The 131,777-nt window shown below is 39.6% G+C and overlaps 9 protein-coding genes across 13 annotated transcripts; 6 read left to right on the plus strand and 3 right to left on the minus strand.

Annotated features, from left to right (window-relative positions):
* Positions 1-15,349: 15,349 nt before the first annotated feature.
* Positions 15,350-21,038, plus strand: LOC128624527 (P2Y purinoceptor 12-like). Its single transcript, XM_053652245.1, has 3 exons — positions 15,350-15,548; positions 17,608-17,644; positions 19,683-21,038. The coding sequence occupies exons 1-3, from the start codon at positions 15,495-15,497 to the stop codon at positions 20,765-20,767; spliced, it is 1,176 nt and encodes a 391-aa protein (XP_053508220.1). The 5' UTR covers positions 15,350-15,494; the 3' UTR covers positions 20,768-21,038.
* Positions 21,039-22,388: 1,350 nt separating this feature from the next.
* Positions 22,389-26,981, plus strand: LOC128624158 (P2Y purinoceptor 13-like). The gene is made up of 2 exons (XM_053651559.1): positions 22,389-22,454; positions 25,236-26,981. Exon 2 carries the CDS (start codon positions 25,244-25,246, stop codon positions 26,249-26,251), a length of 1,008 nt encoding a protein of 335 aa, XP_053507534.1. The 5' UTR covers positions 22,389-22,454; positions 25,236-25,243; the 3' UTR covers positions 26,252-26,981.
* Positions 26,982-32,440: 5,459 nt separating this feature from the next.
* On the plus strand, positions 32,441-38,750 carry LOC128624424 (P2Y purinoceptor 13-like). The gene is made up of 3 exons (XM_053652067.1): positions 32,441-33,074; positions 35,791-36,511; positions 37,803-38,750. The coding sequence occupies exons 2-3, from the start codon at positions 35,810-35,812 to the stop codon at positions 38,142-38,144; spliced, it is 1,044 nt and encodes a 347-aa protein (XP_053508042.1). The 5' UTR covers positions 32,441-33,074; positions 35,791-35,809; the 3' UTR covers positions 38,145-38,750.
* Positions 38,751-43,016: 4,266 nt separating this feature from the next.
* On the plus strand, positions 43,017-50,066 carry LOC128624124 (G-protein coupled receptor 87-like). 4 transcript variants are annotated; one of them, XM_053651480.1, is made up of 3 exons: positions 43,017-43,116; positions 47,856-47,921; positions 48,913-50,066. In XM_053651480.1, the coding sequence occupies exon 3, from the start codon at positions 48,915-48,917 to the stop codon at positions 49,926-49,928; it is 1,014 nt and encodes a 337-aa protein (XP_053507455.1). In that variant the 5' UTR covers positions 43,017-43,116; positions 47,856-47,921; positions 48,913-48,914; the 3' UTR covers positions 49,929-50,066. The 4 variants fall into 4 exon arrangements, with proteins under 4 accessions (XP_053507455.1, XP_053507454.1, XP_053507453.1 ...); XM_053651479.1 differs by lacking the exon at positions 43,017-43,116 and adding an exon at positions 43,400-47,485 and having other exon boundaries at positions 47,755-47,921; XM_053651478.1 differs by lacking the exon at positions 43,017-43,116 and adding an exon at positions 43,400-47,485.
* Positions 50,067-50,472: 406 nt separating this feature from the next.
* Positions 50,473-58,514, minus strand: neu4 (sialidase 4). Its single transcript, XM_053651475.1, has 4 exons — positions 57,950-58,514; positions 56,665-56,895; positions 56,299-56,554; positions 50,473-55,514 (listed from the first exon to the last, which is right to left on the minus strand). Exons 2-4 carry the CDS (start codon positions 56,887-56,889, stop codon positions 54,640-54,642), a joined length of 1,356 nt encoding a protein of 451 aa, XP_053507450.1. The 5' UTR covers positions 56,890-56,895; positions 57,950-58,514; the 3' UTR covers positions 50,473-54,639.
* A 2,323-nt stretch (positions 58,515-60,837) lies between these two features.
* wdr53 (WD repeat domain 53) lies at positions 60,838-66,379 on the plus strand. Its single transcript, XM_053651476.1, has 3 exons — positions 60,838-60,959; positions 61,667-62,168; positions 64,425-66,379. The coding sequence occupies exons 2-3, from the start codon at positions 61,680-61,682 to the stop codon at positions 65,052-65,054; spliced, it is 1,119 nt and encodes a 372-aa protein (XP_053507451.1). The 5' UTR covers positions 60,838-60,959; positions 61,667-61,679; the 3' UTR covers positions 65,055-66,379.
* A 1,002-nt stretch (positions 66,380-67,381) lies between these two features.
* srprb (SRP receptor subunit beta) lies at positions 67,382-71,359 on the minus strand. The gene is made up of 7 exons (XM_053651481.1): positions 71,157-71,359; positions 70,676-70,770; positions 70,484-70,561; positions 70,303-70,385; positions 69,386-69,522; positions 68,620-68,674; positions 67,382-68,035 (listed from the first exon to the last, which is right to left on the minus strand). Exons 1-7 carry the CDS (start codon positions 71,299-71,301, stop codon positions 67,834-67,836), a joined length of 795 nt encoding a protein of 264 aa, XP_053507456.1. The 5' UTR covers positions 71,302-71,359; the 3' UTR covers positions 67,382-67,833.
* Positions 71,360-72,983: 1,624 nt separating this feature from the next.
* LOC128624079 (collagen alpha-1(XXVI) chain) lies at positions 72,984-110,796 on the plus strand. 2 transcript variants are annotated; one of them, XM_053651369.1, is made up of 14 exons: positions 72,984-74,726; positions 76,331-76,453; positions 76,740-76,843; positions 88,635-88,696; positions 89,609-89,735; positions 93,959-94,066; positions 95,074-95,199; positions 103,336-103,374; positions 104,127-104,179; positions 104,999-105,061; positions 107,171-107,206; positions 107,305-107,358; positions 107,584-107,668; positions 108,099-110,796. In XM_053651369.1, the coding sequence occupies exons 1-14, from the start codon at positions 74,557-74,559 to the stop codon at positions 108,239-108,241; spliced, it is 1,293 nt and encodes a 430-aa protein (XP_053507344.1). In that variant the 5' UTR covers positions 72,984-74,556; the 3' UTR covers positions 108,242-110,796. The 2 variants fall into 2 exon arrangements, with proteins under 2 accessions (XP_053507344.1, XP_053507345.1); XM_053651370.1 differs by having other exon boundaries at positions 73,004-74,726; positions 103,339-103,374.
* Positions 110,797-111,693: 897 nt separating this feature from the next.
* Positions 111,694-120,392, minus strand: LOC128624080 (myosin regulatory light chain 2B, cardiac muscle isoform). Its single transcript, XM_053651372.1, has 7 exons — positions 120,305-120,392; positions 118,154-118,240; positions 117,824-117,899; positions 116,305-116,409; positions 116,142-116,220; positions 114,600-114,648; positions 111,694-111,965 (listed from the first exon to the last, which is right to left on the minus strand). Exons 1-7 carry the CDS (start codon positions 120,305-120,307, stop codon positions 111,861-111,863), a joined length of 504 nt encoding a protein of 167 aa, XP_053507347.1. The 5' UTR covers positions 120,308-120,392; the 3' UTR covers positions 111,694-111,860.
* Positions 120,393-131,777: the final 11,385 nt, after the last annotated feature.

Below are 131,777 nucleotides of genomic sequence, written 5' to 3' on the forward strand. Positions count from 1 at the left end.
AAGGGGATGCTGGCAAGTATCGGTGTGCCGCAAAGAACAAGATTGGATACATTGAGAAACTGATTATTCTTGAGGTTGGACAAAAGCCTTACATTCTGACACGGCCGAGAGGGATTATCCGCAGCATGTCTGGAGAACCCTTGTTCCTCCACTGTTTGGTTGATGGAAGCCCTCGTCCCAACGTCTTATGGACTCTGCCCGGAGGTCATGTCATAAGCCATTCTCAGATAACTGGTCGCTACCAGGTAATGGACAATGGCACGCTAGTCATCCATCAGACCAATTTACACGACCGTGGGAATTATGTGTGCCATGCAAAGAATAATCTAGGGGATGCAGTTCTAACTGTGCCTGTCACCATAATTGCCTACATTCCCCGCATCACTACTGGACCCCCACCAAATGTAAAGACAAAAACGGGCACTCCAGTGCAGCTACACTGCATTGCTGTTGGAATACCAAAACCAGAAATCACCTGGGAACTGCCTGACCGATCTGTTCTCTCCACGGCCGGGAAGGGACGTTCTGCAGGCAGCGAGCTACTCCATCCACAGGGCACCCTTATAATTCAGAAGCCAACAAGAGCTGACTCTGGCCCTTATAAGTGCTTAGCAACTAATTATCTTGGGACAGACACCAGAGTCACATATATGACAGTTATTTAAAACAGGCAACCAACATCCACCAGTGCTCTTAAAACCTTCAAGACAAATGTCAGACACTAATACTTCCAAAGACTCCCCTGTATATTAAGTGCTGTTATGGCATATTTCATCATTTAGAGGGCTAGCGGTAGTAAATGTTTTACATTTATTTAACCATGTATCACTCTAAGATTCACATGGGCGGTATACCAAAAAAGATGGAGAATGATGGATGTATGGAATAGACTGCACCGATCTGTTTGGCATGAAAATAAATTTGGGACAAGGCCATGAAGTCTACAGTCTAAAAAATTGCTTTAAGACTGAATAGTTTTATGTTGAAAAGATACGTGGTACTAACCTCAGGTGCTAATGCATACAGAGCTGTTATGGGCATGTATGAGATTTCACTGCTTTAATTGCTCTCTAAACTTTTATTGCCTATATAATAAGTCATGTAGTGAGCACCTAACATCGATCACTTAATTTTTTATTTTTTTTTGCAATGTCGTTTTTTAGTACAGTTTATGTTGATGTAAAATATTTGCAAGTTATACCATTTTAAGACTGAATTAATATATTTTGAAGGGGAAAAATATCACAGGTTTTTTTTTTTATATGATTGATAGAATACAGAAGATCAGTATACACGGATAGTGGACTCATTCTTATATATTACTGTATAGTAAAATATACAATAGTGTTTGTCACTGTATAAATGGCTTTGGAATAATTTTCACAAATACCAAAATCTGTGTGTCATATATATGTGTCTTTTTTATATACTTCATAATTACTGCATTTTCAAGATTACGTGTGTAAGGGCCAGGTTTCTAGATCTGATTCCTAACATGTTATACTTCACCTTTTTAATAGAAAGTAACAATAATACAAATATTTCTTTGGGTACCTCAACCTTGTTGTAGTACATAATGATTCTTAAGAAACATAAACATTTAAGATATTTAAAATATTTTTTGCGGATGGTTGGATGGATGGATGGATGGAGATTGATTGGTAAAGATTAGAGCCAACAAATGTAATGTGGACAATACCTATTTCTACATATTGAGAGACAAAGGGATGGAAATACACTTTAAATACTTATATCTTAAGTACTTTTATCAAATTCCTAATGCTGTAGGAAGGGCCATTCTTAGAATTATACGAATGAATCAGTAAGCCCATTCATCCTTTTTACATTATTACTTTAAATTAGCACAAAGTCTCTGAATTATCACACAAATGTGTACCAATCATTATTTTATACAGCACATTATCCCATCTGCAGCGTGCATTTTATTGGACTCTTCAACAGTTCATTGAAAGTTACTGCTGAACTATGAATGGGGATTACAAATGTCAGGTTTTTCTTGTTTTGAGACAAAACGTGGTCCAGAAAATACATAAGTCAAGCTGGAAAAGGTCTTTTCCATAAACACTGGAATGTGGAATTGGTTTGTTAGCCAGAGAAACTGCTAGCATATGTTCACAAGAACAATCAAGTGGCATTAGCTGGTTTGGAACGATATCTTGTGTAACAAACAGTAATTTGGGGTAAGTTATGTAATCATACCTACAAAAGCAAATCACTCATAAATTCTCAGGAAAACTTCATTTTTAGTACTGGTATTTATGTTCGATGAGGTCTTGCTGTTGGGTCTTCAGTCTCCAGAGCTTTCTGGTAGATTGCTAGCTTGTGTGAAATTACATTACAGCGCTGAAAGACTACATTTGATTGATTCTGCTTGGTAACCAATGGCTACTTTTGATACCTTTAATATATATTAGCCACATTTACACATTTGGCAGATGCTTTTATCTAGAGGGATTTACAATTATAAGCTTATAATGGTGCTTGGGATTTGAACTCACAACCTTCTGATCAGTAGCCCAAAGACAAATCAACTGGCCGTAGGTTTTCCAAGATTTTAACATCTTTATAATATATGAATGGAGCGATAGTACACACTTATCCCTTTGTTGTACTAGATTTATTAACTCCTTATTACAAATGCAAGGTTGTTCGTAGTCGTTACTGGTTCCCTTGACTGGAGGGCGGAACCACGTCGTTAGCTTAGCTCATTAAAATGAGCTCATCTGTGCTGAATTAGTCAGACTTTATGATCTTGCATTTGGAAAGCCTTGCTTGCCTAGGAGCAAAACAAAATTTAAATACAAAAAATATATGAAAATTAACATCGTTAAATCAAAAGAAATATATAGTTATTACATATAATGAGTTTTAAATACCAGGAAGTCATATAGAAGTCAGATCAGTGTTGGCAACAGTGTTGTGAATACTTGGCAACACTTGCTGTTTTTCTTACTTTTCTTAGCTGATTTAGTTTTGATCAAATGAATAAAGAAATCAGAAAAGATGTTTTAGTTTACGTTATGTGTCAGATCCATCCATGCTGTCCCTTGCGTAACATCTGGCCAGTGGATTCCCCCAGTTAGAGTGAGAGTTTTTGGGATTCCAGCTGGCTGCAACACAGCACATGAAGAGTAATGGAAAAATAACGTTTGCCCATTTCCCTCAGAGGCTCTCTCTAAGGCCTGCCATATCTGATACTAGTTCTCCAACAGAGTTTCTGGACCACATGGACAAACTCTGACCGACTCCTTAAAGTCGGTCCATAACTCTCACTTCTGTAATCTCTTCATCTAATGGCAGGATCCTGCTTAATATGGACAGTTTATACAGTATAATGTTTTAATCATTTGTCATCTCTAGTGTGATACGATGTATCGAGCGGTTGTATCTTTTAATGTGCACACCCAACACTTGAAGGAGGAAGGTAGTAGATAATCAATTACATACACTGTCTGACTTAAATTTTAAAGTCGGCTTCATCATATTCTTTTGCTAACACAGGGTAAATTATTTTATGAAAGCAACATGTAGCATGGTGGTGCAACAGGTAATGTTGCCGCTTCATAGTTCACTGGTTCGTTTCTATACTCGGGCTACACTCTGTACTCAATTGTTCTCCACGTGCCCTGGTAGGTGGATTGACAATGCTAAATTGCCCCTATGAGTGAGTGAAGTTTGTCTTTAATAAACGTTATCCATCCCTCAGGTGATTTTGATCTATTCTTGCTTTTTAAGGAGTAATTCATCCATCAATTTTAACAATGAATCAAAACTAGTGACAGCTTCTTTTTGCATCTATGGATTCTGTCAATATTATCTCTCCATTCATTAGCATGTTGAAGTATTTCTGTATGAGTAGCCTCACAGCATTCCACCGCTATAACCTGTGTCTGGATATCTTTCACCCAGCCTGCTACGGTGATACTGGAATTTCACAACGGTGTTTGAAAATCCGCACTTCGGTCCCACAGACACAAAGGATAGATTCATGTTTCTGTTTCCATCACAGGGTTTCCCATCCCTGATTGCGAAGTAACACAAAACTGGAAATTAGGAGCAGAAATTCGAATGAAGTTGCTTTCCTTGATAAGTTCCACACTGTATAACGGGCTCCAGATGATTGATTATAAGCTTGGCTTAACCAGATGGACTGGTCAGCACCTTTCCCAGACACCCCAAGGCCCACAGCTGATTAGCCAAGACTTCAAAAACAATTTTATTATTACATCCGCCAAGGTTCCGTCTGAAACCTTTAAATATAGACCACTTTGTTTATCTTACTCTAAATATGCAACAGCATACCTTTCTTTTGGCGCCAGGAAAAGCTTCCTCTCTCTGAGCTGATGTTTCCAATTCTCCAACCAGGCAACTCAATACAGTGGTTATGGTTCAATAGGGACAGAGGAGGTAAGGGTCTGAACATGTGTCTGCACTGGGTTGTTGTAGCAGTGGGTGGGCAGGGAATGATGCCGTCCTCTACTGTGCACTTACTGAATGAATGGATCGTAGGTCATGCTTTAAGTTACTTCACTTTAGCATAGTCCATCTGTTTCATATTAGTCCTTAAAAGCCATTTTCCTTGAAGGCATGCTTGTCAAATATTGCTTTCTGTTGGCTTAATTGATAGTTCATGGCATTCAATGGGATCAAAGGTGTTTGTGTGGCGGACCAGGAAAACTCATTGGAATTTCGCAGTTGCAGCCAAAATTTTATGAAGCAGCCCCCCCCCCCCCCCCAAAAAAAAACCCTTGTTTTGGTCAAACTTGCCTAAAAACGTACTTTGAGACCTCAACTTTAAAAATCATTCATTCATACATCACCAAAATGATGTAGGAATGTTTTATTTTGATGGTTTATTTAATCTTGCCTAGTCTATCTTGCTGCAAAGATCATGTTGCGTAAGGAGACAGGTTAACAAATATGATGGTAAAAACAGTCAGCTTGCCTAAAGATTTCTAAAGCCTTGCTAGATAAGTGTGATTCCTCACACGCTGAACGTCACGCTTTGATCAAGTTGTTAGCAATCCAGAGATAGCTAGAGATACAACGCACCACCCTGCTACCTAAACTTTAAAAATGACTTATTTAACTCACCTTTATTTTTGAAACTCAGAAAGGGTTAAGTACTTTGAGTGCAGCGTGAGCTTATGATACATGAAGGTTATGTTGTAGCTCTGTCTATGGGGTTTATGTTAAGGTCACGCCTCATCACTGTTTGGTTCTAATATTTCCCACCACTGGATCTTATTAATATTAACTGCTGCATCTGTCATGTGGCTTTTTACGCTTTCTACAAATAGGTAGCTTTAAAAAAAAATAAATAAATAAACAAAGGAATCTGAGGATGCTGTGTGTGATGTTTAATTTACTTTATGAGAACCAAATGTCTTGCTGCTAGTATGCAAGATGTACATCGAACATCTAATATACAAATAGCCTCTTTAGTGGAAAATTGATAGAAAAACTTTTTTAAAAAAAATTTAGGTGTAGGAATAAAAATTGAGCTACACTAATATCTCTCAGTGAATGGAAAAACAATAGTTTGTGTGGTGCGCATGTGGTTTAAATAAAGATTTAAAACAACAACTTCACAGGTTATGACTACCACAGGTCAGCAGAGAGGACTGTCAGGTAAGTGCTACTCATTCATCCAGTCAGTGTCTTCATACACTCAGACCGTTGTCCTTCTTCTCGGTCTTGCTCAGACATACAAGGAATATTTGAGCAATAAAAACATAGTGCAGGTCATGGAATCGACAAAATCTCCACACATCAAAGTTTATTTCCACATCATATGCTTTGCAGCTCGTTCGCTGACATTCACTTGGAGCAGCCAAAACATCAGCGGGACGTTATAATGTGCCACAGAAAAAAATAAACTGCTGATTTAAACTGGTGTTAATGGATAATTACTCACTCAGCACATGTTTACCCTCCAAGGAAAAGTGGCATCACTTTTTGGGCATGTGCAAAGGCTATAAAATCAGCATGAACACAATCGGTTGTGTTGATTACATTTCTATTACAGCAGCTCTGACGGTAGTGCTGGCATGTTTGAATACATCAGTGTTTCTATAGTAACAGCTCATTCACAAGGGCTCGTAAGGCAGATGCTCTACATAATCTAAGCCTAATAATAAACAGATGTTTTTTTTAAACCGTGACAAAGAGAAACGTATAATCATGGGAGGAGATGTTTATTTAACATTTATAGAAGGAGTCTCCGGTGTCAGTGCTTGGTATTAGTCAAGAAAAAGAAAAATGAGAGGCTGGTGAGGGAACAAACGTTTATAGCTGCTGTAAAGCAAGTGATGACAGGAACTAACTTACATCAGGGATATTCCGCAACATTAAATGCAACTCCAAATGGATAAAACGTACACAGTGTTGTTCTTTAATTTAAAAAAATATAATATTACATTATATAAAATATATAAAAGGTCCAACCCATCAATGATTATTTTCCTATAACAGGACACCCTGTAATGTTTAATACCTCACATATAGTTGAGATAGTAGAATGAAACTTTTTAACAAAAGAGAAAAATGATTTCAGACTATGTTGCAACTGATCAATGTACTGTACATGTTCCACAACCCAGAGTACAAAATCCACGATTCAAAAGAAATGTATTCACTGATCTGTTTCTGATACATTATACAGCACTGAGAACAGATGCTTGCAAATGCATTAATGCAGGAATTAATTAACCTCAGAGGATGAACACATTTGCTTGTAAAATTAAATGCCAGCCGGCAGCTGTGTGCAAAACTGGGTCAGAAACACAGTCCAGAACATTCCTCACCACAAACATCACTCATTTCAAAACAGGACTAAGCGCAATCTCAAGGTGACAATCACAGCATTACACCATATTACACAAATCAACACAACACACCAACATCAGCAATGCACACTTGCTGACTTTATTGAATAAACTACATAACTAAAACCGCTTGCTCTCTAGATGTAACTACAGTATGATTCTCAAGTCACTTTAATATAATAATTCATTAGAAACTGCATAATTAATGGAAGTGACACTAGAAATTGAATCAATCTATATTTCAATAAAACTACATTTCCTAACTTTTTCCTCTGAGAATGTGTGTGTGTGTGTGTGTGTGTGTGTGTGTGTGTGTGTGTGTGTGTGTGTGTGTGACATAAATCACCGGCTCACTTGGAACCATGCTATTGGAGCGATGATTTGTCGGCCGAGAAGGAAAAGCCTATAAAATCATACTGGGAGCACAGTGGGTTCATCTGATGTGAGCAGACAGTGAAGTCATTTTTTTAAACCTTAAAGCAGCAGTACATAGTGCTTGGAGATTTAGGAATTTGGAGACCTCTGTGGTGGATATATGTAACTGCAGGCAGCTCACAAAAATGTTCTTAAGTCAGCACCCTTTTCCTAGAGATAGGGATAGCTGTAGGTCGGAGAAAATGGGCGTATTTAAATGTAGGGGTGGGTCTAAATGTATGGGCGTGTTTAAAGGTTTCTCATTGGTGAAAGGAGCTTCTTGCTTGGAACAGCGTTGGCCAATCAGCGTTAACCATATAGATACGTGATTTGCTATTACAAGTTAAACAGTAGAAATTGCCACTTCTATGACAGATATGTTTTTGCTATGAAATCAAGTTTTAATTTGTTTTTTTATTATTATTATTATTATTTATGATCCTCATCAACCATGCCCCGAATTAACTGCTGGTACACCAAGACCAAAACAAACGCACGCTGGTGATGACGTCAGTTACTGTCTCTGTGATCTATGTGGAGTGTCACCATGGGTTCTCTCCATGTTCTCACCATGGCTTTCCGTCACATTCTCAGGTTTCATCCTACCACACAAAACCATGAATGGGCTACACTAAATTGTGAATGAGCAGGAGTGTGTTTATTGGGGTCATGTGATCACCTGGTGCCCCAAACAGGGAATATACATGTACCAATCTCATGTTTAGTGTTCCCATGATACGATATGGATACATCACAACCTTGTCCAGTATAACCTTGTCCAGTATATTGCCTCTTGGTGGATGGGCTGGATGATTTACTCCTAACTGTGACTCTGGATCCAGCATGACTCTGACCAGGATAATGAGAGAATGAGTATCAATACACAATATACTACAGATGTGGGGGGCCTAACTGGGGGAAAAAATGGTCAATAGTGTGTTCCATCAGCCTGACAAAAAAAGCTAAATGTTCTCTACACTAGAACTGAAGGGTTTTGCCTTACCTAGACAGGTTATACCTTTGAATAGTTGAGACAGATTTCTGTGTCCCCTATTTCCTTTCTTCTTAACCTTATACAGACGGGGAGCTAGATTCCAGACCCTGAAGTTGTTGAAAAGCAGCCACCATATAAAAACCGCTGATCGGGCAACTGCCAGCATTGGTAATAACAGTAACCCTAGACTGAACAAACAGCTGCCTTTGAAAGCAGATGTTCCTGAACACCAGTCCAGAGAGTCCAGGACTGAAGAAACCACAGCCATGAGACGCCACTTTTCACTTTCAAGCTCATGTGTCCCTTCACATGGGTGCCAAGTTTGTTTAGTTTAAACCTTGACTGGTCTCCAAATTCCTGCTGCTTGTGATTAGCTTTTTCATTTTTTAAAAGGAGGGAAACTATACTAGCTGCACTTCTTAAAGGAAAAATCCACAACGGCATCCACGATTTATTTTGTAATGAAATTCTGGGTTGATTTTTTTTTTTTTTTTTTACATGTGTCTGAAATGCTATATCTATCCATTGAAAATATTTCCACTTAACTGTTTCCTACATTACCCACAGTGCCATTCCACTGCTTTAGTGGTTCCAGTGCTATTTATCCATTGCTTCATCTCTACCTAAAGAGAGCAATGCAGCATCACTTTAGTCCTTTCTGTCCAGCCCTCTCACCCCCTCATCTTCCAAAAGCATCCAAAGCTTCAGCTTTTATGGTAATACTGCCGTCAATGTCATCATACTTGTCATTTCATAGATCACTGACTAACCGATCTGAGCTAGCAATAACAACGTCTCCCCGTGAAGTCTGCACAGCACAAGAGCTATCTTTTCATGGGAATAATCAAAACACTCCACCAATCAACAAATTAGCGCCAGAATTACTGAAAACATCACAAATAATCCTATATTAACGTATACAATGTGTTTCAGGGTGGAGTTCTCCTTTTAAATCCCACTCCACAGAGAGATTTGGTCTAATTTCTACCTTCAAGAAGATGGAGAGCAATAAAAGCGGGTCTGCTGCTTTTATCTGCCTGTGTAGCTATGAGACAGAGGTACAACAGCAGTACTGCCAAAAGCTGTATAAAAAGACAGGCTTATTCTAGCCAGGACTATGTAGAGAAGAAAATGTTTCCTCTCCTTTCCCTTCATCACCACCCATGAGGGAGGTGTTTATTTTGGTGGGGATAGGTCTACAGTAGCCTTGGTCTAGTGTAGAGGGGGTGCAGATGTTAGGGGGCCCAGGAGATGGGAAATGGGTGGGAGTTTTTTAAATGGAAAACCAGGAGCAGTGACGAATTCCTGCTTTTCCTTTTCTCGCTCCCATCTTTTGTAAGAACAGGGCTTTAGTGTTCGTTGTATCAGGAAAACAGCACCAAGGTGATGTTCTGGTCAAAGCTGCTCAGGTAGTTTAGCTGTATTTTTTTTTTCGATGTCTATCACCTCTGTCTGAACTCCCAAGATAAATCAAGGACCTTCATGGGAACTTAAAAGACCATATGTATAACATTCAGGTTATTCTCAGGTTGTAAATGAAGCGGGATGTAAAACATACGAGTAAAGTATAAGAGGGTAAATCTGGAGTTAATGTATAGAAAGATTGGACTCCAATAGCCAATGTAACGCTCTCGTTCTTATTGAATGCAGATGTTAAACCTTCACTCATCGAAGCAGAGACAGAAGTGCTGAGTTGTTCGGTACGATGCGGAATGTATGTCAGTATTGGTGCTGGAACAGACTCAAGAGCAATAGCTGGGAGTGCATACGGTGAGGATTACCCTGCTGTTTTCACATGTGCAAACACTAAAGTGCCCCTGGGGCACAACACAAATCTGCAGTGGTTACAAAAATAATGCTATCAACATCACGTGCAGGAAAAATCAGATATTGCTGATGATTTGTTGTCCTCACAAGAAGTTTGTGGAAATATTATGCAAGGAATCAGATGATGTAAAAGTGATGTGCAGACTAATACCTCAAGCCTCAAACTCAGTGGTACAGTAAGTAAAATCGCATTTAATAATGCTGACACCATGTTAGCAAAATGGTTCATCCAGAATGAGTTTTAATCAGCAGTACTATACGGATTTCAACATATTCGTGTTTGTACTGTGACGATCCTGAAACAAGAAATAAAAGTGGAATAGTGTCTGGATTCGAACAAGTACAAGTAAAGCGCTTCATAAATCAAGCATATAAATCTGTGACCTGTGTTCATTAGGAAGTTACAAAGGCAGCAGGTTGTCTGCTTTTTCCGTATTACTCATCATGAGATCATCATCATCACAAACACTCTTTATACAGATTCGAAAACCTCCTAAACTCAGAACTCCTAAACCTTGACTGGGGTTTGAGACATAAAACATGGTTTCCTGTTCATAGATCCATGGTATACAAATATGTATTTGCTTCTCTGTGTAACAACGGAGACTCAGAAAGAGAAATATCGACTCCATGTGATTGAGGTCTAGCAAATTTTTCAATGATACCATTGTTTACCACTGTCTGGCAGGCAATGTACGATAAATGACAGCAAACAGTGAAATGGCCAATGCAAAGATGATATTAAAGAATACGAGTCACAGAAACAACGAAGCAGTAAGGGCTAATAATGCTGAGAGCCTAATAATAACAAATTGGACGGCAAGACTTCACAATAACAAAGAGTTTATATACACTCATTGAGCATTTTATGAGGAATACCTGTACACCTACACATTCATGCAATTGTCTAATCAGCCAATCGTGTGGCAGTAGTGCAATGCATAAGGTGTAATTACTGATATTACTACACATTTTATGACGAGGTTGTGACTACGAGGTGGTGACTGTGAGGTTTTGAAGATTATAGCTCTCTCCTATGTATTGGAATTAGACTCAAACGGATTCGGATGGGCCTCCTGATAAATTCTTCCTTCTCAACAGGATTCACACCCTGCATTCTACTAGGAGTGGCTTCTTTGTTGTCCTCTTCATCCATCCTTCTCCAGCTTTGGGCGGGAATCAATACGTGGCCTACAACAAAAGGCTGACCAACCACGCAGTCAGTTATGTTGACATTGATGTAAAGACAGGACGCAGGAGTAACAGAAGGGGGTGGGCTCGTCACAGTGGATGGACTTCTTAAAGGAGATAGCCTCCTCACAGTGGATGTCTTCTTAAAGGAGATAGTCTCCACACAGTGGATGGTCTTCTTAAAGGAGATAGCCTCCTCACAGTGGATGTCTTCTTAAAGGAGATAGTCTCCACACAGTGGATGGTCTTCTTAAAGGAGATAGTCTCCTCACAGAGGATGGACTTCTTAATGGAGATTGCCTCCTCACAGTGGATGGTCTTCTTAAAGGAGATAGCCTCCTCACAGTGGATGGACTTCTTAAAGGAGATAGCCTCCTCACAGTGGATGGACTTCTTAATGGAGATTGCCTCCTCACAGTGGATGGTCTTCTTAATGGAGATAGCCTCTTCACAGTGGATGGTCTTCTTAAAGGAGATAGTCTCCTCACAGTGGTTGGTCTTCTTAAAGGAGATAGTCTCCTCACAGTGGATGGTCTTCTTAAAGGAGATAGTCTCCTCACAGTGGATGGTCTTCTTAAAGGAGATAGCCTCCTCACAGTGGATGGTCTTCTTAAAGGAGATAGCCTCCTCACAGAGGATGGACTTCTTAAAGGAGATAGCCTCCTCACAGTGGATGGACTTCTTAATGGAGATTGCCTCCTCACAGTGGATGGTCTTCTTAATGGAGATAGCCTCTTCACAGTGGATGGTCTTCTTAAAGGAGATAGTCTCCTCACAGTGGTTGGTCTTCTTAAAGGAGATAGTCTCCTCACAGTGGTTGGTCTTCTTAAAGGAGACAGCCTCTTCACAGAGGATGGACTTCTTAATGGAGATTGCCTCCTCACAGTGGATGGTCTTCTTAATGGAGATAGCCTCCTCACAGTGGATGGTCTTCTTAAAGGAGATAGCCTCCTCACAGAGGATGGACTTCTTAAAGGAGATAGCCTCCTCACAGTGGATGGACTTCTTAATGGAGATTGCCTCCTCACAGTGGATGGTCTTCTTAAAGGAGATAGTCTCCTCACAGTGGTTGGTCTTCTTAAAGGAGATAGCCTCCTCACAGTGGATGGTCTTCTTAAAGGAGACAGCCTCCTCACAGTGGATGGACTTCTTAAAGGAGATAGCCTCCTCAGAGTGGATGGTCTTCTTAATGGAGATAGCCTCCTCACAGTGGATGGTCTTCTTAAAGGAGATAGCCTCCTCACGGGGGTTGGTCTTCTTATAGGGGATGTTGTTCTTAAAAGGGATGAGAATCTCAAAGAAGATGGGCTTCTTACAGGAGAGTGCCTTAGGAAAGGAGGCGTGATTCTCAGAACAGATGGGCCTGGTAAAGGGGTTGAGCTTCTAAAAGGCACCTCATGCTCATCACCACTATCTTGCTCCTCCGCATGCTGGTCAGGCATGTGAACATCATCCTTGTAGTCACCCCCCACGGTGTTGTAATACAGCTTGTCGGCAGGAAACTGTGGGTCAAAGAGTGTTTCCTCCATCAGTCTTCCTGTGTCGAAAGAAACGAACAGACAGTGAGACACATCAGTGGCTATGAAGAACAAACTCTCCCTGACCGGAAGTAAACCAAACAACTTAACATTTTTGCAGCACTGCACACTGGTCAGATTTATTATTATTTACTTAGTTTTTGCTCAGTCAGCTGTATTTCCTCACAGCAGCTCTCTCTCTCTCTCTCTCTTTCTCTCAATCTCTCGCTCTCAGCTTATAACAACTTTACAGATACTTTTCGTTCTCAAAAATATGTTAGAAGCAAGATCAATTAGGAAATTTTATGTTTGTTAAATATACATAAAGATGTACAAAGACAATTCTGTACAAAGAACAATTATTTCCTTCAGTTTTCCCCACCGGCTTGTGTTTTTAAAACCAATTAAATACCATGATCCAGACCATAAAACCAGTTTTAAACTTAGTTATTACACTCTGAATATTTCTAGAAATGTTTTATTAAATGTTTGAACTCTTCCGTCTATTGTAATACTGTTTATAATTTCATTTAATTTAACACATTTTTCTTTCTTATTAGTTGCACAGCCGTTGCTGGAACACACAGATGAACAACTGAATAATAAGCTAGGACACATTTCATGTTATCGTGAGTATTTTTACCTGTTTTAACACAGTTATTACTTTTTCCAGAGTCTCTATTCACTGGTTACAGACTGATAAAAATCACAAAAAACCTGAACACTGAAAAATAATTATTTAGCGACATTAGCCATGCTAACTAGCCGGTTAGCTAATCTTAGCTTTGCTAATGTTCCTCCTCAGCGTAACTATTAGTTTACTTTAGTAAACTTTTAGTCAACTTTAACAACCTGCCTTGTGTCAACAGTTCAGTCTGGTGGAGGTGGTGTAATAGTGTTTGGAATGGTTTTTGGGTACACTTTGGGCCCGTTAATACCAATCAATCATCGTTTGAATACTACAGCTTAAATGAGTATTGTTGCTGACCATGTGCCATTCCTTCATGGCCATAATTTACCCACTTTCTAATGGCTACTTCCAGCATGATAATGCACCATGCCACAGCTAAAGAAAGTCATCTTAAACTGGTTTCATGAACATGAATGGAATGTAAAATGGATTTTCCTACAATGTCCTGGCGTTCAGTGTAAGAAAAAATAAAATAGTGTGACTTCTGCTATGATGCTCAGAATAAAGCCACCAAGAGTAGGAGAGGTATACAATAGGAGCTACAAGACAGGTAAGCCAGGCAATTGCATAGGGCCCTGAGTTTTGATGTGGTGGCTCTGAAGGCTGACACTAAGTCCATGAAAATTTTCAAGTGCAGAATTCCCCAAAATGTCCAATGGGTAACACACACAACATACAACACTATTCCAGCAAACCCTCATCTCACAGTCAAAATGAAGAAGACTCTCCAGAAGCCAGAGAAGAACAAAGCAGAATTAACAGTAGTAAGTGGTATAGATAATCTAATAACAAAAACACAAGACAGCTTTCCTGTATCATATCATAGCTAGCTCATGGAAACCACACCTGCTGATCATGCCACATCACAGGGCAGCATAACACACTTAGAGGAAAGCAGTATCTATCCCCTTCTGCATAAACTCTCTGACAGGATAGTGTCACTGTGATTGACAGGGGAGAGAGATCATGCCATCCCTCTGACCCAAAGAGCATGGCTGTGGCATCATCAGGATGATTTGAACTTGCAATCTCACTACAATATGGTGAAAGCTTTTCTCGCTCAAATTGCCTATGTAATGTAACAATGGTTTGTCTTATACATAATGCTTGAACTAACACTACATCTAGCACACAGAATCTAATAGTGACACTTTCATATAAGATTGCGAAGGTCTTGGGAGATCTCTTTGCTTTTATCCATCATGAGATGTTTCTTGTGTGACACCTTGGTAAAATGAAAAGCCATCAAATTTACTAACCCAGCTGATATTAATTTGCACAGATAGGGGGTATAATTACTTACGGATTTCAGCTGGTTCCTTGCCTTACCTTGCCTTGGAGAACTGCTTTTTCTTAGCGTGTTCAGTACTTTTTTTCCTGTGTCATTCCTCTTTATTACACGTAACTTCATTTATGGACTTTAATGTTTGGATTTCTTTATATTTGTAGATTTCTCGAGTTAATACCAAAGTCTGGTGAAAATTTCATGTGAATTGCCTCATTGGAAATATGTTTACTGAAAAAAGAATGTCGACGTGTTCAATACTTATTTCCCCCACTGTAAATACACCGGCAGTCATCTGAAATGGCTGCCATTTAGGTCCGATTATATTTTCCTAATGACATCACAGGCAGTAAAACCATGTCAGAACACTGAGGGGATGTAAAACTTGTTGTAATTAGTGGTAAAACACATTCTCATTGGTGTAAATGTCTCTTAGATCAAATGTCTACCTTACACACCCAATGTGAAGATTAATGACATGGCACATAATGACTATTTTGACCCAGAAACATTTTTTGGGTGTGGTTAACACTTTGTGTATTCCTAGCATGTAATATAAGGAGGAGGTAGGTAGGTTGTTCTATTAATATAAAGGGCCTTTGTGGTGTGGTGTAACAAGGGAAATGAGATTAAATTCTGTTTAACTGAGCTGTGTGTGAAGTGTGATGAGCTCACGTAGAAAGGTACAGTAGTTGTCAAAGATGGACATCAATGGACACCAACTCTCATGCTTTTTGCTGCCGGCTCCATATTGGGTCTGTTAGAATTTCCACCTGGTACTGTAAGTATTTCATTGTGCAATTTAATCCCAGTTCATTTGGATGTTCTTCAAGTCTGTATTCGATATAGAATATAATACCATACATTTTTATGTATCTACTGGATTTGAACAATGTTATTTCCAAGCCATCATTTAGTTGGGTTAAATGTTTGACACCTCGTAACCTTTCACTATTCTTAAAATAGAAACTAACTTCTGCTGACGGGACAATGAGTCAAGTCGACTTTCCTTTAAAAGGAGAAGCTGCTCACATGGGGGGAAAACATTTCCAGTTCTATCTCCTTTATCTCCTTTTATCTCTTTATCTCTATCTCCAGTTCTAGTCTCCACTGACTTGATTCATTCATTCATCTTGCATCATGCATTATAAAAACACTGGGTGCCAGCAGGAATACATAATGAATGGAACGCCAGTCCATTGCCGGGCTCCATGTACACTCTCGAGGTGTAATAATCAGACTATTTTGGTCTATGCATTGGTTTAGCAGCCAAGATATAAGTGAAATGAGGCAACAATCACAAATCATGTACCATCTATTCAAATTGATAGTACAGCGATACAGACAGACAACTGGTGTGTAAAAAAGAATTCTTATTTTCATCTTGCAAGATGTTTGGCCCATAACTCTGATATTTAAAATAGTCTTTTTCTACATCATCATTATTATCATCATCATTCACAGATTAACATTAGGGCAAAGGACTACATTTGCTATGATAGCTTTAGGACTGCGAATGCCACGAACAGTTTTGCACTCAAGTCTCCATCAGTGAACAAAATAGACTTCATGTGAAAACTATAATGAATTTCCTGGTTACACAATTGCACTTTTTGACTATGTAGTACACAGTTATAGAAGGGAATTATTAATAATTGCACTATTTTTTAACACCCAGATGAGTCTGGTTCCTCTCAAGGTTCTTCCTCATATCGCCTGAGGGAGTTTTTCCTTGCCACCGTCACCTCTGGCTTGCTCATTAGATCTAAATTTATAGTAAATAGAGAAAACAGGCCACTTTTTTCCATTGCTCCATGGTCCAGTTCTGATGCTCACATGCACATTGTAAGCACTTTTGGTGGTGGACAGGGGTGAGCATGGGACTCTGACCGAGCCTTGAGCGCCCATGACCCTGTCAAAGGTCCACCAGTTCGTCGAGATGCTCTGACCCAGTCGTCTAGCCATCCAAATTTGGCACTTGACAAAGTCACTCAGATCCTTAAACTTGCCCATTTTTCCTGCTTCCAACACATCGACTTCAAGAACTGACTGTTCACTTGCTGCCTAATAAATATATCCCACCTCTTGACAGGTGGCACTGTAACAAGTTATATTTAGACGGCCTCTGCCAGAAAGCTTCAAATGGGCCGTGGTTGGATCTTCCAGCAGGAGAATGATCCAAAACATACATCAAAATCAACACAAAAATGGTTTACTGACCACAAAATCAAGGTCCTGCCATGACCATCCCAGTCCCCTGACTTGAAACCCCATAGACCTGTGGGGTGAACTGAAGAGGAGAGTCCACCAGCGTGGACCTCCAAATTTGAAGGCTCTGGAGAGATTCTGTATGGAGGAACGGTCTCCGATTCCTTGCCATGTATTCTCCAACCTCATCAGGCATTATAGGAGAAGACTCAGAGCTGTTATCTTGGCAAAGAGAGGTAGCACAAAGTATTGACTAAAAGAGTGCCAATAATTGTGTGTTAAATATTTAACACATTTTTTTATATATATATATATATAAACCTGTATTGTGTTTGCAGTGTTTGATATCCATGAGTATTTTTGTGAATTTTCTGAACAAAAGAATCAAAAGCTTAAACAATAAAGACAGTTTTTCACAGCCTTATTTGCTCATATTTACCAAGGGTTCCATGATTACTGGAGGGAACTATATTAAAATGTGCATACAATGCAGAAAATAGCTCGATTGCGCAGTTCAAGCACATGGCATCGTGTCCCTATTTTTAAGCTCCAAACCTCTGTACTCACAGCTTGTCAGGAAACAAAAAAACAGAAGAGAAAGTTTTCTTAGTCTGTGTCTGTGTTTCCATTAGATTGAGAACTACATAAAGGCCAAGGTGTGTGTAAAAGGTAAGTGCACTGTGATGTAAATTATTATCAATATTTGTCAAGGATTAAAAGCAAGACAGAATGTTGAATAATAGGAAGCCATGTTGTAGCACAAAAGGTTGACGGTCCTATAAATACCGAATGCTTGTAGCGGGGAAAAATGCAAACGCAAATGCAAATGTAGGTGTGTGTGAAATGTAAATTAGGTTTATGCAAACCTTGTTATTTATGTGCTTTTTAGTTCTGTAGCTTGAACATCCTGCATATAATGTGATGACACATTACACAATGTATATTATAATATCTGGATTTGAGGTCATGTGGAGCTATTTTGAGATTCACCAAGATTGTATGTAAAAACAAATTTCGGAAAAACACGTAGCACAAAATTTAAATTATTTCGTGCCTGTGGAAAGGACATGTATATAATTTAAATAAATAAATGTCTTAATTGAATCATAAATACACCTTTCGTAATTTATTTAGGTGAGTTAACTATGTAATCAGATTTTTTTATATATGATTGTAATATAATTTATACAACAGATACGTGTCAGTTACTGAATCCAGCTCAATAATTCAGCCTTTACCCATATTATAAAAGCACTTGCTCGGGCACTTTCTCACTGACTTCACATGGACGTAAGGAATAACGTAACGAATACCTGAATACTGATTTTAGTATTTGAATACTAACCAGGGTAGAAACTACAGGACTAAATTGCTGTCTACTGAACTGTGTGTGTGTGTTTTGTGGGGTGAGGGGTGATGGGGGAGGGACTCCGGAGTACCTCTGGGTACTCTGGTTTCCTCCCCTAATCCAAAGACATGCATTGCAGGCTGATTGGCATTTCCAAATTGTCCGTAGTGTGTGAGCGTGTGTGATTGTGCCCTGCAAAAACCCCGCCTAGTGCCCCGAGTCCCTTGGGATAGGCTCCAGGCTCCCCACGACCCTGATTAGGATAAATGGTATAGAAAATAGACGGATGGATGGATGGATGGTGGTTAAGGTACTGGGCTACTGATGAAAAGGTTGTGAGTTCAAATCCCAGCATTGCTAAGTTGCCACTATTGGGCCCTTGAGTAAGACCAACTCAACCCAACTGCTCAGTTGCATCGTGTCTCAATTGTAAATCATTTTGGATTAGGGATGCATCAATACAGATGCTAGTATTGAGTACCGGTCTGACCCAGTGCTCATTTACTCATTTAAAAAGTGCTCCATTACCAACATCTGATACCACATGATACCATGTGACATAAACCTAGTATGCATTATCACACTAATGAACAGATGACACAAAATGACAGCAATCTGCACATATTTGATCACATGCAAAAATTTCTTTGCATTCTTATATCCCTTCTCCACCCTTGCTCACGGTCACTGCTTTGCCTGCTCAGGTTAGCCACTCTCACACTCCCTATATAAAAATACTGTTTAAACACTATAACATTAAACATAAAACTCATAGCTAGCAGTACACAGCAGCTAACAGAGCTAACTATCCCTGAACAAAGGGTTACGAGACCATAATTATCACTCGGAAAGACATCTGTCTAGACAGTCCTATCACCTCATCAGTGATCACATCAACGAGTGAGAAGTGATCACATCAAATGCTATCCTTCATTTACATTTAGAGTGAAAGTTCGTTTACATTACGTATAGAAAACCAGGTTTGAAACGCAGTATAAAATGTCTGTGCTGATGTTTTCCGGGGTTCACTTTGACTCCGATGAACTCGGAGTGCTTCGTGGACTTTGTCACTGCCATGCTGCGATACAGTTATTCTTCTGCGAGATCTTCGACAGCCTCGTTATTTCTTTTTACACACGACTATTGTAAGTAGGCTATCGATCTATCGATGAGTACCAAAATGGACATCTCAAACAGGTTGTATGTTTTAACTATCAGGTGTCATGATCAAGGCAGGGCCAGAAAAAAATAGGAAAAATTACCACATGACAGTAAACGTGACCTCAAACAGAACTTCAATCAAATTTCAGTCTTGCTATCAGATAACCCGTGCTTTTAATGTTTTGTATTTATCTACAGAAACCCTGCAACTAATGGAGCTCACAGAAGAAATGTCAATGAGCCTAGTGAATTTCAGGAACCTGAGTAATTCATCATGGCAAGGCTGTTCCCGTAATAACGTCCTGAAGACAACGGTGTTCCCGATCCTGTATTCTCTTCTCTTCTTGCTAGGAATCGTCCTCAACGGCCTAGCGGTATGGGTGTTTTTCAGCCTCCCCAGTCGCTCACACTTCATCATTTACCTAAAGAACATTGTGGTGGCTGATGTCCTCATGACTCTGACGTTTCCATTTAAAATCCTGTCTGACTCAAACATGGCCTCGGTTAGTCTCCGCATCTTCGTCTGCCGGATTTCTTCTGTGGTTTTCTACCTTACCATGTACATCAGCATCCTTTTCTTTGGCTTTATCAGCATTGACCGCTGTAGAAAGACTCTCTACCCTTTTGTTGGCACCAGTCCTAAAGGACTGACCCACAGGAAGCTCCTTTCAGTTGGTATCTGGGTGTCCCTGCTGGCACTTTCGCTGCCCAACATGATTCTCACCAGCAAGCTACCTAAATCAGACCACTTTAGCTGCAGTAGCCTGAAAACTGAGCTGGGCTTAAAGTGGCATGAAGTTGTCAACCATATCTGCCAGGTAATCTTCTGGGGTAATCTGGTAGCAGTAGTGGTGTGTTATACACTCATCACCAAAGAGCTGTTCAAATCCTTTGCACGGACTCGCGTTCTGAATACGGAAGCTCAGAGCCAGCAGAGGAAGAAGAAGGTGAGAGCTAACGTGTTCCTCGTTCTCGCAGTGTTCTTCATATGCTTTGTGCCGTTTCACTTCGCCCGAGTGCCTTATACCCTGAGCCAGACCAGGGAATATCACTTTGACTGCCGCCAGAAACTTATCTTCTTCCAGGTGAAAGAGAGCACGCTGTGGCTGTCGTCTCTGAACTCTCTTCTAGACCCGCTCATCTATTTCTTCCTCTGCACGTCCTTCAGGGACTCGTTGTTCAAGCTCCTACGACTCTCGCCTGGGAGGTGTGGGGCATTGCAGTACAGTACGGATACTCCTGCAGAGAGCAACCCTATGGGAAACCGCTCAGCACAGATATAGTCCAGGGCGTTTTCTGTGACTCTTTTCCTAATGATCTTAAATGTGAAAAATTGGAGATCCCAAAGGACCTACACCTACAGCAATGAAAATGTTGATGTCTACCTGTATCTCAGGAGGAATAGTCAGTTAGACAATTTAATCTTTTTAATTGTCCATTTGAAATATGTTTATTTTATCAAATGCATATATTTCCTTCTGTTACATTAAAAAGCCACCAAGTTGCATGTATATATGTAAAAGATTCCTTCATTTTCAAGAAAAAAAGAAATAAACCAAAATGTTCACAAACGTAAAAGTTTCTCTTTTTTTCTTTTTTTTTTTAGTGTTCACTTTCAGATGACCGGAGTAAATATAATTTAAATATAAACATCCATCCATCCATCTTCTACCGCTTACTCCTTTTCAGGGTCACGGGGAACCTGGAGCCTATCCCAGGGAGCATCGGGCACAAGGCGGGGTACACCCTGGACAGGGTGCCAGTCCATCACAGGGCACAATCACATACACACTCACACACCCATTCATACACTACGGACACTTTAGACACGCCAATCAGCCTACCATGCATGTCTTTGGACTGGGGGAGGAAACCGGAGTACCCGGAGGAAGCCCCCGCAGCACGGGGAGAACATGCAGGCTCCGCACACACATGGCCCCGGTAGGACTCGAACCCCGGACCCTGGAGTTGTGAGGCGAACGTGCTAACCACTAAGCCTAAATAAGATAAATAAGATATATAATTACTCATATTTCATGTCTCCTCCAAACAATATGCTTTCTTGAATATCAAGAACAGGCACATGAAAGGACGATAAACATTCATCCATTCATGAATTATAACAAACACCTTTCATTCAAAAGAATCTCTGCTTGGGGACAGTGAATACACATGGCACATGGCAATGTGGACAAAAAAAAATCCACATGGAGTGAACTCAGATCAAAACATGAGAGCAGTTCTCAGGACCATGAGCTTTTTCTGCAGAAACGAAATGACAGTGCTCTGGACATTTCCTGTCATCATTTCCTCCTACCATGAATCATAATAACATCATTTTTATATCGTGGAAGTAGTAGAGCGCAGCATAAATGGACGTGTCTGGGAAACACCCTCACCAAAGCAATATAAGAAATTACTCTTACAAATGAAGAAATGAATCATGAAGCAGTCTTAGTAAACGTAATGTTATGTCTGTTACTGACTACTGGTGACAGCAAAGAGAAAGTTATGTTTTGCTTTTATCAGCAATTATTATAAGAGTTTTATTATATAATAATTATTATTATATATAATTATTATTATATATAATTTATATAATTAATTATATATAGCAATTATTATAAGTGTAAAGCTGGGCTTTGAAGGAAAATATGGAAGAAAAAAAATACCCAACAGAGATGAAATAATATGATGCTATTTTGAAATGCATGCCTGGAAAAACATCAGATAATATATTTGGTGTTTATCTTTCCATTTCTAATGGATGTGGTTATGTGGTTACAGCAGAGACACGGTGGGTTCAGAGGATGTCTCTACCCAGTATTAACGTTACCAAAACAGAAGTTGTCAGTGGGTGTGTTTTCTCACTAAGCCAGGCTGTTAACTAATCTTACTGCATAGTAGAGGCTATAGATGAACAAGTGACACACACGAGGAACGCAGCTTTACAAGCTTACATTCCAAGAGGTATGTGAAATGTTTTCTTCCATCCTTTTCAAACTGGATCAGGATAAGAAATTGCAGTTAAACTTCAGGATGTAAAAAAAAAAAAAAAAAAAAAAAAATATTATTATTATTATTATTGTTGTTGTTGTTGTTGTTATTTTATTTTATCATCAAGTATCAAATAGCACATTTTAAGCAATGGGGAACCTTTTCCTAAGAAAAGGCTTTTAGCTAAACACACAGAAATGAATCCTATTTGTCATCCATATAAAGGTAACGTTTTATTCAGAAACTATTTAAGTTGAATGAAATAAATCTCTAATGCAATTCAGTAATTATTTCTGGTTTATCCTATCTGGTATAACTAGTTATAATTTACTGGAAACATACTGAAAACATCTAAGCTACATCTTTTGTAAATCCTCCAGCAATGGGCAATTATTTCCACATTTAATGTTGCAACCTATGCAACTTCCTTCTAAGTTTTATCACAGCATAGTGGTATAGTGGGTAGTGTCGTCAGCTCACAGCTCCAGGGTCCCAGGTTTGATCTTGAGCTTGTGTGATTGGCCGTCAATGAGTGTGCGTGTACTCCCCAGAACCTGACAGTAGGTGGATTGGCTAAGATCAATTGCCCTAGGTGTGTATGAATGTTGTGTGCATGGTGTGCTGTGATAGAATGGCATCCCGTGAAGGTTGTGGTCCTGCCTCACACTCAGTGTCCCTGGGATAGGCACCAGAACCAGTATGGATAATGGTTCTGCACTTACGATAATGAACTTACGCATTAAGTGACTTAACTTAGTGATAATGCACTTACGCATTCATTATATGCTTTATATGCACCTCCAGGGTTGGGGGCTCAAATGACGCCTCCGCCCCCCACGCTGGGGATTTCCTCCCACAGTCCAAAGACATGGCAAAGAAAGGCTGTTTGGCATTTCCAAATTGTCCGTAGTGTGTGAGTGTGTGTGCGATTGTGCCCTGTGATGGGTTGGCATCCTGTCCAGGATGTCCCCACTTTGTGCCCTGAGTCTCCTGGGATAGGCTCCAGACTTCCCAAGACCCCGTATAGGATAAGCGGTATAGAAAATAGATAAATGGATAGATGGATGGATTGATGGATGGATGGATGGAACAGTGTAAAACAGATGGCTCGGTCAGCTTTCTGAGAATGGTGTAATAGTCACATGAGCTAAACAAAACCTGCTAATACAACCCAAATGATATTACTGAGCCCTCAAGCTGTATATGGTGAATATAAAACACAGCTTTTTGTGTTTTATGTTCATCCAGAGTTATAGGGATGTCACCACAACTAAAAAAAAAACCACCTAAAACTGTTAAGTGCAAAATTGTTAAGTTGGAGAGGTGTGAAATTTTTTGTGTAACGATTTTAACAGCTAAGTGGCACAAATAACAAGGGTCAGTTGTATAGAAAAACCTTGCAAAGTGAGGAAAAATCTAATTAAATCACACAGTACATGCATTACTCTGCGTGATATACCTTTAAGGGTGGCTAATTAATTACAATAGATTATTGGATATCCATTGCATAGTACAATCATCCATTTAAACATGTATTACATATAAATGATGTTGCAGAGATCATATATATATATATATATATATATATATATATATATATATATATATATATACTGTGTATATTAGAATAATCGTGATTACTGATTGAACCATAATTCTGTAATATTAAAGCTCTGAATCAATTGAAGTCTATCTCTGAAGTCTGAAATGAATATGTGTGTCTTTTCTGTCTCGGTCACCAGCTTGCACCACTCTTAACAGTCTCACACATTTCCAAACTTCTCTAGTTTATACTACTGTGTTACAACAGTACCGCAGGTTGCACCCACACTTTACCGCAATCATGCACAAAGTCTGCAAACTAAGCTAGAGGTATTCAGATTTCAGGTTTAGAAAATATAAGGACAAATTATACTAGACTTCTACTTCTAGTGCATCTTGAGAATTTAAGAGAGTTACAATTGTGCCAGCTCTCTTGGTTTTCACAGGACTCTTTAGCAGTGCAGAATAATTTTATAAAGCAATGCTGGAGGAATTGTGCAAGGCTAATACCCCAACTTGCGCATCGTTTCATGTAGCCTGACTTTACATTAAAGACAGATAAGATCTTAAATCTTTAAGGCAGATAGATCTGCAAATTCTGATCGTTATCTTGCAGGAAACTTTACTGACAGCACGATAATGAAGCTTTGAGGCATTTTCTGTGAATAACCACCTTTATATGCCAAGGTCAAGTCTATTGTTTTTGCTATACACCGAAGACATTCGGGTTTGAGCTCAAAAGATGTGAGATCAGGTGGTCAGCTTTCGTTTCCTGATATTTAAATCTACGACATGTTAAGCGACTGAGAACATGAGACCTTTCATTTGAATCCACCCTTTTCTCAAGTGATCAAAAATATTGGAACATTTGACTGATAGGTGTTTCTTGCTGCCTGGGTGTGTCCTGTTAAATAGATTGACTAAACAGTGAATAGCTCTGAACATCTACTCTTGGTTTGAGCCCTGGGTTTTGAGTGTGAATACTGTAATTGTTGCAGCAAGACAACGACTCAAACCACAGTGCCAACAAAATCTCCAAATGTTTCATTCCTTACTTTGTGTACACTCATTACTAATTTGATGGAAGATATTTTGTATTATATTTAACGAATAAAAAAGTCCTAAAAAAGTTGAAAATGTAGCGGAAATTTTTTTTGTTTGTTTTGCTGGTACTTTATTTAAATGTATACTCATCACATATTTGTTTTTCAGGCTTAATTATGGCTTCCAATGTAACCCAAAATCCAAATGCATCATCTCTGGATTGTGGAATTAATAAAGAAGCATGGGGCATAGCCCTTCCCATTCTCTATTTCACCATTTTCCCCCCTGCTCTTCTGCTGAACCTTGTAGTAGCCTGGATATGTTTACGCCTCCAGGCCAACTCTACTTTCATGGTGTATCTGAAGCACTTGGTGGCCGCCGACCTCCTCATGACTTTGACCTTCCCCATCCGAGGTGCCAGCGAGCTCCCAGGAGCCTCCCAGGGGCTGCACATGTTCGCCTGCCGATTTTCGAGCGTCTTCTTCTACCTAGCCATGAACATGAGTGTGATTTTGATGGGACTCATCAGCCTTGATCGCTACTTAAAGATCGTGAGATCTGGAGGAGGTCTTCTGTGTCAGAACCTGCTTTTTAGTAATGTCCTATCATTCGTTATCTGGATTGCGTTGATCTGCTCTAATACGTTACCGGTTATTATCACAACAAACCAAGACCCTACAAACAAGCCTGGAGAGGTCTGCATAGCCATGAAAACTCAACTAGGACTTATTTGGCACAAGGCAGTCGTCCTGTTCGGCAAAGTGCTTTTTTGGACAGTGTGCATTATAGTTGTGTTTTGTTACAGCTGCATTGCTAAGACGGTTTTGGAGTCATATCAAAGGTCTCGCGGCAACAAAGACAAGCGGAAACGTAAAGCAAAGTTTCGGGTTTTTCTTATTCTTTTCATATTTTTTATCTGTTATGTACCTTACCACTGTATCCGAATACCTTATACTATATTACAGGTTCAAAGCAATAGCACGTGTTCCAAGCTTATACTTAAAATAGGTAAGGATTTTACCCTCTGGCTCTCAGCTCTAAATGTGTGCCTGGACCCCTTGATCTACTTTTTTCTCTGCAAGGCTTTCAGGGAGAAGTTTTCTGAGATATTTGACCTTAAACGTTTTTTCCCATCCTTTGGAAAAAACAATGATGTATGTCAGTCCTCAGATACTTCACTCTAAGCTTAATGTAAAAACCATGGCCTTTTTTAAATTATTATTTTAAAGAATTGCAGTTTAAGGCATTTTAATTTCAAGTTATACAGCCGCAAACTGTGACTGTGTGCTACGTTGTGTAAATAACTGCCATGGTATGAGAGCTTGTGACGCATCATTACAGAGCGCTAAATGTAAAATGGTGTTGAAACCACATCAGGAAGCTAATGTTATGCACAGTTTCACATTAGAGACCAATATATATCTTTCTATGCATCTGTGTTTGATAAACAAGTCAGCAATTGTGCAGCTTTTTTTGTAATGAATGTAAATGAATGTTTTTTTTAATTTTTTTTTTTTTTTTTTATTGGACGAAGGGTCTAAAGGTCTGAAACCTGTTCAGTAGTATGTGTGGAAAACCAGTTTATAAACAAATATTGTAACATTCGTTTTGTAAATATATCAGCACATATACATTAATAAGCATGTCATTATATTTAATTTAGACAAATGCATGTACTGCAGTAAGAGCTACTTGTATTTTTAATGCATGAAATGTATCCAATAAAGTTTTCTTATAGTTAAATTTTATCATATTAATTATTATATTAATATATTTATTATTATTATTATTATTATTATTATTATTATTATTATTATTATTATTATTATTATTATTATAAGTAGTAGTAGTAGTAATATAGTTGAATTTAGAGTTGAGTGTCTGTTGGTGCCACCTGGAGGCCAAAAATAGAACTACATCCCTTCATGTCCGTAATAACAATGTATCAACAACAATCAAAGGTCTATAATTGGAAATATATATATATATATATATATATATATATATATATATATATATATATATATATATATATATATATATATACTAAAAAGGATCATGTTTATTTGTGCACCACAGCATAGAGCTTGTAATGGTACTTTTCTGAGTATAATTAATCATATCATCATATTTTTATTTTTTTTTTTTTAAATAAAATATTCGATGTAGCACATTTTTGTTCACTGTCATAGAGTAAAAGATAACACATTTAATCCTGGAAGAGCATAAGCTATTTAAACACAGATTGTGCAAATGATAAATAATTCAGTTTCGAGGCACAATCATAAAATAAAATAAATAAATAATAATAAATAAACAGTTAATAAGTCTACACTTTATGTGCCAAATGATATTGTCAGTTTAAAATGCTTTTAAGGACAGAGTGCGATGATTATCTGACATTTCTGTCAGCCAAAACCCTGTGGAGATAACGACAGCTCAAAATCCAAACTACAGAATCATATACGTGTAAGCTATTAGCTAGCTGAGTGAGCTAGACTAGTTAGCCAGATCTGTTGATGTTTTACAGTATGAAAGCTTTGTTTTACACTTAACATGTCTCTTCAGTTGTGTTAAATATGTATATCTAAGTGCTGGTACAGTCTATAGGTAATGCTCAGGATAATGTATAAGTGGCATCTTTGCTTGATACCTAGAAATATATATGAATCAACATGCGCTAGCTAGACAGACAAGGAACCTAGCAAGCTACAGCATTGACAAATTTAGCTAGGCAGCTAGCATGACCTTTCTTTGTATACTATTGATAATGCAGGTGGTGTCACTTCAGCGTTACTTAATTGGCTGGTTAACATAAGAACAAAATAAATAAATAAAAAATAGAACATTTTGTGATTAGCTGTGTCAACTGTAGACGCATGAAAAAGTAATTTATGAAATAATTACTTCTTAGTTTTTCTTCAAACGACTTTACTCTTTTTTTTATTGCTAATCAAATGCATTATTATTATTATTATTACTACACTAGCAGTGCAGTAATCAAGGCAGTATGTTTAGTGCTCTCTCCACCACTGCTTATTGTTTTTTCTTCACTCACAGTAGCACAAAGGTCTACTATAGAGAGACCTAAATCTACCTAGTGCTTGTTTTTCTGTTGTTTGCTTCCAAGATTCATGTAGAGAACCAGTCTTAAACATAGTCAGTGTGGTCTACTGCCACATATCTCATTTACTGTGTTGGTTCCAAAATGAGAATAGTTTTTAGGCTGTACATTCTTTAAGCTACTGAGAATAAATAGACTTTCTTTATGTTTTTGAACATACCAGCTTTACGATGCCTCGTTACCACATGACTTGCGAGCCCGATTGTGTTTGGAGAAAAGGAGACGTTTCATGGGGCTTCTTGAAGTTCTTAAAGAACTCACTACAAAACAGTACAATATAAACAGTACCATCAATACATAAGTCTTTAATTGCCATTACTTACAGAATAAGACATGTTTTGGAAGTCTGGTGCCTTGTAATCATGTAAACAGAACATTTACTTAACAAATTAACACAACACAGATAGTGCTGAGATATCTATGTATCTATATGTGTACTATGCAAGCTTTCTAAAGATAATATAATTTGAATGGTGGCCTTTGCCTTCTTTCCAACCGCTAGTGCAGTTTCTATGGTAGTGCCTCAAGCTAGTGGTGTGCAGTATCACGTTTTCATCTAGAGAACTTTGCAAATGAGTAAATAAGGGTTGGCACAATAGAGAACAGACTCAACACTGAGAGGGGCCTATTCACCCTGGCACTGGCATGACAGATTTACGGCGAAGAGAACTTGTTGAAAAGCCACAAGTTGTAAAAGAAGTGTTTGTGTACACACATCTGTGACACTGAGGAAAATTGTAGGTCTCTGGAAATCCCAGGGTCTGCGGTGACGTTGAGAAAAAGCTAAACAAACTTATTAATGTATAGTGCTATATAGCAAAGAGGTATCAAGTGCTACACTATATGGACAAAGTATGTGGACACCCCTGCTAATGATTGAGTTCAGGTGTTTCAGCCAGACCAATTGCTAACACGTGCATAAAATCAGGCACTCCATAGACTCCATGCAATTTCTATGAGCAAACATTGGCAGTAGACTGAAGAGCTCGATGACTTTAAACATGGATGCCACCATTGGCACAAATCAGCTGGTGAAATGTGTGCCCTGCTAGACTCCTCTGCTCCAGTCAACTGCTATTATTGTGAAATGGAAATTGGTTGGAGTTGGATATCCAGAAAGCTCATATATGTGAAATGGTCAATTGTCCATATACTTTTGTATACCTATGTATATACTGTATTGTACAGGCTGGCAGCTAAACTCAGAGATGGCAAATTATAATGTACGTAAGGGCAATTAACCTCAATATAATCAACGTTTATTTGGCTAATGTCCAAATAAATGAATTTGGCTTGTCATATAGGCTATAATAAGATAGTTTTAATGCTCTGATTATTACAAGTAAAAGCCAACAAGACTTACATTAAGTGCATGTAATGTATGTAGATTAGCAAAAATGTTATAGAGTTGCAGTTTGAAAAAAACAAAATAGGGAAATAAGAATAGACGCAGCTGCAAGAGGAAGCTTCAGTTTGCTGTCTGCTGACCACTACTGGCGGAAGTATGGAGAACCAACAGGCAAGTATTATACACTTCATTTCAAATCCATTGTGGTGGTGTGCAGAATTATTCAGAAAAATGATGAAAATTGGGTCATGTCCAAATACTTATGGACCTGACTTCATATACACCTGTTTTGGACTTTTTGCTCTGTTCCATAGACATATAAATACATAGACGCCGCATTGGCTGTTGGATCATATGTCCAATATTGCCGCCATATTGGACCGGGCCGCTTGCCATAACTCTCATAATTGGACTGGAGAAAAGATGCCTTGACTTGTGTTGTTTGGGGCTGTACAGACCATCACACGATCCAAACCAGATCTTGGTGAGTTACCTTTCATATGTAAGGTGTAACAGTTGCTTCTGGTTGTATTTGGTCATTATAACTTTATGTTGACAGCTAACTAATTGGCCACCAGAGTCAGACTATTCCACGTCTTAAACAAGAAAAATAAGCCAAATCTATGCTTGAGTTTTCACAATTCCTTATGCCAGTGAATAATTTTCCAAGTCTAACTATGGCGATTATAAGTAACTGGAGACAGAACTTTTTTGTACACAATGTAGATCATAAACCCTTGAAATCGGGTTGAGAAATATAAACATTATTCTGCTTTTTATCCCAAAAAAAAAAAACGCAGTTCCCCCATTTACTTATATTTGTTTATAGGGCAGTCTTGCCTGGTCCAATATGGCGGACACGTTGACGTATTGCAGCAGCGGCCAAAATGTCTATACTCTGATCTTCTTCTGCTTGGTGGCAGACAACTTCCTCATGACACTGACGTTCCCCAGGTTAGCAAGCTTACCAAAAAGCCTCACCAGGACTGCATGTCATCGCCTGCCGATTCTCAACCATCTTCTTCTACCTGGCCATAAAAGTTTGTGAACTTGCAGGTTGAGAGGAATTACACTTATTCCAATGCCTCTACAAGCCATTTGGTCAAAGGTTTTCTGGAGTCCTGTGCGTTTAAAGGTCTTTTTGCAGCCTTAGGTGAAAATGTAGATGCATATCAGTCCTCAGACACCCCTATCACTAAAAAAAAAAAAACCTGCATAGCTGAGAATAAATTGCAGCAGACTGGTAATGACATCAACATCAGGAAATAAAAGTCATCTTCAGGAAATGACACATATATAATGCTATAATATATAATGCTGAATATATATAATGATATTATAATAATAATAACATGTAGTATGTATGTATGCATGTATGTATATAATAGTAATAGTTTGTATATAATAATAATGATATAATAATAATGTTTTGTTTGTGCCTATTTCATGACTTTAAAAATAGAGCCAATTTTCTCTAAGATAAGGTTCAAGGGTAAATACTGTTTTTTGGGAATATTAGGGATGCTTTACAGTGTTATTCAATAACTCATAGGTAAGTATGCAGAGATTAAGCAGGAACAAATAAGTAATACTATAGAACTACTAGCTTACTAGTCTAAGTGTTACCAAAATATCTAGTTTCATTCCAGTCTGGTATGTTTTACACCTTTACATCGTCAACCCAGTGCGCCTCTGCGTTCTTGTGACTGGAGGAACCTCACAATGATGTGCACGCTATTACTATGACTATAAATCTATTCTCTGAACTGAAAGGTGCAGTTCCTCCAGCCAGAAGGAAACAGACCTGGACTATAGGGAGACATAATTCTAAGTCAGCATTTTGTTTATTCTGTTTTCTCCCTAGACTTATGTAGTGAACAGTCTTAATTGTAGCTCAGCTCTCAGACATCTTCTTGTTTCTACAACCTTAATAAATTGTGATCTGTTTGCTTTACATGTCGATTGTAAAATTGATCTTCCTGTCTTCTACGTTGGTTCCTTTGTAGAAGTAGAAGCTATAAAGTGAAGACGCTAAGCAAGATTTAAAACACCTGAGCAGACAAAAGACATGCTGCGACAGTGCTATTAATGTTGATTCTGCAGCCTGGAACAAAGCACGGGCACTGCTACCTCCCTGAATTTGATTATTATGCTTGATTTTGCTGTGGCGTTTTTCTAAATTTGCAAGTTTTTGTGCTTTTTGTTGTTGTTATTATTGTTGTTGTTGTTGTGGAAAACGACTTGAATTGGCGAAATCGCGATTACGCAAAATCGTTTTGCACACAAGTCTTTTGCGGCGATGTTTGTTGGTTAATGAGACCTTTTTAGCCGTACTCGCGTCACACGATCCGTCTTTTCCCAAATCTGCAGAAAAATTGCAAGCTCCTCTGATAACTGCAGAGTTTGCTCGATTTTGCGTTCATTTCTAGGATCGCAAAATTGCAAAATCCTGGAGGGACTGATAAATACTGAGCTTCTTCAATTCAACAATTACTGTACATGCTTTTGTTTGTTAAATAACACGAAATGTGTCATTTGTTTATTATCAGGCTGTGATTGAGTAGTGCATCCAACATGCAGTATACTGTAAGTCCCTGTTGATATGGAAACAACTGTCAGAGCTGCCATTATAGAAAACGCCTGACGACCAATCAGATTCAATCATTCAACAGCGCTGGGGTATTATAATTATACATTATTTCACAGTAACAGAGTTTCAAATACCCGTAACGATAAAAGTGAAACTCATTGAGTTGGTGGAAACGCTTTCAGACTTCTGCATAATCATGAAAATAGAAAATGTACATGCCACATCTTTTTTTATGGGCACATTCACATGAAATATCTTCCTCACACACACACGCACACGCACACAAACCGACTTGATCGGGGAGGGGAGTGCGTTGGTTGTATGCGAAGGCGCTGTAGTTGACCACAAACATCTGTGTGACTTACAGATATCTCTTGCACTTGCATAACCACTCACAATGCATGCACCCATAACACACTTCTTCTCACACGTCTGTCTTTCCAGACGGCTAGAAATCCATCTAGAGATACGCACTCTTTTATACGCCCTTGTTTCCAAGAGATAGTGCCAGTTCCCCAAAAGACGTCACAGGCTATTGTTGTGCAACATCACTTATCACTTCTAAGTCTATAGAAATTTATGCAAATGAGTAAATAAAGTTGGGCACGAAGCAGAACTGAGGCCACACTGAGACAAAGGACAGGAAATGAAACAGGATGGGGATATTCACCCTGGCACTGGAATGGCAGACCTATTGTGACGAGAAAGGAAGGCTTTGAGAGGCCACCAGTAGAGAAAACAAGTGTGTGTGTGTGTGTGTGTGTGTGCGTGTGTCATGTTTGTGCGTGTATGTTTGTGCGTGCATGTGCAGGCCACAAGCACAGTGCAATAGGCAAAGCGTGAATGGGAGGTCTCAGGCATTTACTGATTTTCATGTAGCAGTTTCAGCTGGAAACATTCAAACAAAAAAAGAAGAAGAGTTTTTCACTTCTCCTAAAGCAGCGGGTAAGTCCTGGATCCAAATGAATCAGATCATGTTATGTTCAAAGCTTTTTTAAAAAAGATTTTATGTTATTTTATATAATTTTACGTTCATTATTCAGTATTCATTCTCTATATGCAGTTCTATGCACAAAAATCTATGTAGGAAAAAAATGTGCAATTATAATATCATTTTAAAATACATTTATCTGTACATAACATGTATATTCTGTATACACGTACGGTGTCTTATTCACAATAAATTGTTATTTGAATGTACTTTAAAATAGATGTTTGATTGCTTTTCGATCTTAAAGGATTATTATGAAAAGTGCATTGTCAGTATTCTATATGTCTTCCTAAATGCGTGTCCAAAATGTCCTGTTTTTCATTTATTTATTTATTTATTTATTTATTTATTTATTTATTTATGCTTTCTCACATTTAGTTATCGTTACGTTTATTTTATGTAACGTTTCTACTAATCTGAGGTGAGGTAAGTTGAAAGTAGAAAGAAAGGACAACGCTACTTCTGAATATACGTGCACTCGTCTTGACTCGTCTTGGCCATCCAGTTTAGAAGGTCACTTCACGGTTGTACTGCTGTTGTGATGATTTACCTTTAAAAATGTCCATACAGTGTAACCCGCTCGTTTTGGGTGGATGCCAAACAGTAGCAGAAGTAGTGATTAAATGTATTCAGCATTTGTCACTTAATTATGCAAGGCGTGAAATTTTGTCAAGCATTCATGTCGTATTACTGGCGTTAATAGGCGTAGGAATTAAAATAACGTGCAACTGAAATAGAAGCTCTATTTTATCTCATACAGCCTTATAAAACCAGATCCACCCTTAGTTTTCCCTGTCCTGCACTTTATCATCTCGAACCTCTACAATCCCTGTTGCGAGTAACTTTTCAAACAGAACACGAAGCTTGGAATTACGTGATTTTTGACCTCGTTCGAGCGACTTATTTAACATGTAAACATGTCTGTTTGTTGAGTGTTATGCTGTTATGTTTATGTATAAAAGTAAGAAGTGCTACCGCTGATGCTGTGCGCAGGCATTTTGATCTGAAGTCACTTGCTTGAACTCGAAATCGAGAAGAACGTCTTAAAGTTCCTGAGTAGGAGTTACGGATTAGGGCGTGCTTTCTCTCATTTTTCATAGTCCGAGGTCGAAGTACGATAATTAGTCAATACTAGAAATATCCTGTACGGAAAACCTGGTAAGAGTTTGAAGGATAAGCTAACCTAGCACTCATCTCCTAAGGTTATAGCTCACTTTAAGCATATTAATCACTTTTTTATTTTAAAAAAAAAAAAAAAAAAAAAAAAAACAATTTACTGCTTGAGATAAGTAATGTCTTTGATTAAGATTCCTCCTCAGATTAAAAAATATTTTAAAAAAATAAAAACATTTTTTAGCGGACTGTAAAGGGACAATATTATTGATTAAATTACAGTGTCATATTCATGTCATTTAATGTCAACTGGACTTAGTGCTGCCCCTCACACAAGGAAAACTGTAATGTTCTCATAACAGCTGAGGGTTTATGATGCATCTTTACTCTACAGTTATGTGACTCATCTGCATTGGTAAGCAGATGTGTATTATTAGTGTAATAGCCCTGATTTTCAGCTGGAGTGTCAGTTGAACATCCTAAATTACTGTATATTAACCCTAAAATGTTGCGTATAAGTGTTGTGTGGAAACCCTTGCAATAAGCAGAATGTTTCATTGCAAAGATAACGAACCTTTGAGTGACTTCATTTGTCCTTGTTTGCTTGATGAGGTTTTGTCGTGTGGTTATGAAAGGCAGATGGTGACCCATTTTTATTTCCAGTCTAGTATTTCTATATGTGCATGTAAGTGTTTTCATACTGTATGCATGCACCTTAACAGTTCTGTTGCAATTAGGTCAAAAGTATTGTATATGTTATCTAACATTCTATATTTCCCATGCATGTGGTTTATTATTTACTGAAAGTAGTGATAATAAGTTATAAGACATATATACATATGTACATATCAAGGGCGGCTGTGGCTCAGGTGGTAGAGCGGGTTGTGTACTAATCGTAGGATTGGCGGTTCGATTTCCAGCCCACATGACTCCACATGCCGAAGTGTCCTTGGGCAAGACACTGAACCCCAAGTTGCTCTCGATGGCAAGTTAGCGCCTTGCTTGGCAGCTCTGCTACCATTGGTGTGTGTGAATGGGTGAATGAGAACCAGTGTAAAGTGCTTTGTAGCACTGCTAAGGTTAAAAAAAAAAAAGCACTATATAAGTGCAGACCATATTGTATACATACAGGACAGCAGGAATTACATCTGTATTTTAGAGACCCGTTAACAAGAAACATATTAAATTTAAAAAAAAAAAATTTAAAAAAACAATATCCTGTCTTTTATGGGGTGTGTTGTAATTAAAGAGTGTGTTGTAATTATTAGCGTTAGTGTTAAGGCCACTGCCTTTGTGGCATATCCAAATTGTTTGTATTGTGTGAATGGGTGTGTGTAATTGTTCCCTGAATAATAATCATAATCATAATAATGTCAAATGAATGGTTACATAAATGGTTCAGGATATTTAGACTGCCAATAGTAATTTAATAATAAAATAATTAATTATTACATACATGTCGAGTAATGACTATCAATACGGCACAAATGCAATTTATGCCATAATTTAAAAAAAAAAAAAGAACGTTTTTTTGAAGCATATACTTGTATTTTACAGTCAAAGCTGGGACGTGAGGATGAATGCGAGTCAGCAGAACGCCTCCATGCAATGTAAGCTGGACAACAAGATCAGTTCGGTTGTCTTCCCCTGCTTGTATTCTGCCCTCTTCCTGGCTGCCATCGTCCTCAACTGCTTGGCTGCCTGGATCTTCTTCCAGATCCGCAGCAGCTCCACATTTGTGGTGTACCTGAAGAACGTAGTGGTGGCCGACCTGCTCATGACCCTGAGTGTTCCTTTGAAGGTCCTAACAGACGCTGGCATAGGCTCAACAACACTGAGGGCCTTCTACTGCCGCTACACCGGCGTCCTCTTCTACACCACCATGTACATCAGCATCCTGCTGCTGGGTCTCATCAGCCTGGACCGTTACCTGAAAATCGTGCGGCCCTTCGGAAAATGCGCCCTGCAGCGGGTCGGTGTGGGTAAGGCGGTGTGCGCAGGGGTCTGGGTTGTCATGGTGGCTTTCGCGCTACCTAATGTGATCCTGAGCAACCGTGAGTTTACTGTGGGTCGCAGCAAGAAGCTGAAATGCAGCAGCATGAAGAGTGATCTGGGCCTGCGCTGGCACGAGGGATTTAACTACTTTTGTCAGGTGGTGTTCTGGGGGACTCTGGTTGTAATGGCTATCTGCTACACCTTCATCAGCAGGAAGGTATACGAGTCATACCGCGCCTCACGGAGCAGCTCTGGCACCGCCAGCAAACGCACCAAGTCCAAGGTACGGCACAGTACACATCACTCTGACGGAACTCAAATCAGGGTCCTAAACTGCTACTAAGATCCCAAATAAAAAAATTGCAAAATAGGTGAATGAAGTCATGTGCACGGTTGGGGGAGGAAACGATACCAAAATAAGATTTCTTTTTTGCGCGTGTGGACTTTTCTTCAAAGCCGATCTTAAACTTGCTGAAACTGAAACTTACCACATATATATTTCTATACATTTCTATATATCTATATTTCTGCAAACGGCATAACACTGAAAAATCTCCAAATCAAATATCATGCAGACATGAGTGTGATCCGTTATTAAAATTTATACTGCAGCGCTGTTGATTTCTTGAATCTGATTGGTCAGAAGGTGTCGATTTATTATCTAACACAGCAGCTAACAGTGGTGCCAGCTGCAAAGCAAAGCACATGAAATAATTTCTATAGTAACAGCTAATTGAGTGTGGCTGCGCCACATAATTTAATAGCCCATAAAATGTAAATAAGAGCTTTTTATTTACCAGGAGAAAAAAAAGAACAAACATTGATATTGTGACATCTTTAAGGAGATATTTACTTAGCATCTATGGAAGGAGTCTACACTGTCAGGGCTTTAACAGTCAGAGGCGTAGCTGTAACTTTAAAGAACCCCTTCAGCATGGACGAGTTTCCTCGGTGACATGACGAACTACATTTTTTTTTATCTTATTAAGATCAAAAGAAAGAAGAACAGACGCTTGATGTCACCCCATTATTGACATCTTTAAAACAGAACACTTCATCATGTTTTATTATTTGCATGAGTAAAGAAACCCTCTGAATGTTGTTCACGTCCCATAGAAATATCTGACACCAATTTTCACAGCGTAATAATAAGTCTTATTTCAAGTAAATACTTTTTTAAAAAATTAAAAGCGTAATAAATAATAAATGGCAATAAAAAAAGAATGTTTTTATGTAATTATGAGCTTACTCGAATTTAATACCTGTCCCTTAGTTGTAAATTTGTTCATACAATCCCTGATCCTGAAGTGATTTCCAAGCCAAGAACTTCCTACTTTCACAGAAAGCAGCCATTTGACCAATTACATTTACTTGCCAAAGAGAACTCTCTAAAACCAACTTTTTTGACCCAGTAACTATGTCGTGCATAAAAACAGCCAAGCAGAGAGAATTCTGTTGGCCAGCTAAGAGTACAAAAGTTATCACACACCATAAGACATGAGGCTGAGACTTCTTTCCCCTTTGTGAGAGCCATGTTTATCAACATAACACTGTCTCGTATCTTTTCTTCTCAGGTGTTTGTCGTGGTGGGCGTGTTCTTTGTTTGTTTCGCTCCCTTCCACTTGGCCCGAGTGCCCTACACCCTCACTCAAACACGAGGCCCATCCGCTCATTGCTGGGATCAGAAGATGTACTTGGCAAAGGAGATCACACTCTGGCTGTCAGCCACCAACATTTGCCTGGACCCTCTCATCTACGTCTTCCTGTGCCGAGTCTTCCGCAGGAGATTAACAGCTACCCTCTGCCGCAAGCCTTTAGCCAATGGAGGGTTCGAGTCCCCTACAGAGACATCGACCAAGCAGGAAATGTCTCATATGAGTCATTATAACAATGCTAATGAGTTCCGCTCACATTAACATCATCATATACATGGAAGTCTGGTCACAATACACTGGTTTGGAGTTGACTGGACCGAATAACATTATGCCAGAACTTCGAGTCATTTTATAAAATTAGATTTATACTGCACATAACTGTAGTTGGTTGAAATGTCTGTGAATAGATCTTATAGCTGGGTTTGTTTTCCCACCATGAGCTGTTTTTATTTAATCATTTTTCAGAACACAATACACCAATTTTACTCAGTTGATGCGTATTAGTCGAGAATACAAAATTTACACTGATTTAGACTCTATTTAACATTCTTTCATGATAAAACCGTGGACTAAAGATTTGTATTCATAATTTCTGTAGGGGGAGACACGGTGGCTTAGTGGTTAACACGTTTGCCTCGCACCTGCGGGGTTGGGGGGTTTGAATCCTGCCCCTGCCCTGTGTATGTAGAGTTTGCATGCTCTCACCATACTTTGGCAGTTTCTTCTGGGTACTCCAGTTTCTTCCCACAGTCCAAAGACATGCGTTGTAGGCTGATTGTGTGTGAATGAGTGTGTGTGTGCGATTGTGCCCTGCGATGCGTTGTCACCCCATCCAGGGTGTACCCCGCCTTGTGCCCTAAGGTGCCCTTGTGCCCTAAGGTCCTACACATTTTCGCAGGTTTCCCTGCGAAAATGTGTAGGATAAGCGGTCTAGAAAATGAATGGATGGATCTATGGATGTTATACGTATGCATTACGGGGCAGTGGTTAAGGCTCTGGGTTACTGCTCGGAAGGTCGGGGGTTCAAGCCCCAGCACTACTAAGCTGCCACTGTTGGGCCCTTGAGCAAGGCCCTTAACCCTCTCTGCTCCAGGGGTGCTGTATCATGGCTGACCCTGCGCTCTGATCCCAGCTTCCTGACATGCTGAGGTATGCAAATAAAATAATTTCGCTGTGCTCTACTGTATATGTGACCAATAAAGACTCATTATTAATCTGTCAGGACACACTGACCTACCAGTCTACAAATACATAGGCGCTATTAGCTATTAGCAATTGATCTCACATATTGCCAATTGACAACATTTGATTGATTTCTTTGCCTAACGATTTGGAATTAATAGACTGACGTCATAGTTAATAAGCTCACATTGGCACCATGTAAGAGAAAATTAATGTTAAGACCTAATCAGTTTATGGAGTTGAAATATCCACCAAAATGTGATATCTATTCATGAACATGATATCAAAGTGTTCTATCTTTAAGCAAACATGCTTTAATTGCTACATGATGGTTTCCTTCAGGGACAAAAATATACATATACAGGCTCAGCATATACATATACAGGAATTTCTGTTTGATCTTATAAGCTATAAATATTTTTTCCTCATTATTTTTAATGGCCTAAACTGAACTATAGGACAATATTATTTAAAGCGCCCTATTAGCTCAGTCCTTTAGGAACTCAAAGTACTTTATATATTTTTACTTAAACATTTGAGCTCTCAGATTACTAGAGCAGGTAAGACATGCAAACTGTATTAAACATTTCTGGTAGTCGATGTGTTTGGAAAGTGATGCTAAATCTGCTGTGACAAGTGTAAAAATTAGCCTAAGTAGCAATTTCTTGAAATAATTTTTGAACGTCATCTGTTTTTGAGCAGCTTAACCCATGTTGGGATTTTTCTTTTCTTTTTTTTCAATCTAAACTCAGCGGTTTTGGTTTCGTTGTTAGTTTGATTCCTCATGGCATTAATTTTTCTTGGTGCTTTAAAGACTCCGATATTATAATAGATATTCAATTTGAAATTTGAGTAAAAATGCTAACAGTCATGTTTTATTATAATAGATATTCAATTTGAAATTTGAGTAAAAATGCTAACAGTCATGTTTTATTATCCCAAATTCTCCGAGTACAGTTGCCATTTCTGGACCAAGCTTATTTGTAATAATAAAAATAGAGATTTATATAATATTTCATTATTATTATTAAATATGTCTTGGGTACGTCTGTAAATACCATGCTTTGTTACTTTCACTTAAAATTTTGTGATTTCTTTGGAGCTCTTGAATTTCAGCATTGAAATTAGGATAGCACTTTATTTAATAGTAACTTCAGTATTTAATGAGTCCATATGTAATAATTAGTGATGTCTTGTACATACTTTACATGTTGAATAAAGGTGAAAAAATAACTGTGTTTATGGCTGTACTTGCAGGGGTGGAAAATACTGTACTTTATTACTATATTTAAGAATTATGCTGAGTTATTTCTACTTTTCTTGAGTATTATTGAAATTGAATATTTGTTATCTTAATCACATTTCCAAGTTTAAAAACTTCTCACTCCTTACATTTTTTATTTTTATTTTTTGGAGCTTTTCAAAGTACTCTTACACACATAATTCAACTCCAGACCTTTTATCTTCTTAATTTGTCATGAAATAACGAGGATACAGGCCACACCTGGCCATGAAACTTACCAATCAATTGTCCGATTACTTTTGAGCCTGTGAAAATGGAGGGACTATGTTTTTTTCCTCCCCTAAACATCAGTATATAAATAAGCTGGCTGTGTGGGTTTTTAAATTTTAATTTTTTTTATGACCATTTCTTTAGTTGAGCCACTTATTTGCATAATGACAAACTGGCATAGATTTTATTCTGGGTTGCTTTTTTCTGAGTATTTCTAATGGCCATGTTAGACATTGGGTGTGGTATCTGAGGTCTGAAAAGTGATGAATGCAAGAAAAAAATTAATATTGTGCACAGTCACGCTATTTTCATTTCCTTTCTTCTAATCTCACTTAAGCCACATTACTTCCTTTGGCTGCTGTTTTAGGCCTGACTTTTTATTTGTGTGTGTGTGTGTGTGTGTGTGTGTGTGTATGTGTGTGCGTGTGTGTGTATGTGTGTGCGTGTGTGTGTGTGTATGTGCGTGCATGTGCGTGCGTGTGTGTGTGTGTGTGTGTGCATCTTTTAAAGCTGGTACGTTTATGTGATATGACTTTGCAATAAGTAAAGTATTATGTTATATTTCATTAAGCTGTGTTAGTAATAATAGCTAACACGTTCTTTTCCATATTATCAAAGCAAAGTGTATCAATATATGGAAATGTGACAAGAAGTGATAAGACTAAACACTGCATTATAAAAACAGATATTACTAAAACTGCTTAATACTTTAGAAAATAAAGTGTTTATTATTAATAGTAGTAGTAGTAGTAGTAGTAGTAGTAGTAGTATTGGTTAATGATTAATATACTTATTACAAAATAATTTTGTAATGTTTAATGCTGTATGATGTAATATCTAGTAATGTAATCTTATTGTAAAGTGTTAGGTATATACAATACATCAGTAAATCATTCAGGTGTACTGAAGTGGGAAAAAACCAGAATATGTTACAATACCTTCAAAGCCCTTTTCTAGCAAGGCCGAGAAAGGCTTCAAAGAGCATACCTCATCATGAATACATAACTAATAAGGGAAGAAACTACCAATTTTATGTATAACTTTATGTATAAGGACCATATATACAGTAAATATGTGGATAACGGTCATTGAAACCTGATGGACATGTTGCTGTCTCATAACGAATGTAAACAATGCTGCCTGTAAGACGAGAGCCGCACTGTTTCAAAACAGAAACGCGTCATTGCGCTAAATGCAAGACGCCCATAGTGAGGTCAGACTGATTAGCTGTAATTAGAATGCAGGTGACTACACCCCCGGTGGTGGGGTGTAAACCCAGGTAGTTTGTGTTGTTTTTTCGGGTTATATTTTAGTAAAAACTTTGTTATCCATTTTTTTAATTTGAGGTTTTCCAGCACAAAATGTTACAGAGGAATGTTTGTATGTCAGTATAGAAAGCAGCGTATCATGTACGAGGCATTTTCAGACAAAAACTGAATAAATGAATGCTGCTGAAGAACCGTGTCTGGTTCTGCAAGATGCTCAATAAAACCCACAGCTCACTTCCTTATAAAACCGCACACATCGTACCCGAGACTATCCTTCAAGCAAAGTGCCATCACACCAAATATTGCCTTTGTTTCATTTATTACGGTTTGATGTTCCTTACAGTGTTTCTTTTTAATGTAGAGACCTTTTATTGAATTATTTTTGAAGGAATCTTTGCACTGCAGCAAGACTTTTGCCCAGTACTGTGTATCACATGAGTAAATCCCATTCATTCTGATAATAAATAAATAAATAAATAAATGAATGAATGAATGAATAAAAACAAGGTCATGATCATTTTCAGTGTCGTTTCCAGACAAACATGCATAGACAGGCTGCTTGTGATTTAATGTTGGCTAATGGACAGCGTTAAATATTGTAAATAATGCAAAAACAGAAAGCCCTGTAGAAACAGCATGACAAAATCGTACATTCGAAACAATAGCCCTGTTACAGTCCTGCTGCTCTGAGAAATAAAATGTGCCCTGACCTTGTTTTAAAGCAATTTTGCATGTGGAGGCTAGCAGACACAACATCATGCACCAGAGACTGATAACAAATGCCAGTCAGTTGTCCTCCATGTTTGCTTTGACCTAAAGCCAACTTTGTTCTAGAGAATTTATGCAAAGTTTGTTGTTGTTGTAATTTTATGTTGTTTTTTTTTTTAAAAAACCCAAAAAACTAAAAGAGCCAAAAAGTTTCCTTTGGGTTACTGAAGGATAGATTTAGGTGTAGCATTAATAACTGTGTCATTTCAAGGTCCTCACAAGAATGATAAGACAAACGTGTGTGTGTGTGTGTGTGTGTGTGTGTGCGGTACTTTGTATCCAGCAGATGGAGTCATAACTGTGCCTCCACTTTTTAATGCCTCAAGCAAATTCTCCAGACATAACCACATTCCACAAAACCAGTCATTAATAATAGAATAAAACACATTTGTAGAAGGATCTTCCCTTAGACTGCTTGATTCCACAAGTCAGAAGTCATATATTCGAAACGTTATTGTTTCCGTAGTAACAGTGGACTTGTACGGGAGACTTTTGACATAAAGTAAGTCTACACAGATTTTAAAATGTGTTGTTAGTTAACAAAGAGAGGTTTATGTAACATTTATGGAAGTGAGGGTCAGAGTCAGTAAGTTTCAGACATGGTATAGGGTATAGGACAGAGGAATTGTTCTGGTTTCAAGCTTTTTTTAATGGCTTTCCCTACACATTATATATATATAGTATTATAGTACAGCCCTAAATGTTTATTCCTCACATAAAGCCTTCTATCTATGTCTCAGTTGAATGAAAATGTTAGCTAATATGGTAATCATGGGTCAGTGAAAGATAACAAATAGCCAAAGTGTAAATATCTTTTTTCCAAAGACGTTTAAAGCGCGTCCCAGTCCCATGCTTATGTTTTCTATCTCATGCATCCACAATTTTGCATTTCTGCTAGATGAACTTGTGTCCTTTTCTGTTGACTGCTCTTGTTTTGTACACTATATGGGCAAAAGTATGTGGTCACCTGATCATCAAACCCATATGTGCTTGTTGAACATCCCATTCCAGATTTAGTCCCCATTTTCTGTTATAATAAGCTCCATTCTTCTGGGAAGGCTTCCCACTAGATTGTGGAGCGTGGCTGTGGGGAATTGTGTTCGTTCAGCTACAAGAGCGTTAGTGAGGTCCGGCCTGGGGTTCAGTTGGTGTTCCAGTTCATCCCAAAGGTGTTCAGTTGGGTTGAGGTCAGCACTCTGTGCAGGACACTTCCACGCCAACTTCGGCAAACCGTGTGTTCATGGAGCTGACTTTGTGCACAAGGGGCATTGTCATGCTGGAACACGTTTGGGCCTCTTGGTTCCAGTGAAGGGAAATTGTAATGCTACAGCATACATTCTATACAATTGTGAGCTGAGTAGTGTACACTGAAAAGAAAACCTGTTTTAATTCCAGCTGACATTCTAACACATGACAGATAACATCTGAGGCATAATAAAATACAGTGGAAGCTCAGACCTTGACAGTAGCTCAGTAGTTCATGTTTATTTTGCCTTGGGCATTGGATAGGGTTTGGCTAATCATACAAGTTCCATCTAACGCCTAACCCGTTTGACGAGGAATGTGTGATGGCAAAAAACCCCCACAAATGTTTCGGGGTTTGGAACGATAAGAGAAATACTTGTTTTTTATTGAGGCGAGAATTTGACAGATGGATTTCAAGTGAAAATGATATACTGGACTGTTGAAGATAAGGGTGCTGGAGAGTCAAGGTTTCATGTGCATTTCTCAACTCCCTGGGATGCGCTGGGACACGAGTGCGCTGGAAAACCTTTGAATGCATGAAACACTGACAGTGGTAGAGAGTTTATAGGGGAAAAAAGGGCATTCTCAAAAGAAAAGAAGAACAATTAGGGGATTTGAGTGACTTTTGGACTCAGTAACAAGCTACATTTAATGATGTGAAACTGAAGATTTTCTTTTTTTTTTTTTTTCATACTAGGTTATCATACTATGAACATTTCAAACTGTACCAGTGCTAGGTGAAGGTTAACAGCGTTGTATAATGGCCCATGGGACCATGTTAAAAAACAAAACAAGATAATATCAGGTCTAAACAGGACTGCCTGAATTACAAACAGTGTGGCAAGCTGGAAGGAGAACACTCACAGCACATTAGAATAAATAAAGGCAGGCCTCCCTAGTGGCGCACCAGAAAAACATTTGACCTATCCACCTTTTTCTGGAGAAACCAGCGAGTGACCCCATAATGGATTCTAATTTCTATTGTACTGTTTTCCTGTTCCAGTCTCTAAAGAATCCCTTTGTAAAAACTGGCTAAAGAGATCGAATGAATAAATTCAACAGAAACTTTCTGAGTGTTAGTAAGAATAACAATGAGCTCAGGGTAAAGCTGTGCTGTCATTGGCTGCCACAACAACAGCAATAAACTTTCTGGGAAATACTTGTTTTGAGCACCAGCAAACCCTAAACGAGTCATTTCCGAACTTCAGCCTGTGAACATCCACCTGTTACTAAGCGTCGAAAGCTAGTTACCCGTACGGCATGTTTAGCCTGGCTAACTTTCTGACTGGGCTCTACATCTGCTTTCAAAAAAATAAAGTCGCTATGTTTCCTGTACAAATCCTGTGCATGTAATAATATGTTCCTGTGCTTTTATTCACCATCAACGTCTCCAGAGAAAACAAAGTAGTTAATAATATCAGTGTAGCTAACCTCGGGCCATAGCTTCATGTCATCTACCGAGTCATTAAACTTAAACGGGTGAGGCACAGTCAAAAGAGGGTCATTGTTACAATGTAACGTGTCGGTACTATGAAGCTATGTGCTTTTTTTTTTTTGCTTTTTTTTTTAGCCATCAGCTAAGAATATACATAAATTTGAATATAAACACCGGAGAAAGAAGATGTAAACAGGTTTCTGGTATGAGCCAGGTGAGATTTCCGCATTCAGGAAAAAGGTGTATAGTCAAGTGTTGATTGTCAGGAATCTAGAGCGTAATTGAGCCCGAGTCAATGTCTATTACATTGAAACTAGCCATATGCGGCCATCTGTGAGCTCATGTATGCAGAAGAGGGTAGATAGCATTGTCCTCCAAGTCTGTTCTGCTACATTGTGATGCAGCAGTTCGAAAAGATGTTTTTGTTTTTTTTTTTGGCTTCATATGTTTCTGAGGAAGCACATGATCACCTTTATCTTCCCTGGATGTCTGCTGTTATGTGATAGGTGAGAGATGGGAGTAGGTGACCAAATTGGGGAAGAAAATGAGGGGAAAAAAAGCACGATCGATAACTACAAACTCAACACAAGCTACTTCAATTCCATAAACGACTGACTATACAAACTATACGTGATATCGACCATGATTTTATTAACATATCTTTTATATCCCATGTACGTGACTGTATGTTAACACTCAACTCACGGTACATTAAAAGCATCCTGTTAGCTGCAGGAGCTCTTGTATGCTCTCATAGATTACAGACTGATAAGAAACCTGATAAGCATGCCAACACTCCCTGAACACCTTCACTGCAGAACAATCTTGTTCGCAGCTTGCTTGACACACTTTTACCAGCATCAAGGTTTTTCAATGCTATTACGGGAAAATAATCAGCAACAGCGTGTTATCATGCAAAGCAGAGTTACCGCAATCCCTCCGAAGTTGATTTTCCTATAACAACACGTCACGAACGTGTTTTATTCAGCAATTTACCAACGATCACAATGTTTATGTATTATATAGCAACACACTGTATGTTTACTCGGATTACAGTTGTATTAAATGTTATCACTTACATTATAGCAGCTATAAGCAGTCAGTTTCTAACAAAACAACAAATGCAGCTTGTTTTGAAGATCAAGGTTACTCACTGTTACATAAATGTTAACTAATAGTTTTAAAGAACACATAACTACATCAGCGATTATACATTTTCTTTAAAAAAGAAAAAATCTGTTTATTATTCATCTTAGATTACGTGGAGCATCTGAACAGTAGTAATGTTTGTAATGGGTTCTCTGAAGGTTAGACTAGAACATTACAAAAATACCCTTCTGCAATGTCTTGAAAACGTGACAGAATAACAGCATGTCGAGGAATTCCAATCACCTGTACATTACAAGGCACCTTCCCGGAATAACATAAATCTTATTTGGATTTATGTTGCCTTGCTTTCTTTCTTTATTTATTTTTTTCATATTTAATATTTCTTCAGTTAACGCAATTAATATAAAACAACCGGGTTTCACAAAAGTTTCATTAAATGTGTGTGTAACTAAAGACAAAAATAAAGCTATTTAAACTCGATGGTATAATCCGTATCCAAAGTGTGGTAATAAAGTGTGTGTAAATGCTCCTACGAACCGTTTACGAATATAACGAGGCCATTTTAATAAACTCGGAATGTGCTAACATGCATACGACTAAACCTTTCGCATCAATTCCTTTGATGAAAAAGCGAAAGTGCTTTTCACTGTAACAGAAAACTTTCCCTAGAATCAAAGAAACACCAGTGAAGAGAGGCTGGGTTCAGGCCTTTTGTTATTATATTATTTTAACTTGTTTTTTTTGTTTTGTTTTGTTTTTTCACAAAAACAGATTACATTATATGCCATATTGTCCCATTGATAATATAATTAGGGATTCATAACAGAATTAGAAACTAGATTCCTTCCAGCGTAATTAAAAAATAAAATCTGTTCACTTGATAATCCGATAGGGTCGATACTGATTTCCAAGGAAAGAGCTGAACTTCCACGGCAAGCCCAGACACATAGCAGTGGAGATGCATTTCGTCACTCCATTCAGTAATAAAACACAGGGCAGAGTTCCTTCGTTGCTTCCTGCTTACATTTTAACACTAAGTACGTAACAGGACAGAGGGACAGAGTCAGCCACAGTGATCCAGGTGAGATTACTTTCTAATAATATTTATAATATTTGTGGCTTTGGAAGTTTTCTTCCCCCCCAGGCAAGATGTTTTACATACAGTTCATTATCATGAGTATTGGGTTTTTCATGTTGTTTAGTTAGTTGTTTTTTTTGTTTTTGTTTTTATCATAGAAACTTGTGATAATATTGTTGTGATAATAAAGTTGTGGTAACGTTGTGAGCTATATAAAGGGAAGTGCGTTTAACATTAATGACTTATGCATTGATGATCTTATCTTCTTATAGGAGCGTTATACCATGAATTGTGATAAACACTTTCCTAGGAAGTTTCCTATGAAGTACTGATAGCTGATGTATTGTTCAAAGCCAGTGTTATTATACCACAGATATTCTGAAGAGCTCTTCGTCTTAAAGAAAACACTGTGTGCAGAACATTTTGGACTGCAAGAAAGGTAAGTAAACACTTTAAAGAAAAGAAAATGTCAATAGCTTTTCAAACACTTCTAAACAATTATATAGAAATATTGCCGGCTGATTTATATCCAGCGTCTATATTGAACCCTTTACATATCTAATATATTTTATTCTCAGAACTGCATATGTGATATCTCATTGTTGATGTTTTATACCAGTGCATTTGAATGCTTGATTCGGTATGGCCAAAAGTGTATAGAATTAATATTCTATAACAGCAGCTCTGACCGTAGTGTTGGTTGTAATTCAAATCACAGGTTTACATTAATGCAATTGTGATGATGCATTATCGTTTCTATAGTAACTGCTAATTTACAGGGACTTGTAAGTCTAAGAAAATGTTTAAATGTGTTGTTATTGAACAACATTTAAATCATTATTTATTCATCACTGAAAAGAGTCTCGATTGTAAGCGATTTTTTTAAAAGTCATATTTTATTCCTTACTTGATGCAATTGGTTATCTAATTCACTGTTTATGTTGCATTCGTGTTTGTATAAAAAAATAATTAAAAGCAACTTAGCAAATGTTCCCTGTGGTCGATAATTAATATTATGATTAATCATATGATAAGAGGACACACTAATAACATGCGCACTGAACAAAAACTACAGTATATTGAATAAGAGCTAATAAACTGTACCTAAGTCTTTTTTTTAATTCTACATGACACTGGAATTAGATGTTGTGAAGATTAAAACGTAATGTAGTGTAACCTTGACCGAGAGACATTCTAAGTGAAAATAAATCTGTTAGCAGAATATCTGGCTTTTTTAAACACACCCTTAAAAGGGCTTGAAAGTGAATCGCGATTCATGTAAACAGTTCATGTTTCCAGCGATGAAAGTAAACTTGCAGAGACAAGCCACTCGGAAATATGGCAGGTTCAAAAGATGAGATTCCAAAAGTTGTTTTCTTTTCTCCTACTTTTTAACATTGTAATCATTTTGTGATCTTTTTCATTCCCAGCCATGGATCTCAGCAACCAACAAGGTGACCCATTAGGCGTCTGGTCCATCGTCTTCGTCTCCCTGTACCTATTGGTCTTCGTGGCTGGCCTGCTCCTGAACTCCATGGCCGTGTGGGTGTTCTTTCAAATCCGCACGCAGAAACGAACCTTCATGCTATACCTGCGCAACATGGCGGTGGCTGACCTCTTCATGACCCTCACGCTACCAATCAACATCCTCACTGAGGCCAAAGTGGCATCTTCGGGTCTCGAAGGTGTGTCTTGCCGCTACACGGCCGTGCTCTTCTACTGCTGCATGTACGCCAGCATCCTCTTCCTCGGATTGGTGGCTCTGGATCGCTACCTGAAGATCGTGAGGCCGTTCGGTGGAACGTGTGGCGCTTGTCTTTACAGTTACTCCTTCACCGTAGCCATGGCTGTTATGGTGTGGTTAGTTATGATCGCTCTTTCTCTTCCCAATGTAATACTGACTGATAAGCCAGTAACAAAGAACATGACTAACTGTGCAGAGTTAAAGAGTGAGGTGGGTAAAAAGTGGCATGGTGTGGTGATCTACATGAACATACTGATCTTCTTCCTAGTTCTGATCACTCTGCTCACCTGCTACATATCCATCTACAGACACATCCATCGATCCTCGTCCCAGTTCATCATAGTCGGAGAGACAACCCAGCGTAAAGCCAAGAAAGGACAGAACATTCTTGTCTTACTGGTTGTGTTTTTTATCTGCTTCGTGCCTTATCATCTATGTAGGATCCCGTTCACTAAAAGCCAGACTGATGGAGTACAAATGAATTTTACATTGCTGAATGGGAAAAAGGCAACACTCTTGTTGTCTATGTTCAATGTGTGTCTGGACCCGATAATTTACTTCCTCATGTGCAAGTCTTTTAGGAGCAAGCTATCTCAAACACTGGGATTCTGGACAGTCAGTGACAATATGTCCATGTACACTCCGACATCGACAAGGAAAACAGCGGTAGTGATGCGCTTCAAGGAAAGCACACCTGCATAAGAAAAATCAATGTAGTGTGGACTTAAAGTCTATATATAAATTATGGCAGCTGATAAATACTGTATCACAAATGTACAGTGCCCTCTACTAATTTTGGCACCCTTGGTAAATATGAGCAAAGAAGGCTGTGAAAAATTATCTATATTGTTTAACCTTTTGATCTTTTGTTAATAAAAAAAATTCACAAAAATACTCTGCTCTCATGGACATCAAACAATTGCAAACACAACACAGGTTTATTAAAAAAAAATCTATCTTTGTTAAATATAGGTGTGCAACAATTAAAAAAATATATTAAATCTGAAAAAAGCTGTGATGTGCGGCAAAAGGTTGTTGAGCTTCACAAAATGGGACGTGGCTATAAGAAAATAGCAGAAACATTGAAAATGCCCATTTCCACCATCAGGGTAATAATGAAGAAGTTCCAGTCAACTGGAAATGTTATGAATCAGCCTGAAAGAGGACATGTGTCTATATTGTCTCAATGCACTGTGAAGAGGACGGTTCGAGTGGCCAAAAAATCTCCAAGGATCCCAGCTGGAGAATTGCAATAGTTAGTCATGTCTTGGGGTCAGAAAGTCTCCAAAACTACAATCTGAAGTCACCTAAATCACCACAAGTTGTTTGGAAGGGTTTCAAGAAAAAAGCCTCTACTCTCATCCAAAAACAAACTCAAGCATCTTCAGTTTGTCAGACACTACTGGATCTTCAAATGGGATCGGGTTCTATGGTCAGATGAAACCAAAATAGAGTTTTTTGGTAATAAACACCAGAGGTGGTTTTAGAACACAAAGAGAGGTAGCCATATCGAAAAGTACCTCATGCCCACGGTTAAATATGGTGGTGGCGTTTTGAGTTTTTGTGGCTGTTTTTCTGCCAGAGGACCTGGACATTTTGTTAGCATACATGACATCATGGATTCTATCAAATATCAACAGATATTAAATGAAAACCTGACTGCCTCTGCCAGAAAGCTTCAAATGGGCCGTGGTTGGATCTTCCAGCAGGGCAATGATCCAAAACATACATCACAAATCAACACAAAAATGGTTTACTGACCACAAAATCAAGGTCCTGCCATGGCCATCCCAGTCCCCTGACTCGAACCCCATAGAAAACCTGTGGGGTGAACTGAAGAGGAGAGTCCACCAGCGTGGACCTCGAAATTTGAAGGATCTGGAGAGATTCTGTATGGAGGAATGGTCTCAGATTTCTTGCCATGTATTCTCCACCCTCATCAGGTGTTATAGGAGAAGACTCAGAGCTGTTATCTTGGCAAAGGGAGGTAGCACAAAGTATTGACTAAAAGGGTGTCAGTAATTGTTGCACACCTATATTTAACAAAGAGATTTTTTTTGTAAACCTGTGTTTGGTTTACAATTGCTTGATATGATGAGAGCAGAGAAAATGAAAAGAGAAAAAAAAAAAAAAAGATCAGAAGATTAAACAATAAAGATAATTTTTCACAACCTTCCTTTGCTCATATTTACCAAGGGTGCCAAAATTAGTGGAGTGCACTGTATACACACTTACCAGCTATTTTAAGGTTATCAAAACCGGACAGTTGAAGACAAAGAAAAATAGAAAGGAAAAGAAAGAAAAAGACCAGCCAGTGGTTTTCCAGTCTTCACTTGTCCACGTTCGTTGAGCTTGTAGCCTCAGATTCCTGTTCTTGGTTAACAGGAGTGGAACACGATGTGGTCTTCTGCTGTTGAATTTCAACATGTACATTCTGAGATGCTTTTCTGCTCAACGTGGTTGTAAAGCGTGGTAATTTGGCGTCCTGTAGCCTTCCTTCCAGCTCAAACTGGTCTGGACCTTTTCGTCTGACCTCTCTCATCAACAAGCAATTTTCACCCACAGAGGTGCTTAATGTTTGTTCCATACTGTGTAAACTCTAGAGACTGTTATGTGTGAAAATCCCAGGAGATCAACCGCTTTTAAATACTACGTTAAAGGTGTATCTATATGATTTACTGCCTTACGCTGCTGCCACTTGATTGGCTGATTAGCTAATTCTGTGAATAGTATACAGATGTTCCTACTGATGTGGACAGTAAGTGTACATACTGTAAACTGTATATATACACCTGTATATATGTTATTTTTATTATCAGAAATGTATATGTACTGTTTGATTATTGGCTTATTCCTGTTTATATTATATATTTTTTTAAGTTAAAAATAACTTAAAGTATCTAACCACTGTTTGTTGCAGTTGATAATATAAAACTGAATAATCTATATTCGGGTACATAAAGCTCATCTCTTTTTATATGAAATTGAAGGATGAAAAATGGATAATAATGAGCACTATTTAAGGATATACGACTGTTGTGAAATCATGTGGAATGACTATAATGAATCCCCTTTGATTAAAACTACTTTTAACATTGGTTACAGTGTGATGATGTACATCCTGTGTAAGGAATAAAACACTACAGGGTGTGCTGTTATAGAAAAAGACCACCCTGAAGTTGATTATGTTCCATTAAAAAGCAATTTAATTTGTCTTATCACACAAAAATTTGCCATCAATTAATTTTTTAATAATTATAGAACCGCAATGTTCTACTTTTTATTCATCTCTAGTTACATCTATCTTCGAAAACGTTCGTTCCCATTATCATGAATCCTGAAGACTTTCCCGTAACAGAAAACGTACTTACAACGACCTAACACTGGAGACTCATTCCATATACGCTAAATAAAAGTCACTTTTAAGACCTTAAAAGTAGAACAGTGGGGATGCCTCTATTACCAACAAGTCTAGTCCTTCTTGTTACTAATTGGTATGCTTCAAATACCCTTAAAATATACTTCAAAACAGTAAGGAAGCTATAAAAGAACAACTATTTTAGACAGTTGACCTTGCTGTGAACTTGATTTTTTATTTGGATCAATTCCAATGTAAATGTTCCATGTAAACAATCAACCACAGGTTTATGAGATATTGTGTTAATGAGGCAAATAGACAACTGAAAGACAAACAGAGAGATGAACAGACAAACAGATGGAAGGATGGACGGCAAAAAAAAATCTTAGATAGCCAGGGCCTTGAGTTTCTGAATGGGAATGTGTAAGTAGCATCCCTGTAGGACAAACAGGAAGAAAGCTCTTGAAGAAAAAAAAATCTCAGTGTATCTAGTCCATAGATGTAGACCACCAGTTCCAAAATCTCAGTTCATCTGCTGCTTACAATACTAATTCAATATGAATCCTGCAGACATTCTTATGACTAGTCATTCTTGATCTATCGAAAATCTTGGACACTAGTGGTAAAGGCATAAAATATTCACCATAGTAACAATTACGTACTGGGCATTTATTACAGAACTGATTTACATGAATGAATAACTAGACAACGTGAGCCATATTTTGAGCAGCTGTCAAGATGTAAGTCAACTTTACATTAAAGGAATATTCCTGCATTTTTCAGTGCATCAAGGGTATATTCATATACCACGGAAAACGGTGTAATTTCCCTGTAACGACAATACATGCTCATTGAAACTCATTTGGAAATCTAAGGCCAGTTGTTCAATTCCATTTAATAAACGCATATTTATGGGTTTGTCAGGCAAAGTATTTGTAAATACAGCGCTAATGTATGTAATTCACACTTTTGAAAGATTTTCAGAAAGAAGAATTTGTGGTTGTGTGTTACCAACATAGCTGTGTCAGAAAAGCTTTCAGAAATAACCGGATTTATTTTACACTTATAGGTTCAGTAGGTTTTCGGTTCTTTTCTTAGTACAAGAAACTAGTTTGTGCTAATCACTCATATAGTACAGATACAAGGACAAAGGTTATGCTGAAAAATGCTGGTGTATTCCTTTGAAACAGGGATTCCAAACTCAATTTCTGCCTGTACCAGCATTTTGTTTGAAGGGCCATAATGTAAAACTATTCATTGTTTTACACATATCTATTCTATCAATCACTAATAATGTTACTAGGAAAAAGAAGGGATAAGAGATCACATTCACGTGTACTCGGCCTAGGAGATAACTCATTAAATGTTTGTTTGTTTTCTTCTGTTTAACTGATGTTTACTGTAAATGTTTGGCTCCAAATATCAAAAATACAAATGTTAATAAAGTCATTTCAGAAGAACCTTCACCAGATTATCTCTGCTAAGAACATTCCCCATCTCTCTAGTCTTCACGTTCAATCGACTTTTTTTCAACATAGAATGTGTGTAGGTTTCTACACTGGAGATACATTTTTGATTTCGATTCGGTCAACGGATCTCGCCAAAGGAAACTCCTGACATATTTCCGAATCTTCTGGGTCTGATAGGCATCCTATGTAGGAGATACGTAGGAGTTGGTGTTATCTGGTGTTTCAACACTGTGAGATGTGAGCTCGTACCTGTTGTAACAAGTGAATTCTGCAGTGAATTCTAGATTGTGTGAAAATGTTGAGCAACTTCGATATGTCGCATTGGTTTTTAAGCATGTTTGTGCATGCTGAATCAAAAAAAGGCAGCGAGAGCTGTTTGGCTCTCAGGCCCTGAGTTTGACAGGCGTGCTTTAAAATATATAGAAGTAAAAAATAGTCACGAAAAAACACTTTTTTTTTTTGATACAACTTTCTCAAGCTCTGAATAATATTGTCTCGGACTAAACTCTAACATATCTAAATGATCAGATTTATTGTGTACTAGGGTACCAATGGTATATCTGACCAGATGACATATATTCTGCGGCTAACACACTCTACAAAACTGACACATTCTCTTCTTCCTCTTTTTTTCTGCTGATTTTGCACTACTCAGATTCGGTGGGACCTGGGGGAGGTTGTTAATCAGCTCAAACAATGTAAATATGCTAAATGAAATCTCATCATATTCTGTCCTCGTGCCATTTTCAAATAAACAGGCAAAAATTTGAACTGGTGGTTCCCCTGTAGATGCCAGCTCCACATAGGCCAGGTCTGAGTATGCGCTCGGACCCTCGTAGATGACCCACGGCCCTGTCCAGCTATCCGGGTCACGGGGCCGCACGTTGAGGTACAAGCCAAGATCCTGCCGAGCGTTGGGCCAGGTTGGGTGTCCATACACTACCCATGTTGGTGTTAAAAAATTCTGGAACATGCTTGCTGTAGTGGAAGGTGAGCGATTAGTGGACTCCATCCACTGGACGTCACCCAAGTTGGACTTCTGGAGGTTCTGGAGGTTGAAAGGTGCTGGAAATCCAATCACACTTCCATGACAGCCATTTCTAGGCTCCACAAGCTTGTGCACCAGTTGTCCTCTTTGGAAAACGTCACCATCATCAAAACTGAGGGCCTGAACGCGGGAGCCGAGGGTACTGCGGGCATTACAGTAGAGCACGTTGGTCCCATCCTCTTCGTCCAGTGAGACAAGCTGACACTCCACGCATGCAGGCTCTGGCACTGTTTCGCCGAAATGCCACGTCCTGCCATGTGTATCGCTGTAGAAGCAGAAGGAGTGGGGAGTGGTTTTACAGATCTTTCCGAAGCACTGCCTGCAGTCAATGTGGTAGGTGTAGGCTGGGATCAGCAGACGGCCAGATTTTAACTGGATCCCATGGCCTGGCCCGAGAGCAAAGGTAGCCCACGCTATACATGTAAACCGAATAAGACAATACACCAAATTACATTACCAATACATTTAACTTTGAGGTTTTGTTTGGACCAATATGACACATTTTAAATATTTACTACATGTTTTGGGTCCATACAGTATGCAAGACCTTTGAACCACTAAGGCTCAGTTTCATCCTGTCTCCAGTGTAAGTCGCTTTGCATAAATGTGTTATTAATTATGATAAACGTTATTAATTAAATAAACCCAGTCCTGCACTCTCAGAAATCTCAGAAAGCTACTAAACTGTACTTTTTCTGGTAACTATGGTGGTAGAATTAAGCGTACATCTTTTGTACCTTTAGCATAAATCTTTTACCTAGGATAGTGCATGTGCTGTTCCATTAATGATCGTTTAGTGTAGTAGTCCTTAAGGTCCAATTATGTTACCTATGTTGTTTACAAAGGTTCCAGCTAAAATATACCCTTTATGGTACCACTCCAGCAACAACAGAAGGTATAGTTTGGTATTTCTGAGTGTTGGGGTCCAAAGCACTGAACATATTACTGCTCTCACACACCTTTAAGTTTGGGTTAGAGCAGACAAAATGTGTTGTGGTTCCCAGGAAAGTACTACAGCTTCTTGTTCCAAAGATAATTTACTACAATGGAACAAACAATAGGAATAGGAATTCAACTTTATAGTATGCTTTTTCACCATAATTGGGTTCTCAACTGTAATGTTCCTATGAATGAGGCAGGTTTCAATTTGATCATGCTCTGCATTAACCGATATAGCATTCAGGAACTAAGGCTCACCTTTAATCGTGTCACCTATGACCTTCTTAGTGAGGTCAGTGGCAGGACTCCAGGTCTTCCCATAGTCCTCACTGTACACGTAGCAGAGCCTAGTGACATTGTTGCCTGTCACCAACTGATACGACTCCGTGGTGTGACCGAGCACTGCGATGAAGAAGAGGAAGAGCGTCCCGGTGAAGGTGTCGTACACGGGACACGGGTTCATTGAGCGGTGGCCTTTAAGACAGGCGGTGCTCAGGACTCGCATGTCGTCCCACTAGACCAAGGAAAAGAGCGAAGGAGACGTGAGATCATAGCTGAAATGTATGCATTCAAGACTAAAGATGTAAAGGTGGTTTGAGATTCTGTTGCTTCTTTCTTGCAGACCTCTACATAGTTCCTGTAGAAGGCACCCTTGCGCATGACGAGCAGGTGAGCATGGGAATCAGCAGGACTGAGTCTCTCCTCACAGAAGGCCAGGAAGCAGGAGGAGCGCTGCAAGAAGATCAGAGCTGGTATGCGATACGTCACTCCACTCACTTCCCTCCGAAACAGCACGGAACGGGCAGGGAAATAGGACTTGGTTCCTGTGGTGCCATGATGGGAATCCATAGTGTACTGAAAAACAAAACAAATTCAGGTCGCAATCGTGATCATACTCAGATTGTTCTGAGCAGGATCCTCTGCAATCACAATCACACCAACTTCGAAGGACTTCCATCATTTCAGCATATTTATACTACAGCGCTCTTGAATTCTCAGATCTCATCAGTCAGAAGATTTGTTTAAAAAAACGATACAATTTTCACGAATATAACTTTTGACTTAAAATCAGAAAGCTCATCAGATGACGTACAGATCAACGTGGGCCCAATGAGCAGCATTGATGGGTGTCAGTGAGGCTTCTTCGGGATCTATTTTCATCAGCGGAGCAAAGATAAACAAACCATTTGGCTATATTGTGTCTGAAATGTCCTTTACTCTATATTAATTGCATGTTTATAGAACTGGCTTGTTTTTATATGTTATTGTATCAGGTGCTCAGAGCTCTGATATCCTTCCTGTTATATAATGCTACTGGGCATTAATAATGAACAAGAAACTATTTTATTGATTCAGTTATGAACCACAAATGCAGTCTTCTCAATGTAGACAATTATTCATCGAAAATGTGTGTAAAGAAAAAATGTAATTATCTACAGAAAGCAGCAGTTCCAACACTGGGGACAGACAATTTAATGAAATGCATGACATCACAGCATATTTACATAATCCAAAAGAATTATTCAGGATAATGCTGATGTTTGTTTTTCATATTTATTCATAGGGGAGGCTGTGGATCAGGTGGTAGAGTGGGTTGTCCACTAATCGTAGGGTTGGCGGTTCGATTCCCGGCCCACGTGACTCCACATGCCGAAGTGTCCTTGGGCAAGACACTGAACCCCAAGTTGCTCCCGATGGCAAGTTGGGGTCTTGCATGGCAGCTCTGCTACCATTGGTGTGTGAATGGGTGAATGAGACACAGTGTAAAGCGCTATATAAGTGCGCCATTTATATTTCACGGTATTTCTTACACAGCTAAAAATATCTGATACAAATCATTTATCTGTCACAATGAGAAACTAAAAATAGCTCTCTATAGAGAAACCAGCATTTAACCTTTTAAACATACCAGCAATATATGACTCTCTTTACAAAACCCAATAAATGGAGATTCTCTGCTGGATAACGTAGCTGGTTTTTATTGTTCTTCTGCTGTTTGGTTCGTACAGAGAACGTTGGTACTTCCTTCTCGCTTTGTCTTTTCCTGTGTTTTCAGTGCGAGTGAAAGAGTGTTACAGTGTCATTTGTCAAGAACAGTCTGTGCCAAAAAAAAAAAAACAAAGAGTTGTCACGAACAACTCAGAAATATGTCTGTAGGGTATGAAAATGTCTTGTGCATAAGAAATAAAACCATGCAAGAATTTTAATGTGGTGCAAAGGGCATCTAAAATCTCAATTTAAGCCACTAGTAATAAATTCCATATTGATCGAGTCAGTCAATATTGCACAGTTTGTTTCATGGTGCAAATGTTAACAGTAGTCCCTTGTTAACATTTTTAGACATATACGATTATTATATATCACTCAATGTTGGAAATATTTCAAACCTGGGCACGCCGGCATATCTTATACATATAGTATATTACTATATACCATTATACCAGCTGTGACACATCACAAATCACATTTACATTGAAAATTACTTCTTTTTTATTATTATTTATTTAATGTAATGTTCAAAAGTGAATCTTTGAAACATTATTATTGTCTAAAGTGAAATATCAGGCAGAAGATTTAACAGGATTTTGATTAATCAATGCCAAAAGGTCCTAATTGCTTTCCTGTAATAACAATAACTTACCAAAATTATTAGTTGGTTATTAGTTTAATAATGCATCATACTTTCAAATTGCATTTAGAAGTTAGTGATAGATGAAAAACAGACTTACTGACAGATAGATCTTCAGTGGTCTGTGACAGCTTGACTACTGTTTGAGGGTGAGAGGTTGAAAGCATGTGACAGTGTGCATGCATGTGTGAGGGAGGGGGGTGTTTGTAAAAGAGAGAGAGAGAGAGAGAGAGAGAGAGAGAGAGACAATACCTTTTTTGCACGACCCTGTCTATTAGGTAGAGGCCTATTCAGTGTCCTGCGCTTAGCTTGTGCACTGACCCAGAAATGAGCTCAACTCATCAAAACAACTGTATCCAGAAAATCAGCAATCTACAGCCATTATGTGTACAAGTTCCGTGTGCGTGTGGTGAGAGAGATGAAAATTTGAAACAGCTAAAGGCAAAGCAGTTAGTTAACAAGAGCCACCATTTTATCAGAGATGCAGGTTTTTTCCTCATAAAATCAGAGATATCGGACTAACCAGTGTTCCTAGCTTGTGAACATGACCATTAGCTGCAGGGGAAAATCTTAGTTTGTCCTGAAGCCTGGTGCAATGCTCACACATTGTTGTGTATAGATCTGTTTTCATTTATTTTCATCTTCTTGTTCAAATTTGACTTTGTAATGAAATTCGTTGCCAACCTTTTTACAATTCTTTGATCAGTGTTATTTTTCTTAAGGTTGTGTTTGATAATTGGCCTGGTATCTACTATGCGTATGAGCACACTTTATGCATTATCACTTAATTCTTCTTCTGTCTCCAAGTTCTCTTCTGAAAAAAAGAAAATTAAAGGCTGATCGAACTCATTTCATTCAGGAATCAGTGTTTTGTGTCCTGAGCTGTTTCTCATCAGGGAAAGCCTTTACACCATACAGCGTTTACACCATTACATCGCTGACAACTGGTTTAGCATACAAGGCCATGCTGAGAGCTCATTCCACAGAGTACATGGTGACATCTTGGATCTTGTTTAGGGATGATTCTATTCGTGACATTTGTGCTGTGACCAGCTGAGCAACGCCACACACTTTTTTTTATCAGCTCCTTGTATTGATGTAATTCCACTGCTATCATCAGAAACTGACACAGATGAACAGTACAGTGCAATACACACAGCATATACCTAGAACGTATGCCAACAAGGAAGGTGTGCCTGATAAAGTAAGTGTACGCAGTGTTTAAAAACGCTAGCAACGCTGCTGTGCATGGCACACTCCCAACAACACCACACAAACAACCATGTCAAGTGCTGCTGTGCTGAGAATGGAGCACCACCCAAATAACAGCTGGTCATTTGAGGTCCTATAGTGGCTCCATTCCATTAGGAGGGTCCAGGGGAACCTATAGCGGCTTACATGGTAGTTTTACTTGATAAGTTGATTGAGTGCACTGAAGCCGTATGAAATAAAGAACCCAAGTTGTTGTGTGTTATCTAAATGTAGGGTCCATGAAACATAGCCAAGGGTTTATTATTATTACATTATTAATATATATTATTAGTAGTGGAAGTCACAACCACAAGTTCCATCCATCCATACATCTTCTATACCGATTATCCTACAGGGTCACGCGGAACCTGGAGCTTATCCCAAGGAGCACGGGGCACAAGGTGGGGTACACCTTGGACAGGGTGCCAATCCATCGCAGGGCACAATCACACACACATTCACACACCCATTCATACACTACAGACACTTTTGGACATGCCAGTCTGCCTACCATGCATGTCTTTGGACTGAGAGAGGAAACCGGAGTACCTGGAGGAAACCCCCGCAGCACGGGGAGAACATGCAAACTCCACACACACAGGGCAGTGGTGGGAATCGAACCCCCGACCCTAGAGGTGTGAGGTGAAATGAATGGGTTTAATCCAAGCTGTCATTTTGGACCTAATATATTCAGTCAGTACATATTTAAATAATGAAGCAAATATTTGCATAGTTGGATTATATGAATTCTTTAATTCATTCATTCATCAGTCTTCACTAAGAGGGTCAGTAGGGTTTATTTCACAGTTAAATGGATCCTTTGATAACACCCGTGCTCTACACGAAATATCTGCGTTATTCGGACGCGCCCGAAGAATGGTGGCGTTTGCGTCATCAAAGCGCGACGTTTCCATATTCGCTGCACGTGAGCAGGACGCAGCAGTTATTGTGTTTATGTTCGAGTAATATTTTTATCATCTACATGTTTCAGGCGAAAGATTAAAAGCTTTATTTGGATTGCTACATCCATTGATTTCAGGTAAATTCATTTAGGAATAAACAAGTTTTTCCCCCGGTTTATGTGTTGGCTGTCTTTGGTGTTATTTCGCTTGACTAACAAATTGGCTAATAACAAATTAGCAGGTTCGTTTAATTGGATATTTCTTTTAGTTTTAATACTAAAATGGTGCTCGGCTCAAAGGAGTCGTGTTTACGGATTTACGGTGTGTTATTTTATCAGCAAGATAACCTTTATTACTTTATTCTATGCAGGTGAACTTTCAAAACACACGAGAAGAGCTACATCCGGGGACTTCGTCACGTACACTTGATTTTGTCTACAAGAATAAAATTATATGTTAATTTAGTGGTCTTTTCTGATAACAAACGCTCATTAAATTAAAGTCAAAGGGGGGGGCAGAAAAGTTCAAACAGGCGCAAACTCTTATGAGGTTTGTACAGAGCTGGCACATGTACCACGTGACCTACAACAGCAAATACTGACCTTACACTGAACTTGAGAAGGGTATAAAAGTATAAATGGAGAAAGACTGTTATCATCAGTGTAAACCATAATTAAGAAAGGGAAAGTGAAAGAGAAATACTGCCAGAAGTATACAAAACTCCAAAACAGTTAGAACTGAAGCTGGAATAAATATCTACATTGATATTGCATTCAGAAACATTGTTTAATACTTTAACATAGACCTTTTGTTATGTATGTAAGGATGTTTCTTCTCAATACAGGTCAGTAAGCAGAATGGCACAGCACTGGGCTGGAGGCCACACTGCCCCGGTGCTGTGCATCGGAGCTGCGGCAGGAGCCGACGGATTTCTGGCCTCGGGGGCCGAAGGAGGCGAGGTGACGGTGTGGACTCAGGAAGGGACTCCTCTCTCACAGTTGCGTTTGACCTCTCGGGACGACGTCACGTGTACGGTTTTCTCCAGCGCAGCACCGGGGCTGTTGTACGTGTCTCACGGTGAGACGGTCAGCATCCTGGACCCACGCAGTCTGAAGGAGCCGGTGGAGGAACTCAAGGACGTCGGCGAGGACGAGATCAACTCGCTTTCGGTGAGCGAAACGGGCGCCTCGCTGGCACTGGCGGATGATTCGGGGGCTGTGAGGGTGGTGGACCTGCACACGGGGAAAGTGAGCCGCACTCTGCGCAAACACACTAACATCTGCTCTTCCGTGGCGTTCCGACCCCAGAGGCCACAGAGCCTTGTGTCTGCAGGGCTGGACATGCAGGTGAGAGACACGGATTATACATCAGACACAAAATGCAAGATAAAATTTAAAGCTGGGGTGGACAAATAGCTAGATCAGGACTAGCAGATTCTATGATTTAGGTGACGCACTACATGGTCTGTCTATTAGCAGGGACTGTTTTTCCTAGGCATATTAATTAGCTTGAACAGATGCTAGAATATTTCCATAATCAGGGAAATGAAGGGGCATGGGAAAGTGACTACAGTGCTGTGTAGAACCTCTTATATAACTCTAATAACTAACACACGCTCAAAACAACATCAGACAGGAGCGAATAGGCACATTAGCCAGATTCAAATCATTTTCTTTGAGTTTTTTTGTAAAGAGCACAAACACAACGCTTCATCACCAGAGACATGAATTGATCATTTGCCCAGCCCTGTTAAAGTATTTAAAAATGAACAATGAAAGCAAATGCTATGTTTTCTGCGTCTGACTTCTTGCAAACCATTTTAACGGAAAACGTTCACAGAGGCCCATGTTTATACGAGCAAGACCCGATGTCAGTTTTATGGACTGTAAGTCATAAAACCTCAAGTTGGCTGAGTAGGTTTCCAAAATGATGCTTCGTTTAAGTCCTGCTTACCGGTAATCCGCTTGATATTACCGTATTAGGAGAGGGAACCCCCCTTATCTCACTCCAGCTGTGGTTTGTTTAGCTGTATCCATTTCTGTCCTGGAAATTCTTCCTCTTTAGTTCTTGCCTTAAAATGGCATAAAGCGCATAATAGAAAGAAAACAATTACGAATTAATGGATTACGATTTCCCGTTACTAGACCACAGATTAGGTAAGGCAAGGTGTACAGTCACTGATATACAGCTGAGGTGACAAGTTTATATACGCCTTGCAGAATCTGGAAAATGTTCTTTTTTTAAAAAATAAAAATTTATTGAGGGATCATAAAAATTGCATTTGTTTTTTTTTTTATTTATTTTTTTATTGAGTCCTGCCCTGAATAAGCTATTTCACATAACAGATGTTTACATATCGTCCACAAGACACAATAATAACTGAATTTACACAAATGAACCAGTTCAGAAGTGTGCTGTTATCTGGATGATCAACGACTGTGTTTGTTTTGTGAGAGTTGTTCACGAGTCCCTTGTTTATCCTGAGCAGTTAAACTGCCCCACTGTTCTTCAGAAAAATCCTCCAGGTCCAAACACTCTTTGCTTTTCCAGCTTCTTCTGCATATTTGAGCCCTTTCCAACAGCAGCTATAAGATGTTGAGAGCCGTCTTTTCACACTGAGGACAACAGAGGGACTCGTACACGACTATTACAAAAGGTGCAAACCTTCACTGATGCTCAAGAAGGCAACACGATACATTAAGAGCCGGGGGGGTGTAAACTTTTGAACAGGAGGAAAATTGTTGTAAATTGTAATTTTGTGTGAAGATCTTTTTTTTTAATTTAGTTCTGCCCTTTAGAAGCTACATAAAATATTTACAATTACACCGATCATCCTGTTCAAAAGTTTACACCCCCCTGGCTCTTAATGTATCGTGTTGCCTTCTTGAGCATCCATAATTCTGAAGACTCCTGCAGATTGCAATGAAATATCACTTCAGCTATTTTTCATGTTCGCAATGTTTGCACGTCAGAAAAATATTCTGCTTGTCAAGTGTAGTGGAAAAAGCAGTCCTCCAAAACAGCTGACTGGAAATAAAGGCATCACTGTACTGTGGCTGTGTGGCCCTCTAGTGGTGCACTGTGTGAGACCAAACATTTAAAAACTTGTGGATTAACTGGCGTTAAATTGAATGCGTCAAAGGAGCTATGACTACAGATACTAAAGATGGGCCTGGATTATTATTTATTGCATGATGCAAATGCAGATTGCCCACATGATTAGAAAGAGTATGGTTCAATTGTATATCGCAGCCATCTACAATAGATCACATGGGTGGACAAAAAGTAGCCCGGGCACCCTGGACAAAGGGTCATGCGTTATTACATTCTAAGCTACCAGTTTTTAGTCTAGGCAGTGAGATTCCAGCAACTAAAACATAAAACGGCAACACAATGGAGCTTTTCCTTGTCCAAGGGCTCACTAATGGATTCATGATTTGTCCTAAATGGGTGTGGCTACTAGACAACGTTTAAAAGTGTTACTATGTGACTTTCTTTTCCATTTCTTTAAAATAGCCCTTGCTGTAAATGAGCTTGAATGAGAGTTGCTATTTTTGGCACAGTTGCTCATAGTTGTTGTTGTTTCGTCTCTTGACGTCCAGCTGATGCTGTGGAACCTGCAGAAAGCTCGGCCAGTCTGGACCTACAGTCTACAGGAGGCGCTGGAGGAGGAAGGGCAATCCCAGCAACGAGCAGGTCAGCTCTTTAACCCGCCTCTGGCTCACTGCGTCAGTGTTGCATCGTGTGGAAACGTCTTGGCGTGTGCTGCAGAGGACGGGCGCGTGCACCTCGCCCGTGTGGGTGCTGGCTCCAGACTCGAGCAGCAGGGGGCGATAAAGACTCACAGTCAGGGCGCCTCTCAAGCCCACTTCCTCACCTTCATGCCTCACGCTTACTGGCTGGCCACCGGAGGTAATGACGGAGTAGTGGCACTGTGGGATATAAGCGAGGAGCCTGTAGTGGCAGGAGAAATCAAGGTCAAGGCCCAACGCAGGAAGCCCAAAAACAGGAAGTCGAAGCCTCAGGGTGACGAGGGAAAGAGAAACGAAGAAGAGCTTTCCGAGGAAGCCAGAAGTATTGACCCGAGTCAGACGAAGATGGCATTAAAACTGAAGTTCAATCATGAGGAGAAGGTGAACTGGGTGTGTCCGGCGCTCCTAAAAGGACAAGCTAGTTTACTCGTGGCAGATCAGAGCACCAGTTTATCTGTGTATGCTCTGTCTGGGCTTTAGCACCATTTCTCCATACAGTGTGGGAATGCACAGGACTGTGGCATGAGATGACACACCAGATAACTAATCAATATAAATCTATGGGTTAAATGTGCTAATGTGTTCTCCCCCCCTGGATTAGTGTAGCCGTGTTGCCAGGAAAAGGCGGCTATAACGAGACTCGAAACCGTGATGGAGTCAATGATTGGCTGTACAGAAGCCTGAAAATGTTTTGCATCATGTAAAAAGACATGCACAGTTTAGTTTAATGTTGCTATGGAATACTTCATCGACATCAGGAAATCATAATGCACGCACAATTAGGGGTGTGTAACTATAAATCGTGACACACTGTGCCGTGCGTCATAGAAATGTGGAAATCAGTGCAGTCGCGCGGTGTGTACACCATAGGTCCAAATCTGCACATCTCACAGAGTTCAATTAATAAATAAATAAATCCAAAATTAAAAACAAAAAAAGCGCATGCTGGTCACATGATGACATTCTTTCATGGAGTGCCTGTAAGATCTGCTTTAGATAAAAGCGTCTGCTAAACGAGTAAATGTAATGGAAATGCACACTACAGGTCAAAAGTTTGTGGACACTCGACTGAAATGTTTCCCAGGATCTTAAAAAGCTTTTGATCTGAAGGTGTATGAATAAATGTTTGAAATCGGTGTCGTAGACAGAAATATAATCGTGCCAACATATTCATTTCTTTCATTAGAAAAGTAACATTTTATTTACAAAATATTTCTTTTAAACGGACGACCCTGAGCGAAATATTCCGAAAAGCAGCCGATAAGTGTGTAGCGTCGGTCTGAACTTCTTTAATACTGTTTAAAAAGCATCTCAGGGAAATTCCTCAAGAAATCCGGTGTGAAAACACCAAGAATACGTTTCTGGAAATTCTAAGCAAAAAGGACGTCTACTTTGAAGATGCTAAACTACTGAATTATTTTATTTATTTTGGATTTATTTTTATTTTTTTTACCACAACATAATTCCCATAGTTCCATCTGTGTTACTCCAGAGTTTTGATGGCTTTATTATTATTATAAAATGTGGGGGAAATAAATAAAAAATAATGTGTCTAAACTTTTGACCGGTAGTGTGTTATACGTTACATGACCATGCTATAACTGTTCAAAAGAACACTTTGAACGACACCGAACGCAGTAGAAGTCGGGCATTTTAGTCGACTTTGGAGCTCTTTCTCATCCCCAGGTCAGACACACTGTTCTGTCAAACTTTTTGTAAAAATGTATAAACGTATTTATTTTTAAGATATGGTGAACCTGTGGCATGCTTTGTGTACAACATTAAACCATTTATTTAGACGTAAAGTTTTTTCAGTCATTTTAAAGACCCATACACAATGGGGTGGATCTTGAAGGAAAATACTCGGTGATGGAGAAGTGGAATTACTGTTCCCAACCTGAAGTTGATTATTCCCCCTGCCCAAAGTGTTTTCTTTTTGTACCACACCAATTAGCCCACAAGACTTTCATTTATTAATTAACGAACAATTCATCATGTGTTTATCCATTTATAGTTATGTTTAATGTGGAGGATATAGATATATATATAGAGAGAGAGAGAGAGGGGTAGAGAGATGGATAGATATGTAGAGATAGATATATATGTGAAACCAGATGTGTTTATTATTAGTCTTGGATCATGTGGTGCATGCTGTCGCTGTAGAAACAACGTATTAGAATGAATTAATAAAGACCTGCGATTTGGCTTTTAGCCAGGACTACTTTCACAGCTGCTGTTCCAGAAAAGAAACACCTTCTGAATAACCCTGTGATGGAAATACGTGAAGCCTACTCCTGAGCACGTTTGTACTTAGTGAGAATTGTACATACAGTTGGTTGCCTTGGCAGATGAAAGTCAACAGTCCAATCCAGCTAATTCAGTAATCCACGTCTGAAGAACAGCGGCCTGGTCCTCGGTAAATCGGATTCAGGTTGAAAGCACTGGATTCCTACATGACAAATGGACGGATTAACCTGTCCGAGTGTGCGCTGAATTATAGTCATTCTGTTCTGAAGTGTCTTGAGAGAAGTTGTTTTCCTTCTCCTACAGGACGTTTAGAGTAATTCAAGCTTAGACAGTAAGACAGTGTTTGTCTGGAGAGTTGGGAGGGAATGATTTAAACTGAAGAGGAGCGATGAATCCTCGACTGTAACACTAACAGTGACGAACCTTGATTTGTACTTCATACATCAATCGGCACATCTGAGAAAAGTGCTGTTTAAACCTAAAATAATCAGAGGGAAAGAGCGGGATAGAACCGAGCTTAGGGAAACGAGTAGACACAACAAAACACACAGATTAAAAGCTAAACGTGCAAAAATCCCAAACTGTTTATTTACAGGTTTCAGCAGGAGTTCGAGCCTGATGAGTTACCATAATTACACTGTCACGCGTTCCAGATCTAAGGCACGAATCAGGCTTGGAGAATTCACAGAGGTTTTTTTTTGTTGTTTTTTTTTTTTTAAACACAGTAAACTGGTGGTACCGTGAAACAATAAATAGCAGTTTATGGTGTTAAATTAGAACGTTCAGGATGGATTGTGTAGTCTAAATAAATAACTGTGAATGCCTTGGATGCAAGTCTTCACTAAACACGAATCAAGGCGTAAATAGACTTTCTTTCGCACGGTTCTAGGTCAGCTGATGTGTACAAGTCGATATAAAACAAGGAAAACAATACTGACTAAAAGCCACGTAGTAAAAGACCTCGAAGGAATCCGAATACGTGACTTGTGTATCTTTGTCCGCAAATAACGGTTCATAACTTGGCTAAACACTTCTCCAAAGCCTCGATTTCGCCGTCCTCGGTGCTGCTGTGTGCGCTGCACTCCACAAACTCCACCTGCATGGACAGCTGGGAGAACTCGAAGTCCTTGCCCTTCTTGCCCAGGTACGTCGTGGACCGAACCGAGCCGTCCTGAGACGTCAGGGCCGCCGAGCGGGTCACCCTCAGGGTGGTTCTGTGAAGACGGACACAAAGGGTTGGACGGATCGCGCATCTTCAACTGAAGGCTTTACGCTAACTGTCCACTTTATTAGGAATATCTGTACGTTCATGCCGGTGTCTAATCGGCCAATCGTGTGGCAGCAGTGCATAAAAGTCATACGGATACAAGTAGAGCGCTTCAGTTAAATGTTCACATCAAACATCAGTATGAAGAAAAAGTGTGATCTTTGTGAACTTAACAATGGCACAACGCTCTGCGTCTGACTTTCTGTTCGCCGCTAATTATAAATCGACGATGAGGTGAACTCGACTGCTAGAACAAAATGGATGCCTGTGATGCTGCTTCACTACTGATGGATTTTTCTTTTCCCCTGGTTTATGGCACATATGGACTTGAGGTTACTGGTGTGGAAAGTGTGAATGCGGATTTAGAGTATTGATCAGATATTAAGCCAAAGTAGCGCTCTAGCAGTCATTAACAGGCTCAGTCTAGATTGTGTGTACATGCTTATAAATATCAAATGCATAAGGTTTGGACACTAATTTAAAAAAATATATGTTTTTAAAAACCTGCGATTTGTAAAAGTGAACACTTACAGCTCTTTCTCCAGCTGCTGCTGAATCAGTTTGGCCGATTTTGCCATGGTGATGTCTGTATATATATAAAAAATATTTTAAAAAGTGGGAGGAGCAAGAGTTTAAGTATGCATCAGTACAATCACATTCAAACTAGTTTAAAACTGCATTTTTAACCTGTTTCTACAGAGCATTTAATGCAGAATGTTATTTAACAGTATAAAGAGTACCATATCTTTTTGTTGCATCACCAGTGCTTAATTTATAAATCGGCAGGTCGTGGAACACCAAGAGTGTAGTGATCCGGCAAGCCAAAGTTCCCGGTCCCCGACACGTAAAAGTGCTTCTAGAATCTCATTATCAATGAATCTCTGTTAACGATAACTGCTTTCTTTTCGCCGTGACACGCATGCTGTAGGCTTCGCTTCGTGACGACGAATTCAATGAACTTTGCACTTGAAGCGATTACATTACGTGAAGGCTGCTGATTGGCTATTTGCGCAGCGGTAACACGAGATTAGCATTAGCAACTGAAACGATTTGTTTTGATGATGTTAAACCTCCAGCTACAGAGGTGGCGGTTCAACATAAAAAGGTTCCAGAACCTTCGTGTGATGCATTTTAGCTCTGTGTATCACATACTTTTAAATAAAAAAAAAATAATAATAAAAAAAAAAAAAAGTGTGTTTGAGTGCTTCTGTTATCGCCAGGCAAAATAAATGTAATAATAAATAGTGTTTGAAGCTACGAAGTTGACGCGTCCGTTTTCTGTGAGCGGACAACCTACCTTGTTTGTTGCAGGCGATCAGCATGGTCGGAGCGTTCTTGGTCACCACGCTGTCCGTCAGGAGGGAATAAAGAAACTCAGCCACGTCCTTTACCTCCTTCTGGAACATGGCGCTATCCACTACGAACACGATCGCTCTGCGGTCACAAGGACAACCAGTCAACCTCGTATACATCTATATACAAATTATTTTCGTTATATATTACGACTGTTTGAATCCTTTCTAAGTTTACAATACAGTGATGGAGTAAGACGTATTAAGAATTACTGCATGGGAACGTTTCAACCAGATGTGCTTGTTGTACATCCCATTCCAGATTTAGTCCCCCTTTTCCCCAATATAATATCCTCCACTCTTCTAAGAAGGTACTAGATTTTGGAGTGTGGTTGTGTGGGTTTGTGTACATTTAGCCACAAGAACATTCGTGAGGTCAGGTTGAGACGTCGAGGAGGTCTGGCGTTCCAGTTCATCCCAAAGGTGTTCAGTCGGGTCGAGGTCAGGGCTCTGTGCAGGACACTCGAGTTCTTCTACACCAACTTTGGCAAACCGTGTCTTCACGGAGCTCGCTTTGTGTACCGGGGCATCATCACGCTTTAACAGATGAACCTTGATCTATTTATACGAGCTTGAGAATGCTGTTGATGGAGATTACAAAAACACATCTGATCTGGAAAAGTCTAACAAATGTTGTTTGCCAAATCCCGTCCCACTACGACAATGCACAAAGCGAGCTCCATGAAGAAGTGGTTTGAAGTGGAAGAACTCGAATGTCCTCAAACCCCTGACCTCAACTCTCATTCAAATTCTCTGCGATGCTACAAAAACCGTACACACGACCTACGCTCACGTTTAAAGAGCCCCGAAAACCCTGAAAAGGTCTACAGTCTTGGAGGACGTTCATCTGCAGGAGTTCTACCTGGCAGAATCCTTCAACTTCTCCAGAAACTGAGTTCTTAGACTGTCATGACCAGGAACATCCACAAGAGTCCAGCTGGTAGCCTGTGGACAAGAAACAGCATTGAAATAAAAGTTAAAATCATCTCCTCAGCTCTGAAGATGAAATAAAATCAGCTTGGTGAGGTGTTTTCCTTTAGTACCTTCTCGTTTTTTGCTCTGTAGGACGCTTTGTTCTCGGTAATGGAGGTCACAGTTTTGACAAATTTCCCTGTCAACAGCTGGAGAAACAAAACTAACGCGTTAAAACTGGGTGGGTTTTTTTTTTCTTCCCTTTACAAAACCTAATGAGGTCTTTTTCATGAAATCAAATGCAGAAATGTTTTCTTCCTCACCCGGCTGAAGAGGAGAGATTTTCCAGAGTCACACAAACCAACTAGCAACACCGCATTTCTGCTCTTCTTGGTGCCCAAGAAAAATCTCAAAAACACTGCAATGTACATACATGACTGTTTATTTCGTGCCAAAAGCTTCAAACGTGTTGTTTTTCATTCAAACAAGTCACATACTGCGACAAAAATATGAGCAAATCCTCTAAAAACTTGTTCTCAGATACCTAGCTAGTTAGTTTATTTAGCATTATTTTTTCCCCCCTACCCGTTTTCGACAAATCCCGCCACCTGCACTATGATTGGCTAACACATTAGACGCAGAACCAATCCGCAAACTGCTTATGATCCACTAGCCAAACAGCGCAAGCGCAAACCTACAACCAGCCAATCTTCACCGAGAAGGCGGGATTTATCGGAAAACGATTAGGAAATATATTAGCTATGTTGCTATGAGGCCCAAACGTTCTTAAGTTAGCTTGCTTACCTATTGTAATAATAACAACAGCTATAGCGATGAAAACGCCGATTAGAAATGAAGGGTCTTGCTCGGTTATTTCTTTAACGAATGCATCCAAAAATGGCTCCGACGAAAAGTCTTCATCCAAATCCAAATTAATTTTCCTCTCCATGGCGGGGCCGGCGGGGCTGCTGCTACAGCGGCGCTTCCTCTGACACACGTGTACTTAAAAAACGGAACAGACATGCGCATGCGCAGGAGACATCTCACAGCAGCCCAATAGATAAAACACTGTACTGTAATGTACTGTATATTTATATGTATTGTGGAAAAGTTTCTGTTATTCTGTAAACAGTACACAAGTAAGAATTTATATATTTAGATTTTTTAAAAAATATAGTATAGTATTTATTATACTGTATAATGTTTGCTCAATTCATAAAGAGAGGGAGGGGATGGGGGGAGTCTGGTGTGTGAAGGACTGTTTATAGCTCCGGTAATGTAAGTGGATGTTTTAATGGGCGTTTCACAATATTAAATGTAACTATAAATGGATAAAAATGAAAATGGTTTGTCACTCTTTAATGAATAAAGAAAATCAGCCATTGGCGAGAGGAATGACACACTTGGTATAGGAAAATAATCAGCTATGGTGTGGTAACGGTCGCATCGCACCACCCTGTTGTGTTTTATTCTTTATATATTGTGCAGCAGATCATTGGTGGCTTGGCGGTTAAGGTTCTGTACTTTTAAGGTTGTGAGTTCAGATCTGACACAGAGCTAGTGATGGGCTTTTGAGCAAGGCCTCTAATCCAAAAATGCTCATCTATATGCTCTATAAGTCTGTTATATGTATTAGTTCAGTTATCCCAAGTGAAAAAAAAACATGATTTACTTCTGCAGTCCCTAAGTAATAATAAAAGTCATGTGAAATACAATAACATAACATCTCTCCACATAAACAAGAAGAATGACATAAATGTAAATATATATATATGCATGAGGCATTAATAATATCCATAATAAGCCTTGAACTCTAGTGCATGGATCTCCAGCCCTCCTCCTCGAAAGCTTCCCACAGACTTCAGTTCCAGCTCTAATCGAAAACATCCGATCCACTTTTAGATCCTAATTAGTGTCTCCAGAAGAGCTTGATTAGCAGAATCAAGTGTGTTAGATGTGGTTTGGAGCTGAAGCCTGCAGAAGGAGGGCTGGAGACCCTCACTCTAGTTCTCAGATTCAGACCAACTGCGCCGCTCAGAGCATTAAGAGTTACAGAGAAGTCCTTTGTTCTGTAGAACAGCTGATCAAAATCATCAGCTCATCAGCAAGCCTCACAGTGAGCTTCGCGTTACGGCATAGGGACAAAAGATTTTTCTTCAAGAACCTGTCAATAACCGTACCTTTCCGATAACAAAACTGTAAGTCTGGGGTATAACCGGAAAAACATTTGTTCCTGTCACTATATATATATATATATATATATATATATATATATATATATATATATATATATTGCAAGATTAGTCAAAATGATGTGTCTAAATCTAGAACACAGTGCAAAATCTTTTTGGAAGAACACTTAAAAGTTCTCCTAGGAAAGGATAAAACCCTATCCAAAATATGGACTATGATCACCTTATATTATCACCTTGGTTGATAGGGAATGAATGGTTTATTGGATAGTTAATGGTTCTTAGTCTCTATAGCAGGTTCTACTTGAAAAACGCTCTGAAAGGTTAAATCTATAACTCTTAGACAATCTTCTTCTTTTTGTCTCTCTCTGGAAACTATTAACAGTTTTCTTACTGTAGAACCATAAAGCATATGAAGTTTCACCATAAGAAAAAATTACCAGCAGAAAACCCTGTTTTTCATCCATTCTTTTCATTGCTTTGGTTTTTCCAATGGTTCTTTGGTTAAGCATTCTTAACTGCCAAAGTGTTAAATATATGTAGAACCCTAAATGTTTTTTGTTTTGTTTTTAAAACTTATTGATTTAAGGGAACTCTCGAAGTGTTTTTTTCTTCTTCTTTTTTTTTAATGTAGAACCCTACAAAAGAGCTTTTCTGTATGAGAGAGACTTGCGTATTCGTATAAACTTCTGCATTAGGAAGATTAGGAGAATCAAAGAAAATCTGAAAACGCAATGTCCACGCGTTCAACTTTTTTTTTTTTAACATTGAATTGCAAATTCCTCTGTGTCAGGACAGGTCTGGCAAACCCTAATCAAGTGATATATGTCTGTAGACTAGCATGGTTTAGAGATTCCCCTGCTTAAACACACCTGATTCAGCTGCATCGATTCAGGCCGAGCTTTTACAGATGTCGTAGAGCTGGGAAAATGACTAACATTCCAAACCAGAGTTGGTGTCCTCTATAGAAAAAGGGTTCCTCTGGTGCCATAGATCTCAGAGGCAACATTAAAGATGTAGGGCTAGGGGGCATGGTGGCTTACTGGTTAGCACACTTGCCTCACATTTCCATGGGTGTGGGTTTGTTTCCTGCTTCCGCCCTGTGTGCAAGGCGTTTGCATTTTCTCCCTGTCCTTCGGGGGTTTCCTCTGTGTACTTGGTTTCCTTCCGCGGTCCAAAGACGTGCGTTGTAGGCATTGGTTGCCATTTCCAAATTGTCTGTACTGCGTGAATGGGTGTGTGCGATTGTGCCCTGCGATGGGTTGGCACCCTGTCCAGAGTGTCCCTCTGCCATGTGCCCCGAGTTTCTTGGGATAGGCTCCAGGCTCCAGATAGATAGATAGATAGATAAGCCCATGTTTAAATAAAGTGCCTCAATTTTTTGGAAGAGTTGCAAAGTATGAAGGTTTTTAAAAAAATATATTTATTCATTTAGTTAGATAGTTAGTTAGCTAGTTAGTCCGTTAGTTCTTTCCTTCTTTCATTTTCTTATTTGTTTTCACAGTTGAAAACGTTCCTGGCCGTAAAAAGTTTGAGAACCCCCTAGTGTCTCTTTAGATACTTGTTTCTAAAAATATTTATTTATTTGTTTATTTATTTATTTATTTATTTTGACTGCCAAGCAAATCTGATGATAAAACCCTTTGCTGTGGGGTTCTGCACTGATTCCTCCTGATGTATCCTATGTGGAGTCCTTAGGGTTCTAGATTTCACCTTTTTTTTTTTTTCCTTTTCCCCCTGAGTGTACTGCTTGTGTGAAGTCGGTGCGTCATTACGCACTCTCCAACCATTTACAGAGCCACTTCAATCCACTCAGGAGGTCTAGCTGAGAAAGTGGGTGTGGTGTGAGAACATCATCAGCTTTTAGGTTTTCAGACATCTGCATGATTCCTTCCTTTGTGGTGTGAGAGCCTCGCTATACAGTTGTATACACATTGTGGGTATCTGATTCTTCCAGTGCGGATGCGTGTGTGCCTGCGCGTCGCAGTGGCACTGAGCTGAACCTCGGAGCGATGGCGCGCTGCGCGTTCTGGAGCGCTCTGTGTCTCTTCTTCATATCCTCTGCTGGACTTTGTTTCGGTACCGGTTTCATCTACCCGTTCCCTGGACTCACACTGCAGCATGTGAGCTCAGAACAAAGCGTCGCTGGACCCCCGGCTGCAGGCATCAGCTCTCAGCGCAGGTAAGAAACGCGCTCAGCTTTATTATTATCCGCACATATGAAGCACTAACATAATAACTTCAAGCCTTTCTTTCTTAGAATTCCACATACATTGGCATATACGATTGCCTTTGGCGGGGTTGCCAGATTTCTCCTAATTAAATCCAGCCTACAAAATCCACTCAAAGTAATGCAGAGATTGAAAAAGTAGTCACAGTGTTGTAACCTACAAGTACACATCTGTTGTTGTTGTTGTTGTTGTTGTTGTTATTGTTTTAAGTCCAAGCTGAGTCTCACACCGACATTCCTGTATTGATGGTGATTTGCTTTACACTCTCAAAAATAAATGCTACTTTTCCTTGTTACTAGGTTGGTACCATCTAGAGTACATCTTCTGTACCTTCAGAAGGAATCATGAATATAGGGCATCTTTTAAAATCATTTAAAGTACACATCTGGATGACATGCTTTACTTTTTAAAAGTTCATTAAAGGCACACCACGTGCACCTTCCCAGGTAAAGCATGTATCCTTGATGGTACCAAGGAAAAGTACAATTCAATACCGTTATTTCCAACATAGTAAATAAACAATCTGAGTTCTTAGTGTAAAGATGATCTACATAGATATGTCTGCAACATTCAGGAAAAAATGTTTGAGCGAATCCAAGTCAGTGCCAGAGTCTCATAAGCAAAAGTAGTGAATACGCAAAGCCATTCGATGTTACAACTTAAGTCTGACTGAAATCCAAGTTCTGGACTGCATTAAAGTTACTTGAGAACATAGCACAAAGTTTTTTTGGGGGGGGGAAACAGAAAGTTTCAAGTTGAAAGTTAGGGAAGAAAATGATGTAGAGTATAATGTAGGTCTTCATGTACAGTATGCTCATTAAAATTGATCAGTCAGTGGTCTTATTGCATGAATAAATTGGGCTGAACTCAACAGAAATACTTTACAAAACTTCACTTAAAACATTGTTTCACCTTTTTTTTTTTTTTTAAATCAAGTAGAAAATGATGCAGAAGGAAATCTGTGTACTGGTGACCGTGTGTTGCCATGTTGTTGTGACCTCAGGTGTGTTTACTGTATATCAACTCAGGCAAGGTGGATGTTGGGAATTCCGACTTTTCCACTTTTCCATCTCGGAGGTCGTTTTATTTTCCAAGTTCTAAGTACAGCACATTTCTACCGTCCATGCCCATAACTCCCGAACAATAACCAGAGCAATAATTTTTATCTTTCTGGCCATGCTGCTCCAGCATAATCTTTGAAGCGTCAGTCAATATTGTGGTGAACGTTTGCATATGTCGAGCATTTGTTCACTTTCAGTTGCATGATTAAGCAATGGAATTTATGAATGTTATATTTTGAAAAAAAGAACCTGACCAAATCAGGGCAGTCCAACCCAAATGTTGTTCACCGGCCAAGTCCATTATCGTTCCCCCCCCCCATCCCCCCATCCCCCCCCGCCCCACAATCTAACCAAAAGCAGCCAAGAAACGCAGACCAACAGTGCCCATGGCTGCTGGTTTGAGAACATGTTAAAAATGTGGAATGCTGAAGCTGCTTGTGCTTTAATGGACTCATCCTTATTTCTGTCATGCGAGCTCTTTCACTTTATTCCAGGAACTGGTGCCAGTACACGGTATCGAAGACAGTTACATGCCAGGTGCATAACGGCACAGAGACGACGGTGCAGAGGGTGTTCCAAGGCTGTCGATGGCCAGGACACTGCTCCAAAGTCATCAGGTATGAACCTGTATCATTGCTCTTTCGTGTATCTGCTTAGTGCTTTCCAAGTGTCTAAATTTCCAGAAATTGCATTCTCTTTGAACACTGAATGCCAAACTACAGACAGTTCCGTTGAGACAAATGAGAGGTCGGCTCATGTTACGGTAGAATCAGATTTTGAAACTATAAACCGCTCTACGACAATCCAAAGCCACCGTTGCAAGAAATGTGACTCGAATCCCGCAATGCATCAGAATGCAAACGCTGGAATGCTTATACAATGCTGATTTCTTTACACTGGCAGTTACAGGACTCTGATCAGGCCTTCGTATAAGGTGGCCTACCGACAGGTGACGGCGCTCGAATGGAGGTGCTGTCCCGGCTTCCTGGGAAGTGACTGCAGTGTAGGTATGTAAAAAAATAAATAAATAATGAACCGTTTTCTGGCATGTAATTCTTTCAGTATGGTCCCACACAAAATTAGAATCATTTCTCAAGATTCCTGGGGGGGGGGCGGTTGGGGGGGGGGTCTTTCAAAGACATCAGTACCTCCATATCAGATTATCTGCTGTTATCGAATGCATTAAATCAGATTATTATGTACTTTTGTGCAACCAAGAACAAGAGCACCACCAATGGTCATTAGAAAAATTACACGGAATGATATAAAGAAGTGATGCTGGGGTTTATTTCTTTTTAGCCCAGACTGTAGCCTATCAGTGTCAGGGGATTACAGAGTGGCACGCCCACAAGATTTTGATCTCCAAATGCTGACACATCCATAATACGTCATTAGCAGTGACTGAGAAGGTGCGTACAGTCGTGGGTGTAATGAACATGGTGGATTATTTACTCTATCTTCTCTACTCCGTTTCTTCTCCAAAAATGTCTTTGGAGGATAAAGTACATAGAATATGCAAATATTGTCCAAGCAAAGTATGTATTACATGAAAAGGAAGATGAGATGAAACCCTAGGTTGTGTGTGTGTGTGTGTGTGTGTGTGTGTGTTTAAATGATACAGTTACAATTTTTCTGTTTACCATGTTTGGTATTTGGAGGAAACACGGCATGAGCCCATTCGAGCATTGCAGACTTGAGACACTTTAATTTAATTTAAAAAAATCAGAAAATACAACATAAAAAATCCCCGACAACATTCTTATTATGCCATCGACGAGGCCTCGGTATATAATACATTTCTCAACACTAATAGTGTCATTGTTAAGCTATTGATTTTAGCCCTTATATCTAATATCACGACCAGCTGTCACTGGCTAATATGTTTAAACTCGACCAAAATCCAACCTCACTCTTTCAATTACATACAAACGTTTCAAGAACTCAGGTTCGATAGCTAGCAGCGTGAAATCTAACGTAGGTCCATTGTAATAAATCTTAGTGATCCAGGAAGTGCATTTTCTCAGAATAAGCAGTGATCCTCTTTTTTATCTTTGAGAAGAAAATGCTTTCTGTCCAAGTTAATATTCATTGTGGATGCTGGAGGCTCTATGTACTGATTGAAATCATATGAAGGGAATTAATACACTTTTTACTACAGCCTCTGTTGCTCTGCTATAGTTGGTATGTGTCCATTGGTTAATTGTTGCCATGGTTTGAATGTTTTTAAAAGTGTTATGGGGGTAGTAATGGATCCTGGTGTATTGTTTCTTGCCATAGTGTGCTGATTAGTAAGAAGAGAAAAAAGCATTAGGGACGACTGAACGAAAATCCGATTTTGCACTCATTAGGGTGAGGGTTAGGTATGGGATTGGACAGAATCCTGCACACAGCTCTTAAGAGTATGTTGGAATTCAGATTTCTACTTATTCCATTATCTCTTCTTGTTTCTTGGCCAAGTGGTTAAGCTTAAATGACTTTGTCTTGTTCTTTTTCTCTCCAGGCTTTCAGTAATAAGTGCTCTGTGGTTTCACGCTCCTTAATCGAGATTCTTTTGTGTCTCTCTTTTCAAAAAAAAACAGTGAGATCATCCACCACAGGCATGGAATATCAGCCCCCCCACATACTCACTGCATAGCTTCTCCATCATACATTTTAACCCTACATCAATCTATACCGTACCTTCTCTTTTCCCCTTCTCGGACATACCTATCCCTCATCCTCTCTCTGTCATCACCCACTTTCAGAACTAGTTCCAGCCTTAGGTTCACTCACTGACCTTTTCCACCACTCCACTCCACTACCACAACATTGAGTGTTTTGTATTGTGTCGCCCCAACTTTCAGCCTGCCCAGAACTGAGGGGGGTTGGGGTGGGGTGGGGTGGGGTGGGGTAGGGGGGGCTTTAGTGGAGGCCGTAATGCTTGAACACGGGCCAGCTGTCTGGGCTGCAGAACATCTGGAAGCGCTGCGGGCCTTTTGGTGCTTGACGGAGTGAGCCAGCTAGGGAGAGACCGCGTCACTCACACACAGCTAGATTACACACATATACACGCTACGTTTCATCCTGGAAACCGGCGAGTGCAGGGGAGTGTATTAAAAGAGCAAATGAATGATAACAAGGATACTTGTGGTGCACGTAAAATCCTTCCTCGCTCGGTTGTTAAAAGAGTTCATGGGAAAGCAGCCATAGGGGCTACACCTTGTTCCCACAAATATCAGGCTGTAAGACGAAGAAGAGTGTACAGTAGAGACAGAGGGAAAATCGATCACCTTGTTAAACTGGAGACCTGCAGAAAGAAAGCTGTTTGAAGAAATGCTGTGTCTGAAGCTCATTAACCCAGTTCGCTCATGCGCTCGACGGTATTGCAGAATAAAACGTTCTCATTGTTTGTTTATGAGCTGTTGCGCAGTAGGAATCAAAATGGCAGCAATCAACAAAGTGCCCCTTCTTCCTGTGCTTTGGAGATACTGCAACATTTGCCACCTGGGGATTTTGGATCCTGTCCTAGAGAAAGCCAAGCTGTCTTCCGGCATTTATGTTGTTGGAACGCACTTGTATGTTAGTGCTTAATGGATTTAATGTTTAGGTCTGCCTGCTGATGAAGCAGTGTTAGCTCTTTGAAGGGGATAAAACACACTCGCACACACACATTTGTGATTGTTTCCACAAACTGAAGAACCTTAAATTTAAAAATGTATATCCCTGGTGTAAAGCATGGATTTACTGAGAAAGCATGGATATGCCAGCCTAGCCTTGCTTGAGCCTGTGTGTGTGTGTGTGTGTGTGTGTGTCTTGCTTGCATGGGAACATGCGTGAGAGAGAATTCTGGGGTCAGTATTTTGGGGGAGTGTTCTTGGTGGGAGAGAGAGAGATGCTTTGAGATGTTTTGCAGGTCACAGACACTAACCCCTGATGTTTGTTCACATATTTATATAGGCCAGTCCCCATCGGGATTCTTTGTGGCGCTCCACAAACCATATGCCCCCTCCCTGTACTTCTTTCTTTTCTCTTTTTACCCTGCTTGTCTTTGGGGTAAGACCACAGAGGTGCTGGATGTATTTGTATACATTTACCAGCGTGCTCTGTTTTCTCTCATATCACTTCATTTCCTCTCCAAAGAAGCAATATGTGTAGAATCAGCAGTTTTTACAAGGAGCAAACCATCTTGTTACAGAGTGACACAGGTCCTCAACAGTTCGCTTGAGACGTTTGGTCTGTGAAATCGCCGCAAACGACAAATATTTAGCTGTAACAGTAAATAAGGTTCGCTTGCCAAGCCAAATAAGGTATAAACTAAAGTCTTATCAGGACGGCATGATGTAAGATAGCTATAACAGATAAGTACTGATATTTAAAAAAAAACTTTCCTTAAAAAAGAAAAGTCCAGTAAGTTAAAGTTTAAAACCTGTCCCCGACATTCTGTCTATTTATACATACACGAAAGAGGTTATGGGAACGAAACAGCAGACTTTCATTGTTTGCTTTACCTTTGGCAAAATGTATGTGTGTGGACTAATGGGCTAAAGTCTTCAGAAAATCACATCCATATGAGAAGAACCGGCTGAGCACTCAACAGAGAGAAATAAATCCAACAAAGGATCACCCGATAAAGCAAGGTCTTACAATCGCCCGAATAAAGGTGGACGATAAGGGATTAAAGAGATAAACGGAGATAGACAAGTGTGGATTAAGATTTAAGGAGCAAAAGAAAGTGGGTTAATAGGTTCCAATGCCGTTTTTTCCAACCTCACACAACTGACGTCCGTTCTAATGAAAAAAACGCTTGAGAATACAAAGGCGTAATCGACTTGCATAACCTTTCAATTACAAGACGTAGACCAGTTGCAACTAGATCCTCAGACTGATATGGAAATAGTATGCTGGACATGAGGAATATACACACCACCAAACCAAAAACCACTTTTCTTGTGACTCAACAAATCCAATCATCTCTGCCCTCCAACGTCTTAGACCCCTGCTGGTGCTGCAACTGGAACATGTTGGGGAAAAGTCACTCTGGATTGATCAGCAGACGCCTCAGTTTCATTGGTTTTGAGGCATTTGATGCTAATGAGGGCCAGACAGTCTGCCTTTACCCCAGCAAAGATTATTTTCCACAGGGGCAGAGCATTTCTAAGGCCCAGGACCGGTTTGCTCCAGCTTGGCTCGATGGTATGTGGAAGAGGGTGCTAGCTGTAAAACTGCAGTTTGAAAGTTAGCCATCTTTTCAGCTAACTTTTTAGCTAACTTTTCAGTAGCCCTATTGAACCTCTTTGCTCCCCCCCCCCCCCCCCATTTGCAAATGTTGATCCTGTTTGCACGATGATGGATATTCATTTATACCTCCATAGGTGCTAAGTACAAATACAGGGACAGTCAATGTTAGAAGGCTAGTATTTGAAATGGAAAACCTGAACTTGAAAACTTGAATCGGACACTTTCATATTTTCAACGTAAAGTGAGGCGTTATTGCATTTCTTGGCTGAACCATCATCCTGTAAGTGGTCACGTTTAGCTTATTAAAACACTAAAGAACATATAAATCGGCTTGTTTGCTCATCTCATCTCCTCTCCCGCCTAGTTTATCAGTTCCCCCCACATGTCATTGTGACCAGCTCCATTTCTTTAACATTCCTCCCCAAGCTTGTTGAAAAGAAACGTAGAAACCATGCCAAAGAAAACTACAAGATACAGCACCCTGTTCTAGACCTCGGTTTTATGCAAGCCACTGGATTTTAAGCAGACGAATCCAAACCCAAATCTCTACCGGAGCAATGCAACCTGACACATGTCCCTTGTCTTCAGCGCTGCTACCTTGGACAGAATCGTTTAAACCTTGTAAGAGTCTGGCAAGAATGTCTCCAACTTGGTTTTTGCAATATCCTGGTGTCGTGTGACTGGTTGTTTAAACTACATTGTTAGTCATGGACTTGATCATAAATTTTTCTGCTTTATGGAATTTAGTTATGTCGAAGTAGATCAGTAGTTTGTGTGGTACTGATGGCATGGAACACATCAGCAGAAATCTGGGAGCAATTTCCCTGCCATTACTCCTTCCCCCACTCACCTTTCACACCGAGCTGCTGATGGATATCTTAGATTGTAGTCCCAGGGCCTGAAGGTAATGGACGAATCAACATTCTGGTGTCTGGATTTCAACATATCCAGGAATGTAGAAACGTCTTGTTGTATTGAACTGCTGTTTATTTAGAGTGAGAAATTTGAGGTCAGGAATGGTGAGTTCTTTCACTTCTTTTCAGTTTGGTCGATCTTTAATGAACAGATTTGTAAAAATGAGCATGGTCTCTGGAGAACCTTTGAGTCTTGTCATCCTAAATGTCTTATTCATTCATTCATTCATTCATTCATTTTCCTTCTGCTTTCCCTGGTGGTGGCAACAGGCCTAGATGGTAGTCAGCCCAGACTTCTCTGTACCTGGCCACAAATCTTAGCTCCTAATCAGGGATTCCTGAGCCAACAGTGACATAATCTCTCCAGCAGTCCTGGATCTTCCTCAAGGGTCTCCATCCAGTTGGATAAGCAGGAGCCAAACAGGGGCATCAGGTGCCTGAACTACCTAAATTGGCTGCCCTTAATATCTTAAAATACTATCTACAATGATCTCAATTCTGCAAGTAAAGGATTTGCTTGGTTTGGATCTTGAGACAAACCCCCAACTGCTCCAGGGTTACAGTACAAGGTTGTGATCAAACTCATATTGTGATTGCCTGTGAAATTATTCCTTTAGATGAAGTTGAGGATCTACTGTTGTTCAAAAACCAAGTTGTCGTAATAGACGTAATTGTCTGGTTTATCCTTGACTGAAGTTGCACGTGAGGCCAAAACAGCAGGATGCTAGCTCTGCTTTCCACCACCCAATAACTTATGTAATGCAAAGTCCAGTCTTGATGAGCAGGAAGCTTACCTTCTAACCACAGCTTGTAGGAGCAGGAGTTTATTGCTCAGCCATAGCGCTAAAGTAGGATGTGTGAATATGGACACGGATCATTTCCCAAGAAACCTCAGTGGGTGTAGGGACTCAGCGAAGTCCAGCCATGATATCATTGCCCACTTTGTTGTTGAGTCTTAGTTGTTTTCAAATACTGAACATGGAAAGTCCAAAGTAAGTGTAAACCCCAGTGGTTACAAATATTTTATGGAGCAATGCTTGTGGGTGTCCTAAAACTGTGACAAGAACGTCATTCTCATAAAGGCAGTCCAGAATCTTCTTGATCAAAAATGTGCATTATTCATAGTGTTTGTGTTGGCCAGGATTCCACACACTGAAGAGGGATCTGATTGGATTTTAATGAATGATTTAGAAGGCGTTAGTCTTCATAGAAAATGGCTAAAAATGGACTTCCAAAACCATAGGCATGAGTCAGACATATGTCTGAGTCATTGTCTTACTTTCTCCAGCGGTAGCCCTCGACAGCTGCGTTTCTACAGTTAAAAGACCGAATCTAATATTTCAGAATCACAATCCTCTGAGTAAAGACTGCCTTTCTATATTATAGAAAATTTGCATTCAATTTCACATTCACATTTGATATTGATTTACAACATGGTTGCTCTGGTTTAATCTGGAAAAAAAAAAAAAAACACAACACACATTTCTTGTGTCTTAATGGCAAATTCCGATACTGAACACCATGCTAACTCACCACCGCCTTGTCGAAGCAGTGGTTGTGTGGCCACGTCTGATTTATGACATAATGTCTGTGTCAGCAATATTAGTCATCTCATCAAACGCAGGCTCAGAGGTTATCTTGGCTTTGGCATACATGCATCATGACGAATCGTTGCATTCCAGCTGAATAAGTGCCAGGCGGCTTGAAATGCAGACATTCCGACAGCTAGAGTTATATTAAGTGTGTGTCATGATTGGCTTGCTGAATACGCTCGACACTGGAAGTCGATCAGACAGAGGGACCCTGTAGAGATGTATCTTATAGCAGGTATTCTTGGGGTTTTCAGGAATTAATACTTGGAGGGTCAAATGGCGGGTTCTTTCTTTCTTCGACACCAACCATAATGCTAGTTGACTGAACGATGCGATGGCACTGCGGTTTGTCTTTAATGGTTCAAACTAAAATTCCACAAGAGAATTTCCCATTTGGAAAAGCAGGACATCTTTACAAAGCTACAACCTTCAAGACAGCAAGTGGACCTTCACATTCTCCATCGGTTAAGACTACTTTGTAATAAAGTGAGGAAAGTAAATGTTTAAAAACAGGTTCTCATGTTCACCCAGTTCTACTCGGACTTATTTCCTCGGTTAACTGTAGTCGCATCACATGCGGCACATACTTCAGTGAGATATACTGTACTGTATGTGGTGTTAAAGACATGTCGCACCGTATCACGTTGCAGCCGATGAATATTTGAGCAGACTTAGCGCAGCTCTTTGGCCGATGCAGAGCCTGCTTCCTTAGCACACGGACCTGGTGAGACATTAGACGTGATGGTAGATCTAGAAAGGAAGTGGAGGTGGCCATTGACTTTGAGTTAGTGATTTAACATCAGTCCTCAGCAGAGAGGCTTCTGTGAGCTCTCGTTTATTTGGGAAGTCACCTTTACTTACATAGAACAGACGCTTCAGTATGTCCATTTCTTTTTTTTTCTATTAAAATGAAAAATACGTCTTTTTCGACCAGGTGGAGAAAAAAAAAAAGTTGTTTTAATGTTTTTCATCAAATTTAGAAATGTTACTGGGAACACTGTGCGAGCAGAGTTGAAATAAGATTGTGCTGTAAACTATTATTAGAGCAGATGTTTTCAGAACGGTGCAGTAACGTTATTTTGGGAACATCACAACTTCATTTTCATAGAAACTGTTGAATACTTACTGACCCCTCTAATAAACTTTGCTCTTAGCTGGGTATTTATTTGTTTTGTTTTTTTGTGATGTTAGACACTAGTGTGCATTCAACAGGTCTGACTTATCTCAGTGGCTTGGCAGGGTGAAGAGAATCACCTGCTCAGCTCAGGGGAAACAGCTGCTTGGTTTTCTTGGACGGGACAGAGTTATGCTGGCATGTCTGCCGATCGAGCAGTCATGTCCGGCCACACACTGTCCCAGACACACAGCACAGATGTCTGGAAGAGACTTGGCAGCAGGAGGCATTCCGTAGGTCATGGCTGGCCACACACCTCCTCACACACCATGTATATCTTGGGTGAAATTCAGCTCTTCTCTTCTTTTAAATGTCCAAACGGGCGGTATGCCCAAGCCATACGATCGCCTCTGTGCATCCCCCCTTCTTTTCCTCTCTTTCTTGCTCATGTCCTCCCACCTTCCATCCTTTTCTTCTCTGTTTTCATTTCCAAAACATATGTTGAACTCTTGACTTGGACGTATAAATAACTCTAGCATCTTGGGATGAATGGGTAAAATTGTTATGCTCTGGGAGATCAGTAATATTTATGAATAAGGCCCTTAAGTCTGTGCCCTTAAGAAGCCGTCTCATGTTTAGCCATAATGCAACGACTCTTCTCGAATGCTTTATTACCATTAGTCTTAGCTATGTCTGTTTCATATCCTTCCTTTGTGTCATCCTATATGTAGGCTGATTGTAAATGAGTTCCCAGGCTAGACCTGCATAACCTCTGACCCCTTCAGCCATGTGCCTTCTGTCGTCTTGAACAGCTGTTCATAAAAAGGTTGGAGTTCCAGAAGACAGCTGCAGTGTCTAATGGTGCCAGGGTCCGTCTTATGAGGGAATATATTTGACAGCTTATTGAAACGGGACAGTTGTACGTAGAATCGTTTCGTTTCACTGTATAGTAACTCTGACCCTAACCCTATTTTTTTTCTGGACTTGGATTTGTGGGAATCACAAACTCTGAGGAAGCAGCACCTTTTTTTTGTTGTTGTTGTTGTTGCTAAGAGTAATTTAAAAATGTATATTTCTTCCTTTCCTTGGTCAAGTTCTCTGGGGTGCAATTATCCAATATAATACTCTGAAAATGGGCTGAAAATATTTCCCAAAATGATGGTGAGCAGGAATGTTCTGCATCCAGAAAGAGAAAGTGTTTGTAGAAGTCTGTCCACAACTATGTGTGAGAGGGAGTCTGATCTGTGGTGTGTGTGTGTGTGTGTGTGTGTGTGTGTGCGTTATGATGAAGGCTTAAGTGTATGTTATATCATCATGTGTACAACCCCAATTCCAAAAAAGTTGGGACGCTGTGTAAAATGTCAATAAAAACAGAATGCAATGATTTGCAAATCGTTGAATCGCATTTTGAATTCCATGGCCGCAACACGTCTCAAAAATGTTGGGACGGGGACAACAAAAGGCTGGAAAAGTAAGTGTTAGTAAAAAGAAACAGCTGGAGGTTAATTGGGAACAGGTGAGTAAGATGATTGGGTATAAAAAGATTATCTTAGAAAGACGGAGTCTCTCAGAAGTAAAGATGGGCAGAGGTTCACCAATCTGCGAAAAACTGCGTCTACAAATTGTGGAATCATTTCAGAATAAAGTTCCTCTGTTCGTGTCACCTCCAATCGTGTCATCTTCAGTCGTATCATCTCCAGTCGTGTCACCTCCAGTCATATTATCTCCAATCGTGTCATCTCCAGTCGTGTCATCTCCAGTCGTGTCATCTTCAGCCATGTCACCTCCAGTCATGTCATCTCTGGTCGTGTCACCTCCACTTGTGCCACCTCCGCTCATGTCACCTCTCTTCGCACCAACTCCATGTCACCTGTGGTTGTCTAATCTCCGGTCATGTCACCTCAGGTTGTGTCACATCTAGTCGTGTAACTTTTGGTCGTGTCACCTCTGATCGCGTCATCTCCATTTGTGTATTCTCTGGTTGTGTCACCTCCAGTTATGTTACCTCTGCTCACGTCATCTCCAGAGATGTCAACTCTAGATGTGTCACCTCCAGTCATGTCACCTGCACTCATGTCACCTCCGTTCGCATTGCATCACCTATGATCATGTTACCTCTGGTCACATTACTCCTGGTCAGGTCACCTCTCACTGCATCACCTCTGGTCATGTCATCTCTGGTAGTGTCACCTCCAGTTGCACCAAATGGTCAGATCTCATTGAGCACTTTGTTTTGTTACATTCCTGCCAACAGGATAAGAATAAAGATCTCAGGCTCTCTCTAAGGTTTTGTGGAATCCAGTCACCATCAGGTGAAAACTAAAGCACAACTTCTTAGTATTTCCTTTAAGGTTTGAACACTAGGTTCATAATGCTTACCCGTGGGTTAGTTTGTGGAGAAATTCTTCCCTCTGAAAAAAAGTAGTTCCATCTCTGAATGACAAATATGACAGATATAAAGCTTACTTTAAAAATAACATGGCTTCAATTATTCATGAAAACATATACATAAATGTTTACTCATGGCATTAAACAAAAACCCTTAGACCTCCATTACTAGTGAGTTTGGAGGAAAAAGGATTCATGTCCTTTTCTTAAATTGCACGTGTTATGCTGCAGATGTTGTAGATAAAGAGTAAGTTTAAAAAATGCTGGAGTATTACTTTAATGCTGAGATTGGGAGCCATCTAGTTCTGCAGTTGATTTGATCACATTTTAAACAGGCTTTGTTCTTACCATGCTGTGTGTAACATCTAAATATCTTCTATTCATTTCCAACGAGGGCTGAAAATAATTTAACAGCCATGTGGTCTTAAAGTATTTTTCCAGATGTATGTATAGACTGTAAGCCTCATAGATGCAATGCTGTCTTCAGGTTAGTAAACACTGAGCTAGCAACCAGATCCCTCCCTTTTTTATACCCACCCTAAGGAACTTGTTTTTTTCTACCCATGTAATTAAACCCTCCCAGACGGAAATCCGGACTCCTCCTTACGACTTGGTTCTTATGGCCTCTTTGGGCTTTCTACACCACATCCAGACCAATCATTGTGTAGTCCCCTTGGTTATAGACCAAACCAATCCATACTGAAGATGAATCCTCTGGAAATAGCTGTACTGGGCAGGATGACAGAAGTATCCCGAACTTGTCTTTTAGCCTCTCTTCATTTGATTATTGTTATAAAGAGGATTGTTTGAAAGACTTGTTTTCATTGCAGGCTCAGCTACAAAAGAAGTGTTTATCCAGAAAATGGTAGGAAAGTGGTTATGCTAGTTACATAACTACTTTTTTTATCAGTTGTTTAAGCAATGTATTTGGTTCGCTCTGGCTAGCACCTTGACATCTGACATCTAGAATGCATGGTGGTGGCCAGGTTGGCACATTGTGGGGTGTTGTGTCCTCCTAGCATATGGGCACACAGCAGGGAAACTGCCATGAGGCAGACAGACAGAAAACAAGCGCTCGGAAGTTAAGAAAGCGATGGAGCACTAAATAATGACAGTGACAGGGGAGGAAGTGAAGGAGAAGAGAAAGCCTGTCCGTACTTGTAGGTGTGTCAGACCTTGAGTTCCTGACGAATGGGATGATTTAGTGCTGGGATAATACAGTAACGAGTCGTAATTTGTTGTTTCAGTAATGCATTCACTCGGGGGACTCGTTCAAGGCATTCATCTGCTGGCACTCTGGTATACTTCAGCTGCCAACTCACTACCGCTAATTTCTGAACAATGTTCCCTGAGATTCCATCCAATTAATGTCCCTGCATATATATATATATATATATATATATATATATATATATATATAGTCTGTGTGTTTAAGTGGATATTATACGATAGCTAACTGATATTTCCATAAAAGCATGACAGATCAAACAGATCTTCTTTTTATTTGCCTCTGTGGAACATTTTGATCAAAGGTGTTTTTAATAAAAAATGACTCTTTTTATCTCTCATGCAGAATGTATGAACTGTACGGGTTACAATGATCTGAACAATCGCCTGAACAACCTTGAGAGTAAGGTAAGAGCAATGAAATCAGCTACGATATGAGCAAAGTATTTCCTGCCTTCCCTCAAGCCTAGTTAAAACAAGCTAAATCGATTAAATATGTTTAGGTTAACAGAAGTTACCAGTTTTGGCCGAGATTTTCGGCACATAAAATCAAACAAAAAGGACGCTTGTCCATATTTCTTATGTTTTTAACTTCATCCCTAACTTATTTCATAGACAGCTTACTGTTTTATTTTCTCTTTGCTACTGTCATCATTTTCTTACATCATATTTTATTTGTTTTTGTTTGTTTGTTTGTTTGTTTTGGGGGGGGGGGGTTCACCCCCACTTTTTTGTCATATGGACAGTATTGGCGCTATGTTCCTAGGCCTGTTCAGAGATAATACTTTCTAAAAGTAAGAACTGTGATAGAATCGAGCAGCGTTATACTATTCTTAAAATAGCAAATTACTGCCTTATATTTAAATAAAACACATCCGATCCTAATGGCTTTTTGCTAAACTGTTTTAAAGGTAGTTCAGAAGTGTTTTTTAATCAGCTGACATCCGTGTTTAGTCTCAGACCCTTTACTACTTTAACTAATTCATTTTTTCCCAGTACATTGATCTAATCAAGTTTTTTTATAATAACTTCTCATTAGTGCTTTTAATGTAACTTTCCCTGAAATATTACGCAGAAAAGGAAGAATGAATATGAATCTAATAGGAAAGGCCCTTAACCCTCAACTATTCAGATCTATGCTTGGATTGGATTCTGGCCCAGATTTGTTTTTTAATAAAACGTCTCTGCCAAATGAATGAATGTAAATGTAATGCAGTGAGGACAGTAGGACATAAGCAGTGAAGTTTCTAAGCTAGTTTGTGGAATTGTAATATTTAGAGGGTTTTGTGACTTTGTTGTGTGCTTTTGGCTGTGTTTTAGATCAAGTTGTTACAGGAGGCTGAACCTCGTCCTCCATCTATCAATACTCTGCTGGAGAGATCAACAGACAACGAGGTAGAAACCCCAGAGCCCACCCCTAGGGGACCCCCACCTTTTTGGCAACCAGGTGAGCCAATCACCTGCCATCACTTTTCTTAACAATCCCTCATTTTAACAGGGACCAGCGTTTCACCCCAAGAAGAGAGCCTCCCTGAGATTTGCGGCCACATACATGGAGAAAGTAATGGCCATAGGAGTGGAGGAGTAATGACATGTTGAGTCTATAAATGCTGGTGCTTAGAGACATGAATAAAGCATATTCATATTTCTTTAGGGCTCAAGCTGCCAAAAATGTCTCGTGTCTGAAAAATCTCACCTGCTTTTTAAAAGTGTTAAAAAGTCTTGTTCTCAGGCGAATATTAGAATTTTTAAGCAGGTCAGAGTAAGAGTATCAATAAGCAAAGGTTCTACAATTCAAACCACTGGAAAGTTTTGTCTGTGAAAGTTTTCAGTCAGGTCATAGATTTGTCAAATAATTTCAAGCAGGCAGTGGAGGCTCGGCTGCTAAGATTCTGTGCGAATGACTAGAATTTTGTGTGGACTGCCAGGGGGACAGTGGGTCTTGTTTATCTAGCGCTATATGAACAAAATTATTCATAAATTACTCATAGGAACACTTATACAAGAAATGTGATGTACATGAACACAGGGTTGCCAGGGTCATGTTATTTACACCAAAACTGGGCTAGTTTTGGAACAAGTTTGCGAATGAAAAGAGCAAGTCCGCAGATGCTGGGTTTTTTGGGTCTAGTTTAAAAAAAGTCCATGATAGCTAAGATCTTGCTTTAAAGCAAGGAATCAAATATGATCAATTTAAGCAAACATAGCCTATGAGAAACTAAGAGAAAGTGTGGTGCAAGTGTGGTGCAGACAGTGTATCTACGCTATACAGAACCATTTCTGTTGTAAGATATATTGTGAAGATTGGTAGAGGGAAAGGAGGATTATGGAGAGGATAATGTTCGTACCAGGCAATGATGGCGGGGAAAAAGGTATATTGCAGATACTGCAAATCAGAAATGCGTGCACTGCACGGTGAAGTTCTTTTCCAACCAAAGACTAAGAAAAAGAAGAAAAATGCATGTCCTTTTCCCAATGCCCAAACTTTTTGGGTTAGTTTCAGGTCTCTGTGCAGTTTGTGAGTTGTAGTTTGGCTGGAAATTTTAGATCTGGCAACCCTGTTCGAAAACATTTCATGTGGAAAAACATTTGCATCTTGAGTTTGAGTAACTCAGCTCCTGAGTTTCTGTAAATTTACACAGAGAAAACTCACTAATGTGAACATTGACGGACTTGGAATGATTGGCTTTGTATAATTGGCATGGCATTCACATCACTTATTTATTTTAATTGCACCCAGAAATTTGGTGAAACTCTGACTTAAATAAAGCAATCCAAAAGAAATCCATAAATTTAGACAGAATCCTAATTATTTTTTTTTGCTAAGATCAGAGTTAATATAACCAGCTAGCATTATTTGTTGTTGGGACTGAATTTGGGTGGCAGGGGAACTGTCTCTGGTTTGACGGGCATTCTTATTTGGACAGTGCTATGACAATAAAGTGTACCTGTGGCTGGTCTGAACTGCACTGCAATTCTCTGTCAGTTACTTCAATTTCTAACACATTTTTGTGTCAGAGTTTTTCATTAATCTTTTTCTTCTGCATGGGAGAATCATCAGACAAGTGCGACTGTGAATGTGTGCAGTTTAGAAGGAACAGTGACCTCAAGGTAAAGTAAAAAAAAAAAAAAAAAAAATTGGAAATAAACATTCTTTAAAGGCTAGGTAATAAACTACTATTTGACAATATGCTTGGCCAAATAGTATTCCATCGGTGTCGTATTCAATTGGTTATTCCAGCAGCTCGGGTTTTTAGAGATGCTAGCACAAATACGTTTGACATAAACATATCCTTCTGTACGGTAAGCAGTATTAGAACTGCTGCCATGAAACTTAGTCGATCTGTTCCAGCATTCTCCAAAGTCTCACAAATCCAGCGTTCAGCACTCGTACTGTGTCCATCAGTAAAACCGCATGCAGGAGACTAATGAGTGTGCTATTGTTTTCAGTGGTGCTTTACTCTCTTTACAAGCCAAGATTAGATTTCCATTAAAATCTCAACTTCAAATAAAATGTCATTATCCCATGAGGTCCTTCTTCATCATATTTCCTATTTACATCTGTGTGGGCCCGTCCAGTGTTTAATCTGGCAATCCGAACCAAGTCCTGGTTTCACTGCGTCAAATCAGCTTAATAGATTCGAGGTAAACTCCCTCAGTGAGGCAGGACAAAAAAAGCTATTCTATACTATAACACAAAGGACACCCAGCCTAGGAGAATGAATTAGTTAGGGTACATTTCAAGCTGTGAGAATATTGGGTTTATTCCAAATGAACAGGGTCCTAATTTATGTTGAAAGCCTGGCAGAATAGGTTCTACAGTTGTTTCATCTGTCTTAAAATATATTACAGATAATGAATGGTTTGTTTGGTCTTATTTTGCCAATGAACTCAATGTGCATGAGAAAATGGCACGAGTTCCATTACTATTACTATCAGTCTTCAAAATGTAGAAGGTGAAGTCGGGGAAACAAAAGGATAGAGTTATTAATAGATATATATATATATATATATATATAAAAATTTTGAGTTGTGTCACTATTGTGTACATGTAGGTATCAAATATTTATTCTTATATGGCCTTTACAAAAATATATATATATTTATTATCATTATTTATTTATTTTTAACACAGACAATATACAGTATATCTTATATCTTGAGAAAAAGAACCCTAAAGGATTCTTTGTTTGTCCCTCTGGGGAACTCTTAAAGGTTATGTAGAACCTCAGAACAGAGTAGAGTAAAGGTAATACATGACTCCTTAAATAAAGCTTACCAAAGAAATATTGGCACCCTTCTTAAAAATGAGCCATGACTAACCATCCATCCATCCATCCATCCATCTTCTATACCGCTTAATCCTTTTCAGGGTCACGGGGAAACCTGGAACCTATCCCAGGGAGCATCGGGCACAAGGCAGGGTACACCCTGGACAGGAGTGTACCCCGCGGGGCACACAATCACACACACATTCATACACTACGGACACTTTGGACATGCCAATCAGCCCACCATGCATGTCTTTGGACTGGGGGAGGAAACCGGAGTACCCGGAGGAAACCCCCACAGCACGTGGAGAACATGCAAACTCCTCACACACAGGGCCACGGTGGGAACCGAACCCCCAACCCTGGAGGTGTGAGGCGAACGTGCTTTTCAAGTAGCGCATACTGCATGTTTGAACAAATTGCTGGTCTCAAAATTATTGTCAGCTTTACGATTAATATTTTGTTGTGTCTGTATTAAAGAGAATAACATAACAGGGTCTCTTCCTGTAATGTCTAACAAGGCTGGATATACTGGTAGAAGAATCTTGGTTCACTTCTCCGTGTAGCAAAACATTTTAAAGTTCTTTATATTCTTAGTTTTGCACACGTAGACTTCCCTCTGGTTCAAATCTGGAGACTGATTAACAAAGACTTAATACAAAAAGTGTTTGGCTCATCATCTTGCTGAAAGCTCTATCTATGGGCATAACCTCTAGGTAGAGGCAACCAGGATTTGGGCTGAAATATCCTGGTACTGGTATCCTGGTAGCCACAAAACAGCATAAAAATGTCAATGATCCACCTGTAAATCTTACCATGGCTGTCAGGTGCTTTCCCTTGAATGCAGTTCCATTTTGTCCCCAAACACGTTGATGGTGTGTATAACCAAAGAGTTTGATTTTGCTCTCATCCAACCACAAGATAGTAGTTCCAATGATGCTTGGTGAAGTTCAGGTACTCCATTTTGTGAGATGTGCTCAAGAACTTCTTTCTTGCGACGCTTCCAAAGAGCGTGTTGTTATGAAGGTAGTGTTTAAGAGTTGATTTTGAAACTGGACAGCCGCAGGTATTTTCTGATCCTCCTCAATGTACGGGAGAACAGTGTACTCAATTCTTGGTCCAACTTTTTCAGACATGTGAAACCTTTTTTGTTAAGGCCATAATTGTTCTGAGTACTGAACAACCATCGTTCTCTTGTGTGCTGAACGTTTTTTGTTTTTCCCCATGGTAATGGGGGACAAATGGATTTTACATGTGTGCAACTTTATATTTATACTCCAGGAAGACTAGGCATGGTTAAAGTCAACACTAGTTCATGGAAATTAAAACTATTAATGAGTTTTTCAAGAATGCCAAAAAAAAAATGTCTTTGTGTTTATGTGAAATATTTTATATAAAGGGACAAGAGGCCCTCCAGGGCCCATAGGACCACCTGGTTTACCTGGTTCATCGGGACCTCCCGGACCTGCAGGAGAGACAGGTTCTCCAGGCCGACCGGGACCCACAGGTCAGAGTCATTATCCATTTTTTTCTTTTCTCTGACATAAATGTGCTTGCACATATTCTCTCTTGTCAAATCCCAGATAATCTTCAACCTCCATGTTCTGTTCACCACATAGCAATGGATGCCCCTTTGGTCCAGATCCAACTTTTAGGAATTTCTACCAATACCCTTATCTTCAAATAGAAAATATGTCCTATCTTCCCATGACTGGTTATAAATATTAATATTATTTGTAGATATACTTAACACACGCAAAAAAAATTTCCTTAGACCTGGATGGAAGGATTGTGGCTTTGTAAGGGGAGGTCATCCTTCAGTCCTATTGGATTTTGAACTGTGAAAATTGCATAACAGGAACACTCAGTACTCAGTCAGTACTAACAGACCATGAATCATTTCTAGGGAGACAAGGAAAACAAGACACAACGCGCATGGCAAAAGGAAACAATGAATGAGTCACAGTGCTCGAAGTTATAGTGGAAACATATGCAAGACACTGTTAGGATACAACACAAACCAAGCAATGTATATACAGTGCCCTGTAACCTGCATATAACTGCTTATAAGGAGTGAGCCAGCTCAGCATAACACCAATTGAATCCTTAGTAGTGTTATATGAATGGATGAATTAAAACATGCTGTTATAGGAAAGTAATCATTGACAGGATCCTGACATAGTGACACTGGAGACTCCTTACATAAATGTTAAACAATTACAAAAAGCTTTACCATATCAATGATTATAGGTTATCTTTGTTAGGTTATGTTAAGTGTCCACCATATAAGCCCCTGGGAATTAGCGGTTACTACAGAAACAATAATGTATTAGAAAGCGTGTATTCATATAAAGCTATGATTTAAATTACAGCCAGAACTACTGTCCGAACTGCTGTTATAGAAATGTAACTGCTCAGATCAGAGAATTCAGCATTGTTGTGGTATATAATATATTAATTGTACTGTATATACACATACATATAAATAGTCATGGTGCTCATTCTTGTTTTCAGGCCCAAAGGGAGAAAGAGGCTTTCCAGGTGAAATTGGTCTTCCAGGTCCTCCAGGACAACCTGGACTGCCCAACTCTATTCCTCTACGGGGGGATGTATTTCAGGGACTCAGTCCAGATGAAACAGGTGAGTGGACTCACTGTACATTTATGGTATGTGTTCGGGTAACAAGCATCCAGACTATGTGTGTGTGGGGGTGTGGGGGTGTGTGTGTGTGTGTGTGGAGCTTTTCAGTAATCCAGGTGAAGCTAATGAAGTTCCTAGAAACTTCCTTTGTGTATTAAATTGTCTTAAAGTCTTGTCGCGTGTAAATGGCAAAGTCGGAAAAGCGATGACCTGTAGATATTAGTCGACCTAAAGTTTGCCTAAAAGTAGACTGCATGCTTACACAGATGGCGAATTAAGATATTGTCAAGAATAAACAAATGTGTGCAGCCAAGCGCTCAGCCCTTTTAGTCATCATTTCTGCTGAAGGGACTGAAGTGACTGAAATGAAATTTATGACAATATAAACCATAGCATGTCTAGTAAAAAATAATGAATTCATAAAACGATGAATAGATTCCATTACTCATTTGATTCCCTTGAGTCATTTGAGTTCCATAACAGCAACTCTAATGAGTCAAGTGAATCATTTGACAACTACAGTCTGAGTTCAACTGTAGAGTTTAGGAATGTAACAGAACACTAATACATTGAATGAAATGATAATGTACTTGAAACAGATATGAATGCAGATACGATTAGGAGCTGTACTATTTGTATGTAATAGAAAGCCAGAACGGTTCACAGGGCATTTGACTGAGACTGTAGATGTGCGTCGGCACTGGGATCTCGCAGGATGCAACAATAAATCACGCAAGCAGGAGGATTTCACTTTGTTGTGAACGAGCTGTCAGATATGACAAAGAAAGACCTGCTGGATGCATTTACAGCATTCATTTGTTCATCCTTAGTAACTGACTGGTTGGGGTAGCTGTCGTTTTCAAATGAGGTTGGTAGTTTGTTTAGATTTCGTGAAATAGAACCAAATAATATTGTTATCATGGACAGATATGAATAAATATAATAATAATCAATCAAAGCCGCAAGCAGCATTTTCGGGGGCCAAGCACCCAGACTTGGTGAGTCAGACATTCACAGACATGCTAGCCTTTTTGCCTAAGCAATCACAGAAAAGCAGAGCCATAACTTTAGGCAAAGGGATTCAGGATTGATTTGTAGATTCATTCAAACTTGAAGTGTATGTTTTGATCACGGACAGTAGTGGAATTCACTGACTGTGGAATTCACTGAAAGGTCTAGATGAACAAATGGGCAGCAGGGTGCTGCTGCAGCTGCTGTTAATGCTGTGACCTGTGGTGTTTTCTGTTGCTTCTTTGACGTGTGGTTGTGATTGCTACTGCTCTGACCGGAAGTTTGTTTCTTAATGGAAATTTAAAACATCTAAGGTCTCAAAATTATGTGAGACAAATTTGGACAAAATTTGGAGAAGAAGGAGTAAAAACGGCATTTAGATTGAAGCATTTTGGTCATGTTATTGTAACTTTTGACCAGTGAGTGGTGCTGTCACGAACTTTGTTGCATAGCCTCAGGGCATGGTCCTGAAGACATCCTACCAAAATTTGTGTCAGTGTGCATGGTCGTCCTCTTTGGCAGCTTCACTGTCAGATTTGTTGACACGTTACAGACAACTGTAACAACATGCTGATGTGTACCAAATTTAGCGATGACTGGACAAAATTTGTAGGAGGAGTAGAGAAAAAACATTTTTTTAAAAATATCCAAGATGGCAGAAAATCTGATTAGGCAGAATTTGACATATCTCAACCCAGGTTGTCTCGACCCAAGAAATGCAGGGATGTCTGGCTTTTAAATTTTGGGTGCATGGTTAAAAAATTTAAATATACTTCCAAATTAGGCCCAAATCTGACTCGATGGTGCCACTAGAGCGTCGGCAGTGCTTAGCCTAAATTTGGTCAGAATGTTCTTTAGACCCTCCACAATCAATTTGCCAAATTTCAGAACTTTTTATCAGACGGTTCTACGGGTTGCCAAAGACAGCCTAGCCAGAAGAAGAAGAAGCAGAAGAAGAAAAATAAGAACAGGTAGAATAATAATAGGGGGCCGAGCACCAAAGCGGCGTCTAAATGTGTGAGTGGGATTAAAAAAAAACAGCACCTCACACATCACTAGTTCAGACCAATTATGAACTCGAGTGATGTAGCTGAGTTTGAGGGATTGACCTTGAATTCACACTCCATACTGAAACTGATGACATTTCTACATCAATTTTATTTTTGTTTCTGGGTTCATATTTAATTATTTAGGCCACTTTGTCTGTAAATATTTGGAGCACTAAACCGATAAAGATACTGATAGTGGGACTGCTTTACATCCTTACTTGAATTTATCAGTAAAATTCTAGAAAAAGGCTGTTTCAGAATTATCTTCAGTTTCCAGTAAATAAGTACACTCCTACAGTAGGAACACTCAGGACAGGTTTCTCCCATCATATACAGAATCATAAATGCACACCCAGTTTCTTACAGATGTTCTCATGGATCGTTTCAGATCATTTACCTTGTGTGATATGATTGCCAAGAGTAACCGCATTGTTTTGAGCTACATGTGCTTCATGACTCTGAACCATGGTCCGCGATTAGAATTTCCATATTTAACAGCATACCTTTCTGCAATGTTAAATCTTTAGAGCAATCTTCTCTCCATCACACTGAGAACAGATTTTCCGGCATGCTTTAAGGAAATCGTGCCTTCTGACAGATGTAACAGTGGAGGTCGGAATGATTTCATGATTTCCTTGATAAGATATTACAGATAGAGTCTTTCAAACACTAAAGGTGTTTCCAATTACGATCTCAACCTGAACTTGTGGTTTATTGACTACATGTTGTTTTTATTACCAATAGTAGGCTCCATTGACGTCATTTATCTTTGCGAAATTATGAAAAGCAATGAGACCAGGTGTTATTATTCCACTCATCTGTTTCCTACATTTAACTGTAATTTCCTTACATCACCCGCTATTATTCTGACCTTACTGAGCGACTTCTACAGCATTTGTTTCCTTTGTTTTTTACTTGGAAAAGCACTGGCCACATCGACCCCTGAGTAACTTGGTAATTATTTGCTTCGTAATTAGTAGTGTATACAGACGGCGTCCAGACTGCTCTCACGTCCTGAGGCCCAATTTTCATAGAATGCAAAGGATAGAATTTTCCATGAAATTTTCCATGCTTCTCTAATTACTGTGCAGTTTAATCCAGTGAATTTAATTCAAACTAGGCTTGGAAAACCAAGCATGGAGCTTGGAAGCTGAAACAAATATTTAAGTGTGAATTTAGTATAGAAAACCAGAACTCTGAGTACAAATATCAAAAAATTCAAATTTTAAAAGTAGACACTTACAGAGAGGTCAAAAAATTAAACTTTTTATGTTCTACTCAAATATTGAGTTTTCTTCAGTGATTTTATACCCTTGGTGCTTAGCATATGCCCAGTGTAACTATTTAGGTAACATTCTAGCTAGTTAAGTAATGCTAGTTATGCTAGCATTACTTACAGTTGAGGTTATAAGTTTAAACATGCCTTGCTGAATCTGCAAAATGTTAATCATTTTTTTTTTTAAAAAGAGCGATCATAAAAATTGCATTATGTTTTTTTATTTAGTCCTGCCCTGAATAAGCTATTTCAGATGTTTACGTATAGTCTACAAGACACAATAATAACCGAATTTACACAAATGAACTGGTTCAAAAGTTTACACACGCTTGATTCTTAATACCGTGTGGTGTTACCTGGATGATGAACGACTGTTTTTATGTTTCGTGATAGTTGTTCATGAGTCCCTTGTTTGTCCTGAGCAGTTAAACTGCCCACTGTTCTTCAGAAAAATCCTCCAGGTCCTGCACATTCTTTACTTTTCAGCATCTTGTGGATATCTGACCCCTTTCCAACAGCAACTATATGATTTTGACAGCTGAGGGATTCAAACACACTATTACAAAAGGTGCAAACATTAAGAGCCGGGGGGGGTGTAAACTTTTGAACAGGATGTAAATTGTTATTATTTTGTCTTCTGGGAGACATGTAAATACCTTATGTAGCTTCTGAAGGGCAGTACTAAATGAAAAAAAAAAAGATAATAACACTGATCATCCTGTTCAAAAGTTTACACCCCCCTGGATGGATATCTTCCAATCTATGATTTTCTTAAATGCTAAGTTTGACCACTCTGAAAGCGTCTACTTTTGACTAGGAATCCCAGATGCATCATCTTTGGCCTAATTTACATAAAGTCCGTATTTTTGAGGTTAGAATTTTTGAGATTTTTTATTTAACGTTCAGATTTTGTTTTACGTCTCAAAACGATAACGCGTCAATTTGAATGATATCTTTCGAAAGACAAATCTTACATCTAGCAAGTTTGAAACAAAGAAAAAACATGTAACAAAAAATTTTATGTTACAGAAAAATGTTTCTATGTTAGTGAGGAAAGCAACATATTACATAATCGACCACTTTCAGAAAAGAAAAGAAAAACATAATCAAGTCTGCTGGGTTTTGCTGCAAAAAAGAAGTCAAAGTCTCCAAAAGAACCATGGCAGATTCTTCAAGATGCTCTGAAAAACTTACCAGCTAATTTCCTTATAAAATTGTACAAATTGTACCTGAGACTACTGATGTACTTTTAAAAAGTAAAGGGTTGTCAAACCAAATACTGATTTTGTTTAGTTTATTACAGTTTGCTTCTCTTTATAGTATTTTTTAAATGTAGAAACATTTCATTTAATTATTTCTGAAGGCATATTTACTTTACAGCATTTCTTTGCATGTGCTTAAGAGATGCACAGCACCATGTGTATTTCAAATATACAGAATTCTTATCCAAATCTTTGTCAGCTTCCAACCATTATAGATTTAAAATAGCTCAGATGAAGTTCTGTCCCAGTCATGTCGTGATTGGGAGGTCAGATCCCAAAGCAATAAAGTTTTGTTGTGACTTCGGATCCAATATCTGCCATAGAGCCGTAGTTTGGATCTTGACCAATGTCCCTAACCCTCATCTGAACCTGAGCTCTGACCGTTCTTCTTCTTCCTTCTCGAATAGGTCCAAAAAAGTAATGTGTAAAAATAAAGCGAATAAAATAAATTCCTTCAGCACTTTCTTGAGGAGCCAACAGGGGACAGCAGAGTCCTTCTCTTACTCCGGCTGAGCTGAGCTGTTTTTGATTAGCCCTCTGGCTTGAGCGCAAATCAGCTCTAATTTGTAAGCTGTCAGCGCAGCCGTCTGCTTTTGGAAGCTCAGTGCCAAAGAGCAGTGGCGTGTAAAAAGGCGAGGGCGAGACGTTCTGCCCCCCTCAAAAACTGCCCCCCTTCAAGACCGTCGGAGCTCCAGAAATTGGTTCCAGAGGGACGCTGCCAAGCCGGCCAACCTCCTTGAGTAGCTTTGCATGTTTTCGAAGCTGGAGGAAGAGGGTTGTGGCGGCTGAGTTCCCCTGAGGCTCGAGGCAAGACTCGGTGCTGAGACTCAGACATTCGACAAGAAGAGCAGAAACCTCCTGCTGAGTCTCTGGAGGCATGGGAAGGGGGTGTGAATGCGACTGGATGTGGGCTTTCTTGCCTCTTTCACACATAGTGCAATGCATGCCATCAACGGTCTGGGGACTCATTATATTGTATGTATAAATAGATGATGACTACATGGTTCAACACTAGACACCAAGCAATCAACCACAAGATGCCAAACTGAAAACACAGAATCTTCTGGTGTTGTGTGGAACAGTCATACTCTAGCTCACCTTTAGTCGAGTTTTTCTCACCTGTCTCTCACCTGTTTCTTATTACACAGCGCTGTTGAATTCTCCATTCTGACTGATCACGAGGTGTTGATTAACAGCAGTTCTAACATTAGATAAAACTAACTGATTAAGCTTTCCGCCATGGGAAAGTCTTCAAGGACAGCGCTTTGCGGTTTCTTGGTAACCTGACAACCATCCATCCATCCATTTTCCATACCGCTTATCCTACACAGGGTCACGGGGGAGCCTGGAGCCTATCCCAGTGACCTCGGGGCACAAGGCGGGGGACACCCTGGATGGGGTGGCAACCCATTACCGGGCACAAACGAACCTGACAACCTCTGTCTTTTTCTCTTATTAACTTCACAACAAAGAAAATAATGAGACCGGTGGGGGAACTTTTCACACCGTTAAACATAACTATGGATGAATAAAACGTATGCTGTGTTATACTTTAATAAATAAAAACAGTTACCACTGGTGAATTGGTGTGGTATAAGGGGAATAAAACACTCAACATGCTGTTATAGTTTTACTTCAGCATCTTTCAGTTAGAAATGTAAGTGTCACAAATTCTCTCTCAGTTACCAAGTACGATGTGCACTGCATTCATGTTTTGTTTTGATTTTAGCCTTGTCTCCGCCCCTGTGCTGTCATTGGTGCATGTCCTGATTGTACTCACCTGTATCCTGTTGTGTCTTTTTGCTGCCTTCAAGTCCCATTGGAAATAACATAGTTACGAGGTGAACACACATGAACACCACCACAATGTCATAATTTCCACCCAGGAACTCGTATTTACAGCAGTCGGTGCGATTTAAGTCACAAATATGGACGTTAACATTAACAGTTCAGTTTTCTTTCATTCAGGCAAAATAAACTTCTTGTCTTTGATAATACAAAAAAAAAAAAATCAAAACAAAAGACATTTTCTCACGCCATCCCTTTATTTTTCATCCTAAACCGCTTGAACACACACCTGACCATAATTACTCTTACACACGAACTTTCGAGGAGGACCTGAAGGCAGCATTTGTCTCGTTGCGAACTTAACATGCATTTGCCTCATTAAATCCAAGCCATGTTTTCCTGTGTCCCGTGTCCCGTCTTCTGTGTTTAGACCTGTCCCTATGTTTCTGTTTATGATCACGGATTATCCTTGTTTGGGGTTATTTTTGCTCGTTTTCCAACTAAGAACTTTGATGATAATCCCTGAATTATATCTAATGACGTCTGAGTATATGCACAGGCATCCTGCTTTCACTCACCACACATTACAGTAGGACTGTGTTCTCTTCAAACTCTTCTGTTTATAGCATGTGATGTGTATTTAGAATCATTTTCATTTACATTGGACATGCTGGGGAAAATAGCTGAATTTAAAGTACCCTGATTAGGACTGGATTTTTCAGAAAGGACGTTACATCCAACCACCAACCTTCTAGCTTGGATGTGTTCCAAGCCCTAGCTGTAGTGCAGTTCATTTTGTTAATAATCACAGCCAGACTGTACAAATCAAGAATACTCGTCAGCGCTTGGCTGTATGAATGCTTTACATGTAGCCTACACATTTCACCTCCACTGTGTAACATCATTCATCTCCCCTTCTTACTTGCTCGAGTGACTGTGACTCGCTGACAGCCGTGTTGAGCTTGTTGGCCCGATTGCACCCAGACCCAGAACGTACGGAGACAGCGTGTGTATATGTCCCTTTTCCGTGTCCCTACGAGACCGGAGCAAATGGAATTCCAGCACTAAAAGGACATGACTTTGTCTCTCGTGTGTTTTGGAATGGATTTGGCAGGTCATTGGATCTCAATCGATGACTGGGTACAGTAATGACTGCCGCTGACTGTAACTGGGACAAACGCACACACATATACACACACATGTGTGTCTTATTATCCTTGTGAGGACCTTCCATTGGCGTAATTCTTAATGCTACACCTTAATCCAACCCTAACCTTAACCTAAGTAATGAAAAGGAACCATTTAGACATTTTTGGGTTTTTTTTTTTTTTTAGTTTGTTAGATTGTTTGTGTCATAAAGCAGTTATCCTCATAAGGACCAGCAAATGTCCCCTCAGATATGACTGTCCTTCCCTACCAAGATATAAATACATGCCCACACACACATACACAATCACTCATACACTATGCCTGTATGGAATTGTTGAGTTAGAGCTCTAAATCTCTCTAAAAGAGACAACAGGTTTCTCATTCTGTCCTTTTCTCGCTCATAATTTTTGTCTTTTGTCATGTTATTGGAGCAAAAGTTAACAAAACACCCACCTACAATATAAAAGAATCTAAAAGGGAAATTGTTTGAATTTCTCTGAGCATTACAGGTGAAGCGCGTCGTGAAATGAGTCTCAGTGAGGTTCACACACGGTATTAATGCTTATGTATTAATGCTCATTGTCTTTGTGTTGCTTGTAAGCAGGTCGTATAGGACCACCAGGCCCACCCGGACCTTCGGGTACGTCATAATACACTCTCACACACACGCTCGCACATTTTTATAGTGCAGTGTTTTCTCTTTTACAGGTTTACATAGAGGAAAAGACCCTGAAACACAAAAATATCATTGTGATGTGATGTATTGAGTGTTAATTTTGTTGTTTGTTGCTGTATTTTTCTTATTCCTATGAGACATTAGTGGTTGTGTAATGCTCTGTGGTCATAGCGGGACACTATTAGCTCCTAAAATCAAAAAAGAACATTCTTTTCTGACACGCCATTTTTCAGCAACGTTCAACGGCGCATGAGAAATTAATATTAACCAAGAAGTAGTGGTGCAAAGGTTGGACTCCAGAGAGTTCCAGAATGCAGTGAAGCTACTCTGTATGAGGCAGTTGTGCTTGGTTGTGGCAGAGCCAGAATAAAGCGCCGCTGCATCGCTGTCTTTGGGTAGGAGAAAAAGCCCACTGCACTGCAGCGTTAGCAGTAGTAGTCAAACAGCATTGTGGGTAATGAAGTGAAATGAAAATTGATCAATATATCAGTGAAAGTGATTTAAAAGGGAAAAAAAGTCAATTCAGAATTGTATCTTGGACACCACTGAAGGTTAATTATTAAAGATTAATATGCAAGTTGTTCAGTGTGGATTTTTCCTTTAAGTACTAAATAACAAATCTAAAAAATGTCATATTTTAAAGTGAATGATCAGATTCTAGTATTATAATATCCAAAAGTAACGTCGTTAACTTTTTTTATCCTGCCTTTGTCAAGGCCCCCCAGGTCCTGCTGGAGCTCCTGGCATTCCAGGTTTACCTGGACAAGATGTAAGTAGATAAGTTTAAAAAAAAAAAAAAAACAACCTACCTCAGATTTCTTTACTTTTTTTGAGGAAAAAAAAAAGTTTTTGTCCATCTTGAAGCAGCGTGAATAACGAGCACCTTAAGTACATGTTAGTACATGTATTAATTTGTTAGTTAATGTATTAATTAACACGTAGGGGTAAACTAAATCAAACACGCTCTGTAAGAAAGAATATGAATGAAATGTGTATAACTGAAAACTTTTTATATAATTTGCCATATGCAGCTGCGTACTCAAACATCGTAGAATGGGGCTGGATTACTTTTATAATTTACACTGATATCCTTCTTATCGAACGTAGAAAGATGCTCTAATAATAAACACGAAAAATTTCATTCTCCATCCATTTCTCTTCAGATCATACTACAGTATTAGTTCGTGCTCTGGGTGGCGAGGGCTCGGGGCGCTGCTCATTTGCCCACAAGGGTGAAATTTGATTTAGTTTCCCCTAGATGTTAATTAATACATTAACTAACTAACATGTACGAACATGTACTTAAGGTGATCGTTATTCACGCATGAATTTATAAGGCTCATGTCGTAGTTAAGCTTAGCTCTTCATGAGTTCATGATTAGTACATGCCTTAACTCATCCTTAGTTCATATTTAAGTAAGTAATAATTCAGGTGTTAGTGCATGATTATTCATGTACTGTTATTGTCAAGTCTTGCCCATTTATTTTTTTTTTAAATAGTTCACAAAATAGCTCAAAAAGATGGGTAATAAGGCACCAAAACACACCTTAAAACCAGAGCGTGTGTGTGTGTGTGTGTGTGTTTTAGGCACTGAGGGGTCTCCCTGGAAAAGCTGGAGAACCAGGTCTTAAAGGAGACCGAGGGGAAAGGGTGAGGTTTGATGCCACTATATATTCATGAATCCTGAATCATCATGGTTGCTCATGTCATGTCATGTTCCTCTTAAACACAGTTGCGGCTCGTCCATAGGGACGTAAAATCCTCATTCATTCCTCAACTTTAAATTGCATTGAATTAATATTACTGATTGTGTGCGTCCAGGATTTTAAAAAAATGTCACTAACTGACAGCCGATATTCCACTGATTTGATCGCCTTTCGTGAGCAGTGCGCACTCTGCCCCATTTAGCTCCATAGAATTTTTATTGCACCTAGTGGTCAAACATGGGAACTGCAACAAGCCCTCATTGGGGCAGGAATCACGCTGCCCCGTGTTCACTCTATGAATGTTTTCAGTGGAGCAGGAGAAACAGATAGGACAGTTAATGACACGGTTGGCAGGGTAGCCAAATTGGGCTAGTTTAAAAATACTCTGCGGTCACCAAGATCTTTTTGTTTTGTGTCAAATAATCAGAATTAAAGCTAACACATTACCACAAACAAGGCAAAGTGTAGGTGCATGCTGTGTGTCTATGATGTATATTACATTACATGTCTATTGTCCGCATGAAAAGGCTGAGAAAACGAAGAAAAGTGTTTCTTCCTTTTCCAATGCCCAATTTTAGGGGGTAATTTCAGGTGTTCGGGTGAGATTCTGGACAGTTTGCTGAAATCTGGCAACTCCGGTTAATGATATTAGATTTTCTGTGTGTGCGTCGCTGGTAATTGGAAACGCAGTTGAACGAAGGTGCGTCTACAACCTTCTCAGTAGACTGTACGCTGGCTGATTGTATGTTGTCGAGTCTCAGCTGCATAATATGGAGTTCCAATAACAAGAAAGTCACTAGATAGATAGTAGCCTATAGCATTAACTCTGATAGCCTCATAACTTTTTTTTTGTTTGTTTGACACTGTTATGATTAATGCCGTCCTGATCGCCGAAATATACAGTCATGAGCCGCTTCTGCTTAAACCTATCCATTCATTTCAACAAACACAAGTCTGAAGAGACGTGTTTAAAGCGTACAGTTTATCCTGGATTAATGATGCGGTTGTCTAAAAACAACACTCTGTAGCTCTGTGTGAATAAAGATCTGATCTGATATCCTTCCAGCAGCTCTTTCCAGCTCATAATTCTTATATTTATATTCAAGCTATATGTCTAGCTCATAATTCTTATGTTTTGAGGGGATCAAACAGCGCTTTATTTACACACACTCCCTGTAATGCATGTGGAGATGGAGGAGGCTACGGGTAAAACTAGCATACAAGTGTAAATCTCTGGACCGGACTGCTTGAGGAGAGAACTGAAAATGAAACGGGACGCCTCCGTCAGCGTGTGATCTGTAGAGGAGGCGAGAGAGGGAGTGAGAGAATGTGCATTCAGGACTGTCAAGATTCATTGAATCACATCAACGCCAAAAATTCAGAGTCTTATTTTCCTACAGCACATCCCAAAGGGTTTTATTTATATTATGTTGTCAATTCGCCAAAGCTAAAGTTTTGTTTTATTTGTTGAAGAAAGACGCATATGTTTTATCTGCTTAATGTTACATTTAATGCTGTGGAACGTCCACGTAACAAGCTAGCCCTTGTTATCGCGGCAGCTATTAACCAACGATCCGTCAGTTAAGTTAACTGACATCATCACAACGTGCATTCAGCCAAATCAATCTTCGGTTCACGTGCGTCGAACATGACTACAGCTAAAAGGTCTCATTTCGCTTACCAACAAACATCGCTAAGAAAGGCCGTGCAAAACAATTCCGTGTAATAGCGATTCCACTAATTCAAGAATTTTTCCGCCAAACAAAGGCACAAAAAACTCTGCAAGTTGCATCGCAAATTCTGAAAAACAGCCGCGGCCAAACGAAGTACTTTTGACTGCAACGATCACAAAAAAAAAAATTCTGCGAAATCGGAGAGCACGGACTGATAATATAGAGTGCCGACACTGGAGACTCCTTCCAAAAATGCTAATTAAACACGCCATAGAAAACTTATTTATATTTATTCACCGTTAGATACATGATCCTTATAGTTCTAAACTGTATATTATGTGCATTAACTTGCAATAATTTGTAAGAATTTGTTTATCCAGGGACCTCCAGGATTTATCGGGGAGCAAGGCCTGGCTGTAAGTGTCTCTTACACCCAAAAATCTTAATCACATGCTTTAGGCTTCTAAGAATCTGATCTTTGAGCCATGACTTTTATTCGATTGTCCCCTTACAGGGCCTAATGGGAGCCAAGGGGCAGAAAGGCGAGCCAGGAGAGTACCTACCTGACGTGAGATGCTTTAACACTGATATCCCACTGATCTGAACCTAAAACAATGGTAGAAATGAATGATTGGCGGTTAGCATTGTTAGCATAGCTGCTCCATGCTAGCTTTCCTCCAATCCCGTTATCTCGAGGTTTCATTCATTCAGAGTATTAAAGACAGATTTTCAATGCCTCAAAGTGTGCCACGTTCGATTGAATTTGAGACAACCTGTGCTGATGTGATTGCAGGGTGAAGGAGTTCAGCAGCTGAGAGAAGCTCTGAAGATCCTGGCTGAGCGAGTGCTCATTCTGGAGCACATGATTGGCATCCACGGTAATGGGAACGTTTTACTTATTCATGGTCCTCTAGACATTTATCAAGTGTCCATCAGTTTGGTCTCTTAATGGGTCTGAGATTCTTATAGAACGAGGGTTGTTTTTTTTTTTCTTTTCAATGGACTCAGTGTTGCCTCGTGCGAGAATGATTAGTGAGAGCTGCCTTCTGTTCCATTATACACTCTTTTCGACTTTCCTTCACAGGAAGTGTGTATCATCTAGTATAAACTCAGAGCACATTCTTTTTCGAATACAGCTTAAGTACAGTGTAAATTAAACAAACCACTTTGAATAGTTGTATTTAATAATGTTAAAGAAGAAGAGAAATGCTGGACTTCACACTTCCAGGTCCAGAGTTGGACACTGCTGTTTAAGTGTGTGTGTGTGTGTATGTTTGTGTGTGTGTGTGTGTGTTTGCCTGCCTTTAGAGAACCCAGCAGAAGCCGGCTCTGGACTAGACGGCCTGTCAGATGCTCTCGGTCTACCAGCAGTGAAGATCAAACGGGCAGAATCAGTGCGGCTTCGCTCTTCTTCTCTCCACTCCGGCCAGCAAAAGAGGCGGAGTGTTTGACACATACACTAGTGATTTTGTGGATCTGTCATTCATTGCTGTTGATACGTAATTAATCAAGTGAAAGCCTGAGCAAACAGCACTATTAAGAACTCTTCATCATCATTCATAAGGAAATTGTTTTTGCTGTACAGTTTTCACAAGGAAACGTATGAATCCTATTTTTATTTTTTTTTTCTCTTTTAATAAGACATGAGAGTGTTTTTTATGTGTGTACGTGTGTATACTTTGTAAGTTCTGATGTGTCTAGTATATAGACTACGCTGCAACCTGTCATCTCGCTGTCTCTGCACGCCGCTCGTTCTTACTCATACCCAGTAAACACACACTTGTAGACAGGCCCTCACTACACCTGGTGATGTCTCGTCGGCGTCCTTCGGGCTTGTTCTCAGTTCGTGAGCTCGTTAAGGCTGTAGTGAGTCGGGGAAGGAACAGATGAGGCTCCTGCCTGCTAGGCAGCTCCAAATAAAACATTGTTAAATGAGAAACATCTGGATCAGGCTTGAAAAAACAAAACAAACCAAAAAAAAACAAAAAAAAACAACCCCAGCCACCTATTGTTTTGGTTCTACAGTTCTGAAAACAGCTTGTTTGGATTTGGTAGGATGTTTACTGTCAGCTAAATTGCAACCGTGGCTTTGATTCCCCGTGGTCTTGGCTTTCTCTGTGCTTCTTTTCTGTTTTCTACAGTATTATTGGTCTCACCCTACTGTGCGAGTGAGTGTAACAAACATATCAGTTGGACTGCAGCTTTCCTTCTCTGCCATCGCAGACCTTCTTTTCTCGCGAGTATGTTTACTGAGAGTACAGCTGGCTCTGTAGAAGGGAAATTAATAGGGTACTTACTCTAAGATAACGAAACATGTCTCTGTGACTCGGTGCTCTGCTGTAATGGGATCGCCCTATTTATAAGCCAATTGTTTTCAAAAGCCACTTTCCCAGATAACATTTGTCTCACTCATTTACGCTCCATTAACATTGAGAACAATTACAGTGTATATTGACTTCCGAGCATTAGGACCCCATTTCCAATCATTTATTTTATGACTTTAGCTTAGATGTTGTGTATTTGAATTATTGGTTTACTTTGACTGTAGCCTGTAGGATTTTACCATAAGTTGACCTCTTTCTTAAATCAGCAGCTGAGTAGCGGTGGTACACTGCTGGTTCAGTATAATAAATAAAAAATTATAATAATTAACCAGATTGATCTCGTACAATAATTAACAGCAGTGTTAATAATATTTAACAAAAAAGTATGACATGACTTATTTTGACTTTGTACTGTACTGGAGACTTGGTGTCATGGCTGTTATTATGATATATTCTGCCTTGTATTCAGCCAATATTTACTATTTTTGCACTCTGATGTCAGGTTGATATGGCAATGACACAGCAAGTAAAAACTGAACTGAAGGTTGTTTGTTGGGGTTCCATTGTAAATTGGTGCACACAAAAATTGTAATGTCATTTAATAAAAGATTGAAGATGTATTCATAAGTACATTTTTTTTTTATTTGAGTTTATGTTGTTATCTTGTTGTTGATATATATTGCATATAATTTTTTTTTACACAAATTTCTTACAGTCCCTAACCGCATAACACCTACCAATCTGAGAGGCAAAAGCAAACATATCCTTCTTCCGAGATGCAATATATAGTTATATGGTAGCTGAATAAGTTATGCTCTCGACTGTGAAATTGTTGGGATTCAAGCTCATGATCTCCAAATGAGAGCGGGAGCATTTACACAGCTGTGCCAGGGTTGGAGGTTAAATTCCCGCCTCCACCGTTGTGCACGGAGTTTGCATGTTTTCTCCATGCTTCGGGGGTTTTCTGTGGGTACTCTGGTTTCCTCCTCCAGTCCAGTAGGCTGATTGGCATCTCTAAATTGTCCATAGTGTGTGATTGTGGCCCGCGATGAGTTGGCACCCCGTCCAGGGTGTCCCCCACCTTGTACCTCGAGTCCCCTGAGATAGGCTCCAGGTTTCCTGTGGCCCTGTTTGGATTAGTAGTACAGAAAATGGATGGATAGATATCTAACTAGAAGTGTGGATCAGGTGCCTGAGCCCGGGACAAGAACCTACATTTTTGACCAACACAATTTGATCAAATAGGCCTATACAAAATGTCATCATATTCCCAGCCCCTACTGTCCATCCATTATGGCATGAATGGCAAGAATTCTGCTGGGAAAGGATTTTTCTCAATATTCCAGATTTGTTGTGCAGATATGTTGGATCATGTGGAGTGCACCGTCAATTGTACATCTGTTCAGTCATGCTGTGAACACCCCTGTTTAACATAATCCCAAAGATGCCAGAAGCCACTGAAGCAAAGAAAACTTTCTTCAAGCCATTCTGAGATGATACATGCTCTGACACATGGTACATTCTGAACGTGTCCAACTGAGTTGGGATAAACTGTAACCATAAAGGCATGAACCTTAACAACAGTGATGTTCAGATGCGCCATGCCATCCATGCCGTCTTCAGGGGTTATCAGAAGCCTTCATGCGTTCAAAGGACAACATCCCCCACACCATCAAATAGAAGGCTCAATGCTGGGACTCATGTTGTTTGGGCCAAATTCTGATCTTACCATCATAATGAAAAACGAACTGGGGTTTGAAACAAAGCAATGTTTCCCTGGTCCACAACTGTCCTGCTTCTTCCTGGCATATGATATGGTCTTCAGCTGTTGTAGCCTCTGAGATGGCATTCTGTCAGGGGATAAGGCATTGGGTTACTGACTGGAAGGTCATGAGTTCATGAATTCCCAGCACCACCAAGCTGCCACAATTAAGGGTCCTTGAGCAAGACCCTTAACCTTCAACTTTCCAGGTGTATCCTGTCTCAGTTGTAAATTTCTTTGGATAAATGTATCAGCCAAATGAGGTAAATGTTGGATTCACATGTCATCTGCCTTATGGTGGCACGTTTATTTCCTTCCATGATATTTGACACTGTCTTATGACCCCTCTGCCCAACAAGTATTTTTTGGTCCAAAGTGGTAAGAGATCAGTGGTGTATTTCTTTGCTTGTTGCACCATGCACACAATCCACCTACTGTCATGTTTGTTGGAGGAAACTGGAGAACCCATGGGACACGGTGAGAAATTAGGAAATTCTGCACAGACAGTAACCCAAGCTCAAGATTAAACCAGTTCCCCTGGTGCTGAGAGACAGCAACGCTGCCAGCTGTGCCACCTTGTAATGTTACATTTTGTCTGAAATTCATTTTCTCTTTTATATGTTGTCTTTTATAATCCTCTTTAAAGTACATAAGTATATGTTTTAAAGGAATATTTCTCCCTAGACTAGAAATGAATGTAAGCTAGCAGTTTAACCTCAGCCTAATTGCCCCAATACTAAGTGGACCCCTTTAAAAAAAAATTATAAACAAACTTAATGAATGTCAGAATGAATTGTTCCACAAAATGGAGGCTGTATACATTCCAAAAAGTCTTTATCCATTAGTTACAACAGAGTTACACCACACATTGTTCTGGTCTTCAAAGCTCAAGGCTCATATTCAGCCACACAGGTACTGACAATGAGTAATGACAACGACATTGATGAATGTGATTACAAATAAAAGTTTAGTCCCCCGGTCTCCTCACTCCTGCTCTTTCTCCTCTCCATGTGTGATCACATAGCAGAGATTCTTGTAGTCGAGATTACCAGAAACGTCCAGAGGGAACATCTGCAGCATCTGAGCCATCTGCGAGAGGAGTGAATGAAGCAAATAATGATGTCTGAAATGTTTCAGCAGCACAATAAAGGAAGTGGTGGACATCTTATCTCTTGGTTACAGTTCTTAACTTGCTAGCCTAATCAGTGTCCATGACTGTTCTCAATACCCTTGTTCTTCCATATTTAACTACAACAGTGTGTAGTCAGTGTGTATCCCTGTCTCGCTCGGTCAGTGTGCATCCCTGTCTCGCTCGGTCAGTGTGTATCCGTGTCTCGCTCGGTCAGTGTGCATCCCTGTCTCACTCGGTCACTGTATATCCCTGTATCGCTCGGTCACTGTGTCTCCCTTTCTCACTTGGTCAGTGTGTATCCTTGTCTCACTCAGTCACTGTGTCTTCCTGTCTCACTCGGTCACTGTGTCTCCCTGTCTCGCTTGGTCAGTGTGTATCCCTGCCTCGCTCGGTCACTGTGTATCCCTGTCTCGCTCGGTCACTGTGTCTCCCTTTCTCATGCGGTCACTGCGTATCCCTGTCTCACTCGGTCACTGTATATTCCTGTCTCACTCGGTCACTCTGTATCCCTGTCTCACTCGGTCGGTGTGTATCCCTGTCTCACTCAGTCAGTGTGTATCCCTGTCTCACTCGGTCACTGTGTAACCCTGTCTCAATCGGTCACTCTGTATCCCTGTCTCACTTGGTCAGTGTGTATCCCTGTCTCACTCGGTCACTGTGTATCCCTGTCTCACTCGGTCACTCTGTATCCCTGTCTCACTTGGTCAGTGTGTATCCCTGTCTCACTCGGTCACTGTGTATCCCTGTCTCACTCGGTCACTCTGTATCCCTGTCTCACTCGGTCACTCTGTATCCCTGTCTCACGCGGTCACTGTGTATCCCTGTCTCACTCGGTCAGTGTGTATCCCTGTCTCACTCGGTCAGTGTGTATCCCTGTCTCACTCGGTCACTGTATATCCCTGTCTCCCTCGGTCACTGTGTATCCCTGTCTCACTCGGTCACTGTGTATCCCTGTCTCACTCGGTCAGTGTGTATCCCTGTCTCACTCGGTCACTGTATATCCCTGTCTCCCTCGGTCACTGTGTATCCCTGTCTCACTCGGTCACTGTGTATCCCTGTCTCACTCGGTCAGTGTGTATCCCTGTCTCACTCGGTCAGTGTGTATCCCTGTCTCACTCGGTCACTGTGTATCCCTGTCTCACTCGGTCAGTGTGTATCCCTGTCTCACTCGGTCAGTGTGTATCCCTGTCTCACTCGGTCACTGTGTATCCCTGTCTCACTCGGTCACTGTGTATCCCTGTCTCACTCGGTCAGTGTGTATCCCTGTCTCACTCGGTCACTGTGTATCCCTGTCTCACTCAGTCAGTGTGTATCCCTGTCTCACTCGGTCAGTGTGTATCCCTGTCTCACTCGGTCACTGTGTATCCCTGTCTCTCTCGGTCAGTGTGTATCCCTGTCTCACTCGGTCAGTGTGTATCCCTGTCTCACTCGGTCACTGTATATCCTTGTCTCACTCAGTCACTGTATATTCCTGTCTCACTCGGTCACTGTGTCTCCCTGGCTGTCTCCCCCTCCACTCACTCTCTGTCCTTTACTGCCTCCTTTAGTGTGCCTGCATGTGGCTATGTGTGTTTTTCCTGCTCCCGTCAGCTGAAACCGATGTTGATGTCAATATAAACCCAGCGGGATCTGCCCATGGGGAACGAGTGGCACAGTGTTTGATCATGAGCTTGAGCACATGTCTCCTGTGTGTAACCACATGGTTGATCAAGAGCGCTGCCCACAAGCCCCTCCGGACCCCAACCCCCACCCCCCACTTCCCGAGCGTACATTACCCTGCCAACGCAGCATGGCCGCTCATCTGCTGGACACATGGGAGCCAAAGTATGCCTATGCAATTTTTCTTCGTTCATTTTTCCCCCTCCCCCACATTATCGTATGTGGGGTTTTGGGGGGTATTTGACAGGAAGATGGATTATTGTAATCACAGGAGCCATCAGTGAGTCAGAACAGGGTGCCATGGGAAGCCAGCCATCAGATTACTGCACACTGCTGCCATGGGAACAGAGGGCTTGTTTGTTTTTATGTGTGTGTGTGTGTGTGTGTGTTACATAGGCATTTCTTTTCAAGGCTTTGATATATGGTGCATGAAAGCTGCTACGCAAAATGCGTGACTCTTGTGTGCATGAGTGTGTGTGTGAGAGAGAGAGAGAGAGAGAGAGAGAGAGAGAGAGAGAGAGAGGAAATGCACAGATAATACTAGTTTGAAGGCAGATGTTGTGCTTCTATTTGTGCTAGTGTGTGTGTGTGTGTGTGTGTGTGTGTGTTCTATTAAATCCATTGTCAGAAATATTAACCAGCAGTATGGAGGACAAAAGTCTTGTAGTCTTCTTAGTTACTCGTTCAAATAATGATATATGACATAAATCGGGGGAGGGGGAATATTTTTTTAAAATTACTTAATCACCAAGCTTTATTACTGATACTAACTAGCCAATACTAGCTAGGTCTGTCAAGAGTGTTGTTATGGTTACAGTGTGTGCCTCTTCTGAGCAGCTTTTTTTTCCCCATTTCAGCACAGCTCCGGCTAGTGTTTTTCTTCCCTGACAAAAAAAAAAGCACCCTAAGAAATGTACACTAACGTTGCTCACCTCAGTTTCCGTAAATTTGTCTGCTTGAGACATCAAGTAATACTTGATCCTGTTGAACAAGAGAAAAAAACATCAACAGAACATGAATTAGTCACCGTTATTGTACAGCACCTTGCATAAATATTCATCCTCCTTCCACATTTCGTAGTGTTACAACCTGGACTTGAGACTATACAGTATGTCAAACATCTCAAACGCTGAACAAATCCACTATTTAGTCAGAGAAGCAACCAAGAGGCCAAGGGTGATGCTCAAGATGATGCTACCACCACCGTGCTTCACTGTGTAGATGGTGTTTTCAGGCTGCTGAGTAGTTTGGGGTGTTCGATGTTCATCTCATCAGACTAGAGAACCTTTTCCCACATGTTTGCTGAGTCTCCAACATGTCTTTGGACAAACGATATTGATTTTGCCTCTTACTTCACTATTCTTTATTATGGGCTGCTTTGAGTAGATTCGTGACATAAATATTAATCTCAGTGAAACAGAGTAACGCAGGGTAGTAATGCGTTACATTTACTTCACTATGTTTACTTGAGTAACTTTGTGAAAAAAAATTTACTTTTAAGTGTAGGTTTAACTGCCCATACTTATCCTCTTAAGTATTCAAGTTAATTTTTAATGACAGAAATGTACTTTTACTTCGCTACATTCGGTGGCGTTCCTCCCTTACGGGTAAATGTTAACGGACATAAGTAGGTGTAATAATTAGTTTATATTATATTTACTAAGGTCATGAGTCTTGCAAAACTCTGCAGTGGTCTGAATGCATCCGTAACAACCAGACATATTTTTAGCGACTCAGTCCTGGAAGATAATGGCCGAAGAGGGGGACGACGCAAGCGTCCGTGGTAGGATACACACACACACACACACACACACTCTACACACACTTTCTCTTCTGTTCTGTTCCATAGTCTGTTCTTTTGTTCTCTGTCGTCTTGTTTAAATGCATATGCTGACAAGTTTGTGTTGTTAACATGTTGAGAAAATAAAGACAGTCGACTGTTGGGAAAATGTTTGTTTTATGGGGTGTGTGTGTGTGTGAGAGAGAGAGAGAGAGAGAGAGAGAGAGAGAGAGATTTTGTGTTGAAAATGACTGAAAGGTTCTGCGTGTGTTATTGTACCCATGACAGGATTGGGATATGCTGCTTTATCCTGAACCCAGGTTTTTATATGATATAAACAGAACAGACAAGGAAAGGTGTGACTTACAGTTCTCCATGTGGTCTGAGATTCAGGATTTTCCCTTCATTTTAATCCAATCTGAAGTACTTCCTACTTTCATCGTCGTCTCATTGGATACTTTATTACTCTTCCTCAAGTCGTTATTGACATGATTACTATTACTCATACTTGAGTCAATATTTTTAGAAGTAATTTTACTTGTACTCGAGTAAAAGTGTTCATTTCATCTATTTATGGAGACTTTTGGGACAGCGTTTTGACCATGAAAATACCAAGTGTACAAGAACAAACAATACAGTTTGCAACACACAGGTGTTAGACACAGAAATAAAGCCTTAAGAGCTAATCACTCACTCATCTCCCTTCAGGACACCGGTTCCCTCTGGGTCGAAGATCTTGAAAGCGTTCAGAATGTTCTCCTCCGGGTCAGTACCTGAGAAGTCCTTGTTAGTTAGACTAGATCATCTCGGATGAGGTTTATCATCGTGTCATTGATGTAACTGAAGCTGGAGTGTACCTTTGAGCTTCTCGCCAAACATGCAGAGGAACACTGTGAAGTTGATGGGACCTGAGGCTTCCTTTAGCATCTCATCAAGCTCATCACTCCCTACATTCAGACGACCTGGAAACACACACACACACACACACACGTGGAAAAATATTGTGCACAGAAACATACAGTCATACAGAATGCTCATTTCATGTATGTTGTGTTTCTTATGATCGAGAATCTTAGCTCAACATCTTATGAGGCAACTTGAGTATTGGGCTGTTCCATTTCATTCCTGGGGTGCCATTTAGTCCTTGTAACTTTATTTAAGCACTTTACAACAATGAATCGAATGCATTTAATCATTTTAAATGTGGTAACCCATGTTAGTGGTTAGGACGTTTGCCTCACACCTCCAGGGTTGGGGGTTCAAATCTCGCCTCCACCATGTGTGCATGGAGTTTGCATGCTATCTTCATGCTTTGATGGTTTCCTCGGGGTACTCCGGTTTCCTCCCCCAGTCCAAAGACATACAGTGTAGGCTGATGGGCATTTTCAAACTGTCCATAGTGTGTGAATGTGTGTGCGAATTTGCCCTGTGATGGGTTGCTAGGTTGTCCCCCACCTTGTTCCACGAGTTCCCTGGAACCGACTCCAGACTGGAAAGCGGTACGGAGAATGGATGGATGGACAAACTGTAATTAACTATCATCCATGCTAATGGCATTGATTTACTTTATGTTTTTTCAAAATTAATAATTTGCTTTCAATCTATAATATGGGTAACAGAGTTACAGATGATACAACTTCCTGTTTAACATGTGACATATTTCCATCCATCCATTCTGTACCGCTTGTCCTACCGCTTATCCTGCCGGGGGACACCCTGGATGGGGTGCCAACCCACCACAGGGCACAATCGCACACACATTCACACACTACGGACAATTTAGAGATGCCGATCAGCCTACGACGCATGTATTTGGACTGTGAGAGGAAACCGGAGTACCCGGAGGAAACCCCCGTAACACAGGGTTCTGTGCACACAGGGTGGAGGTGGGAATAGAACCCCCAACCAAGGCAAATGTGCTAACCCCTAAGCCACCGTACCCCCTCCAAATATTTCACAGGGTTCAACGTTTTAACATTGTAACAAGAGTGAATGTTTTGGGACTAAAATCTAAAATTTTCCTAACCTATAATCTTCAAGTCATGGAAGAGGACGGTTCAAGCATAACCTGTTTAATGGATTCACACATTAACATGAAAATAATATGATTTTTCGAAGTATTTTAATGATTATATTTCAGGTTAGAGTGTAGTTATAGTGGTTTGGGACAGGCACAAATGCCATTTCATAAATTCTTCAGAGGTTTTATTAACGTTTTACATTATTTATCTAAAGCGAGCCCATATGTTTCAAATATTTAAAATCTCTTTTAACTTCCATAAACGTTTGTAAATGTAATATGAGTGGGACACAAATGGCACCCCAATGCTGGATTCACCCATTGGAATTGTTACTTGAGAAACAGACAGTGTTTACCTACAGCGGCGAAAGTGTCTCTGAGATCATTCTTGTCAATGAATCCGTCTCTGTTCTGGTCCATAATGGTGAATGCCTGCAGGCATTTACAACATGCTAACTCAAGATACATCATCCTCTCTCTATATATCAAAGAAATGTGCTACGACTAATGTCTTAAGAGTCCATCCATCATGTGCACTGTAAATTACTGTGATTATAGCCTATGTCTGGTCTCAGCCAAGGAATCGGCTGTTAAGCTGAAAGCTCCTGTGAGTTATGACTTGTATTGTTTTGAAATATCATATATCATACAGTGCGTGTTGGGATAAATGAGGAAACGGCTCTTGCCTCTTTGAATTCCTGAATCTGAGACTGCTCGAACATGGTGAACACATTGGAGCTGGCTGACTCCTTCTTCTTGGCCTTTTTGGGTGACTGAAGAACATCAGCAGAGATTATTAAAAGCATCACAGTATCCCAAATGAAACATATGATTCGAATTTTCTTATTCACATCCTTGTAAATAAATCATAACACATGTTGATTCTTCATATATATATTACACTTGTATTATGTTCTATGCTATAACCTTAAAGCATCAGGTTAGAAATACCAGGCCTCATTTATTAACCTAAATGCAAACTAGTTTATTCGTAAATCATTCGTAGGACCATTAATTACCAAGTAATTTGGCGTTCAAGACTTACTAACAATGGATATACAGATTACATTGTCATGTGTAACCCTTTCATGTGTAGTGACAGTCAATTTAAGTCTATTTTTTTTATATTTTAGGAAAATATAATATGTAAAGGACCTTCAAATCACTTTAGAACATTATTACTAGATATAACTTCCTACATAAAAAGTTTAAGCATATATATATATATATATATATATATATATATATATATATATATATATTTGCCAGATTAAACTAAAAACTAGTGTTTTTTTGGAAGGGGGATGGGGGATTTATCATTTTATTGCGCCATGCAACAGTGCTAAACTATGTAAATGTTGTATGTACACAAATTATGCTTTCTAACACCATCCATCCATCCATCTTCTATACCACTTATCCTTTTCAGGGGTCACGGGGAACCTGGAGCCTATCCCAGGGAGCATGGGGAGCAGGATGCACCCTGGACAGGGTGCCAGTCCATTGCAGGGCACATTCACATACACACTCACACACCCATTCATACACTACGGACACTTTGGACATGCCAATCAGCCTACCATGCATGTCTTTGGACTGGGGGAGGAAACCGGAGTACCCGGAGGAAACCCCCGCAGCACGGGGAGAACATGCAAACTCCGCACACACAGGGTCACGGTGGGTGAATGTGCTATTCACTAAGCCACCGTGCGCCCTGCTTTCGAACACTTTTTTCTTTACATAGCATTACATATTTTAGAGCTGAATCTAAAAAATGTTAGACATTGGAATATACATAGAATCAAAATTCAAATATTCAAAGAATCGAAATTCAAATATCATGCAGTTTTATGTAAAAAATTAATCATCTAAAGAAACTGGATACGTGTTTAAGTCATTTATGCATGAACGGGTTAAATAGCTTATTTGCTTCGCAAAGGTTGTGAAGGGTTTTTGAAAAATGTCATTTCATATTAAACTTCAAACAAAGCAAGTCAAAACAAACCCATAACAATACTAGTTATACGATTTGGATAAAAGAAATGACGTCATATAAAAGCAGGATGAGAAGTGCGTCTCTATGGTAGCCAAAGCCGCGTTACTGGAAGATTTAGCACTTAGGAGTTTACTTTAGTAAATCTGGCAGGAACTTTAACTTCAGTTTGGCCTATGAACCTATTTACACACAGCTTTACTAGAAGATTGATAAAGGAAGCTCAAGTCTTTAACATAATAAGAGAGAATTTACCATTTACCCACATATCATAAAAATGATAGGGATTTAAACAAATAAGGCAATAGGGTTGGATTTCATTCTATTTAATATGTCTAAAAACGTATAAACGGAAATCCCACCCCAACCTTACCGTAAACATTTGTATTTTTTTAAAGACTAAACTTTTTTTTAGATTTCTCACATTTCATATCTCAGCATGTTTTCATATTCTGTCAAACAAACCTGATCTCACACAAAGTACGTAATATTCAGGACAATTTCATTTGGAATTCATTTGAATGAAGTCATACGAAAGGATGTAACATCTAACCCAAACCATAACCCTTACCCTTAAGCTTAGTGACGTTTCATGACTTTCTTTTTATGGCTTTCCAAGCATGACACCATGTTGTGTCTTAAACATGATTCATAAACAAAATCACAGCATTGATTTATGCTCAGAAATGATCTTAACATCCTGAAATTCATCATCCAACATGCAATTGACCTTGGTACAGTTATTGTCCACAATCCTCTGCATGCATCAGTAACATTAATTACTTTCCTGCTCATCTATCACTATTAAATCATTAATAAAACCAGGACGTGAATGATATCCTACCATTGTGACGGAGGTTGAGATCCTGCAGGTACGAAGTTAAAGTCTGGGGAGATGATAGAATCCCAGCGCAACTGTTTTATATACGAAATGTGCAGTGGCCAGGCATACCTGCTCTAAATTTAGACAATAGAGGCTAGCTTGGAAATATGCAGTAACTAACAACCCTTGCGAGGTATGCAGACCATGTGCAACTCTTTGGCTTCTTTAAAGAGGGAGATGTGAACATGATCGAGTCCTGCTCTGCCATTATCACAGGTGCTACTACAGTTAGATGGCAAGACCTCATAGAGTGGGGTCAGGACAGTTGATATGAACCTCTATTCTCTGTAGTATTCATGTTCTGGTGTAAATAGCAACAGTTTAGCAAGAAAAACCATCAGTCTCAATACAAAGCACCCATCATGGCAAAACAGTAGGTACTAGCTACTATGTAAATGTGGCTAATTGCTAAAGCCTGCACACAGATTTCAAGATAGAGTTAGTGTTTGTTTGGTTTTTCTTGCTTAAGAGCTCAATGACTATAAAAGATCGATGTCACCATTTTAAAAAGCAAAATTAAGCTAGAGATGCTAATTATGTGTGCTGTGTAGTGTATTGAGTTGTGTGTTCACTCAGGAATAAGCACTGTTTGGCCACTCTCGAGATTAACTCTGGATTAGTATTTGGTTGGCCGGTTCCATGTTGACTTTGCAGGTCCTTTCATGGGCACTACATTTCTGGTTGTTGTTGATGCGTGTTCAAAGTGGCCAGAAGTGTTCAGTATGACCTCCACAACCACTGTGACCGTTCTGAGAGAACTTTTCGCAAGGACTGGTGTACAGAACAGCTGGTGAGTGACACTGGTCCCCAGTTTACATCTGAGGAGTTCCAGATTTTCCTAAGCGACAATGGAATCAAGCACGTGACCTCAGTGCCCTTCCACCCAGCTACAAATGGCTTAGCCGTGAGATTTGTGCAACGCTTGAAGAATGCGCTGCGGACCATGACCGACGAAAGGATCGCGCTAAACCCGAAGCTTCACCGTTTCTTATTTGAATATCGAAACGCAACTCATCAACTCACCACAAATCAAACACCTGCCATGTTGTTTCTTGGGAGACCCTTACGTTCCAGGCTGGATTTGCTGAAACCCCATTCGAGGAGAACCGTACACGACAAACAATCACCAGGAGGATGGAAAACGAGAGAGTTGGAAATTGGAAAGAGTGTGCTTGGTAGAGGTTACAGAGGAGATCACAAATGGACACCTGCAAAGGTCAAAGAAAGAATAGGACCACTCTCATAAACAGTTATGATTGCACCAGATACTATCTGGAGACCACACATTGATCAGTTGAGAAGATCAAATGTTCCTCTGGATGGTGTTCCCGTGAGTGCTCCATTCACCACTACTGTCACTGCTACTCGTGGAAGTGGTACAATAACAGCTCAAGATGGCACTGTGCCTTCCAGTGAAGCACCACAAACATCCATTCCAGCTTGTTAAGAGAAGTCTAACCTTACCCGTGTACAGAAACACCAAACTGTCAGAGAGGGGGAAAAAAGAGGAAATTTTTTTTAAAGTTGTTCAAAGTCCTTGTTTGTTTGGGATTTTCTTATCTACGGTGGGAGGAAGTGCAGTGTATTGAGTTGTATGTAAACTCAGGAATAAGCATTGTTTGGCCACTCTAGAGATTAACTCTGGGTTAATATTTGGTTGGATAGTTCATTGTCCACAAAACCTACGTTCACAGAATTTGGTCATTCTCTTTGCGGAGTAAAACCCAAAGAAGAACTGCCCACTGTTGTCCTGACTCTTATCCGTCTTAATCGAACTGTATCAAAAACACAACATGCTGTCATTATTTTTAAAGTGATACTGCGTTCAAATAATACTGAACCTACAAATCTCACCATGGCAGACGGCAAAATTGACCTATGAATCCGTTAGCGCACTGGCTAGCCTACTATGTTAAAAGCCCAATCAAATTGACTGGCTCATTAACGTCAGACTTTTGATGTTCATCTTTCACTGGTTAACTTTGCATATCATACCTGCTTTTTTTGGACATACATAGTCTTTAGTTTAAGATTTCTTGAGACACACACACACACACACACACACACATATATATATATATATATATATATATATATATATATATATATATATATATATATATAAAACAACATTAACAACAAAAACAACATGAATCTGATGCTTTTTGTAATTTTGTTAAAACATGTACATGTACACCAGTGCTCCTTAAGGACCTATTATGCACCTTAAATACATTTTTTAAGGTATCGAAGAATACAGGTGTCATGCTAACTGTTCTTCACGAGCTGTTATTCATTGTCAGGCCTGTTAGCATAGTTCGGATGAATCATCTACTCAATAAACATACGGCATCACGAGTCACGGGGTGTTGCCAGTGCATGACATGACTATGTGTGTTTGCAAGGGCCAAGAGTTATTCTCATCTTTACTGCATGGGATAATTCACCATATTGACACACACTGTATGATACCATATTTATTTAGATGATAAGATAAGATAAGATAAGATGGACCTTTATCGATCCCTCGTAGGGGAAATTCACATTAACACACCAGCACGATTAGGACGAGTACCATCGAAGGAAGAAAATGATTTCCATAAATACCTATACTTGAAATAATAGAAACAGTAAAACAGTGTGTGTGTGTGTGTGTACATATGCTAGAGTTCTATTTATATAGGTTGATGTGTAATATCTTTAGTATTTATATACATGTGAAGATGTGTGAAATGGGTATAGCAATACTGGGTATTGTTGTATTGTGGAGTCTGATGGCTGGTGGTATGAAAGAGCCCCCCAGATGTTTTGAGGCACATGGCTGGAAGGTGCTCCTGGGCCTCCTCAGCTCAGTGTAGAGAGGATGAGAAGGATTGTCCATGATAGCTTTCAGCTTCCCTCTCATCCTCTTCTCAGTCTCTTCCTCCAGCCTGTCCTGTTCCATCCCTACCACAGAGCTGGCCTTCCTCACCATCTTGTTCATTTTGTTGGTCCCAATAAGACCTCCGCAGCACACCACAGCAAAGAAGATCAACTCCTCAAAAGACTGTTGTAGATTCATAACTTTAGAGGCGTTTTTCGAATTTGCCCCTCCTCATGAACTCCTGAACCGAATTATAGTCAGCCTCACCTAAGCCGTCGATTAAACTCTTTCCATGTATCGAGGACTAAAATAGACCAGGGCTCAGAAGTTCCAGCGCTGATCCACATGCAGCCAGATGCTAGTTAAAGAGGGTTAAATGGATGGAGAAAATGATCCCATGGTACTTTGCTCTGAATTTCGTTCCACGACCCCACAGACCGCCGTCGTTATTATATCATCACTGAGTCTACATCCAAACTGGGAGAGAAACGAATGATTAATATGAGCCGTGCTACATTTATTCTTAGTTGCTGCACGAAAACTGACAGACAGATCGCCATTTGTGGCTCGTGGCAGGGAAGCGGTGGCAAAACACAACCTGGACAGGTGGAGGAGTAAGCCCAGAGTGGGGTCAGGGGATAAATATAGACTTTGGCATTATTGGAATTATTTATAAGGTGACTTATAAAGGGTTGGCAGCAGTCAGGCTTTGGAGCGTGTGTGTGTGTGTGTGTGTGTGTGTGTGTGTGTGTGTGTGTGTGTAATTTTGCAAGACATCTTTACTTTTCAGAGATGATGTAATCTTCATGGTCTAATCAGTGTATATAGAATTGTGTGTGTGTGTGTGTGTGTGTGTGTGTGTGTGTGTGTGTGTGTAAAATTGGATCTGTGTCAGGCATTGCCAGCACACTGTTAAGGACAAGACAGAGTGTGAGACAGAGCGAATGTCCTCTACGGAGACTTGATCAAGGTAGCACAGGGCAAAACAATCTGGTGTCAGAAGGATGAACACTTTTACTGTGTGTGTGTGTGTGTGTGTGTGTGTGTGTGTGTTGCAACACGTGCGCAACAGGCGTGTTTAGTATTTAGTCATGTTTATTATTAGGCTATTTTTGCCAGACACTTTTGTTGACGTCCCTGTAATTAGGCTCTACTCTATCTCCAAGCGCATGGCTCCAGCTTCCATGAACCTTTTTTAGTTTATGATGCGTACAGATGACTCGAACGCCTACTGATATGCTCTTTTATAGGGTTGTTGCTATTTACGAGCAAGACCTAAATACTTCGATGTAGATTTGAATTTTCTTGAACGCATCTCGTGGGATCGACAGTCAGTTTAACCTACGATGTGTGGTTTGTGTGTTTGCGCTTGGATTTTACGAGTGTAAAAGGCAGTGACGTTGTCTGTATCTGTGTTTGTTTACCGCTCCCAATAATCTGTATCGGTATTCGGATTTAAACCCAAACTAGGTGTGGTCTAAACCATGTTGTTGTTGTTTTTCCCGTACTGTTTGTGAATTCTGACTCCGACAGTTCCTCAACCTCAGCTACATCACTCGAGTTCATAATTAGTCTCAACTAAAGATGTTTTTTTTTTTTAAAATCCTGCTTGCGTCAATATTTATTTTCGTTTGCACCTGCCCACAATATTTCATATCTAAACAAACTAGTAGCCTAATTTATACCACAGTAAGCCTGACCAGGGCGTTACTAAGGATGGATGAATGAATGTAAATGCTGTAAATGCATGCAAGATTCATATCTCCTCAGTTACGACTGCGTGAATTTCTTTTTTTGTGTGTCCGTCCTGTGGGATCCCAATCTCAATGCACATCTCTAGCCTCAATCAGAAGCCTTGTGAACCTTTCTGACAAGCTTTCTAAAAAAAAAAATTAATAAAAATGAATAGTACATGCCCTATCCATATCTATATTTGTATATGTTTAGAAAACACTATCCGCTTATTCTAAATAATGCATTCGTATTCTGTTACATGGCTACTCGATGTAGCTATATATAAAATGATAATGAGTCTTTATTGAGCACGTATACATTACAGCATAGTGAAATTCTTTTCTTCGCATACCCCAGCATGTCAGGAAGTTGGGGTCAGAGTGCAGGGTCAGCCATGATACGGCGCCCCTGGAGAAGAGAGGGTTAAGGGCCTTGCTCAAGGGCCGAAAAGTGGCAGTATTGCCAACCCCCGACCTTCCGATCAGTAACTAATTCAAGATTCCACAGCACTTATGTCATTTTCACGCCATTCACCCGATCCTAAAGAGCCGTCGCTTACGGCCCACAGATTTATAATCAGAGAGTCCCTTGTAGCTGCACCAGGCTCTATCCAGAATTTATTTTTTTTTAATCATTGTGTACAGGTGTAGCAGATTAGCGTCGACAAAGAGTGCGTAGTTTATATTTTTCATCCATTATCTGAGGGAATAAAACACTCAGGGGTCTGCTGTTACAGGAAAGTAATCAATCAGCGACAGGGTAGTGTTATGTGGCTGACAAGAAGCGGAGTTACTGTTACTTCAACCCTGAAGTTGATTATTTTATAATACATCACAGCTATTTGCCAACGCTAACAAGTTTTGTTTTGTAAAAAATTGACACATTGTGCTTTTTGTCTATTTACGGTTATGTTTAATGTCGTGGAACACGGACAAGTTTCTGTTATCGTTTACGTCGTGCCTTCACCAGACTAATTTTCACTCATGAAGTTTAAAAAATAAATATAAAATGCAGCTTGTCATGTTACCAAGAAACCACAAAGCTGTCTGTGCGGAATACTTTCCTGGGTCAGAAAACCTCAAGTTATAGCTATATTTATACACCAAGTTATAGCTATAGTTATAGTTATAGTTATAGTTATACACCAAGTTATAGCTATACACCAAGTTATAGCTTTACCTTTGACTGCTACGAAGCACTGACACTGGAAACTTACACTTAGATAACGGTTTAATAATCATTATAATAAATAAACAATGCAGAAAACTTCACCATATGCAGCTTGCAATTAAATTTTCATATGACCTTTTTAGTTTAAACATCTTTCATTGATATGCTGGTCTATTTTCACTTTCCTACATTACCCACACTGCTATATGACTACCCACTGAACCAGTAGGATTTACCCCTTGCTTCTATCTCTATGATGCAGCAGAGCTTTAGCTTTTTTTAGTCTGTCCAGATCTTGAGTAAAAGCCTTCTTAGCTCTGAGCTTGGAATAAAAGCATCAGAAAATGAATAAATATAATTTTGACTTTTAATCCGACTATCTCAGTTTAAAGTGTAAAATAAAATGCAGGTAATTACCCACATACCATTTTCCTGTAACCAAGCAGGGTATGAAATAGGTGTAATAATATTCAGCTACCACTGAGTGGCGCCTCAGCTGCATACATAACCATCAACAACACTCAACGCCTTTACACATCACATCATCAAACACTAATATAATGTAGGCCTTAAACTTTACCACAGTTTATCATAAACCATCACTTCATCTCTCTTACATAGACATACAGGAACTTTTTGAAGCAGGCAGATCCCAGTCCACTTTGCATGCCCCTATTCTTTAATTCCTCAATTGTTCTGAGAGGGCCGGCATCCTTCATAATTAAACTTTAATCCCATGTACCAGCAGCGATTTAAAATTAGGCCTGGCCTCCTGAGAGGCGACGTTGGATTAAAACAAGCAAGATAAGACAAGACAAGGAGGAGGAGGAGGCAGGGAAGCGAGAGGTGTCTGGGATGGAGGATGGGGGCGTCCACCGGGGAGACAGAAATGGCAGGAGCGTTGGGAAGTGGGGGATACGCAGAGCATCGGTGGGCTGGAAGAACAAATCACTGGCAGGAGATGTGAGCTTCTTAAGGGGTTGAAAGAGAGTAGGGGAGGTGGAAATAAGCCAACCTCTGGGAGAAAGAGAAGCCAAAGCTTAACAGCTATTTAGAAAGACATGTTTTGTGTAACATGTTGTGTGGTGAAGAAGCTAATGGTGGTTATACATGTTATGGTATACTTGAGTTTTCTTTTTCACATCATACTCTGGACTTCCTAAATCCTCGCCACATCTTCAAACATCACTACACTTCTCTAGAAAAGTCATAAGGTGGCTTTGTCTTTAGCATCAGGTAGAGTCAAGGGATCAAAATTCCTAACAAATCTAAAAATTTCACTTGATTTGACAGCAAATGAGACACAATACCTATCAATGTAATCTCTCTGATGTACACTATGTACACTTTTTTATTCATTATAAAGGAAGCTTGTATTGTGGCTGCTAGCTATGTGCATTCGGCTGGTTTTTGTTTGGTCAAAGCTGTTTTCATGCTAGCTAACATTTGAGAGATCAGTAGAGGCATGAATTTACCTTCAGGAACTAAACTCAGTGTGTGTTATCTTACTTGTACTTTTGTACTTTGAGTAAATGTACAGTGAGTTTGTACTTTTCTACCCTAACTTGAGTGAAGGATTTGAAGCTGTATTTCAAATTTTACCTCAGAAATTTATCTAGACCAAGAATTCCACTTTTACTTAAGTATGGACTTTCACTTTTTCTATTTTCCCAAGACCTCATATTGCCTTATTTCCCTCATATTGCCTTATTTCTGTGTATTTTCAATTACTTTGTCACGCGAAATGTTATAGTTTTCTAGTATTTGAAGCTGGAAATGAGCTAACCAGCCTCAACAATGTAAACAGACTAACAGCTGACTAGCATAAAGAGACAATGTTCTGTTCTGTTTCAATTTCACCATGACATCGAGTTATGAAAGAGACTTTGAGGTGAAGTATTAATATTGAATGCGATAATTTGTTAACTGACATAGCCACAGCTATGAAAAGAAGAAAAGCACATTATCGAGCTTAATTAGCCATTGCTAATGGTTGTCAATGAGCATTAGCTTGTTCACTCAGGCAATAAATTAGTTAAAGTGAGGTGATTTTTACATTTTTTTTTAAATATTTTTTTTGGTTATCTGCTTATCAGTATATATATATATATATTTAAATGGCATCAGGTTGCATTGTGGGATATAGTACGCCACCAAGATTGTTCTGGCCATGAAGAACAAACTTGGAAATTTGGTAGTAGTACGTCGTCTTTGTCATATTTAAAATATGAGGAAATATATTTTTTCTAATGTGGGGTTTAGTGATGAGTATAGTATGAGTATTACGCATCCTGTCTTCTAAATACATGCTGCTTTCCAGTTAGTCAATAGCTTCATGGATGCTATTATTGTCGACTGTCTGGCTACAACCACCTAAGATAACATAAATAGCACACTAAATAGCATTTCCTTTGTAACTAGAGCGAGCTATGTACTTATATTATTGTGGAAATGCCTGTAGGGACTGAGTTCCATTATCTTTGTGGGTTCATTTTTTCTGTTGGTTTTGTTAGCAAGGGAGTGTCAGAAGGACTTTTGACTGCTAGAATAGCTAACTCCCTTTCTTCTTAATTAGAAGTGATCTGTTTGGTATTTCGGCTTTGTCCACAACTAAAGTCTTTATTACCCTGCTGGGGAAAAAAACAAAAAAACAGCTTGGTCTCTAGACTAGCTGCCAAAACATAGGCTGAGCTGGTCAGACTAGTAGATTATGTTTACAAGAAGGTAAATTCATTCAGAATAATTGCTTAAATTGCTTAATAATTGTTTGAGAGTGTTTAATTGCCTTACTGTCTTGTTGCATTAGAAGCAGCCGTTCCCATTGACCAGTTTGACCAGCTCGGCCTGTCCTTTTTGTAGCTGGTAGCTGGTCAGATCAAGCTGGCTTCTTCAGCAACTAATATTTTCTTTCTTTCATTTTCCCTATTTGTTTAATAAATTAGCTATGTATCGAAGGAACATTTTGTGACGATAATAGGAGTCCTGGAGGCACCATTTTTAAACCGAATATTTTTAATCCTTATGTTCAAGCTCTCTGGACTTTTTGTACTGATTGGTCTTTGTGTTGCTTGGTTTCCTGAACTTCACTGCATTTATTGTTTATGCACGTACACTGCAAAACATGATAGCAAAGGAAACATGATCTAAAATTATTCATTATGAGATTATTATATAACAAATATAAGACCATTAAACCTATATAATATAAAACCTACTCCTTTCAGTTTTAAAATGGTCTTATTTCTCTAATTGGCAGATAATTTGGCTTCTTTCTGGAAATAAATGCTTGAAATAAACGCAATTGCTAGAAATGAGTAAAATAAATATATATATATATATATATATATATATATATATATATATATATATATATATATAGGGCTTAAAATCTTCGTGAAGTGCCTTGAAACGTGCAGCGTTATTCTATGTGTTGACGTCATTTCCACTCAAACAGGAAGTCCGGACGGGACATATCGAGTTATTGTCGGGAAGCTGAAGTGCAGAATGATGTCATCAAAATTGTTGATCTGTATTGGTGGTAGAAAGAGACTGTCAATTTTGAATGCATATATCTTCTAAATGAGAATTTTGTCATTTTGTTTTGTTTTGTAGTGCACTAGATTATAGATAACCTTAAGGCTGACATATTCATTCTAAAAGCAAGTAAACTTACATTTTGTGTTCATGGGGACTTTAATAATCTTACTCTTGGTTAAACAATTTAATCTAATAAATTACAGTGAGGGGTTAAACCAATACAAACATGCACACACATGATGCATTATTAGACCATAAGCCCATCATAATGAAATTAAAGCTTAATCCGTGACATTTTCTCAAATTTAAACGCTTTTTTAAGGTCCGATAAAGAGGACACGTCTGGGAAAAATGATGATGTGTGGCCGCCCTAATCTACTAACATCAATATCTAATTGAATTTGCTTATTAAGATATTGAAGGTATTTTTATTGCTAAGATCATGTTTTTGCAACATATTTCATTCATTTATCTTCAGTAACCGCTTTATCGGCTTTGATCATGAGGTCATGAGGATCGGGATCCTATCCCTGGGAAACCAGGACGTGAGGCACTGGGCACCGTGAACACATACATTCACACCTAGGGGCAATTTATTGTAGCCACTTTAACGCTAGCATGTTTTCGAGTGGTTGGAGGAAACTGGAGAACCCGGAGGAAACCATACGGATAGAGTGAGAGCATGTAAAACTTGATACGGACAGTAGCCTGAGCTCTGGATCGAACTGGGGACCGTACGATTCTGGGATTTCATTCAAACTGAAGTCTGTGATATTTGATCAATTTGCATTATTCAGAAAGCTTATAATTCAATTGCAGTAGCATGAGAGACACGTCATATATTTTCTGTAAACATGGCAGAACCAGTACAGAGCTCAAAATGTCACCTCTGTCCTGGTTTATCTGAGTCACTCAGCCATTCTGGGAAAACGTCTCACATGTTTTCATGTGCTATTCATTCAGTTCATTGGTAACTGGAGTAAGTAGTCTAACACACAAACGAGTATAATAGTTGACTTTAATAAAGCACCCAGAGCAATGATTACCGAATGTGACTTCATCAATCGGTTCAGGAACGGTTCATTAATCAGTGCTAGTTCAGTGTTTTTGACACTTTTGACACAATCTGTTGTTTCTAGGAGTAAGCATGAGAATGTCTTCTGAACATAACACTGGTACAGAAAGAAAGACAGCCCATAAAGTAAGGTAACTCTTTTAAAGACATTTTCTTACACTGGTTCCGTGTGTGTCGTAAAATGTGTTTGTGAATTATTCGTTTTCTTTGTAGGCTGTCCGTGGAAAACTGTGAGAACATAAAAGTTCTGTCAGTTTGTCGCATTAAAGAGAGTTTTATCAATGCACAGCGCTGGAGCAAGCGAGAGAGAGAGAGAGAGAGAGAGAGAGAGCTCAACATCAAGGTTTCTTTGCAACTGACTGAAAAATCTATAGCAATATTTTTTTTTTCTTTTACTGCACCTTGAAAACTCTTTCAGCAAAACCCCAGTGCTGCGTGCGCTTCTCTAATCAAAGCAACAGCGTCAGGATTCTGTGAATAAGGCGCAAAGCTCAAAGCTCGAAGTTTTGACACAGCAAGTCAGTGTAAGTCAAACTAACTCTTGCCATGTTGTTCAAACCCGCCTTATTTTGTGGCTATGAGCTATGAGAATCGGTGATGTTATACGGGTTATACGTCCATCCATCCATCCATCCATCCATCCAAGCCATTTTCTGCACCACTTATCCTGCACAGAGTCACGGGGGAGCCTGGAGCCTATCCCTGGGAACTCAGGGCACAAGGTAGAGGACATCCTGGACAGGGTTCCAAACCATCGCAGGGCACAATCATCTACACATTCACACAATACAGACAATTTTGGAAATGCCAATCAGCCTACAATGCATGTCTTTGGCCTGGGGGAGGAAACCGGAGTACCCGGAGGAAACCCCCGATGAATGGAGAGAACATGCAAACTCCACACACACAGAGCGGAGGTGGGATTTGAACTCCCAACCAGTAATCATTGATTATTTTCCAATAATACTGTATTGTTTATTAAAGAACGACACGTCATAGTTTTTATTTTTATTTTTATCTGTTTACGGTTACATTTATAGTTTTGGAATGTCCAT

Source organism: Ictalurus furcatus, chromosome 20 (assembly GCF_023375685.1).
Source record: "Ictalurus furcatus strain D&B chromosome 20, Billie_1.0, whole genome shotgun sequence".
Taxonomy (NCBI): domain Eukaryota; kingdom Metazoa; phylum Chordata; class Actinopteri; order Siluriformes; family Ictaluridae; genus Ictalurus; species Ictalurus furcatus.

Bases quoted from the DNA above. Each gene is read 5' to 3' on its own strand.
- LOC128624527 (XM_053652245.1), top strand. From the start codon at position 15,495: ATGCTTTTTGCTGCCGGCTCCATATTGGGTCTGTTAGAATTTCCACCT. The intron at 15,549-17,607 runs GTAAGTATTTCA...TGTTTCCATTAG, and splicing joins TAGAATTTCCACCTGGTACT to ATTGAGAACTACATAAAGGC. The intron at 17,645-19,682 runs GTAAGTGCACTG...ATTTATCTACAG, and splicing joins GGCCAAGGTGTGTGTAAAAG to AAACCCTGCAACTAATGGAG.
- LOC128624158 (XM_053651559.1), top strand. From the start codon at position 25,244: ATGGCTTCCAATGTAACCCAAAATCCAAATGCATCATCTCTGGATTGT.
- LOC128624424 (XM_053652067.1), top strand. From the start codon at position 35,810: ATGAATGCGAGTCAGCAGAACGCCTCCATGCAATGTAAGCTGGACAAC. The intron at 36,512-37,802 runs GTACGGCACAGT...TTTTCTTCTCAG, and splicing joins GCAAACGCACCAAGTCCAAG to GTGTTTGTCGTGGTGGGCGT.
- LOC128624124 (XM_053651480.1), top strand. From the start codon at position 48,915: ATGGATCTCAGCAACCAACAAGGTGACCCATTAGGCGTCTGGTCCATC.
- neu4 (XM_053651475.1), bottom strand. From the start codon at position 56,889: ATGGATTCCCATCATGGCACCACAGGAACCAAGTCCTATTTCCCTGCC. The intron at 56,555-56,664 runs GTCTGCAAGAAA...TCCTTGGTCTAG, and splicing joins TCTACAGGAACTATGTAGAG to TGGGACGACATGCGAGTCCT. The intron at 55,515-56,298 runs GTGAGCCTTAGT...TTACATGTATAG, and splicing joins CATAGGTGACACGATTAAAG to CGTGGGCTACCTTTGCTCTC.
- wdr53 (XM_053651476.1), top strand. From the start codon at position 61,680: ATGGCACAGCACTGGGCTGGAGGCCACACTGCCCCGGTGCTGTGCATC. The intron at 62,169-64,424 runs GTGAGAGACACG...CTTGACGTCCAG, and splicing joins CTGCAGGGCTGGACATGCAG to CTGATGCTGTGGAACCTGCA.
- srprb (XM_053651481.1), bottom strand. From the start codon at position 71,301: ATGGAGAGGAAAATTAATTTGGATTTGGATGAAGACTTTTCGTCGGAG. The intron at 70,562-70,675 runs GTGAGGAAGAAA...TTGTTTCTCCAG, and splicing joins AATCTCTCCTCTTCAGCCGG to CTGTTGACAGGGAAATTTGT. The intron at 68,036-68,619 runs GTAAGTGTTCAC...CCGTCTTCACAG, and splicing joins CAGCAGCTGGAGAAAGAGCT to AACCACCCTGAGGGTGACCC.
- LOC128624079 (XM_053651369.1), top strand. From the start codon at position 74,557: ATGGCGCGCTGCGCGTTCTGGAGCGCTCTGTGTCTCTTCTTCATATCC. The intron at 76,454-76,739 runs GTATGAACCTGT...TTACACTGGCAG, and splicing joins CACTGCTCCAAAGTCATCAG to TTACAGGACTCTGATCAGGC. The intron at 107,207-107,304 runs GTAAGTGTCTCT...GTCCCCTTACAG, and splicing joins TCGGGGAGCAAGGCCTGGCT to GGCCTAATGGGAGCCAAGGG.
- LOC128624080 (XM_053651372.1), bottom strand. The intron at 116,221-116,304 runs GTACACTCCAGC...AGGACTTCTCAG, and splicing joins GTTTGGCGAGAAGCTCAAAG to GTACTGACCCGGAGGAGAAC. The intron at 111,966-114,599 runs GTGAGCAACGTT...CTCCTCTCGCAG, and splicing joins ACAAATTTACGGAAACTGAG to ATGGCTCAGATGCTGCAGAT.